This window comes from Danio rerio, chromosome 3 (genome assembly GCF_052040795.2).
Source record: "Danio rerio strain M-AB ecotype USA chromosome 3, GRCz13ab, whole genome shotgun sequence".
NCBI classification, from domain to species: domain Eukaryota; kingdom Metazoa; phylum Chordata; class Actinopteri; order Cypriniformes; family Danionidae; genus Danio; species Danio rerio.
Window position 1 is genome coordinate 38,397,305 of NC_141023.1, and position 125,127 is coordinate 38,522,431.

Here is a 125,127-nt window from a genome sequence, read left to right on the forward strand (position 1 = left end):
ATGTGTTATTGTGGTTAAGGATTTGGTATCCTGAAGTTTGCTGGTTCAATTCCCAAAATAAATCAATATTGTTGCGCACTTAAAAGAATAATTAAATTCGTTAACCCTTTAAGTGGCTTCAAACCTTGTTTGAACACAAAAAAAAAGATCTTTTGAAGAATGTTGGTTGACTCCTATATTGTAAAAATGTTTTTTGACATTCCTCAAAATATGAACTTTTGTGTTCAACAAAAGAAACAACAAACTTGTTACATTTAAAATTTTTGCAAGAAATTCTTATTAATATACATATTATTATTATTATTATTATTATTATTATTATTATTATTATTATTATTATTATTATTAATTCATTCATTCATTTTCTTTTCTGCTTAGTCCCTATCTGGGGTCGCCACAGCGAAATGAACCGTCAATTTATCCAGCACGTTTTTATGCAGCAGATGCCCTTCCAGCCGCAACTCATCTCTGGGGAACATTCACAAACACACATACACTACGGGCAATTTAGTCTACCCAATTCACCTGTACTGCATGTCTTTGGACTGTGGGGGAAACCGGAGCACCCGGAGGAAACCCACGCGAACGCAGGTAGAACATGCAAACTCCACACAGAAACGCCAACTGACCCAGCTGAGGCTTAAACCGGCCACCCAGCGACCTTCTTGCTGTGAAGCGACAGCACTACCTACTGCGCCACTGCGTCACCCTATTATTGTTATAACTATTATTGTTGTTATTATTATTAATATTAAACTTTTTATTAGATTTGAAAACGAAAACTAAAAAACTAAACAACAAACAAAATAAAAACAGATTAGGAACAAATACCGTTAGTCCTGCTCACAAATATTTAAAATATTTACATTACATTGTCATAAATAGTTACATACAGTGTCATGTACATATTAATAATTAAAAAGCACTTGAAAAAAAGCACAGGTGATATCTAGAAAGAACCTGCACTGTTCAGGGCCTAGCTTTAATAAATCTACATTTTAAAAGAATCATATTAATGGTATGTTGCATATTTCAGAGTTTTTAATCTTTTATATAGCACAGACCTGCAAAATGGTCTTCCTTGTATGAGTGACCTCCATCAAGCTGTCAAATGCATCTAGTTCTTGCATAATTACTTAATTCAACCTATGAAAAAAATATAGTATTAATGCGCTGGAAATGCTGCTCAGAAAAATATGCAGTTTCTATTGTGGCATATCACATTCATCTATTCTTTATATACCATATCTGGTGATTTATTTACACATTTACTTTTTGCATGTTCTCTCCATGTTGGCATGAGATCCCTCCGTGTGCTCCGACAGTCCAAAGACATGCACTATAAGTGAATTAGGTAAACTAAATTGGTCATAGTGTATGTGTGTGTATGTGAATGTGAATTTATGGGTGTTTCCAAGTACTGGGTTGGAGCTGGAAGGCCATCCACTGTGTAAAACATGTGCTGGAATAGTTGGTCGTTCATTCCGCTGTGGCTACCTCTGAAATGGAGACTAAGCCAAAGGAAAATGAATGAATGAAAATATTTACTTATTTTTATTAAAATATTTTGTCACTATATTAGTAATATAGTTTAATTTATGTTAATATTTCATTATTATTCATTGCAGTATTTTTATTGAATTGATTTAAATATTTATTCATAAAAAAATTTAGCTTGTTGTCTAAACATTTCCACAGACAGTTGGAGAAACCCAAACTTCAGTTTAAAAGCCCTTGCCATATTTATTAGGAGATGTTTCTTTCAAATTATTTAACTTAAGCTTCTTTTTGTGAATAATTTCTAGTGAATTTGCATACATTTTAGTTACTAAATAATAATAAGTATTAGGTGGGAGGATATATAACGTTTGTGGCAGACAAAATCAGCGAACTTATGAATTTATGACAATTTATTATATAATATTCTAGTTTATCTCTGGACACAGCTGAAAAATAAAACAAAATTATAAATTATGAAGTCAGACATGTCTTTATCGACACTTTTGGTTTCCTGATGCAATCATGCTAATTAAATTCACAACTAAATCAAAATGTACTTTTATGTATATAGTAGTTTTTATTAGAAACAATGTACAATATATGTGCACTTAATTATTTTGTAAAAGAAAATCCTAAAGTAAATAAATAGATTAAAAGAAAACCTCAGACATTAAATATGTAGTGAATATCATGGTAACAGTTATAATGTTGTCATTGTCCATAAACCTTAATAAACAGATAAGCCTTACTCAGGTGGGCCAGAATCTCCGTAGGAAACTATTTTAGGAAGTGTTTAGGGCCTCCTGAAAGAAGAGGTGTTGTGGTTATCTGTTCAATTCACACTTCAGAAAGGTGAGAAGAGGAGAAAAAAACGTAAAGGATAGACAAGCCATCACATGCATAGCACCCCCTGATGACCCTCATTGGAGAGTATAAGGGAAAACAGGAACACTGATGAGTTCTTCAGATCCTAACAGGCACACAGCACACCTTATCTTCAAAACAACTGTGAGCTGACACACGTGTAAAGTGGGTGACGAGGCAGTGGTGTGTGGACCTACAGGCCTCCAGCAAGGCCATCTGTCCACAGACATCACAGCAGCCCTAATGAGGCAGCTAAAGGTCAGTTTAACAGCGCTAAAGTCAGCAATGCCCTCAGCTTGCTCAAGGGATGGACAGATGTCCTGTTTTCAAAGGGCCACTGGATTAGTGAAGGTGCCAACAGGTAAAACACCCAATTCAGACTCTTTGTTGAAAGAAACTTGAAAAGAATATATTGGATTTTTAAATGGTTTTGTTCTGTTTGAGCCTTTGAATTTCTCATAAATACTAGATCGAAAAATAATTGAATGTACTGACCTCATTATAACTGATTGTGCACCAGATTTTCAACCCAGACACATAAAAAAAAATGTGTGGCAACATTTTTGCCAAAAAAATAATTATTTTGTAATAGAAATATTTTGTATAAATATTTTGTTGAACTGTTCATGACATTTTACCAGGAGGAGTAAGGAATTTGTGCTTCAATGATTGATAATCTGACCTGTAATAGTAATTTACATGAAAAACAAATACATTTGTACCCTTCGTCTAATTGATTTATGTAGCTTGGCTGGCTTTATTTAAGTGCAATAGTCACAATTTTGATTCTAGTAAACACAAGCTAATAAAATGTGCGCTTAAATAGACTGTTCTGTGTTCTTAGACATCTGCAAAATGCATGAATGCAAATTATATATACTGGAAATAGGAAAATAGTGGCCAAAGGACCATATAAAACTCTACACATTGCAATTTAACAATCTATGCATTTTGAATGATAATGGCAGTTGGTGTGGCAATAAACTGCACTTGTGCAGCACAAGCCATTGAAATGAATGGGTTTCATAGTGTAGCGCTTTGTCTGTCTGGTGTGAAAGCTGCTTCATACTTAGCAATGACTATAGCTGGAGGGAGAGTGAAATTGCGAGAGCTCTCCCCCCATAACCCCGCCCCCCTCCCGTCCCCTCCCTTCAGAGATTGCTAATGTCATCATTCACTACACCCCCACTGTCTTCACTTTTCGTTTGAGATCCTGTTTGACTATTTTTTGCATAGGGCCCGAAATTGTTGGTTACGCCCCTGGGAACAGGATAGCTTTTTTGTCTTAGATTTACACAAAAAAAAAAAAAAAAAAAAAAAAACTGAAAAAAAAAACCTGAAAAATTTAGGTACTTTTTTTTTTTTTCAAAACAAAATGGCAGCAAACAAATCACTGTCCAGGGTAATCTACAAGAGTAATCCTAAAAACAGGTGAGGCTAAGGGCATTTAGTAAACAATCATGAAACATCCAAGATGAACAAGAAAACAAGCGAAACAGTGAAACAAGGAACAAGTACAAGACTTCACAGTTGATGAGTGAGAGTATGTGTTAAATCGTCCCGGTAACATGAAACAGGTAAAACCCAAATAGCACAATGGGTTGTGGAAAATGATGTCTGGGTGAAAACAACTGGAACAGCATGTAGTGCCCTCTTGTGGAGCTTGTGGGCACTCTAGCTAGTAAATAATGACAACATTAGTCACGCTCATGATCTATTAAAATTTCTGTCAGAACAGGGCAAAACTTCAAATATAAAGTCTACAGCTTTATTTCTAACCACACTATTTAATATGCTGTTCGTGAATGTTTACTTTAACTGTGGATTTAGGAAACAATAAATCTGATGTTTACATCTCAAAATGAATATAAGATTTATGCACAAAACTGGAATATTCCACAAAACATTATGCATTATACTTATCCCAACATTATGCTTGCAAACAAAGCACCGTTTCCATTCAGTGAAATTGAGAGAACAAAATTGTCAATTCCAAAAAAAAATGTAATTGCATTTCTTAACTCCTAATGTCGCTAGTTAACACACTCAATGCATTTTGTTTCAATACATCCGATAATTTTTTAAAATATTAATCTCTGCCAAATGGTTAATATGTCAGTTCACGGTAAAATTAATTAATGCATATACTATACTTAAAAAAAAATAAAATAAATATATATATGTGTATATATATATATATATGAAGTGTAAAAACATAATGAAAATATAACATTCTTGAATACTAAATCATCTTTATTTTTTTATTTATGCCAAAAATATGATTCTCATTTAACATGTTTTATAAAACAAAAATCAAGTGTAGTAGTGCAACAGGATTACATTTGCTTGATTTTTTGTTTGTAAATCAACAATGTTGTGTGTTTAAACCATTATTTAAACCGTCATTATTTAAATTACTTTAACAGTCATTATTTAAAACAGTCCAAATATGGTCAACCATTTGGTAGAGCAGGCAGTTAAAGGCTTTATCAAAATGTATGCACATCTTGGTGAATCTATTATGCATTTTTGATCCAATAGTTCAAAATCTGCATTAAAATATCTGGATTAAAATACAGCTACTAAACTAGGGTAGCAAAAGAAGTTGCGATCATAGCTGACTAGTGATATTTTTGGGAAACGCACCCCTGAGCGATGTCTCTCACCAACAGCTCTGAAACAAATTCAACAGGCTAAATCGGGCAAACTGCTTTCATTAATATTCATTAACACATTAATATTCCTTTCTGGCTAAATCACAAAAATATGCATTTTATTAAGGTCATTTTGGGTGAACCAGTAGCAGAAGAATGACGCCATTCTTTGTATTTGAGACACTGGAGAGCAGAGTGACCACAGGTGTGCATGAGCACTGAACCAGCAAACTACATCTACATTAATCCACCTCCACGCTGACTTTCCACACACTGCACTGCACAATAATCTTCATCCGTCTGTCTCTATCATGCTGCCTTTCCCTCAGTCATCGAAGGCATATCTGAAATCCAGATCAGTAACAGAAATGAAACTCATGCATGCTTGTATCGGGACCCAAATGAACCCTACTGTGAAACCCGAGCACCAGACATTGTGATGACGACTTTGGGGATGTAAAAAAAAAAAAGAAAAGAAAGAAGAAAATCTATTTTCCTCCAGCCCCCAGAGCTCTGGGACCTAGACAAATTGAAATCTGTCGGTCATGAATCTTCAATTAAAGGAGAGAAAATCCAGAAATGTATTACTGTGCAACTTTCCAGCAGCTGTCACAAAAGGAGATCAGCCATGCTAATGACTTGGAGCCGTCTGAAATAGAAATATTCAGAAAATGATTGAATGTCAAATGAACTGGTTTCATTGCTTTCGCCCCTTTCACATCTTTAACTTTACGTGCCTCTGAATGCATTATCATGCTTTCCATGTAATTTAATGGACAAGAATAAAAAAGATTACGCTTTGGGTGAGCTTAAATTCATTCAAAACAGCAGTTCCACAAATTGGAACCTATACACATCAAATTAAGCTGGGGACTCGAATTTTATGTAATGTGATTGCATGTCAAAGAAAAGCTTCAGTAACTAACTACTAGAGAACCAAAGTGCACATTAGCATGCTTAATGAATCCATTTCTAGCCTACATAATGTACGGTGTTGACAGAAAACATAAGGAGATACAATTAGTCACTCTGCCAACATTTGCACAGTAATTGCAAGTAATTTCAATGAAGCAATGGACTATCCGGCTACTCATCATTCTTTAAACACTAGCTCCAGCTCCACTGTTTAACACAGGAGTGCAGTAATATCTGGATGCAGACTTGCACATGCAAGATGAGAGATGCAGTCTCAGACACATACATAACAGACGTCAATAAGGACGGAGTTTGAAGATACAAGTTGTGCAGCACCTGAAACCACAGATACTGGAAGCCTGTGCTGGCATTCTCCTGCCGTGCTGCTATCAGTGTGTGAGGAGTGGGAAAAAAGGGTTGCATTGACAATCCAACACAATGGGCAGCACATTGAACACCTTTTTGAGTGGTCAGAAACTTGTAAATAACTCATGAAAGAATAAAGTTAAATGTTAAAACCAAGCACACAATTGTTTTTCTTGTGTAATACCCAAAATGTGTCAAATGACCCTCTTTCTGTTGAAAAAACAAAACAAAAGTTGGAATCTTGAAAAGTTGCCCACCCCCACATTTACTAATTTACTAATGCCCCCCCCCCCCCCCCCCAAATTATTAGCCCCTGTTTATTTTTTCCCCAATTTCTGTTGAACAAAGAGAGAAGATTTTTTCAGCACATTTCTAAACATAATAGTTTTAATAACTCATTTCTAATAACTGTGTACTTAAAACCCAGTTTTTAAAATTCTAATGAGTCTAAAACAGCTATTCTTGTAATAAAACAATAAAAATGTATTTCAGCTTTGTGTGTAAGTGTCTCCATTACCCATCTTTATAATGGCAAAACTAGCATGAGGAACTGGGGATCACAGTGCAGCATCAAAACACTATCTAGAAAAGTAAAGTTCGTAGACAAAATGTATGGTGTCTTGAGAAAGCCTGGTCTGAAAGTTTGAAGTCGTTTCGAAGTTTAAGTGAAGTAATTTAAAGAAGTTTAAAATAGTTGGCATAGAGAGATAACTACATGTATGTTAGCATGTTTCTAGTATGGATTTGCATGTTTATTGCTAGGCGGTTCCTAAGGTGTTCTGAGTGGTTGCTAAGGTGCTGCTAGGCGGTTGCTAAGATGTTCTGAGTGGTTACTAGATGGTTTCTAAGGTGTTGCTAGGCTGTTGCTAGGGTGTTCTGCGTGGTTGCTAGGTTGTTGCTAAGGTGTTGCTAGCCGTTTGCTAGGGTATTCTGAGTGGTTGCTAGGTCATTGCAAAGTAGTTGCTAGGTGGTTGTTAAGATGTTCTAAGTGGGTACTATGTGGTTGCTAAGGTGTTGATAGGTGGTTGCTAAAGTGTTGCTAGGGTGTTTTTGGTGGTTGCTTTGGTGTTGCTAAGCAGCTGCTATAGTGTTCTGAGTGGTTGCTATGTGATTGCTAGGCTGTTCTACGTGATTGCTAAGGTGTTGATAGGCGGTTGTAAGGTTTTACTAGGTGATTGCTAAAGTGTACTGAGTGGTTACTAGGCAGTTGCTAACATAAATTAGCATGTTGCTAGCATGTTTATAGTACACTAACATATTAGAATGCTCCCAGTATAAATTAGCATGTTGCTAGAATTTTTTTTTGAACTAGCATGTTGTTAGCATGATTTTTAGCATAAACTAGCATGTTGCTAGCATGTTTCTAAAATAAATAAAACTACTTACAATTTATATTTTGAAAGAATATAATTATATATTCTGTGTATGCCTCGGCTGGGTCAGTTGGCATTTTGGAGTTTGCATGTTCTCCCTGTGTTCGTGGATTTCCTCTGGGTGCTCCGGTTTCTCCCACAGTCCAGAGACATGCGGTACAGGTGAACTGGGTAACCTAAATTGACCGTAGTGTATGAGTGTGAATGAGAGTGTATTGGTGTTTCCCAGTGATGGGTTGCAGCTGGAAGGGGAGCCGCTGCGTAAATGGCATATCCTGGATAAGTTGGCAGTTCATTCCATTGTGGTGACCCCTGACAAAGAGAATAGAATCACCAAGGGGTGACACTCTAGTGCGATTTGGGAAACAGCCACTAGATGGCACGGTGGCCATTTTGGAATGAAAATTCCAATAGAACAACAGTATAATATAAGTCTGTAAAATAAACTATTACAAGTGCTAATGATTGTGATAGTAAGTGTTGTATGGTCTTCTTTCAGGTTGTATCTCAGCTTTAATGCGCTTTTTAAATAAATAAATAAAAACCAAAGCAGCTGCTTGCCATCGCAACAGCAATAAAATCCAATGGACAGCCGATTGCTTTCACTCCAAAAAGTTAATGGGCGCTGCTGTTGCAATGGAACGTTCTATAGAGTGTCGCCTCTTTGTGATTCTAAACTCTTTGCCCCTGATTAATAAAAGGGACTTCGCCAAAAAGAAAATGAACGAATGAATGAATGAATGTATGAATGAATGAATGAATGAATGAATGAATGAATGTTAAAAAGAGGTCACACTAAGCATGCTCTTTTTCTCTACTTCTTTTTTTTCCAGAAGATTATTTAAAACATTACAGCAGACTAACTTCAGTTTACTATGTTGACTCTGTACACACATACATATGTATATACACACACACACACATATACATATATATATATATATATATATATATATATATATATATATATATATATATATATATATATATATATATATATATATATATATATATATATATTTATATATATATTTATATATATATATATATTTATATATATATTTATATATATATATATATATATATATATATATATATATATATATATATTTTTTTTTTTTTTTTTTTTTTTTTTCCTTCTCTGTTTTGGTTATTTAAAGGTGCTAAGCAGGTGTCTCGCAGTAAGAGCTGGCAACAGTTCCCTAGTGACATGTTACTGGGAGACTAATGACAGTGAAGAGGAAGACATCATGAAAGAGTCTTGGGTCTGTGTGGCTGGCAGGTGAGATCCAGCGAAACTGATTATTGACCTCTGATCCTCAGGACTCCACTGGGGTGTGAGACTGAGCTGAGACCCTTACCACCGCTATATTAGTCTGCTTTTAGACGTGAGAGGTGGACACTACAGATGAAGTGAGCGAAGAGAAACAGCACTTGTAGGCGGATGAGGAAAAACCTATTAGAGTCTGACACGTTCCATAACCAGGTGAAAAATGCAGTGTGTGTCTGTACCAAAGACTGTATAAACAGACTGTACAGCCAATCATCTTGTGAAATATATTTGAGATTGGCACATAAGAAAAAGGTACATGCAAACAAACTTCACAAACTCCAGAAATCATATGATAAATAACATAACATAACATATACACAAAAAGTCATTGATCTGTGCTGTAATAATTTACTCTGAGCTGTATTAACCTCCTAACTAACTATAAAAATGCAGAAAAGAAAAAAAAAAATGGACTGAGACCCTTACCACCGCTATATTAGTCTGCTTTTAGACGTGAGAGGTGGACACTACAGATGAAGTGAGCGAAGAGAAACAGCACTTGTAGGCGGATGAGGAAAAACCTATTAGAGTCTGACACGTTCCATAACCAGGTGAAAAATGCAGTGTGTGTCTGTACCAAAGACTGTATAAACAGACTGTACAGCCAATCATCTTGTGAAATATATTTGAGATTGGCACATAAGAAAAAGGTACATGCAAACAAACTTCACAAACTCCAGAAATCATATGATAAATAACATAACATAACATATACACAAAAAGTCATTGATCTGTGCTGTAATAATTTACTCTGAGCTGTATTAACCTCCTAACTAACTATAAAAATGCAGAAAAGAAAAAAAAAAAAATGGACTGAATTCAACCTACACCATACTTGTTTTTCCCAGGATTCTCCCATATTTTACAATTCTATTCCACTATCATCCTGTAAACCTATTTTCCTGTGTTTCTTCCGTATTTTCAATCTTTCTTAGTGTGGCAGTAAACCTTAAAGAGCCAATCCCCCCTATATGCTACCCATACTGCTCAACCACCATGGGACACCCCTTGTTCTTAAATGTAAATCTGTTTTGTGCTTTCAATGTGTTGAGGCATGAAAACACTTTGAAATAAATATAACAATGGCAGAATTCCCTCCCTTACCTGTACAGGCGCCGTTGCCCCTCCTATGCAATCCACAAAACAGTCAGTACATGTAGTGGTGTGACTGTCAAATGTGCTTCATATTGATAAATAGATGCTATTTCCAAAACAGATACAGTACATGTGATTTGAAGCGAAGCGAAAGTGGACACTCTGGGTTTTGGGTGCGTGTTTAAACAGACATACACACATAATAATAATAATAATAATAATAATAATAATAACATGTCACCCAAAATCCAAAGATATGCGGTACAAGTCAATTGAATAAGCTAAACTGGCCATAATGTATGACTCTGTATGCAAAAGAGTGTAAGGGTATTTCCCAGTGTTGCAGCTGAAAGGGCATCCGCTGCTTAAAACCTATGCTGGATAAGTTGGCAGGTCATTCCGCTGTGGTGACCCCTGATTATTGAAGGGACTAAGCCAAAAAAGAAAATGAATGAATGAATATGAATGAGTCGATCTTGGTGGGTTTTCTTTGAAACACAATACATTTTGTCTTAAATTAGCATAACAATTTAGAAAAGCAAATTGAATGCTTTCATTACAGATCTGTGCATTTTTTAAAGTGATTTCTTTGTTATATAATGTAATTAAATGAAAAATCTAAATGAGAGATTCGTTCGCTGCTCTTTAATCAGAAATTTTAATTATGCAGTGAGGAAAAGGATAATGAGATTCGATAACTTTCTTTATAGCTTTTTAATTTGAATATAGGCTGAACTGTTTGCTAGTTTATTTGCATTTTTCTAATGTATAGTATTTATTCTATTCTTTGTAAATAATAATAATAATAATAATAATAATAATAATAATAATAATAATAATAATAATAATGATAATAATAATAATAATAATAATAATAATAATAATAATAATAATAATAATAATAAAAATAATAAAACGTATAACTGACTTGAACTGTTTATTTAAAATGAAACAGCCCCAGATTAACATTTTTAGTAATTTGGGGATTTTTTATTTTTTTATTTTTTATTTTTTATTTTTTTGGTGGGGGTTGGGGAGGAGATATGCCGTATTTTCACATCCCAATGTTGACAGTTATGGCCTACAAAAACCTACATGCTATTCAGTGACAAGATGGCACCAGAAAGTCAAGAACAGCAGCGTCACACATATCAATACGTATATAATTATATTCATGGTCAAGATGATTAAAAGCATTAGTTTCAGGGGTTGTTAACTGGAAATAACATGCATTGGATCACCATGATTGACCAATTTCACCAATCAGGTTCAAGTTCTCCAGAGAGATCATTGTAATAAAATTAATCAAAACTAATCAAAAATAAAAACCAAGTCTATTTTTATATTTATAATAAATAAATTAAATTTATTAAATTCATTCATTCATTCATTCATTCATTTTCTTGTCGGTCTAGTCCCTTTATTAATCCGGGGTCGCCACAGCGGAATAAACCGCCAACTTATCCAGCAAGTTTTTACACAGCGGATGCCCTTCTAGCCGCAACCCATCTCTGGGAAATAAATTAATTAAATTAAACATCAATATATGTCAAATTAAAGAACATAGTCTGACCTGTACTTATTAAAATATATTAGGGAATAAGTGATCATGTGATATTAAGTGATATTTTAACACTTTGTGCTATCAAACAGTAAAACCCAGAGGTTGGGAAGACAGTGGTAAATTATGAAAACTTAAAATGTCAATTAATTAGCATTTTGGAGCTGATCCTTAAATAGAATCTGTTAATATGACATCTTATTCTTGCTTATGAATTAATATTAGGCTAATAATTAAGTGTTGTCTGTAAAAGTGTGTAAAAGTGTACAATAGTCATTACTTTTTGCTCAGAATAATTAGTTATAATTATTAATGAAAACAGATTACAATTTTATTGTTTTATGTTTGTATGCATTGTAGTTTATGCATGCACACAGACACTGAGAGCATGTGAGACGCACTGGGAATGTTTAATCTTCCTCTTGACCTCAGATCTCCCTCACGTGTTTGAACAGCTCAGTCCCACAGTGCCGCAGTAAATGTTAGCATTAGCATTTTGGCATTTCAAGTGTGCTTGCAACACTATGTGTGTGTGGCTGTATCAAGTGAGAAAAAAAGCTATAGGTTCAATTTCTTTATGCACACTCGTTGACCTTTATGACCCTGCAGCTCAACTGAGGCACTAAGCGAGATCGAGAAAACGAAAGAAAAGGGAAACAGATGATTCATGGCAGAGTTTCTAAGAGTAATGCTGCAGGTGTGGATTGAGTAAACCACAAAACGGTGTTCATAGTATACGATTTTTACTCACAATTATGACATAAATATCTTCAAATGGAGACATCTAATGTTAATGACTCAAACAAGTGATTTAAATGTTTTTGTTTCTCACAATTTGAGTTCAGTAACCTTTATTTTAAAATAATATCTACTTCAGATCTCATAATTTGACTTTCATATCTATATACTATTGAAGTCAGAATTATTAGCCCCCCAGAATTTTTGGCCCTTTGTTTATTTTTTTCTCTAATTTTTGGTTTAACGGAGAGCAGATTTTTTTTTTCAACACATTTCCAAACATAACAGTTTAAATAACTCCTTTCTAATAACTGATTTATTTAATCTTTGCCATGATAACAGTAAATAATATTTTTCAAAACACTTTCTTACAACTTAAAGTGACATTTAGAGGCTTAACTAGGTTAATTAGGTTAACTAGGTCAGGGTAATTAGGCAAGTTATTGTATAATGATTTTTTTTTTTTTTTTTTTTGTAGATTATCGAAAAAAGAAATAGCTTAAAGGGGCTAATAATTTTGACCCTAAAATGGTTTGTAAAAAATTAAAAACTGCTTTTATTCTTGTCAAAATAAAACAAATAAGACTTTCTCAAGAAGAAAAAAAATATTATAGAATAAACTGTGAAAATTTCCTTGCTCTGTTAATCATCATTTGGGAAATATTTAAAAAAGAAAAAAAATCCAAGGGGGGCTAAAAATTCCGACTTCAACTGTACATGCATACATTTATGATATCATTAGATTATTTAATTCAATTCAAGTTTATTTGTATAGCCCTTTTTACAATAAATATTGTTACCATGCAGCTTTACAGCTTTATTCATCACAATCAAGTTAAGTTGAAGTTCTAAACAAATATAGGTTATTATACAAACACAAAGTTAACCTGCCATATTATAGGTAATGCCTTTGTGTACATGTTTAATAAAGTGTATTTGTGTATTACAAGTATGTGTTGTCTTCAAAGTCTTCAATGGGGGGCATGGTTGGTTTATTAGTATCATTAGTATCATAACATTAGTTTGTAGACAAGACTATCATTAGATTCACTAGTATCAATAGCATTAGATTCAATAGTATTAAATCTCTAAATTCACAAGATTCATATTATTATTATTCAAATAATATCTAAAAACCCATCTATTCCACAATCACCTGAATCCCTGTAACAACTACAGTAGGACGTCCTCTTCTTTACTCCCTACCCCACCACACAACAACGTCTAAACATTATGCAATTCAGAGTGTGCCTCACACATGTGAGTGGGCTTGACAAACCACCTGTAGTAAACACCCTTTTTCATCTGTCTGACACTAAACAGCACTTGCACAAGTTTTGCACATTTGCACCAAACACGTTCTTACAATCACTTCATATCTATAACAAAAAAAACTGCATTTATGAAGTGTGCTTCACACAGATGAATAACCTTGACAAACAACCTGTAGAAACACTATTTTAAACAGAATTAAACTAGATGAACTAAATCCAAAAGAACTTTAGCAAAATCCCCAAGATGCTTCAAAAACTAAAAAAAACTATGGGCAAGTTCATTCATTCATTTTCTTTTTGGCTTAGTCTCTTTATTAATCCGTGGTCGCCACAACGGAATGAACTCCCAACTTATCCAGCACATTTTTATGCAGCGGATGCCCTTCCAGCCGCAACCCATCTCTGGGAAATATGGGCAAGTTGACCAAGTGTTTTATATGTAAAGTATGGTCATACCAAAAGTTGATTTGATTTAGTTAATGTAAGCTAATTAATAAATAAATTGTATTTAAAGCTTACGCAAAAGTGCCTAAAACTTTGAACATTGTAGCTGTGCAGGTAGACATCTGACATGGTACAGAAAATAAAGAAATTTTAGACTTTTGCACATACTATATATCTCAGCCTGATCACATGAGGAAATGTTACTATTCAGTCATACGAAAATGTACAACTTTAAAAAGGAGGCATAGTACCCAAACCCACCCTTAAACCCAACCATCATTGGGGATGAGCAAATCATACTTAAGGTTGGGCAAGTATTTATGATACATGCATTTCAAATACATATTTTAAATACAAAATAGTATTTTGTCATTTTTATTTAAGGTGACGCAGTGGTGCAGTAGGTAGTGCTGTTGCCTCTCAGCAAGAATGTCGCTGGTTTGAACCTCGGCTCAGTTGGCGTTTCTGTGTGGAGTTTGCATGTTCCCCCTCACAGTCCAAAGACATGCGGTACAGGTGAATTGGGTAGGCTAAATTGTGTGTGTGTGTGTGTGTGTGTGTGTGTGTGTGTGTGTGTGTGTGTGTGTGTGTGTGTGTGTGTGTGGATGTTTCCCAGAGATGGGTTGTGGCTGAAAGGGCATCTGCTGCATAAAAATGTTCTGGATAAGTTGGCGGATCATTCCGCTGTGGCGACCCCGCATTAATAAAGGGACTAAGCTGACAAGAAAATGAATGAATGATTTTGTAATTAAAAGGGTTTATGATAATGGGTTAATATTTTGTTTCAAAATTATTTAGTGTCTTTTATTTTTGTATAATTAAATTAAAATACTTTGTAAGAAGTCTACACGATGGCATTATAAAAATGTAGCCTTTAATCGTGATGTTTTCTTAGTTATTTGCCAACGCTAGACTTAAAAATTAATAAATATTGAAGTAGTTGATCAATGCTTGGAGTATGGATGGATATTATGCATCACATATAAAGAAAACAACAGACAAATAGCAGGGGTAGATTGGAGAGCAAGTCAAATTAAGACAGGAAAATGAGAAAATAAAAAGGTCCTACAGTACCTACAAAACTTTATTGCCTGTTTCAAATGCCAGCAACTGATCTGCAAATGATTAGGTGGATCATCTTCAAGACAGTACTTTATGTAGGATATTTGTACAAAACATATGCTAAAATCTAAGAGAAACACAACTAAAATCTTTATGAATACCTCCTCATGTACAGTAGAGGTGAATGAGGTGCAGACAAGGGATTGATCAAATAGATCTGTTGATGGAGGGTTTGTGAAGAAATAGCATACTCGCTTGTAAAAGTATTTTGTACTGTATTTTATTTTAATACTTGCTGTGGCTGCTGTATTTTGTAGTTTATTTTGATACATTTAAAATGGAGGTACTTGGTATTTTATTTTAAAATACATTTCAATGTATTATTCCATCCCCGATCGTTCTAAATTATATGAATATATTGTAGTGTACTTTTATCAATGTCACTTATTGATTGATATTGTATTGTATGTTTATATGTACTATTATGTATGTTTCAGCATTCAGAAATAAATTGTTTTTAAAAAATGTACAGATGAAATTTTATGAATTCCTACGAATTAACCGATAAATCAAAAAGTTACGAATTGCTGTGAGATTGTGTATATATACACCTTTGACTTTATATGCTGTGTGAATTAACTGAAAATGTATCATGCATTTTTTTTTTTTACTTATCTCTATTCACCTTTTTTTTTTACTCGGAAATGGGCTTCTATTATCCCCATAACTATTTGATACATTTTAATGTCCTGAACATTTTAAAATCAGACCTAAATTGTGAAAATAATACAAAGTGCAAAGAGGGCAGCTGCAGTTGGGACAGCAGTTCAGGTGTATTACAGTAGCATTGAATGAAAATATAAATTAATTATGACGGCACTTAGTGATGGTTTCATTGTCAATCATCACTTCAAATTTCTAGATGAATCAACAAGATGATCTTTATATCTTGCCTTAAATGCTAGCTGAAGGCAAAAGTGATAGGATGAATGGAAGGCAAGATAAATATGGCCTTTATTTTCCATCCTAACATAAAGGTCTCCTCATAACATCGCCCACACACAATGATGCATGCTGGGAATAACCTTTAACCCTGCCTGCTGCTGTTGCTGTGTGTAAGTTTGTGCGCATATGCATGTGTGTATGTGTGCAGTTGTGTAAAGTAGCGTAACAATGATTTCTATTAGACATTTCCAGCAATGTCAGTCTGTCATGGTGGGCTTTTCTCAATCTAACAATTCCACACAATGGAGGCTAAAGGTTTGATCACAGCACAAGTCAGAGATATAATTAAACTGTCCTGTGTACACCACTTAGCTTGGGCTAGCACATCAACTGAAGTGCCACTTCAAGCGAGACACAAGTACATAATGGCTGGTTTTAACATTTCACGGTAAATGAGGTATGGTTTCATGCTTTTACACTACAACAGGCTGATGTTGATGATTACATCTCCAATTCGTTGCCAAAGGATAATTAGCATCACGTGATTAACACATCAAAATATGTGAATATATACAGTTATTATCAGTTTAATGATTTGACCGATGCAAAGTTTTCTTTTCCTCTGTACAATTATTAGTTTTTACCTAAATTTTGGGTAAATTATAAACAAACCAAATCACTAGGTAACATTTTTAACCTAATGGTTTGGCTTAGTTGTATTTTAAATAATTGTCATAAATACACACACACACACACACACACATATATATATATATATATATATATATATATATATATATATATATATATATATATATATATATATATATACACACACACACACACACACACACACACACACACACACACACACACACACACACACACACACACACACACACAGTTGAAGTCAGAATTATTAGCCCCCTTCAAATCTTTTTATTCTTTTTTAAAAAAATGTTCCAAATGATGTTTAACAGAGCAAGGAAATTTTCACTGTATGTCTAATAATATTTTTTTTTTCTTCTGGAATTATGTTTAGAAATGTGTTGGAAAAATCTTCTCCCCATTAAACAGAAATTGGGGAAAAATAAACAAGTGATCTAATAATTCAGTGAGGCTAATAATTCTGTGTGTGTGTGTGTGTGTGTGTGTGTGTGTGTATATATATATATATATATATATATATATATATATATATATATATATATATATATATATATATATATATATATATATATATATACACACACACACACACACACACACACACACACACACACAATTATTTTGTATTTTACCAAAAGAATTGTCACACACACAAACTGATGTGTGTGTGTGTGTGTGTGTGTGTGTGTGTGTGTGTGTGTGTGTGTGTGTGTGTGTGTGTGTGTGTGTGTGTGCTAAGCTAAACTAGTAAGTATTAACCTCAACAGTTGGATTCGTTGTTATTTCAACCTTATTTAGAAATCCCAGCATTTAGAGGGATAGTTCACCCAAAAAAAAAAAAAAATTAATTCTGCCCTCATTTAGTCCACACTGACTTGAAGTGCTTTTTAACAAAGATAATATTTTTCACCATATTTTTAAACATAATAGTTTTGATAACAAATGTTCAATAAACAATTTCTTTTGTATTTGCTATGATAACAGTGCAATATATTTTACTAGTAATTGTGAAAGACACATATGAGTATGTGCACTCCTATCTGTGCCGTTTTTGTACATTTACTCATAGCAAATGTGACAGGATGCAAACCAAACAATAAATATGTTGTGTGCTGGATGGATTCTATTACAATGTCTACAATTAGCACATTTAATCTACACAAGTCAGGACTCCTGTTGTGTGTTTAAAGAATTTTCATTTATGGTTGTATACTAGCACTATGTAGCTGTGCTAATCTGAGCTTTTTTATTGTCTTAAAAACATTCAAAGTTTTAAAAACACTTTGTATCTTAATTTCTACTAATTTTAGCAGAGTGTACAGTAAACACTGATGGTATGATAACCTTGGATAAAAATATCATGGTTTCACGGTATTATGGTTACTGCTCTAAAATAATTTATTTTTTAACTTCTTTGTAAAAAACAACTACTTTTTTTCCTCCATTAAACACAACATATTTAATTTGAGGAAATATTTATAATATTTTGGGACAGTAAACATGTCAGGCTAAATAATTTAAATAAATCATTGACTTTTGCTGTCTTCATTAGTTTCAAAAACACAGATTTCTGTACAATACATAAAAAAAAAATTATATATACCATTACATATATCTTGGGAATGGTATATCATAATTTGTTTGCAGTTTTACCACCTTGACTTTTCCGAACCACAGTAAACCTTGAAACTGCTTATTGCCCCAGGCCTAAACATGACCAACTCCTAGTTTGTAAGATAATTTTAGCTTTAGTTATTTTTTTGCTGTGGAACTAGTACATTGATTTACATAACAATTATGTAACGATAATCGTTTGATATGCAGTGACAAATTCAAACATATCCAAACATATCCGCACATTTTTGACACTCATAAACAATCATAAAGTCTTGCCCATTAAAGTGCTGCAGGAATTAGGAGGTTTGCTGAAATATATATATTTGCGTTCATTGAACGGTAAGAATGATTAATAAATCCACATGAAACAGTCCCTTAAAAGTCACGTCTTGCTTTCAGTTTCGAGCTCAGGCACGTTTTGCACTCACACACAAGTGTACCGCACCATAGCCCAACTGAACAATGCTCACCTCTTCCAACCGGGCCAGGGCCGGCCAAGTGAACCGTGCCTGAGCCCGATTCAGAGCACTCACACTTCTCAAACAATCCGGGAAACGGGCCTGGACATGGTTCGGATAGCATAGTGTGAGTAGGCTCTTTAAAACTGAAGCTGACTGAAAACATTATACTTACCTGTCAATCAATACTGTTGGTGGGAATAACTACACTGCTACATCACAGATTGGCCTCAATATCACTCAACTTTTGATCCTGATTTAACCTTGGAAAGATTTTAAAACAGGACTTGTGTATATACCAGTGTAATATGGCTGTGCACAGACTATTCCACCACCTTATCTGTCAAAAAAGCTTCCAAAAGATGATTTTGCATGATAGATGCCATGTACATAGCCAGCAACCTAGCTCTCTGCAACTCTCACATGGTTGCCCACTGACGCTAAGCTTGTGCCCGGTCACTACCTGGATGGGAAAGGTAGGTTGCAGCCGGAAGTGGTGTTAGTGAGACAGCAGGGGATTCTCATTCGAAGGTCTGTGTAGGTCCTAAATCCCCAGTATATTGATGAGCACTCTATGCCAAGTCTTTTGGATTAGACATTAAACCTGACTCTGTGGTCATTAAAAATCCCAGGATGTCCTTCAGAAAAAAATGGGGTTTAATCCCGGCATCCTGGCCAAATTTGCCCACTACTCTGTCTAGAGCTGCACAATTAATCGAAAAAAGATCGCTATCTCAATTCGACCCCCTAGGTGATCTTAATCCAGCATTTCTACGATTCTGTCAATCATATTTTCAAGTTCAGGAGAGATCAGCAAAGGCGGCTGCACAAGTCTTTTCGTTGTTTCACACTCGTTGCTCAGCCATATGGACACCTCCAAATGATGTTAAAAGAGTTACATACTGTATTTATAAGGTATAATTCACCTAAAAATGTAATTTTTGTTTTCATATGGTGATGTATTCACGGCCAGGAAATCACATGTGACGTGAGCTGCTGACCGCGCGGGCGTGCGCGCTACTTAATGATAGATGCGCGCACGTCTGCTTTAGTAAACAGAATCTGCTTATACTGTGAGAGGTAATAAAGTTGTAAATAATTATCAGTTTGTGGCACAGAGTGAACGTTTGAGAGCCACGCGCGAAGTATGAACAGCACTTAGCAGTGAAAATGAAACCGAAAGCGTGCATCATATAAATAATCATATAGCATTTTAGAGTTATGACTGCGACAAGCATTTGATGTTTTTTCTTTCACAACGAACACACAGCTGTGCATGAAAATAAATGTTTACAGTGTCAGTATAACTACTCCAGCCTATAAAATGTTGATTTTACCAGTGAATTAAAGGGTCTAATAACAGATTGCAATATTGGCCAATATCTTAAACACAATTCAACATGAGAATTATAAGTAGAATATAATTATTTATAGAAACCAGTAGACCTACACCTAATATCAATATTGTTGTTTTACTATATGTTTGAGAAAAAAACATTAATCTCATATTAAGCTTTATTTTACATCTAGAGAATTGTGAGAAAATCGTGATCTTTATTTTAAGCAAAAAAAAATTGTGATTCTCATTTTAGCCAGAATCGTGCAGGTCTAACGCTGTCCATCATGGCCTTCTAAGTATCCCCATATCATAATTGACTTCATCCCTCTGTCTCCTCTCCACCAATCAGCTGGTGTGTGGTGTGCGGTCTGGCGCAATATGGCTGCCGTCGTGTCATCCAGGTGGATGCCGCACACTGGTGGTGGATGAGGAGATTCCCCACACAAATGTGCTTTGAGTGTCCAGAAAAAGTGCTTTGAGTGTCCAGAAAAGCGATACAAAAATGTCAATAATTATTATTATTATTATTAATTTGTTCTACTTTATAATTGATATGCAGCCATTCCTCTCTGCCACTGAAATGCAGTGCACATCAAACAGTTTAACATTCCCATAAGCAGTAAAAAATCTCCATCAACATTTCTTGAGAAGATTTCATTTCCTGAATTAAGCTGGGCATCACATTTAGCCACTACAGTTGCACAGGTATCTACAGTATACCATACCTGATTGGAATTCCAAGCCACAATATGGCAAACGAGACAAATTTACTTATAAAGATAACAAATGTTACTTATGAATTGAGATTTCTGTAATAATCCAAAACCATTTCAGATTTGAGTGTCTTGTGTGAAAATGAACATAAAATTTGGAGAATCAAGTTGAAATTGGAACAGTGACGCAGTGGCGCAGTAGGTAGTGCTGTCGCCTCACAGCAAGAAGGTCGCTGGTTCAAACCTGTGTTTCTGTGTGGAGTTTGCATGTTCTCCCTGTGTTCTCGTGGGTTTCCTCCGGGTGCTCCGGTTTCCCCCACAGTCCAAAGACATGCAGTACAGGTAAATTGAGTAAGCTAAATTGTTCGACGTGTATGAGTGTGTGTGTGTTTCCCAGAGATGAGTTGGGGCTGGAAGGGCATCTGCTGTGTAAAAACATGAGGATAAGTTGGTGCTTCATTCCGCTGTGGCGACCCCAGATTAATAAAGGGACTAAGCAGACAAGAAAATGAATGAATTTGAAATTGGATTTGATCAAGATCTATGCATCAACCCTTTTTAACATATAAGATGTATTTCACAGCATGTACAACATGTTGTTATACCAAGAGGGTTATTTTTTTCTATGGAGTATTTGATTAGACAAACCAATTGATTGGCCAATTGAAATTCCAAGAAAGCTGATATTCAGTCTAGCACTGAAATATCAAAGTGAAATATTATAAAATGCAGCTGCTTGTGTAAAGAGTGTCTAGATGAAGCAAAAGGACTAAGGCTCCTATTTCACAGTTGAGTGAGGATTCAGAATGAGGGTCATGTGTATCACGTACTGTATGTATGTGGTGAGGCGTTCTGCCGACTGAACCAGTATGTACCTCTACCATTGTTTCCACTCAACAGCCTTTGTCTGACTATTTAGAGATTTTCTCAGAAGCACCAAATATGTCCTTGTGCATGTTTGTCATTGTGTGTGTGAGTGCTCCAAAATACGTTTCATCTGCCAGCTGTCGAGGCTGTGACAGCCAAACTGGAAGCTCTTTGAAGTGTGAAACGCCAGAGCTGAGCTGCATTCAATTATGTGTAAAATGCCCTACACAAATACACACTCACAAACAAAAACATACACTTTCACTTTGTACTATAGGTTCATTGAAGGATAGGTTTCAGAATCAGACATGTATGCATAAAATTGGTTACGGTGTGAGCTTTGAATAAAGCTCACACCATAAAGCTTGCGTGATAGCACCCTAAAGAATGAAAGCCTGTTTAAGCCACTGAAAAACAAAAGGGTAATTAGATTTTTTTTTTTATTATTTCACAATTCTGGCTTGTTTTGTCAGAATTTGTAGATTGGATTGGTTTTTAATCACATGTAATTGTGAGTAGATACCCTGTTCGGTTAGCACTTTGTTGTCATTAGTTTTTGGTCACTCCTATGACGTCTGCGTTTCTCTCGTTGCTTTGCTTTGTTTTAGTTTTATTTAAATAAATGTTTGTTTGGCTGCATCTGGAGAAAATCGACACAAAATCGATCCAGTAGGTGCTCTTTGTGCCATATGTCAAGACAGTCACCCCGTAAAAAAAAATACGTGGAGGAATTCATTTAATTTAGCCACCTCCTTCCCCAAGGTGAGACTGCTGTTAAGAACTTGTTTTGGATTGGTTTAGATGCCAACATTATGGTAAGTTTTCCCGGAGAAGACACAAACTGGATTCTGGCTCAGTATTTAGATTTGTTTTGAGCTTTGTGGATTACCAATCACCAGGAGAAACATATAAAAGTAAACATAAATGTATTACCTTACCTAAAATGTGTTTGTGTCCCTAGTTGCATGTCTGGAATGAATACAAAACACCTCCTTTACTTTGACCCTCATCAGTTAATTGTCACAGATATAGCAAAACATCAACAGTCCAATCAGATGCGGAGGAGGTTCTGGGGCAAAGAGGTGAGAAAACCAAGACTGTGTTTTCCAACAGGGCTATGTAAATGTGATTCCAGGATTGAAGAATCAAATAACTGCTACATCCTGGAGTAACTCAAGTGAAACAGTATAAAATGCATATTCCGCTGCAGTGTTTGCAGAAACCAAAATCATTTTTGAAGGGCAGCATTGATTGGGATGTAGAATGACATTTAACTGAATCACATTGCATGATTAGAATGCACTTTTATCCGATTAAAGAAATCATCAACAACTGTGTGATTAACAGGTTGCATCTAACACTGTGATCAATATATCTATAGCACTAAAGCACTACACCCCCTCCAAAAAGCAATACGCTATTTATTATGTTTACTGTACACTCGCCTACAGTTTTATTGTCTACAACTCACTAGTGACCAGGTTGAACCCCATTTTTCCTTCAGGGCATAAATCAACAAGGTGTTAGAAACCCATATTTGGTCCATATGGGCATGACACAGTTGCTGTGTATTTGTTGGCCCTTCATATCTCAAAGGTGCTCTGTTGGGTTGATGTCTGAGGGCTGAGGAGGCCATTTGAGGTTAGTAAACTCACTGTTGTGTTCACGATACCACTTTGAGATGATCTGAGATTTGTGACATGACATGTCTGCTGAAAGTTACTCGGGTAGGCGTAGGGTTTTAGACAGAACAGTTTGGCATGACTCAGATGGCTTCAATTTTGCTCAACTCAGTCTGCAGTTTATTACTGCATAAAGTGGGTGGGATAATTGCTATAGTTGTGCCACCCTACTGCCAAAACTTTATTTATGGTCATTCATCCAGGTCTGGTTCTGATCTGATACTTTTCTACCAATGAGAGGGAAGTCTGGACCTCTTCTACTGACCAAAATGTAATAATTTAAGGACTTTTTCAGGTGGTGGCATGAAAAATTGATTTAGGATTTCAAGCCAACAATACAGCAGTGGCTGCTGTTGACATTTAAATACAGTGTGTTTGGTGCTTTGTGTTGCATATTCAGTGGCACTGGTAGTGAGTATTACAAGTGATATACATCACATTTTGATCACAGTATGCTTGCATAAAACCTCACCTGAGGTGGTAATAAAAATGTACCAGGTACTAGGTCCAAAACACAGTAAAAAGTTTACACAGTGTAAAAGCCCCCAAAAGTGGCATGGAATTATTCACCACATTATTACAGTACACCACCAGCAGCCTGAAGAATTGATACATGGCAGGATGTCTCCATGTTTTATGTCAAATTCTTTCCCGACTATCAAAAATGCTGCTGCACGAATCAAGAGCAGGTTTTGAGGCTGTGTGAATTGTAAACTCAGTTTACGGTTCCTGTAAGCTGTCAGGTGTGTCACCGCTGTGCTCCTCTTCTTCTGCTTCAAAGTTTGACATACTGTGTCGAACTTTGTACATGTACATGTAACAAAGTAACTGTTGTCTTTCTTTCAGCTCTATCAGGTCTATTCAGCTCAAATGATTCTCCTCTGGAAAACCAATTATTTCCTCTTTTTTTGGACTTTTCTCTGCAAACCCTACAGACTGTTGTGTATAAAATTTCCAGAACATCCGTTGTTTCTGGAATACTAATATCAGCTTGTCTGGCACCAACAACCCTAACATGTTTTGCATTGCTTCAATCTTGCTTCCCTGCTAAGATGATTATTCTAAATTTCAGCCGTTTATGCAGTTGTGTTATTCTTTGTTATTTATCATCAGGAGATCACTGAAGGCTTATATCATGTTATCATAACGATATAATGTGGCAATATGATTGTAACTGTACTGTGCATTTACACCATGGCCATATTCACCTAAACACACGGAAACAACATCAACATTATGCCAGACACTGTAAAAATGCTGTAAAAATTTCAGGCAAGATCATGAGAGTTATCAGGCACTAAATCAATAAACTTTCTAATCTGAGAAGACCAGCTAGGACACCAGTTGTTAAATTTTCTTGATTATGCATCCCGAGCCCACCGGCTTTACCTTCTCCAGAGCAGCTCACTCACATTCTACACAGAATGCCCACATTTTTAATATGGTGTATCTTGTGGCTCTGTATTCATGTTTGGTAAAGTGGTCTTAATTTAACTGTAATATTTTACAATTTCCCTTATATCTGTTAATTTTGGTTTGGACTTTGAGAAGATCTTTGCCAGATGCTTCACTTCAGGGAAAATGGTCTTTACATCAACTCATGGCCAGGACAAGGTCTTTGTGAAGTTTTTATGGTCTTGAATTTATAGTTTCTTGTGATTTGAGTATTTAAGGGAAAGGTGCAAAAGTGTCTGTGCGATCCTGTAGCCAGGATAACCCGTTGCTGTGTGTGAGTCTCTGAGCCTAGGTATTAATCTCAAACTCTTACATGTATCTTTTGGTGATTGATGTTCATTTCTGAATTGGTTTATTTTGTTTAATTATGTAAATTGTCATGGAAAATCTGTAAATGTTAAATTCAGGTTTAACTCTAATGTCTCCTGAAATCTTTGTTTCTAGTAGATTGTTTAGGCTGATGTTTCCACAACCTACGACCAGGATTTGTTCATACATTCAGGCTTAATGGATAGAGCATAGCATTAGAGAACTATTGATAACAGACAATCACTAACTTAGTATGACATAATCTAGCGGCTAAATCAAACTTTATGTATGAGCAAGCATGGGGTGGCCTAATATTACTTAGAGGATATAACTAAATTAATTCCCTTTATCCAAGAACCAGAACTAGAGAGGATGTGAAAAGATGTAACTGGCCAGCATACTGCCTCTAAGCAACTTCAGGTAAACGATGAACCATTAACTAAAAATAATAATTTTATAGGTGAATCGATCTAAATAAGACCAAATCACAACAATTAAGGTGATTGACTTTTATTGGATGAATCTAAATTTAATCTATTATAAATTGTAGCCAGATTAAATTTGAAGTTGGAAACAACTTAAAATGAATGTAAAAAAAAAAAAAAAAATATATATATATATATATATATATATATATATATATATATATATATATATATATTATTTATTTATTTATTTATTTATTTTTTGCCGCAATAACAAAAAGAATTGTGATCTGTAAAATGAATGAAAACACTGAGACGAAAGCAAGACAGGACCATGTACTTCTTTCTCCAGATTACGTCTGTTAAATCATTTAAACTCAAAAACTTCTCTTACAATAAATGCATTTTCTGTCTAGCATATTCACTGTATATTAAACACAAATAAAGTGCATTTACATGACTTCAGATATTTAAAATCTTCCTGCTGCACATTCACTCAAATCAGAGTAGATATCCTACTAGTCACAAATAACAGTGCAATATTGCATTAATTTCCCTGAGACAAAGTACTATCACACATGTAAATTATTCAAAAATATTATTTAACACTCAAAAATACACTGTATGTGCTAGAAATTTGCTTACTTAAACTGGGACATTGCATTTGAAAGTGTATAGTAACTTTAACAGACCTTATGAAATAACACTGAAGAAATAAAGCTAAAGATAGTGTTTAAATTTAGTTTACACTACAGACGCACTGAATGACTGCGTGCCAACGAACTCTAATAATAGCGCGAGTCATCGCGAGATTACTCGCAGCCCGACCTTACACCATTACTTACAGTGTTTCATCTTCAACTTATCCAAAAGTTACCCGAATCTCCACTGTACAGTTTCCAACAAATATATTCATTACACAACGTCTAAAACTTTATCTTTTGACAGTTTAAACACAGTACTGACCTGTAAAATGAATGAAAACACTGAGACAAAAGCAAGACAGGACCAAGCACTTCTTTCTCCAGATTACGCCTAACCAAAAACCCGGGGTTCCGTCAGTATACGCACCTGGGAACAAATAACCGCATTAAAGGTTCCAATCACAATTTGCTGAATTTAAAAAAAGATGCTAGTCTTAATTTAAATGAATAAACAGTATTACCTATTTATAGAATAAATATATATTTATATCATCAAATGTGGAGGCACAAATTTGGGTGCACCACACTTACAAAGCCTAAAATCTTGCTAAAACTCATATAACCCATTAGCCTCACTGCTAAACCTCATCCCAGATAGCAAAATATACTCGGGCCAGTTCCGGCTAGATTGTCGCCTGCCGGAGACTAACCCCTCGGCCCAACTTCGGCTGCCGGACTCGGGCCGGATGCCTGTGGACTCACTGCCCGATTCCGGCCCGAATCAAGCGGGCCAGATGCGGCACGCTGCGCATCCGCGCCGGAATCGGCGCGAGGGTAATGTGCGCTGCGGCCCGGAGCTGGCGCGACTCCGTATTTATACACCTTATAAAACCTTTTGGTGTTACATTGGTACTTGATATATGGTATTACAACCATTTGAATTTATATAACAGCAAACACAGGCTATAATGTAAACACAAAGTGTAAGCACTGCGTTTAACCTTTGAATAAAGTGCAAACTGCATACATATTCTGTAACGAAAATAATCAGACAAATGACAAAATAAATAAATGTTAAACGTTTATTGATTGCATGAAAAAAATAGTACTAAAATTTTATAAATAATTTTGTAGTGCACAAGAATATCAATATAAAAACAACAATAAAACACAATAAAGACACACAGAAAGATTTAAACAAAAAATCTAAAAATTACACACAAACACAGATGTTTTTTAAAACAACCCTGTTTTCCCAATAGACTTGAATTAAAATTGGTAAAAAAAACAGCTAAATTTTATATAAACCTAAATATAGAAACCAATTTAAGATATAGCAAGAAACATCTTAAAAATACCAATGACAATCCGTAAAATATCCAAGTCAAACTTGTAAAAAGTACTGCAGAATTCTGAAGAAACATCTTGAAACATTTTTTAATAAAACATTAAAATAATAATATACAAACAAATATATATATATATAAATATAATTGCATAAGTATAAAGTCAAACTTTTTTTTTAAATAAACTTGAACAAAATCAATTGCACAAACAGCAAGACATGAGTGAGATGATAATACATTTCATATATATACACGTCTTGTGCAATTTTATATTTATAATTTTATTTGTATTACGTTTATTAAAAATGTATCAAGATGTTTCTTCAGAATTTGGCGCACACACATACATACATACCATACATATATACACACACACACACACATATATATATATATATACATATACCTATATATATATATATATACATACATATATATATATATATATATATATATATATATATATATATATATATATATATATATATATATATATATATATATATATATATATATATATATATATATATAAATGCAAATGAAAGAAACAAATTGTTCAAGTATCAGGGAACATCCTAATAAACTTAAAATGTTGTTTAAAAAATAAAACAAAATAGTGATGTAGACATTTGACACATTAGCTTTCTCTTCTTTCTTCCTCCATCCCTGTCAGGGGCAAGTTGTAGCTACCTTGTAATGCATTTTTCCACTTCTTTATCAGTGGCGTGTTATGGACATTTGTCTTCACTCCATCTGTGATTAAAAGATAAACAGATAATTAGTAGTGAACAAGTACTAATGTAAAAAAAAAAAGAAAAAATTAGGAAAAAAGTAGGTTACCTACGAAGCAAAAAAAAAACAATAAAAAAACAAATAAACTTAAAACACTTTGAAATTAGCAAGAGCTTGAACTTACCAGTTTCTTCATTTGTTCAGGCTGCTCCTTTAGTTGATTTTCAAGCTTTTCCAAATCAAATTGGCCAAAGGAAGGTCAAATGTGTTTACATCTGGAATTTCATCACGTCTGTTTTGGTTTTGTGAGAATCAGGCCCAGCTGCTGCTTTATGACGTTGCATGATTTTAAAACTTCAGTCAGTCGTGCTAAAAAAGAAAAATAACAGATTAGTATAAATCAACCTGTAGCTTATTCTCATACAACCTCTGTAAATACAACAGTGGGTTAGACACTGCTGATATTCTCTAGTTGATCTTTACTTTCTAGCTGCATTAAACCTTAACAAATTTAGTGATGTCTTCAATTCTTACAAAGACATCACGAGATGCAATAAGTTCTGTCTTGATCTCAAACTGCACTAGAACAAAGACTGTAAATGTTCATAGGTGTACCGAGGGCCAGATGCAAAAAAACAAACGTTGTCGCGGGCCAAATTTTACATACATCACACAGACACGTGTGTGTGAGTGTGTATATATATATATACAGTTGAAGTCAGAATTGTTAGCCCCCCTAAATTATTAGCCACCGTTTATTTTTTCCCCAATTTCTGTTTAACGGAGAGTTAAACATTTTTTCCCACACATGTCTAAACATAATAGTTTTAGTAACTCATTTCTAATAACTGATTTATTTTATCTTTGCCATGATGACAGTAAATAATATTTGACTAGATATTTTTAAGACACTTCTATACAGCTTAAAGTGACATTTAAAGGCTTAACTAGGTTAATCAAGTTAACTAGTCAAGTTAAGGTAATTAGGCAAGTTATTTTATAACAATGGTTTGTTCTGAAGACTTAAGGGGCTAATAATTTTGACCTTAAAATGGTTCATAAAAAAATTTAAACCGCTTTTTTTCTAGCCGAAATAAAACATAAGTCTTTCTCCAAAAGAAAAAATATTATCAGACATACTGTAAAAATGTTCTTGCTCTGTTAAACATCATTTGGGAAATATTTAAAAAAGAAGAAATAAATCAATGAGGGGCTAACAATTTAGACTTCAACTGTGTGTAGATAGATAGACAGACAGACAGACAGACAGACAGACAGACAGACAGACAGACAGATAGACAGATAGATATATAGATATATAGATCATAACAAGAACTGCTGCTTAATTGAATGCATGTAATAGCGACACCCGGTGGTTATTTATTGAATTACGTTCATTTTTGTATAGCGGGCCAGATTCTATTGATATTTATAGAAAAGCCTCGCGGGCCGTAGTTTGGACACGCCTGGTGTACTGGAATGTACAGTATCTGTGCATCTTGATGGTGGTCTTAAGATTTCTGCCATAGTCATTGATGGTGATGGTACTTGTGGTGCTGCCTTGATTTCTGAAATCTTCATACCTGCCTTTTATCCAGCCTCTTTGTTCCAAGTAATTTTTCTTCATCACGGTATAGATGTGTCTATACTGTCCCTTAATCAGATACATTTACAAAACAAAACATCACTTTAGTATAGTGCCAGGGCAAAACTCACAGGTTGTAATAGATCAATGACATAATGTTGACAGTATGCGTTTAAAATAATTGCAAACAAACCTGTTCTGTCTTTAGATGTATGACAGGCGATCATCATCCTCATCTGTCTACCAGTCAGAAATCACAGTTGCGTGTGGATGTTTGAGCTTCCTCATATGCATCTATAATGAAATATCACATTGTTGTTAACCTCCCGTAAAGAAAAGTTCAAATCCTGAAATACTATCAAAGTTAATTAATGCATATAATACCTATAGTGTAAATAATCAGTACACAGAAGGTTGCACAAGATTTATTCGGAGATTCATGCAGAGCGACAGCCTTATGAATCAGAGACATAGATTTGTAAGATGGTCAAGCACATGCATTTTTCTGTACCCATGAAGATTAACCTACCTTTGTGAAAAATGTTTGATGATGATAGCCAATAACAATAAACCATTTCAGCTGTTTGTGAAGCAATTAGTAATGTAATGTCTGAAAAGCTCAATCAATGTTGAAAATGTATCAGCAGTTTACAGCTTATGGACTTTTAGCACACAACTATAACATGCCTATTCACGTTCAAAAGAGTGTGCCATTGACTTCTTTGGTCGTGATGTGCTGCAAAATGATCTCACTAACCTTTGTTAAACAAGACCAATAAGACTTAACCAACAAATATTGTTACCCATTCATTTAAATCAGAATTTATCACTGTCAATAACATAAAAAACAAAAAAAACAACAACATCAAAATCTGCTTTAAGACGTTCAGTTTTACATTAACTGATCATTACAGCTTGAACAAAAGATATAATTGATTCACATAGGCTAACACATATGAATTAAAGTGCATAGTAATATATTTCTCTTGGATAATTTAAAGAGAATAGTAAACAGTCGAATTTCGATCATTTTTTGTGACTAACTGCATAAACAAGATAAACAATAATATTTTATTAATCCAAAACGATTAGTTTTTATTTACACATAATCACAGAATTAATACTGTTGGATAAGTATACGCCTGTACAATGATTTTTTCAACATCCACGGTACTTTATAATGTTAAATCAGGAAAAAAACACGTTTTGCCATGTTAGTTAATGGATTCGTCTACAGAAACTTTCTTTAACGCAAAGTTAGAATACACACAAATTCGTTTCATGTTTCTTTAAAATAATTAAAATAGTTTTCAGTTACTACACACGTTACAATCTAACATTGTGTTAGGGACAGGAACTTTCAGACGTGTTTGTAACTGTTAGCGTTAGCATACATTAGCTCCAGTCGTGTTTCTTAAAGCAAGTTACATTTCGTATCAAACTGTTTTAAATTACTAAACGCTGTTACAACCAAACACCGTGGAAATGTTTTAAGCTCTAAATTCGCTAATTATACAGTACACAAGCAGTAAAAAGCTTACCTTTCTGACCGGAATCCACGTGAATCTTTGAAAAACTTTTTCTTCTTGTGATCTTCGTGCCATGGTGGTTGACAACCAGCTTTTTGGAGCATTACCGCCACCGTCTGGATGGAGGTTGGATCAGGAGTTTAGTAACGCATGTGTTTATTATGAAACCAACTTCTGCTTTAAAAAAAAAAAAACTGTCAGCACAGGAGCGTGCTATCTCAAAAATAAGCGAATTTTACATAGTTTTTCTCTAGATGCCATGTATAATCTATTTATAAATAATAATGTTTTGTTTGCGTCTAAACATAGCGACCATCCACACTAAATATTCTTTTTTTTTTTGCTATCGTACCATTAATATTTTCTCAAATTAGCATTAAACGTGGAGCTAACAGATTACTAGATAAAATAAGAACTTAATCGGTTGCCATCAGCCGAGTCCTTGCCAGAGGCGGCCAGGACTCTACAGACAGACTCGGGCCGGATATGGTTGATCGGAATCGGGCCAGTGCTTTACAGCCGCATCACAACCGCATGTGCGCGAGCGAGCTGCGGGCCGCACTCGGCCCGGATAACACTCGCCGATGCCGAGTCGGAGCCGGAGGCGCCGGAGGGCAGCCGAGCTCGGGCCGATTACTGCCTGCTATCTGGGATGGCATCCCAATCCCATTAGCAGTAAATTTATATATAACAATAAAATACTGTATATAATCTTGTAGGTATCTAATTTTATTCTAGTTCAGGGCCCCTGATATAAAATGGGACCCTTTTTTGTTACTTTTAGGATTTTGCAACTTTATAAAAAAATAATAGATGTCAACAAAGTGCAATAAACCCGTTCTACAGATTTTCCACCCCTTAGCTTAGCTTACTGTCTTCACACACAAAGTCAATGTTGGTTATTATTCACTGAACATTTTATTTGATGTCTGTATTTTGCACCATCTGGCTTTCCATATGATCCCTGAGCACTTTGGGAATCACAATCCCTCAGGACATGATGGTGTGTTCATTTTGGTAGACCCACTGAGGGGTCATTCTGATAGCATTATGTCACCTCATCTGGCTTAATTCAGTCTTAATAGAATCCTGTCAAGCAAAGATTCCAATACCACATGACACTTCTTGCACCTTCAAATAGCTGCACAGGTATTTGAAGTCTAGCATCAAGAAACACAACAAATGCTCACAAATACAAAGCAAGGTAGAGCAAAAACAGCCTGAAAGTGTGTTTGTGTGTGTCCCCTGGGTTTTGTTTCAGGCCTGTTTAAGCTAGCCAGCATCAAGAGAGCATGCATGAAGTGGTAGATCTCCTCAGAGAGAGCGAGAGCAGAAAGAGTGAGTGTGCATCTGGGGATCTGGCTTACTTATCACACACTGGCAGGATAGACCACTCACCACAGGGACCTGCAATCATTACGCGTAGTCTCTCAGCATGTCTCCAGCTATAAAAACAAATACTGAGGACATACAAATACAGAAACATCCTCTCAGTTACAGAAACAACCAGGATACGTCAATACTACCTACTTGTACAGCACTATTGCATGAACATCACATGGCCTTCTGTGAATGAAGAATCATAATCAAACACACTTCTTGACAATAAGTTTAACAGAAATATTGAATTTTATATATGGTGGGGATGAAAAATTAAGAACACTCTACGTTTACATTATTATACACTAAATTATTTAATACCTTTTAAAGTCACTACATGTTTAGTCCAGTTTGAAGTTATCCTAACAGGTGTAAAAGAGCAGCTTTTAACCATACTGTATTTCTAGTTACATGTACTCTGAAGCACAGTATAAAATAGATTCAGCCTGATCGCTCCAGAAAACGTAACTATTTTACGATTTGTCAGTTTAGTGGCTAACTCATACAATGAGTACAATTAGTTAGGAGGATTCTAAGGGGCCACACATTTAGGGGCCCCCCAGAGACATTACCAAGTGCCCGCGACCCCACCCCTCAATGGTTTTATTCTCTGTTAATGCACATAACTTTAATAACAAACAGTAAATTCTTTTCACAGTGTTGGGTTGCAGCTGGAAGGGCATCTGCTGCGTAAAACATATGCTGAATAAGTTGGTGGTTGATTCCACTGTGGTGACCCCAGATTAATAAAGGGACTAAGCCGAAAAGAAAATGAATACCTGAATCAAATTTTAATGTGAAGTGAACGCTGACAAGGGAAGTGCGGATCCAAATGCAGGGTTTATTATGCAGAGAATGGTCAGGCAAGCAACGGTCACAATCAGGAGCAAACAGATGTATACGGGAAATACATCACGTTGTGGTCGGCCTCAAAATGGTGAGAAATTTGGATCCTGTTTTACCATCTGGAAATTTTAAAAAATAGAGTTTTTGTGTTTCTATCACCCCATTATGACTGTGGACACACTATACCTACACACAATTCTGTCCAAACAGCTTACAAAATATGATTTTCATCATAGGTGCCCTTTAAAACAAATTCTGATTGGAGTAATTATGGTCAAATTATATGGTTCTGCCGAAATTTTAATTAGGGCAAAAATAGTTCATGCTTTTATTCCGTTACTTCACATTTTTTGTTTTTGTACTCTTTTTTTTCCTTTTTAGACCAGAAAATCGTTTTTTTTTTTTATATATATCCTGCTCAACCAAATAACGGCAGCAAACAATGACCAAAAAAAATAAAAATGTAGAGTTTAGAATAAAGGGTGAGGCAGTGGCACAGTAGGTAGTGCTGTCACCTCACAGCTCGCTGGTTCGATCCTCGGCTCAGTTGGCGTTTCTGTGTGGAGTTTGCAATTTCTCCCTGCCTTCGCGTGGGTTTCCTCCGGGTGCTCCAGTTTCCCCCACAGTCCAAAGACATGCGGTACAGGTGAATTGGGGAGGCTAAATTGTCCGTAGTGTATAGTGTGTTTGTGTGTGGATGTTTCCCAGAGATGGGTTGCGGCCGGAAGGGCATCTGCTGCATAAAATCTTGCTGAATAAGTTGGCGGTTCATTCTGCTGTGGCGACCCCGGATTAATAAAGGGACTAAGCTGACAAGAAAATGAATGAATGAGTTTAGAATAAATTTTTGTTAAAAGCTGTTTGTCTTTGTGCACAATAGGAGATAAGAGCATACAAGGTAAAACATTTAATAGAAACATCTGAACTCAAACAACTATACAACTAAATGATTATTTACATTCATTTCACAAACACTTTTATTCAAATGAGGACTATAGAAGCAAGTCAAAACAACCCCTGTTACTTTTTTGTTGTCGGTTTCAGAGCTTGACAGATGTGGTGACTTTAAACTGTTGCAAAAAAGAACCAATTTCTCTAGTTTGTGTTCTCGGAAAATAACAAAATGCGTGTCGGAAATAATACAAGTAAATGTAAAATCTTTAAAATCGACTTCCTTGTCTACTAAAGCAAATGCTAAACACACAAAGACAACACACAATTACCATCTCTCCAGAGGCAACAGCTGCTCGTGAACGCGACAGATTTAATGAAGCCGACTGGCGATATACAACTGTCTACACGCCTATTAAATGAGTCCGATACAGTGCAGCAGAGAGGAACTTTACTGTAATGCGGCCCTGTAGACGCACATTCCCACCTCTGAATGTGATTAGCATCGAACCAATGCAGCACAATTAGTTGCTTTGATGAGAAGGTTGATGGTTAGCGTTTAATCATTCTGTGAGGGTAGGGACAGTTCATGGCTTTTCATGTTGCTCAGTGCTGCAGGGAATCAGTGTCTAACTAATTGAGAAGCCATGTTGTGTATCTCTGTTGTGTAATAGATCTTCATCAGCGCTGACCTGGACAGCCTCTCGTGACAGGAGAGGCCGAGAGGTATGAATGCTCATGAAGAAACTGCTGACATGTGAAATTGGATTACATAATCTCTATCTGCTGCTTGAGTTGATGTGTGTAAGTGAATAAAGCTCAGTTTGTTATCGTGTACCTGCACATGTGGTATGTGTTCTCCACGGCATGATTTGTGTGCATGCGTGTTTGTGAATGGGAATGACAATAAAGGAGGTAATATACAGTATCGGAAACTGAATAAAAATGCTTGCCATGTGGTCTGTGTACAAGCCTGAGTGTGTAAATCGTTGAGATAGGCCTCTCCAAACCACAAAATAGCGCAGGATAAAGGCTATATTGTTAACCTCCTCTTCCCAGAGATGTGTAGAGAGGTGGATTTAATGATTTTGGGGCCCAAAGCAATTCCAGCCAGGGGCCTCAAAAGATCTAAAATGCACCTTTTCTACTTAAAATTGTTACTTTATTTGCTGTTTTTTCTTATATCATTCAATCTCATTTTCTACATTTTATCTTATGCAAAATAATAATAACAACATGTTAAGCCCCTTGATAAACATTTGAATCGACTTGTTTTCTTTTAGATGAATTCTGAACTAAACATACTAAATAAACTATTTCGTTTTTAAAACTAAATCTTTACTGATTTGACTGCTGGACTGGTCCATATTTGATGGTAGGGGACACATTTGCGCAGATGCAATAATTTTGTAAAATACATTTTTTAGACCCTCACCTTAGACCCACCAAATATGGATAGAAAATAATGTTATTTATAATTTATAGCGGGAACATCAAACTGAATTCCTAAAGGGCCGCAGCCCTGTACAGTTTAGTTCCAACCCTAATTAAACACACCTGATCAAACTAATTGAGTCCTTCAGGCTTGTTTGAAGTGTGTTGGAGCAGGGTTGGACCTAATGACGCCTATTGGCAAACTGCATGGGATCAAGTGCGTACTCTGTTCTTCTCAGTATTTCAGACCTCACAAACTTTTCAAAAATTTTCATCACAATTGATGTTAAGGCTATGGGTCTGAATTCATTAAAAGTTTGGGGTGAGTTAGATTTGGATACAGGGACTACCACAGCATCCTTCCAAACCTTAAGTACCTGTTGTTCTAGTAACGATCTATTAAAAATGTATTCAAAAATTGGACTTAATTCCCTTGCACAAATTTTAAGTGTGCGACCACAAATATTATCTGGTCCACTGCTCTTGTTCACTCTTACTGAGAGGAAGGCCTTATGCACATCTGTTTGTATGATAAAATGCTGTCCACCTGTAAGTTTACTATTTAATTCCTCAATTTCACTAGTAAAATCTAAATGATTGAAACGATTATAAAATTGGTTAAGAGCATTGGCTACCTCGAAATCAGTGCTATAGCCCGCTAAATTAATCTAAGTTACTTTAGATTATGGAGGCCTGTTATGGTTTTCAAACTATCCCAGGCTGAACCAAGCTTATTTGTTGCCATCTTGTTTTCTAATTCAGTTTTCTAATTTTGTTTAGCTAGGAGAATCTCTCTTTTAAGTTCTATATTTGGCAAATACAAATCAGAATCGGCTCCTTGTTTAAAAAACAATTTATTTTTCTGCATGCAGGATTTGACTGATTTTGTTACCCACAGTTTGTTGTTAGAGTAATTTTTTACTCGCCTACATGGAATAATCATGTCCCTGTACAGACATACAATTTTATTAAATATATTTCACCAACATAAAACTGTGACTGTGATCTTACAGTATAAGTTTTTTGTTAGAATTAGTTCCAGTTTTGGTATATTTACTTGTCTAATGCACAATTACTAATATATTATTGTAAAGCATCCTATTGAAAATATTAATTTAAAAGAGAGATCTATGAAGGATGTACTCCTTCATGCTGATAAATATATAAATGATCAGCTCAGAAATGTAGCACAATGATTATTGGACATTTTAAACTTCATTTTAAAAGCATTATTATTAAACTGTAAAACATGCTAAAGTATCAAGCTCTATACATTAAAGCTTAAGACATATTAAATAAAATGAATAGAAATAAAATAGAAATAAAGCTTTTAGATTTATTTTCAGAAATATATTTTGTCATACTGGTGGAAGTTTCTCTTCACATCCAGGTAGAGATCAAAAATTGCTGTAGTTGCTACAGCTTCTGAGTTGTATTTGTCAGTTTTACCAGAATATTAGAGCACGAAAACAAACGCAACTACTGATATACAGCTGAAGTCAAATATATTCTCCCTCCTGTGATTTTTATATATATATATATTTCCCAAATATTGTTTAACAGAGCAAGATTTTTTTTTTACAGTATTTCCTATAATACTTTTTCTTCTGGTGAAAATCTTATTTGTTTTATTTTGGCTAGAATAAAAGCAGTTTTACCTTAAAAAACATTTTAAGGTCAAAATTATTAGCCCCCTTAAGCAATATTTTATTTCAATATAGAACAAACAATCATTATTCAATGACTTACCCAATTACCCTAACTTGCCTAATTATTCTAGTTAAGCCTTTAAATGACACTTTAAGCTGAATATATCCTGAAAAAAAAAAGATTAAAACACTGTACTGGTATTATGACAATAAGAAAAGAAATCAGTTATTACAAATAAGTTATTAAAACTTACGCTTGGAAATGTGTTGGGGACAAAAAATCTTCTTTCCATTAAACAGAAATTGGAGAAAAATATACAGGAGGGCTAATAATTCCGACTTTAGCTGTATATACTTCATTAATGTTTTACATTTTGAAAGATACACCATTTACGTGAAGCAAAAACAAAAGAAACAGCTACCAAAAGAAAATCCTATGCTTTTGCATAATATCTAAAACAGAAATACTATGAAATTAGCTTGATTCAGATAACACTGCATGCATGACAGCATTCCTTTTCTTTAAGAGCAGTTGAAATAAAGCTGAACTAAAACACATGATCAGTCTCAGTATACGCTCCAGTGAACAAGGATGATTCCACAGACTATTTCAGGAAAATATATACATGAATCACCACACCTTCAACCTGGGCAGCAGAGCTGAGTCAATGTGAAATGTCTTTTCTTTTAAATCCAACAATGAAGTATTACAGTCTCCTCAAACTAAAAGACCTCTGCAAACACATGGGACACCCCCATATCCATTAAATAGAGGTGGTCCCGTGATTCAGCCTATAAAGCTTGTGTCATGACCCTGTCTATCAAACATCAGACTAACATTATGAGCCAAGCCTATAGAGACGAGCTCGATTAATCGACATTCTGCATCTTATCAATGTACAGTACTGAATATATTGCATACACACTCATTTTAAAAGCTAAAGAATTTTCTCTAAAAATTTCAACTTCAGCCTAAAATAAAGCATCGACAGAATTAGAATAGCGTGTCTACTTAAATACTACAACAATTTCCCTGTCCCTCTGCTCTCTTGCTTTTTTTTTTCTTGATTTTTCCATCTGTCTCTTTGGCTTCACGCTTCTTTCTTACACTCTGGCCCTCATCCTCTCCTTTTTCTTTTCGTCTTCACACCATCTCTGGCTCCAGGGGACCGACTGCCAGAGGGAGGGACATGACTACAGGAAATTGGGAGGGCGACTCGATAAGGTAGGAAATTAATCTGATAGGGTTCCTAAGCAACCTGCAGGGCCAGTGAAATAAAAGTAAGAGAAAGTGTACTAGATCAGGGAGAAGAAAAAATATTAAAATCATGGTGGTTTCATGCACTTTTTTTATTTTTTGTGGAAGCGCCAATGACAAAGGCAAGAAAGAATCTGCAGACATTTTTGCTATTTCTGCAAAGAATTTTGCAAAAATTCTGCGAATTTAAGCGTGATAATTTTAGGAGTATCATAACTAAAAACTTCTTCAAATTATGCATTTTTTATATTTATTTTGGTGGTTTGGTGGTTTCATGTTTACAATGCAAATCCAATGTGATCCACTTATTTGATAAACAAACAGGTCTGTCATATAATATCTCTACTAAAAGACAGAAAATATTAAATACTACTTAAACTGTTGTAAATAAATCATATGAACATTTTAATATTATTATATCACAATAATAGTAATGGAAAATGAATTAACAAACTAGATAAATATTAATCTACACACATTTACACAAGTAAATACATAGACTCAATGATGGGCTAAAAATCTGTGGATTTCTGCAAGCGCAGATTCTGTGTGGGCCTACCGATGACTCTCTGAAAAAATTTTAATTGTATTTACTCTTTTTTTTTAAGTCATTATTGATGAAAATATTAGATTACATTGGAAAAATGTTCTTTTAGGAATTTTTGAGAACTCTAGAGACAAAAAGACCCATGCATTGTGTATTAATTTCCAAATTATTTTTCCATTTCAATTTCCATTAAATGGCTAAATTTCATTTTTATAAATGTAAAATTTCAGGTAAAAATCAAGATGTTATTGCCTTTAAAAATTAGGGGAAGCAATATATTGATTCCATGTTACCCTCAAAAAAATCTAAAAGCTCTGTGAATTGTACAAGCCTGTATCGTTTAATGTAATCCTGTGATATTGTTTATATCTCCCCTAGCCTTTGAAATGTTCTTTGCATTTGTTGTACTTGAATCGCATTGCATTCTTGGCATTATTCAATTAATAAAAATTAGAGGATAAGGTAAGTGGTTGCAAACAGTTTACATAAGCTAAATTTAAACAAACAAATTTTAAAAATCTTAAAAGATTAAGTGCACTTTAAGTACCCGGATGATGCACTTATTCAACCATTAAAAGGGTTGAAAGTTGGACACTTCACGCACTCAACAACCGTTTGTTAGGTCTATTTAACTGACTAGATTTTGATTAAACTACATAATCGATGCTGTAAAGGATACGTTAAAGCAATATTGAAATAAGTACGCAGATATACAAATCTACATTTGTTGACAGCTAGTTTGAGTTAACTACAGTATCTACCTAATTTTGGCCCAATTTTTTAGATTGGTCCTATGATCAGAGCACCTATGATGAAAATCAACTTTTGTATACTGTTTGGACAGAACTGTTTGTATGTATAGTATGTCCACAGTCATATTAAGTGATATAAACATAATAAGTCTCTTTTTTGAAATTTCCTGACATTGAAATAAGATCCAAATGCCAGTGATTTTGAGGCCCACCACAACTTGACATAGAAGTGTGGTTTTCCCTGCTCAACGATTTGATTGGCAGGTGCCATGTCTCCATAATAACAACATGTATACACATGTCCACAGAACTTTTTTTTGCAAATAAACTAGGATTAAATTATCTATTACAACTCTCTGTGATTTTTAAAATTTGTATAAGTTTAAAATGTTTTTAAAACAGAGCATGTTTGTAATAAAGACAGTAAAATTGCAATCTAAATCACATCGTGTCAGTAAACACTAATATGTGTGTGTTTGTGTGTGTGTGTGTGTGTGTGTGTGTGTGTGTGTGTGTGTGTGTGTGTGTGTGTGTGTGTGTGTGTGTGTGTGTGTGTGTACAGCATTTGTGTGAGACTTATCATTTCAGAAAGGCTTGAATAAACTCCACCACAAATACATCAAATAAACGTACTTATTTTTGACTACGAGCTGTATTTTAACTTCATGCGAGTTTGTCTCTATAACTGTGCTGTTCATATGAGGCATAATGGGAAGCAGGAGGGCGGTGGGCGGGAAGAAAGCAGCTAATTTGCATTTAAATTTACAGCCTACAAAAACAGCTACACTGTAATCAGACACCAAAATGGGCATATTCAGGAGGCTATAATAAATAATCTGATGGGTATTTTGAACTGAAACTTTACAGACACATTCTGGAGACACCAAAGGCTTATCTTACATCTTGTAAAAAAGGTAAAATAGGTGCCCTTTAAAATACAATCAGTGAAAATATAAATGTTGAGTATGTGAATGACATTTGTTTAATATTTGTCCACTATACAAGAGTCACATACACAGACACAGACACACACACACACACACACACACACACACACACACACACTAGAGCATGTTTCAATTTGGTCCAAGTGAAGTATGTTCAATATTGTCATGGCTTTGTAATAATATGAGCAAATGTATTATGAATGCACAAGAATGAGCGATGAACAATAAAAGGCATTTACAAATGAGCATTACTAATGCTGAAACAAATACTGTTAGTTTGAGATTTCTAATCAATTAATTTAATTTCAAAATGTAATTTAATACCCCTTTAATAAATGTTCGACTTATTTAACAAAGATGTATTTTTTATGGCAGTTTCATTTAATGTTCTTTTTCTTCAAAATACATTTGGTCAGAAGGTCTATGTCAGACTGGACCAAAACTCACAAACACACACAAACAATGTGATACAAGTAATGGAACTGTGTGATTTAACTAATGGAAAAGTAATGGCACTGTACTTTTCTGAGTAGTATGTTTGAAAAGGAGAAATTATGTGAGAACAGACTGTTTGTTTTGATGCTCATTGACACTGAGCGTCTACTGGTACTGGCTTTTGAATACAGCGCACAAACACACAAAGATGCAGGCACTTCTTGAGAAGACTGAAAGAAAGTGGTGTTATAAATAGAATTTCAGGAGAAAGATGTTCAACGTATCAACCGATCAACATATGTGAGCAGATGTTGCTCACATATGTTGATCCAACAACTGTGATGTTTCTTTAGCATGTAAACCACACCAGTCCAAATCTGTGTCTATATTTATTGAACTCCATTAACTGATCCTATATGCTCAAGCTCATCTTTTTCCAAATGTGTTTATCTTATTTATAGCATTCAATAATTATCAAAGTTATCTGCATCACCTTATTTTGATGGTCCCAATTGCACATATTGTTGACTATAAATTGCATTGCAACTACTGTACATGCAAAATAATTACCATTAAAACATATTAAACTGTATGCATCGCCCTACAACAGACATTCCCCTGAAGAAATTTTGCAAGTCCCTTTCAACTTACACTAACCCTAAATTTAACAATAACATTTAGTTGGCATGTAGTTGCAATAATCAACACATTGTTAAAGGGATGCTCAAAATAAAGCAATACCAATTTCAAACAAAGAAAAGCCCATCTATAAGCAAAATGCTAGCAGGCATCTGTAGCTCCACTCATGCTTTGCCTCTTTGCCCTTTTTTGGTAACCCTCAGATGGTGCGATGACGGGCGAACAAAATTGCAGTGTTGGCCAAGCCTACTTGTAGCTTCATTTGTGCTCTTCAGAAACCTATGGGTGACATCACGGATACTACCATATCTTTTACTGTCTGTGTCATTGTTTTCTTATCCTCATGCAGTTTCCAACACAGGGCAATTTTTCCATACTCAAACGGTCACCCTCTGCAATTTTGTCTCCATTCCCCTAGAGGTCCCTGTGTTTCCCCTCTGCCTTTGTTATTTCTCTTGTGTTCTTGTTTACTTAATTTTGATCACCTGGGACTTGTTCCAGCCTGTGTATTAAAGTTGTCACTTGAGTCATCCCTGGTGAACTTGCCTTGCGTTCTCTTAAGCTACGTCTAGTAAGGTCTGGTTTTATTTTTCCTGTTGCTGGCTGCATTATTTGTTTTCTCCTCTCGTGAAATTTTCATTTACATGTTTATTATACTGTTAAAAAAGTTTGTATACCTCATTCTGAGAAGAACCTACGTTGTCTGTTTTGCTACCTCATTTTTGAGAAGAATCTAAGTTGACCTTTTTTTTAATGAATCCTGTTTTCTGGATTTGTTTTCGGGATTTCCTCTTGGAGTGTTTTCATTTGGGACCAACACAACTACCCCTGTGTCTCAGTGGTACACACACCATTCTCCACACCAAAGACCCGACTGTGACACGAATGACTTTTCCTGCTTGTTCAAACTATGCATTCAAAATGAGCTGAAACAACACAATTCTGAATGTTTAAATTTTACATTTTTGTATTGTTTTTACATTTAATCTACTTAAATTAATTCCATTAATGATTTAGAAACCATTTATTCATTTTTTGGGGGGGGGCTTGGTCCTTTTATTATTCCGGGGGTGCCACTGCGGAATGAACTTCCTACTTATCCAGCATGTTTTACACAGCAGATGCCCTTCTAGCTGCAACCCATCACTGGGAACCACCCATACACATTCATTTACACACATACACTATGGACATTTTTTTTAGCTTACCCAATTTACCTATAACACAGGGGAAACCGGAACACCCGGAGAAAACCCACACAAACACAGGGAGAACATGCAAACTCCACACAGAAATGCCCACTGACCCAGTCGAGGCTCGAACCAGAGACCTTCTTGCTGTAAGTGACAGCGCTACCCACTGCACCACTGCAATGCCCATTTGAGAAACCAGAGCAGTTAGAATCATTTACCCTGTTATTAGTAAATGTGGACTGCAATTTTTGCTTACAGAATATTTAAAATCTTTCACCTTAGGTAAAAAAGTGAGTAATTTTAGCATCATTTATGTCAGGGCAAAAGACAAACCACGTGAATCTCCACTGACTTTCAGTGATGTTCAGATCATTTCTACATTTTAAACTGTTGACTTTTTTTAGGTGCTTGCTCTCAAAGATGGAAAAGACAACGGGAGCTTTGTGTGTCATTATAGCAACATATTATGTACTGTTTGACAGCGTAGTCAAGCCAAAGGCTAATAATACACTGGTCATAAACACACTCATTTGAGGCTGTAATAATATGATACTGCCTAAATGGATTTGCCAAATGTTCCAGTGCATTTTATCTGCACTCTCAAAAACATTTTTTTTAATTCTGTTAACAACATGGCAATGTAGTCATTCAGATATATCTGCCGATATACTGAACACAATAGCCAATCAGAAATGTTTAAGTGTTTAAATTACCCATAATTTCCTCACCAATCAAAGCACAGTTTTAGTTTTGCATGTTTGTAAACCTGCTCATTATAACAAACAAACTGTAGACTCAAGGTAAATAACAGATTCATTGTTCAGTGTAAATTGTCATTGATTACATTTGAACTCTTTGAGAATGTAATGAACTAAGATGACTGACCTTTTTAGTGGAGAGCGCTCTTTGTTCACTAAGGCTATGATCCATTCAGAGTTTAAATAAATTCACTCTTGAAATTGGAATGACTGGCATAGAGATTACCATCAGTCCAAGACTGCCACTTGCCATTGAGGAGCATTCACTCCTTCAGTGAACTGAGTGAAAAATGTATTAGGTTCACCTGGTGTGACTGAATGGAGGCGGGGACTAATTAGCATATTTATGAATCCATATATGGTATAGGGGAGATATATTCAAGCTATATTCATTCATTCATTTTCTTTTGAGCTTAGTCCCTTTATTAATCCGGTGTCGCCACAGCGGAATAACTTCCAACTTATCCAGCATGGTTTTACGCAGCGGATGCCCTTCCAGCCACAACCCATCTCTGGGAAACATCCACACAAACTCATCCTATATTCACACTTAAGATATATTTATATGTAAAAAAAAAACATTTACATTTAAACATGTTATTTTGATAATAAAATTAGTTTTGAGGGATACAATTAGTGACTATAATGTGACTTCAAGAAGACATTTTCTGTTTCTCATTAAAATTCATTAATTTCAAATGCATGTTAGCTTCTCATGTGAAACTTTCTAAACAAATGTCTTATGCACTGGGAATAGGATTTGCAAAAGTACAACTATTTACTATGAAATGGCAAGTACACGGTTAATAATTTTCCTGTAAAATCTACAGTAACTTACTGTAAATCAATTACAGTAAGAATAATGTATTTAAATTTACAGTACAGCACTCTAGTTTATCTTGCTACATATGTATTTACAGCATTGTATATCTTTACTGTAAAATATATAGTAACTTTCAAAATGCAAATTATACATTAACACACAACATAACTGTCCTAAAGTAAAATTCAGTTCATATAACAGTTAAATCCGATGTAATTTACAAAAATTGTTAACAGTGTAGCTATTTTATTTAGTGTGAACTTCATATATTACATTTTAATAGTCTATGTGCATATATATCACAAGATATTTTTGAAATGAACAAGTTTCCTGTTGTGCGAATGCCATATCAAACATTATTTAAGAAGTCCAAGTCAGCTTTTCTTTTTATATGCATACACATGATTATACCATTACTGTAAACTTTATTGTTCCCTTTTGGGGCAATTTGTTCTGCAGCATAATAATTTTACACCATATATATATATATATATATATATATATATATATATATATATATATATATATATATATATATATATATATATTAGGGCTGTCAAATGATTAAAAAAATTAACGTGATTAATCACACCTTTTTTTGTAATTAATCATGATTAATCACGAAATGCCATATTTATCACAGAAGTAAAAACACAAGCATGTAAGGGCCCTAAATTTCAAAACAATCCATGCCAATAACAAACAAAACTGCTTTCCATGTTGGATTCTGAGTGGACTACAATTAAACACACACATGCACACACACACACACACACACACACACACAGACAAAGCGTGCAGTGCCGGTGAGCGAGAGGGATCCCTTCAGATTCAACAACAAGCACGATTGCGTTCATCTAATTTGCTTAAACTAAGCATTCTAAAGTAAGGAGCAAGTATTGAAGTATGAAGTAAGCAAGCAAGGATTCTGATAAAGGAACATGAAGCAGACGCTTTACAAAAGGGGGGAAACACATCAAACTTAATGAAACATTTAAGGAATGCAGCTTAAGGGCAGAGAAATGTTTTGCGAATTCATCTGGCACTTTCATTCACATGGACACCAATACTCAGCTTTGATGATTAAGATAATACTGATCAAGAGTCGACCATGTAAGCAGCGATTTTTGATTATCTTAAATGGCCACGCAAGTCCCGAAATGCCGAAGTTGTTCTTTCTGTTCGCCATACGGTATCAAATTCCATTAAAACATCCTGAATGAAACTGAATGAGAGTGAACTGGTGAACTGCAGTTAAAGTCTAAATATTAAAAATGAAACACCCGAAATTGCATGAAACTCTGGAGGAAACGCAGGATAGCCTGAAGATGCGACATTAATTGTTTCAGGGCCAGACCAAGCTGAACTGGTGCTCTAGGCTGGTGATCGAGGAGTGGAAGAGATTTTCAGTGGCAACCCGTGATGCTCTGGTCAACTCCATGCCCAAAAGAATTAAAACCATGCTGGAAAATGGTGATGGCCACACAAAATATTGACCAAAAAGTTAAAATTGGTTGTTTGTGCGTTATTTCTAGCAAATTCCTACTTCCGGTTTGAAATTAATTTTTGAAGCTGCGTCACGGCCATGAGATCTTAGCGTGTATTGCAGCGTGTAGACTGGTGATCTGTACCTCGGAATACCTTATTACGTCTCTGAGTGTGCTTCATTCATGCATGAGAAAGACTTGGTTCAAACCAATCAGCACACTCTATTGTGTATGCGGTGCAACTTCATTAATATGCATGATAGCTTCGAAGATTGTCTTTCCTTTTACAGTGTTCAGACGGCAGAGAGACGCCACATTGTGTTGCAAAGCGGGAGAACATGAATTGTTTGGAGATACGGGTCAACAGTGTTGTGTTTATAATTTGCTGAAGTTAAGGTTTTGTTTTCATTTTCCCTCTATGAGAGCGCAGCTGGACTCACGTGTGGATTACAGTGCATGCGATGCTCGACAGAAATACAAGTCTGAGGAACGTTTTTACCCAAGAGCTTTTCTCATCTGGAAATGGTGAATTCCGGATTTGCCACTCATCTCCTTTTAATAAAGAGGTGGCTCCAATTGGTGTTGATTGTCCTGTCTCTACAGATTTGGTAAGTGAGCGACTAGTGGTCTTTGTTTGTTTGATCAGATGGCAAAGTTAGTTAGTATGGTCAGCAGTACTCTTTCAGCGTTTAAAGACGGACCTTAGTCCTTAGTGATTTCTAAGTTAATAAAGTTTACCGTACATTTAACATCACTACAATATTATGGACTGAAAATCTGCTGTAATGCTGCTCTCCGAGTGTAAACATGTAAGCACCACAACTTACCGTCATGTAGGATTTTCGCCGCATTTTGTGACAGGAATAACACACACAGCTTTCTGACGCTACCTTCCAAGTGCATCTAAGTTTTCGAGAAATGCGGAGGGTTTTTTTTTCTCTCATTTGCCTTGCGGTAACAAACATTGCATGAAAAGAACACGCTTCCAGCAATTCCTCAAATCAAATATCTAATTTGTTACGAGGGGCATGAATGAAATTCTTGAATGAAAGTTCCAAACTGCAGTTAAAGTCCACCATTTAATAATTTGACAAATAATTTTATTACTGATGTCCATGTAAACACAGTCACTGTCTTTTTCCCCTGTGTGTGTGTTTGTTTTGCCTCTGTGAAAATCAGCGTGTGCCCAAACCGACACTACCATTTTTATGCAAATTTTTACAGACCTTTCCTCTTTCCCCTCCTCCGACACTCTCCGCTAAACAGAGCTGGACACGCCCACTTTCCTTACTTTTTCCAAAGTAGAGGGGTAAAAAAACGCTGCTGAAACAAGCGGGTTTCATGGTCCTTTAAGACAAACATTAAACAAAATTATTAGTACTAAAAATGGGAACTACCTCTTCCTATTAAAATTCAAAGAAATCACACAAGGAACAAATGAAAATGTTTATCTGTTGGTCCTAGCCAAAGGAAACCTATACCAATACTGAGGAAAGTGCAAATATTTAAAAAGAGGATGGGGCAAATCAGATGTAATCTGATGGGCTTTCTTTTACAACTGGCTTTCATACAAATAATGAAAACTTACAAAAGAAAACTTTACTACAGGTATTTAAAACTTGAGACAGCGAGTTTTTCTGTTTTACTTTTAAAGAAGCAAACTAACAAATCAATGAAAAGGCTAAAATGGATTCCATATAGGCCTTTATCAGAGTCCTATCAATATTAAACTTTGCTAATTTCCGCAGACAATAAAGTCTTTGTTGTCCTGTCCCATATAGTCTTTTCATATTTTCATTAAAATTTACTTTATTATCAATAATAGTATATATTATAACTTTCTACTAATTCAAATCACTGGTTATCAATCATATAATCACACTAATAATCATATAATCTTACTGTTTATGTAAGTGGGAACATACAAAAAACACAAGTTAGAACAAATTTTATAAACAGAACATATTTGTTTGGGGCACGGTTGCTGAGTGCACCTCACAGCAAAAAGGTCGTTTGTTCGAGTCCAGCTGGACCAATTTTGGAGTCTCCTCCGGGTGCTCTGGTTTCCCCCACAGTCCAAACACATGCACTATAGGTCAATAGGGTAAACAAAATTTTCCATAGTATATGAGTGTGTGTGTGTATGCGAGAGTGTATGGGTGTTTTCCAGTATTGGGTTGTGGCTGGAAGCGCACTCATGTATAAAACATATGACGAGATAGTTGACGATGTTTGTCCCCCTCTCATTTGTAAACAAACTGCATTCCTCAAACAGATCCTTTTACTGGATAAGAATGCAATGTAAGGTGAGGAGCCAAAGGCATTATTTTGAGTTGCCTTTATCCATTTTTATTTTCTCGACTCTTAAAGTGCCGATAGCCATTGACTAGCATTTTATGAATAACAAAGGACCCCGGTTTCATCTAAAAACCTTTAACAGTCTTCTAGAGGATAACAGTCTCCTACATCTTGGATGGCCTGAGGGTGAGTAAACAAACAACAATTTTTTTTATTTCCAGGCTATCCCTTTAAATAATTAATGGTTCTTTCCTAATTGTATGTTGCGTGCATTTTTCAGCTGCATTATTATTCTGAAGGGGTGTCATAAAAGTAGATATTGTAAATCACAGAGTCATTACTATTCATTAGCATGAGGGAAAGCAGGGAACTTCATGCTGTTTCTTTATTACGCTCATTTTTTTGTTGTTGTTTGTTTAGATTAAGCTTTTGACGCAAGCGGTCTCTCATTCTCACAATCCCCCTATTCTTCTCCTCCACTCGTCTCTTCATATTTTAGCATGCAAGCGCTGTTACCACATCAAAGAGATCACCAGCTTGTCCAAGAGTGTAATCCAACATACCGGCTCTGTCAGTGTGAGTCTGTGTGTGTAAATATTGAAGGTACCCAAAGAAAAACTGCATAATATAAAATACATTTTTGCTGGGGCTTTTTATTTAGCAAAGCACACCTACTGTTTTCACATTACTATCAGTGAGTGTACAAGTCATATACATTGTTAATATTTACTTACATCATAAGAAATGCAAAAGACGAGCTAGTACGGTCAGAAAGACCCAGAGGAGTCTGATCCAAAAGGTCATTTAACACCTTACGGAAATCTAATGTGACTCTGCATTAAAGCAAACAGCCTGTGGATAGACTTGGACATTCAGTATGAAGTTATGTGTGTGTGTGTGTGTGTGTGTGTGTGTGTGTGTGTGTGTGTGTGTGTGTGTGTGTGTGTGTGTGTGTGTGTGTGTGTGTGTGTGTATGTGTGTGGTTGCATGCCTGGTGTTCATCATCTTGGGAATTGCACCAAATGCATGTTTTACCTTGAGGAGACTTTTTTTTGTCCCCTAAGAAAAATGGCTCATAATCCTTAGTGAAATACAATAAAATTAAATGTTATTCTGCACAATGTGCCCTATAATAACACTGAGGAGACTGAGGAGAAACTGTAATATAAATAAAAAATGAAGTTGTTCTTTTTTTTTTAAGTGTGCCTCTTGTAGCTTCACAATATTCACATTAAACCACTGAAGACATGTGGTCTTTTTTGACAATAACTTTTGAAATTATGTATATAGGTAAATAAGATATATTTGTCTTGTGACATTGCTGTCTATAGAGAATGAAGGAGCTTACAGATTTAATATAGCATATATTAATTTCTGCTCCAATGGAGGATGAAGGTATTAGGAGTTTTGGGGTTTTTGGGTGAACTAACCCTTTAAAGCATGTAAAAAAATGTAAATTTCCTGAAAGATACCAGCAGACTTGTTTGAATCTTAACTTGTGCTTAGAATCACAAAAAATATATAGCTTATTTGGAATGTAAAAAAAAAATGCATATCTAAAAAAAGTTAAATTAAATCTTGGGCCTTTCTTTAACATAGATAAATAAATAAATATCAAAATAATTATTATATTTTTGTGTAAATCCTAAATAAAAATAAATAAATTAAATTATTACTTTATTATCTGTGTGCAATCATAAATTGTATTACTTTGTGAATGTCTTTCTTGGGAGTTGGCTTTGGCTTTAAAAATTATACAACTAACAGGGGGCATATGAGAAGTTTAATGCACCTGAAAATTGTAAAATCTAAAAAGCATGCATGTTATTTAGATTGATGAAGCAATAAATTAAATAATTACTACTATAGAATGTCTCCATAAAACCAACATGTGTGTTAAATACTATAAGTAGCCTGTGATTAATACATTACACGTGAAAACTCACTTCTCCATAATACAGTAACACATTCTGGAACAACAAGTGTGATCAATTTTGAGTTTAAAAATAGTTTGTTATTTGTTTAACCATTTATTTGATTTAAAATGAATTATTGCTCTCCGAGATTCCAAAACTGCAAACTTTTTTATTTCATATTTGCAAGTTTTGCTTCATTCATTCATTCCTTCATTCATTTTCCTTTGGCTTGGTCTCTTTATTTATCAGGAGTCACCTCAGCCAAACGAACTACCACTTTTACACAGTGGATGCCCTTTCAGCTGAAATCCACTACTGGGAAACATCCATACACTCTTACATGCATTCACACACTACAGCAAATTTAGTTTATTCAATTCAATTATACTGCATGTCTTTGGACTGTGGGAAAACTGGAGCACCTGGAGGAAATCCACAACACGAGAAGAACATGCAAACTTTACACAGAAATGACAACAGGCCCAACTGGGACTTAAACTAGCGATCTTCTTGTAGTACTGTGAAGCAACAGTGCTAACCACTGAGCCACCGTGACACCCAGTTTTGCTTCAATAAAACAAAATAATTTCTATTAAACATGAAGTTCTATAACAGAAAAGTTGTCACTTGCAAAAAGCACACAAACGACCTAAATGCAAACAAAAATATGGTTAATCTGCAAATTTACGGTGTAAACTGAACATGAACATGTTAACCAGATGTGAAAGGCAGGTGGAAGTGAGTTCTGATAGAATAGCAAGAACAGTAACAGCAGTTTTTTTTGTTGTTGTTGTTATTATCTGTGCTTTTTTTAGTCGCTCGTCATTTGATGATGTTCAGCCACCATGTATGCCACATGTTACCTAGCAGGCACTGCTGCTTATACTGACAGCACATGTGTCTGACAAAACATGAGGCTGTCACTTACAGTGCTGAAGCTCGAAAAATATGTTGCAATGTATATACAAACAAGTTCATTGTCCAAAAAGAGAGTGAAGTATTTGATGAAACAATGCAAATAGTTCTCACATCAGAGCCAATGAGAAGCTCTTCTGACATCCAGCTGACATCCAAGTTATGCATTTCTTATAACTGTGACTCAAATAATCAGAAGTAAACATGGCCCTTGCCTTGAGTCACAGCACACAGTGATATTTGTCTGTAATTAATGTAATTGCAGTCTACTCTACATACATCTATTTATTTAAAAAAATACATAACCAAATTAAGTTCATCATCAGAATTGCCACAAAAGTCATATGTAAAGTGTGGCATATACAAAAATCTGATATAGAACATATTTAAAGCTAATCTATTTAGAGATATTTATACATATTTGTAATTTAATGATTAAAAAATTACATAATGTAATGAAATATATTTTTTGTATTATATTTTAAAAAAAAATTATATAATGTGTATTTGTATATATAGGATTTTTATGATGCAAATAATCAAATCATACACATATCTATGCACACACAAACACCTTGTGAAATATGCCCCAAAAGCACTGTTGGTTTATTTCTGTTGTTTAATTATTTTAAACAGGACTAGGCAGTGACCTCGATATTTTAGCTTGTCCAGTAAGCAGAGAGGGCAACGCAGTGGCGCAGTAAGTAGTCAGCAAGAATACATCAAGAAGGTTGCTGGGTTACTGGTTTGATCCTCGGGTCAGTTGGTGTTTCTGTGTGGAGTTTGCATGTTCTCCCTGCATTCGTGTGAGTTTCCTCTGGGTGCTTCAGTTTCCCCCACAGTCCAAAGAGATGTGGTTCAGATGAATTGGGTAAGCTAAAATTGTCTGTAGTGTATGAGTGTGTCTGTGTGGATGTTTTGCAGAGATGGCACCTGCTGTGTAAAAATGTCCTTGATAAATTGGTGGTTCATTCTGCTGTGGCGACCCTGGATTAATAAAGGGACTAAGCTGACAAGAAAATGAATGAATGAGTAAGCAGAGATTCTTGATGGCCATTTGGCTCAACACAGCATGTTGTGTTGACAGAGAAATCACCCAGTTCAACTTAGGCCCCGTTTACACTAGTGCGTTTTAGTTTGAAAACGCATAAGTTTTGCTACGGTTACGCCATCCGTCCACACTACGCCGGAGTTCTCGAGCGCCGAAAACGGAGCTTTTTGAAAACGCTGGAGAGGCCGTTTTCTTTCTGAAACGCTGCTGCTCCGTCTCAGTGTGGATGGGGAAAGACGGAGACATCTGAAAACGGAGGCGGGGCTGCAAACGTTCGCCTATCTGATTGGGGCTTTTCCTCAATATTAAGTAGCCCACACACAGTTCAGTCTCGCATCCTCTTCTTGTAAGTTAAGACTTCGCAAGTTTGATCAAGGCTGCAGTCTTCCCCTTCTCAGTTTGATATGGAAAACATACCGAGGACATGCGTAAATCTTCAAAGGGAACAGTGTACTTTATAACTTCATTCACATCACCTTGGCTACGTTGTTTAAATTTCTCAACATTAAAATGTAAACATGATTTAAGGAACTGCCCCTTTTTTTTAATATTAGAAAACTTAACAGACAGCAGAAATGTTGAGGCGTCGTGCTGCATATATGAGCGTCATCTTCACTGTGTGGATATTTATAACAAAACGGAGCCTATAACAACTGCCTCCTTTCAATTTCAGTGAAAATACGAAACAGCCTCTCTTTTGCTGAATATCAGTTTTAATAATCGATAATTATAAAAGTATAACATACAATAAGTTTATACATTGTAGGAAATAAAGGCAAGCGATCAGTCAATGTACCTGGATTAATCATTAACTTATCTTTGCGCTTAACCAAAACATGTTACCCGTGAACAAGTAACTTAATAGATTCCAATGACCAAAGTCAGGGAATTGGCCTATGTCGTTAGATAAAGACAACAACATGAATGAAATATCACGTTTAGCAAATATAGTGAGATTAGATCCAGCGGGAGATGTGTGATAAGCAGTCCGACAAGCAGAGCTCTCATCTGGGTAGAAATGCTGGAGTGCTTGCCGAGAGTGTGTGTGTGGTCACGTGATGTGCGTTTTCAGCGTTTTGGTGTGGACGGAGAGCTGTTCAGAAACGCTGGGTAAAACGCGAGTGTGGACGCGGATCGTTTTCATTCTACAACGTCGTTTTAAAACTAAAACGCACTAGTGTAAACGGGGCCTTATCGTAAGTGAGGAACCCTTATCGTAATCATTAAACTGGGAAAAAAAAAAAGGTAAAGTGATTGCTTGAAACTAAATACTGAAATTATGAAATGGTAGGCTGGAATCCTGAACTAAACCTGATTGAAAATCTAGCACCTAAAGTGCTGAAAATCTAGTTCTGAGGAAAGCTCTGGTGTCATTTAATGTTTTTGTCTTTACAAATGCACATATTCCTAAATTATCAGTTTATAGAACCATGAACAGCATGTAAAAAGGGCAGAAAATTACTGATAACATAACTCTGCTAAGATGCATCTTTTATTTTGCATGTCTAAAGTAAAGGAAAAAGAGGACTGTCTGAAAACATCCATCAGTAAAGAAAGCTCTAATGACTCAGCACAGAAAACAGACAGAGAGATAGAGGGAGAACAGATGCATGAAAATAGGCACACTTTACACAACATCCCACTCGCTTTCATTATGTCACAATAAAATGACTTATATGTCCACATTCCTCTTTGTTATGAGATGTTATACTCAAAGATACTCATTTATTTCTCAGAGGTTCCTTGCAGCAAAATGAGAGTTATCAGAAATCACAACACACTTTTGCTCTGAACTCACAGACGACAAACTCACCCTGCTCTGAAATTTTCAGCCAAGTCCACAACTAACAATCTGTTATGTTCACATATCCTGAATTATTTTCAGGATTATTTTTAAACATTTATTATCAAAAACAAGACTATGACTGTATGACTAAGGCACCTTTTAATCCTGTCCAGCTTTAGGAAAATGGGTATACTGATGGTGAGAGAACAATACAGTTCATTTCAGTGATTTTAGTGCTTTGTTTCACTCTGTTCAGACATACATTACCATTTTTATTATTATTTATTAATATATATATATATATATATATATATATATATATATATATATATATTTTTTTTTTTTTTTTTTTTTTTCAAAATTATTTTCAGTAAAAAATAAACTTTTTACTGTGGTGCTTTTGACAATTTGTCTCATATCTGTCTTATTTTATGCAAAGGCATGAAATGAAATTCTGTTAGAACAACAGCTGTTTTCAGCCACAGTTAACCGTCAGATCTAGATCAGATGGCTATGATGTTCACTGGAATTAAATTCAGAGAGGAAGTTGCTCAAGCATTCCTATTGTTCACGTGACAAGCGACACACTATGACGGCTTTTCAACAAACCACCAAAAACCAAAAACCACCACCACAAAACTCAAGAAGCCCTTTGTGAATAACAATAGGCTGAGCTGAAACTAATGAAATTCCTTCACTGATGCTGAAACTCTTATAACAGTTACTCGCAGCATTTTACTTGCTGAATCTTACATGCAATTCTTATTATTTTTCTGTTTCCACCATCAGTTACTCGCTTTAATATTACTACCGTTACAACAAAATTTATTAATTTAACATATTTTTATGGATTAAAAGGGTCATCCTTTATTCAGTGGTATTTTGTACATATTTCATCTGTTACTGTGTACATTTTCTAATACTGCTGGCGTATTGCAACTATATTAACAACAATATTTAGTTTGTTATTTTATTATTTTTGACCACAGTCACATTGGCAATATTTAAAGAGCTACCGCTCCCTTGTGGTGAACTGTGCTCAGCACAGCTCTCTAATTTGAAAATTATGCTTCGATCACATGAAGGAGTAAAATTTTGGGACATTTAATAACACATAGACCATGACAATAAATATTATTTAATCTAAAATAAATTACATTTTATAATCATATTCTAAAGGAGAGACATTTGGTACCTGCATTGACTTAAAATTGCAAAATTGATATTATGTAAAGAGAAATCTTATTAAATGGAAGTGTCTTAAACAACATTCATTCATTTACTTGTTGGCTTAGTCCCTTTATTAATCCGGGGTCGCCACTGCGGAATGAACCGCCAACTTATCCAGCAAGTTTTTACGCAGCAGATTTCCTTTCAGCCACAACCCATCTCTGGGAAACATCAACACACACACTCATACACTACGGACAATTTAGCCTACCCAATTCACCTGTACCACATGTCTTTGGACTGTGGGGGAAACTAGAGCACCCGGAGGAAACCCACGCGAACCCATGTGAACATGCAAACTCCACACAGAAATGCCAACTGAGCCGAGGTTCAAACCAGCAACCCACCGACCTTCTTGCTGTGAGGCAACAGCACTACCTACTGCGCCCCTTGCCTCGCCCTCTTAAACAACATATGTACAAAAAAATGAAATGATAATGGGTGAAATAATGTCCCACTGTCATTCAGAATAATATTATTATTATTTAACAGTTCACATTGTTGAGATGGTTGAAAAACCTTAGACCAGTGGTTCTCAAACTCTTTTCACCAAGTACCACCTCAGAAATAAATTGTCTCTCCTAGTACCACCATAATGACTGGTATTGAAATACATAGTAGGCCTTAATTAAGCGGCTACAGCTCTGCACAGTTGACATATATTATTATTATTGTTAGCCACTTTTAGCATAATAAATTGTTTGAATAATGACTTACTGGTAAATTAAATGACTTAACGTTCAAATTAAAATGAGATTTTAAAAGTTAATTAAAAATGGCACTGTACTCAAAAAGCTTAAGAAAACTGCTGTACTTAAATGTAAAGTATTATCATTAAGTAGTCTATTCATCAAAACCTGTAAATGTTTCTTGGACCTCATAAATATAGGTTATACCGTATGTCACAATATTCATATATAACTCTGTTTGATAATTTTTTAAATATATGTTGCATGTACAGTATATATGACTTATTTGTATATCTTTGAAATGTTAACGTTAACTTGTATTTTGAATATATGAATTGGATTTACATATTTAAATTAGAAATTAAATCTGCTTACTGCTTGTTAGAGTAGGCTATGTGTGTCAGAGAAGCAAGTGATTAAACTATACCTGTCAACATTGAGATATAAAAATAAGATACGACCCCAACAACTGTTACAAGTATGGGGAGGAAAATAACCTCAAATGATAGAATACTGTACATAACAAACATTAGAAAAATGAAATAAAATACAAATTTTAGCCTATTAAAATCAATTTCCCACGCAGGCCAGCCCAGGTGGGCTCCACGTGGGCCTGCTAGATGATTAAACTATATCTGTCAACATTGAGACATATAAATAAGATAATTTCCCAACAACCGTTACAAGGATGGGGAGGAAAATAACCTCAAATGACAGAATACATAACAAACATTAGAAAAAAATAAATTAAAACAAAAAGTTTAGCCTATTAAAATCAATTTCCTGATCACATCGTTGTTATTGTCCGCGTCAGAGTGTTTAAAGTGTGTTTATGTTTTTACTTGAATTATTCAGCGATTCCTCCGCGTACCACTAGAAGGAACCCTGCGTACCACTTGTGGTACATGTACCACAGTTTGAGAACCACTGCCTTAGACCATTACTTAACATAAACAAATAACACTTGGGTTACACTGTTTCTTCACATAACTTCAGAGAATTTTTGTTTTTGTTTTATTTGTGTGTTGGGATTGTTTTTTTTTTTTTTTTTTTTTTTTTAGCCAAATCCTAACATTTTTAATAATTATTTTACACCCTGTATATATACACATACTTACAGTCAACATTTAAAGACATTGTAAATGCAATTTGTACAGTTTTAAAATAATACAATACAATAGAAACATATGTAATATCCCCACAAATCATAAAAGCCTGTATGTGTGTGTGATAGCAGATTACACTTTAGATTACCGTAAAGATTACTGATAGTAGATTACAGTAACACAGTTATAGGCACAGTAATAGATTTCTGAAGGAAAACCCTCCGGATATTTGATATCACTGCTAAAACCATCATCTCATTTCTTTCTTTGTTCTGCCTTCAAATTCAAAAACAGGCTCTACATGCATCATTGACAACAGCTTAAATAAAAATTGGTAACACTTTACAATAAGGTTCATAAGTTAATACATTTACTAACATGAACTAATCATGAACAACACATGTACAGCATTTATTAATCATAATTGAACATTTACTAATGCATTATTAACATCTAATTCCATGCTTGTTAACATTAGTTAATGCACCGTGAGTTAACATGAACTAACAATGAACAACTGTATTTTCATTAACTAACGTTCACTAACATGAATAAATACAATAGTAAATGTATTGTTCATTGTTTGTTCATGTTAGTAAATGCATTAATTAACATTAACTAATAAACCTTATTGTAAAGTTTGACCGAATAATTACTATATGAATAGTAAGCAAAAAGTGCAATGATGAGTTTATATTTAATTTTGATCATATATCGTGAAGAGGAAGCAATTCTAAGTGAAAAAGCATCCCAAAATAGCTGCTGATCTCACAGGCGTCAGTGTGGTCATTCTGTGGTCTGAGTTGTTATCCACAATGAAAAAAAAAGTTCAATGCAAAATGTTGCAAACGATTTATAGAAGCTGAATTTAAACAGACAAGTTAAGTTGTATATTAATTTAATTTGTTGATATTCAGCTCAAATAGTTTACAACGACTTATCTTTAAAAAAATTCAACCCAGTAAATCCAACAAATCATTTTTCAGTGCAGGGTTTATTATTATGTATTGTTAATAAATTTAACTTATTGAATGTTTCAATCATAGTGTCTGTAGATTTTCTTCTTGCACATAGGCTTTGGGTATTATGCTCTGTAGTCCTAAACACAGCATAATAACATGCAAACAGGTATTATGAGTTGGAAGAGGATGTGACACAAAGTGTAAGTTCCGGCAGACTTATAATAGGAACAAGCAGCACAGAATTAAGACTGACAGCTTTGTTGAAGTGTGTGTAAATCTAGATCATCAGTGTGTTCAGAGAATCATGAAGGAGTGTTTCTGTCTTCTCCTCTTTATCCTTCACTTTACTGAAGGTAAGAGCACACTCACAAACACTTTAATTGGGAAAGAATTCAGTTCTTTCATAAAAACCTAAGCTGTTACGTCTTCTAGATGTTATTTTCTGATTTCCTGATTGATCTTTTCTCAAAGAAGCTCACTCTACCTGCAGGTTGTCATATTTCAGATTTTAGACAGAGTAAAGAAGTAACCAGTTACATAGGTGGATCAGTCCTGCTGCCCTGCTCCTGTCATGACCCTCAGTCTAAAGCGCAGACAATCAGATGGAGCTACAGCATTGAAAACAAGTGGACTGAAGTGTTTAAAGATGAGAAATACAAAGACAGAGTGAAGCTGTTTAACCAAAGATCTCCAGCAAATCTGTCTCTGCTCATTTCTGACCTCAGTAAAGAGGATGAAGGGGCCTATATGTGTCAAACTTCACAAACTTACACATATATTAGGATAACAATAAAAGGTAAATGGAAGGTTTTTACTGAAACATGTCTCTGTCAACATGCAGTATATTTTCTTCTATGTCAGTGCAGTGTAAATGTGAATGTGAGTGTAAGTGTTGTGAATTTGTTGTCAGGCTGTGATCTGGATCAGAATAAACAGACGCTTGAGGTGACGGGACACTCAGAGCAGTCTGTAGTTTTGTCCTGTTCCTGTACTGAACTACTGGCTAAACCTCAACAATTTACATGGACATTTACTGCACTAAAGCCCAGAGGAAAACCTGAAGAACTTTACCCAGATGAGCAGAGCGAGAGACACAGAGGTCGAGTCAAACTACTGAGCGAAGGATCTCCAGGAAATCTCTCTCTACACATATCAGACCTGAAAAAAGAGGATCATGGAGAATATCAGTGCTCTGTCCCGACTGGACAACACACCATCACACTCACTGTGAAAGGTATATTTATTCTCTGTGCTGTCCTATTATTGATAATGCTCATGAAAAATATCAGCTGCTTTAATAGGTGACATTTTAATAAATTAAATGCTTTTTTAGTTTATATAATGATTTGAAGGTTTAATTCCCCACACACAGTCCATTCAACTAGAAAACCTGTACAACAAATAGATGGATCTACAACTAAACAGCCAGAGGACAATTCTATTTTATTTTTATTTTTTCTATTTAATATATTTTGATCTGTTTTCTTTAAAGAGCCCCTATTTTAAGTTTTCGAAAATTATCTTCTGTGCAGTGCAAAACACAGCTCTAAGTGAATGAAAACATTCAGTAGAGGTTTATATCTGAAAGTGCACCATGTATAAAAACTATTGTTATTTAAAAAAAAAAAAAATTATAAAAAAAATCACAATCGTTTTAATGATTCATCATGAACTTTCCACTTGTTAAAAAATTTGAACCTGCTGGGGCTGTGCATGTAAAGAGCCCCTATTACACATGAATTAGGGTCATATTTTGGTTGTTATGGTCTCTAACAACAGTCTACTATGCATGCAAGGTCTAAAAACATTTTCATGATCTTATAATCTGCATTTATTTTTACCTAATTATTCCAGCAAATCCCATATAAATCGTTCAGTGATTCATTTGTTCATAAACCCCTCCTTCGCGCGAAGCTAATCTGCGCTGATTGGACCGATGACAGCCTACTACGATTGGTCGACACCGACAGCCTTCAGCGTGAGACAATCAACAATATAAAAGTAGTCACAGTGCATACACGCTTCATAGTTTTAGGTGTGGATTTTGGCACCTAGTGGGTGAATGTAAATACATATGATGGACTTGAAAATACAGACGACTAATTATTTTATTGAGCAAAAACTCCAAGAACTGTCAAAGAGATCTCCTGGCCCATCACACTGTGCCTGCTCTTCTCACACACACACACACACACACACACACACACACACACACACACACACACACACACATACACATACACACACACACACATACACACACACACACACACATATTACCCTCCTCAGTGGACACAACACCAAAACATTCAAAAACAGAGAATGCACTTTCGGGTTGAGGGCAGTGTGATCGTCGTTCGCCTAGAGTGCCAGTTCAGCTTGCTGGGTGCATTTTAGACACCTCACCTCGAAGCTGAGCTGAACTATTTTGAAACTTGACCGTTGCATGTGTGTAGGAACGTAAACAAACCTGACGGTCCGTAAACAAAGCGGCATGTGTCGCGTTTTAAACGTGGCTTTACAAGCGATATTAGAATATAAAAAGTTAACCTGATAAAGTACCCGAGGTTACAAGTAACAAAACACAACTAAATACATAATTTGCAAGCTAGAGTAAATGAGGCAACATTTTTAATCGCACATACTTACACTTGTGAAATGGAGGAAGAAACTGATCCATTATGCACTGATCCATGTTCTGACATAGTCCATCAGTAGTCTTTACTGATCCTTCCTTAACCACTTACTCTTCACAGTTTCATCTTTGGGTATAATCTGTCAATAATATCCATCTGCACAGCGTGACTTCAAACACACACTACATGGAAGGGCATTTTCAAAATAAAAACTTAATATGGGTTCTTTAAAGTCAATTTTCACAACTATACCACAGAATATCCAACCTTTTGCTGTGTTCCTATAATTTTGTCTGATGATTGCTACATTAACCTACCCTACAACTTTTTTACGGAATTAATAATACTTAAGTTATTATTAAGGTGTCTAACTGCACTGCTTTAATGCCTTCCTGCATTGGACTCACATATATACTCTGCACCATGGTTCTCGAAAAGCAATGGTGTATCCTTTTCATCACCAGCTGCAAAAGCTAACACAGAGCTTTAACAAAGACTAAATCAGCATGATAAATGAAGAATCAAAAAGACCAAGTAAAGCAACCACTGTTCACCATGGTGACTTCTAAAAACATATTGTTAATGAATTATAAATTTTAATTCTTAATAAATGTAATTAAAAATATGGGTAGACATCTGAAATAAAGTCAAACACAGTACTGTAGTTATAAGTGAAGTTGCTGATGATGTTAATAGAGTTGTATGATGATCCCTTGCTGAGATTTTAGACATTAACTGTATTTTGTTTCAGTTATTGAAGCTACAGCTGTGATTGAATTCCAAATAAGATTATAATAGATATTTTTCATCATCATTTGGACACTTTGCTTAATGGAATGTTATTTCAACTATGGCTGTTTACTTTCACCTTTTTTGAACAATTTTTGATCATTTAATTCAATTATCTAAAAAAGTCAGTGAAGTTGCAAGATAAACTAGAACCTAACGTTCATTCAAAAACTTTGATGTTGAGTTGAGAAAGCCAAATTGACTGTGTTGGGTCTGGGAATGGCAGTTGGCAGGAAGCACAGCTGTTGCTAAAATGTTTATGGCATTGCTAGGTGGTTGCAAAGCAGTTTCTAAATGGCAATGCTTGTGTACATATGCATATGTTATTACACTTAGATAACCATTTACAGGATGTAGTTAATCGTTGTTACCATGCATAGAACACAGGAAGTTCCATTTTGCTAGCATGAGTCAAACGAGCCAATACCCTGGTCCCTACGATGTTCTGATGTAGAGCTGTTTTTAAATGGTTGCTAGGTTAGCCTGTTTTATTGCTATGAAGAAAATTGACTGCTTAGTGATGATACATCAAAGCTTCTTGCCAATATGAGTGATATAAATCAACCCTGATGTCTCTATGACAGTCAAAAATTTAACGTGGACTTTATGTAATAGTGGCTTGCCATATTTTATTGAAAACGCAATGCTTAATATGTGTAAAAGGGATACATGCAAAAATGGCTTGCTATACCAGTCAAAATATGTACTTTAAAAAAAAGGCAAAATAGAGAAAAACAATTCTTAAATATTATTCATTGGAAAACTATGTCTGATGATCCCGAAAAGATATTGCAACAAAATCTTTGGCCAAATTTAAGGGCTTGTATCATATATATATTATTATAAAAATAAAATATTTGACATTTTTTATTCAGAAACGATTAGTCTGATTGGCATGAGGAGATTTAGCAACAATATTGATTGCTGAAGGCACATTTTGACCAAATTTGGGACTTGTAGCAATAATGGTCTATAAGGAGATACATTTGTTTTCGAGGACAAAGTAGTAAAACGGAATGTTGGCTTTCTCAAGCAAACATAATGAGAAGCAAATCATAAAATTATGTCTTTTTGTATTAATTTAATACAAGCTGAAGTCAGTTGTAGATTTGTGCTCCTTCAGTGATTCTGCTTGTTAACAGCAGGTGTTCAACATCAATTATCAATAACACTCAATTTGTTACTTAATAATATCATTAACTTAAATCACTGCATGTTGAATCTTTCTATAGCTGAAAAATTAAGATTTGAGGGTGCAAACCTGATGAAAACTCACTGTTGAATTTTCAACTCTCAAACTGTTGATTCAGTCATAACCCAATTCTGCTATCTGGGAACTGTTAAATAAAGTTACATTATTGTTTGTTCTACTTATAACTCATTGTGACGATCAAATCAGCTTGACACTGGATTAAAAGCATTTTATCCACAATACAGATATGCAATGTCAGACAGACAGAAATTACACAATTCTTGATGCAGTAACTGATTTTGACAAGAGTTTGTTTCCCCTCAGTTTTTTCTTTGTACATCTTCATTGTTTTTAATTGTAATGTTTTAATTCTCAACAGAGAAACATTACTTTCATTCAGCCTGTCTATCAACCAACAAACCTGCAAAACTCTCCGAAGAACAAACAACCAGAGAAAAGAAAACTTGAGAAAACAAGCACACAACTCACCACTTTATAGTCAATGTAAAGATGGATTTATTGATATTGGATATATCTTGACAAAAATTAATCATAAAACCCAATCAACACTCTCACATACCTAAATAAACATGTTTCCCTCATTCTGTGTCTCTTTAGGATGTTCAGCAACAGACAGCAGCTCACAGACACACGCAAGAGCATGTGGAAAACTCAGCCATCAGAAAAATATAATTTCCGTATTTAGTTTTATACTGTTTAACTTGTCTTAATGTGGTTTTATAGCTTTATTAACTTGACTTTTGCAGTTATAAATGTGTGTTTTAAGATAACTCAGGTATTTTTTACATTCTTAATCATGTTTAAGGTCTATACTACTTCTCACTAAAAAAAGTTTCAAAAATACATTATTTGGCAGAAAGATGCTGAAGGAGTGAAATATGTGTAAAGATACTGCAACATGCTCATTAAAATATGGTACACCTCTCAGCCAATAAGACTTGAGAACTAGAAAAGCGGCAGAAAAAAACTGTTTCTATATCAATGCTCTGCAAAGATACATATTTTGTTCAGCAGTAATGAAAAGTTAAAAAAAAACAGTAAAAAAGCTCTAATGACTGTGCGCAGAAAACGGAGACAGACAGAGAAATATAGAGAGAACTGAATCATGAAACTAGATTACACAACATCCCACTATGTTTCATTGTGCATCTTAAACGGCTTAAATTGACAATGTTATTTTTGGGGTTGTAATTCTCGTTATGAGCACCGGAGGGCGTGTGGATATTTGTGAGTGAATTTAATGAGCCAGATGAGTTCACTTGAAGGTGTAGATAGGAAGTCAAATACATCTTCTGATCATGCTAAGAATAAATATTTGAAAGAATACAATTTATTATTTATTTTAGAGATTTAATTATCTATCTATCTATCTATCTATCTATCTATCTATCTATCTATCTATCTATCTATCTATCTATCTATCTATCTATCTATCTATCTATCTATCTATCTATCTATCTATCTGCCTGTCAGTCTGTTTAGACAGATACACTTATAAATTGCAGTATGATCTGAGATAAACAGGAATCTGATAAAGGCTGATTGAGGGCAGGTGTTTATCAGAAAGGATGCAGGGAGATGTGCTTTTCTGTAGACTGGACTGGTGACCATAATCACATTTAGGCATCAGCAGGGGCGGACTGAGCGTCTATCTTGCCTGCCACCGTGATTCTGGCCTGCCGCCTCCTATAACTTTTCCCGGTTGAAAATGCTGTCACAGTCCGCCCCTGGGCATTATTATAATAAAACCCCATGCTTTTGATCATCATTGTAAGATTTGTTATTTTTCAAATTGTGCAACAAGTACAAATGTTTACTGTTTTTTTTATCTAATAAAATTCATTACAGAGCAAAATCTGCTTCCCTTCATTGCTCTGCCCCTCAAATTCACAAACACACTGACGCAACACATGCTTCTAACTCATTAATAAAATACTTGTAATAAACATAAATAAAGTGCATCGAACAAGTTTTTAGATAATGTTGAAGTGGCACAGTGTTCAGCTGTCTTCTGCTCTAAATCCATATAACTCTTGCAACTTGTTCTTGTGAAGTGGAAGCAAATATGTAAATGAAGGTGCAGCACAGCACCACCGTTACCTCAGTTGATTTTGAAGTGGAAGTGTTTAACTTACATCTATCATTAATTATTGTGAAGTTGCAGGTGAAGATGAAGCACACGATGAAGCGTACAAACACCATAAAATATCTGTTGAACTCACTCATGTATGTGTTATTGTGGTTTGCCTGATGCCAAGTGCCATGCTAGACATAAAGCTCTACTGGGGCACAGACCCCCTAAAAATTTATATTAATATTGTTACGACCCTGTCTTCTCTTTCTTACCTTTCGGTGGCCTCCCCATGTGACGTCACCGTTAATTAGTTAATTTATGGGTGGAGAAAGTATATATTTGAATTTTTTGTGAAGAACGGCACTTCCTCTGGTGGACCGTTATTCCACAGAGAGGTCATTTTGCTCCAACTCTTTTGTGTTGCCGTCTTATGTTTTGTTTTGTATTTTGTTGAGAGAATTTCATCTGATTTCTTATTTATTTCAAATCCCTAGACAGTTTGTTATACTTTATTATTCCCTTTAATAAATGTTTTTTTCATTATATATCTTTTTGTGTGTCTGATCCTTTTTATGGTACGGTTGGGAGCGAGCTGGCCGTAACAATACATAATATTTACATAATAAATATACATTTTATTTACATTATTTAATATACATTTAAATATACATTTTATTATACATTATTTATTATAAATAAATTTAAGTTAATTTTATTGTTATTGTTCAATTGTTATTTTACATAAATAACAGAAATTTATCCAAAGTGTAACTGGAAAAATATTGTAAAGACACAACTGGAGTGATGCTAAGATCCTTCAAGAAATCTTTTGCATGAATAATTATTAAATTTTATTGAAATTCTATAGACAATTCTATAGAATACAAAAAGGAAGTTTTATAGAATTATCTGTTGTCTTAGACTTGACACATGGTAGAGAATTAGGTTTATTAAGTCTTACCTTTCTGACTCATCATTCCTCCTTTTTACTTCATGCAAAAAAATCTGTCAGGAGGCGGATAGATTATTTACACTTTAGTTTTGTCAACTTGCAATACATACTGCGTTTCACAACACATGAGCGGCGCATGAACAGCAAGTACTTTTTTTGGCATGCATGTTCACAACCAGAACTTCCCAGGTAAAAAAAAAAAAAAAGTGCACTAAAATACACTTTATTTAAGTATACTTAGTACACTTTTCAGTAATGTACTAAAAGTGCTCTATTTTCGCACACTAATTTTGTACTTAATGTACTAAAATATAGTATTAAGTATGTGTTAAGATAAACTTAATACCATCTAAGTGTACTCAACTGTGCTATTTTGAGACACCATGAAATTGAACTAAAATGTGCTTTTAACATACTAGATCTGTATTTTAAAAAATATTTATTTAGTTACACCTAGAAATACATTTGAACCCTACTTTTAAACATTTTATATATATATATATATATATATATATATATATATATATATATATATATATATATATATATATATATATATATATATATATGACTAATTTAAAGTATAATAGTAATATATTAAAAGAATATACAAATTGTTAAAAAAAAATGTGCTAAATACTGTATTAAAAGTATTTTGGGAAAATGTACCTCAACTACAATACATTACTAATAGATTTTTAATAAATTCAATGTAATGTAAACTTAAAATTACCACACTCAAAATCAATTTAAGTGTTAGTGATAATATTGCATTCACATTAAGTGTACTTAAGTACAACTTTTGGGAAAATGTTTTACTACTACAATACATTACTAATAGATTTTGTATAACTTATTTTAAACTTAGGATTAATATGTAAACAGTGTACTAAAAATCAACTAATGTTTAAAGCATTTAAAGCACACTTTTGAAAAACACACTAATAAAACTCTTTTGGATGTTTTTTCAGTAGTGTACTTTATTGTAGTACACTAAAAATTTATTAATTTTTTAATACAAATTAAAAGTTGCAAATTAAACTTAGTTGCAAAGTTTTACTGGTATTTAGTATACTTTTGTCAAGTGTACTAAAGTCCTACTGAAGTATAAACATACTTTTAATTAGTATATTTATAGTGTAAAACCATCAAACTTTTATTTAACTCGAAAAATAACAATGTACTAACTTTTAATAAATAAAATGTTACCACTTTTTAGTGATGGGAAGTTTGTATCATTTTACTGACTTGGATCTTTGAGTCTCGTTCATCAAGATAAACAAATGTTTTTTCAAGTCATTTTGTTCATTTGGTTCAATTTGCCAAAATATTAATAAAATGTTACGAATTTCTTCCGAACACATCTACAACTAGCCCGAAAGGTTGATTGCACGACAAATAAGTCATAAGTAGAATATTACAAGAAGAAAATAATATATCAATGATGACCTGCTCTTTTATCTATAAATGCATTTTTGTCTCTTTGCTCATCTCACCTCTTCATGTCTTCAAATGTCAGGGGTTCATTCACGTTACACTGACAGTCACATGTAATCTTAATCGATGCACAGTCTAAGCCGATAGGAGCCATGATCGTTTGTTCATCACGTGACAGAATGACTCAAACCCGAGGACTCGAGAGACGAACGGTTCAATTCTTTTTCCGGCTCTAAACGCGTATGATTGGCCCGTGAGAAATGAATGATTCAGACCCGATAGAGGACTCGAGAGATGAACGGTTCAAGTCTTTTTCTGGCTCAAAATGCATATGATTGTCCCGTGAGGAACGAGTGAAAAGCCAAAAAGAATAGCTGCTTCACCCTTCACACAGAAACAATGCAAATTGGCACCGCCTTGGATTGACATTCTGCTACTTTCCTCCAAGGCTGTTTTTTTTTTTTAATTCATTCTCTTCCGCCCGGGCAGCAGCATTCAGCAATCTCGAGGTTCCATGGTGTAATGGTTAGCACTCTGGACTCTGAATCCAGCGATCCGAGTTTAAACCTAGCTGCTTCACCCTTAAGACCACCAGCTTCCACTTGACCAAAACGCTATCCTTCTCCCAGATGGTCACGTCGCTTCTGGTGATGATTCCAATGGCCCTGCAGGGTTTAGCTCCATCTTGCCTCAACACACGTGCCTGGATGTTTCAAGTATACCCAGTAAGACCTTGATTAGCTTGGTCAGGTGTGTTTGATTAGGGTTGGAACTAAAATCTGCAGGACACCGGCCCTCCAGGAACAAGTTTGGTGATCACTGTCCCAGATGGTCGCTTCTGGTGATGATTCCAATGGCCTGATCGACAGCACTCTGCTATATATTTAGCGCTTTGATGTCCCACTGCGGATGCGCCACTGAATAAAAGAAAACTGTGACTTGATAGGGCTTCTGAGGTGTTGCAATGCTAAGTACTACACAGGAACCGGCAAAGCTGAACTAAGAAGTTTCGCTTTCAACCCTCAAGGTGCTGCCAGCTTTGCAATGAAGGAAATGTGAAAGGCAAGAAAACAGAAGTGGAGAATGCGGGCATCGATCCTGCTACCTCTCGCATGCTAAGCGAGCACTCTACCACTTGAGCTAATTCCCCACAGTGCCATAAGTTGGCCAATTTTTCGACGTGGTCAAAAAATAAAATAAAAGATCACATCTGCTCTGTGGTGGCCTCTTTGCCCTGCCCGCCATTTAGTCGTCAAATTACTTGGAATATCGCGCTTTTCTTTTGAAGGCCCTACCTGGTCCTGCTCCAGTAAACGTGTGAGGAGCCCTGCATGCCGAATGACGAGTTACTCAGAAACAATGCAAATTGGCACCACCTTGGATTGACATTCTGCTACTTTCCTCCAAGGCTGTTTTTTTTTTTTTATTCATTCTCTTCCGCCCGGGCAGCAGCAATCAGCAATCTCGAGGTTCCATGGTGTAATGGTTAGCACTCTGGACTCTGAATCCAGCGATCCGAGTTTAAACCTTGCTGCTTCAACCTTAAGTCCACCAGCTTCCACTTGACCAAAACGCTATCCTTCTCCCAGATGGTCACGTCGCTTCTGGTGATGATTCCAATGGCCTGATCGAGCGCTCTACTGTTTGAGCTAATTTCCCTCGGTGCTGTTCATTGGCCGCTTTTTCGACGTGGTCAAAAAATAAAATAAAAGATCACATCTGCTCTGTGGTGGCCTCTTTGCCCTGCCCGCCATTTAGTCATCAAATTACCTGGAATATCGCGCTTTTCTTTTGAAGGCCCTACCTGGTCCTGCTCCAGTAAACGTGTGAGGAGCCCTGCATGCCGAACCACGAGTTACTCAGAAACAATGCAAATTGGCACCGCCTTGGATTGACATTCTGCTATTTTCATCCAAGGCTGTTTTTTTTTTTTCATTCTCTTCCGCCCGGGCAGCAGCATTCAGTAGCCTAAAGGTTCCATGGTGTAATGGTTAGCACTCTAGACTCTGAATCCAGCAATCCGAGTTCAAATCTCGTTGGGACCTGGCTTTTTGCCAGCACTGCTCAAAAAAGCTGGAATATCATGCTAAGCCCTTGGAGGCTGGAGAATGACAGTTAGTCTGGGCTTTGTAGGAATGTGAGCTGAAAGTGGCCGGTAAGCTCAGCTGGTTAGAGCGTGGTGCTAGTAACGCCAAGGTCGCGGGTTCGAGCCCCGTATTGGACAAACTTTTACTGTCTTAGGACTCAGAGGCATTTTAAGGCTCTGATCGGTCTCACAGACATGCATGTTGCAGGAAAGCTGAGTCAACGCAGCCGAAATAGCTCAGTTGGGAGAGCGTTAGACTAAAGATCTAAAGATCTCTGGTTCGATCCCGGGTTTCGGCAAAGCAGTGTGGTAGTTCTGTTTTTGGCATGAGGGTCAGGTGACCGAAACTCATCCAAAAAACCTAGCTGCTTCACCCTTAAGTCCACCTGCTTCCACTTGACCAAAACGATATCCTTCTCCCAGATCAGGGGTCACCAATCCTGGTCGTGGAGGGCCGGTGTCCCTGCAGGGTTTAGCTCCATCTTGCCTCAACACACCTGCCTGGATGTTTCAAGTATACCCAGTAAGACCTTGATTAGCTTGGTCAGGTGTGTTTGATTAGGGTTGGAACTAAAATCTGCAGGACACCGGCCCTCCAGGAACAAGTTTGGTGATCACTGTCCCAGATGGTCGCTTCTGGTGATGATTCCAATGGCCTGATCGACAGCACTCTGCTATATATTTAGCGCTTTGATGTCCCACTGCGGATGCGCCACTGAATAAAAGAAAACTGTGACTTGATAGGGCTTCTGAGGTGTTGCAATGCTAAGTACTACACAGGAACCGGCAAAGCTGAACTAAGAAGTTTCGCTTTCAACCCTCAAGGTGCCGCCAGCTTTGCAATGAAGGAAATGTGAAAGGCAAGGAAACAGAAGTGGAGAATGCGGGCATCGATCCTGCTACCTCTCGCATGCTAAGCGAGCGCTCTACCACTTGAGCTAATTCCCCACAGTGCTATAAATTGGCCAATTTTTCGACGTGGTCAAAAAATATAATAAAAGATCACATCTGCTCTGTGGTGGCCTCTTTGCCTTGCCCGCCATTTAGTCGTCAAATTACCTGGAATATCGCGCTTTTCTTTTGAAGGCCCTACCTGGTCCTGCTCCAGTAAACGTGTGAGGAGCCCTGCATGCCGAATGACGAGTTACTCAGAAACAATGCAAATTGGCACCACCTTGGATTGACATTCTGCTACTTTCCTCCAAGGCTGTTTTTTTTTTTTTATTCATTCTCTTCCGCCCGGGCAGCAGCAATCAGCAATCTCGAGGTTCCATGGTGTAATGGTTGGCACTCTGGACTCTGAATCCAGCGATCCGAGTTTAAACCTAGCTGCTTTAACCTTAAGTCCACCAGCTTCCACTTGACCAAAACGCTATCCTTCTCCCAGATGGTCACGTCGCTTCTGGTGATGATTCCAATGGCCTGATCGAGCGCTCTACTATTTGAGCTAATTTCCCTCGGTGCTGTTCATTGGCCGCTTTTTCGACGTGGTCAAAAAATAAAATAAAAGATCACATCTGCTCTGTGGTGGCCTCTTTGCCCTGCCCGCCATTTAGTCGTCAAATTACCTGGAATATCGTGCTTTTCTTTTGAAGGCCCTACCTGGTCCTGCTCCAGTAAACGTGTGAGGAGCCCTGCATGCCGAACCACGAGTTACTCAGAAACAATGCAAATTGGCACCGCCTTGGATTGACATTCTGCTATTTTCCTCCAAGGCTGTTTTTTTTTTTTTCATTCTCTTCCGCCCGGGCAGCAGCATTCAGTAGCCTAAAGGTTCCATGGTGTAATGGTTAGCACTCTGGACTCTGAATCCAGTGATCCGAGTTCAAATCTGGTTGGGACATGGCATTTTGCCAGCACTGCTCAAAAAAGCTGGAATATCATGCTAATCCCTTGGAGGCTGGAGAATGACAGTTAGTCTGGGCTTTGTAGTAATGTGAGCTGAAAGTGGCCGGTTAGCTCAGCTGGTTAGATCGTGGTGCTAATAACGCCAAGGTCGCGGGTTCGAGTCCCGTATTGGCCAAACTTTTACTGTCTTAGGACTCAGAGGCATTTTAAGGCTTTGATCGGTCTCACAGACATGCATGTTGCAGGAAAGCTGAGTCAACGCAGCTGAAATAGCTCAGTTGGCAGAGCGTTAGACTGAAGATCTAAAGGTCCCTGGTTCGATCCTGGGTTTTGGCAAAGCAGTTTGGTAGTTCTGTTTTGGGCATGAGGGTCAGGTGACCGAAACTCATCCAAAAAACCTAGCTGCTTCACCCTTAAGTCCACCTGCTTCCACTTAACCAAAACGATATCCTTCTCCCAGATCAGGGGTCACCAATCCTGGTCGTGGAGGGCCGGTGTCCCTGCAGGGTTTAGCTCCATCTTGCCTCAACACACCTGCCTGGATGTTTCAAGTATACCCAGTAAGACCTTGATTAGCTTGGTCAGGTGTGTTTGATTAGGGTTGGAACTAAAATCTGCAGGACACCGGCCCTCCAGGAACAAGTTTGGTGATCACTGTCCCAGATGGTCGCTTCTGGTGATGATTCCAATGGCCTGATCGACAGCACTCTGCTATATATTTAGCGCTTTGATGTCCCACTGCGGATGCGCCACTGAATAAAAGAAAACTGTGACTTGATAGGGCTTCTGAGGTGTTGCAATGCTAAGTACTACACAGGAACCGGCAAAGCTGAACTAAGAAGTTTCGCTTTCAACCCTCAAGGTGCTGCCAGCTTTGCAATGAAGGAAATGTGAAAGGCAAGGAAACAGAAGTGGAGAATGCGGGCATCGATCCTGCTACCTCTCGCATGCTAAGCGAGCACCCTACCACTTGAGCTAATTCCCCACAGTGCCATAAGTTGGCCAATTTTTCGACGTGGTCAAAAAATAAAATAAAAGATCACATCTGCTCTGTGGTGGCCTCTTTGCCCTGCCCGCCATTTAGTCGTCAAATTACTTGGAATATCGCGCTTTTCTTTTGAAGGCCCTACCTGGTCCTGCTCCAGTAAACGTGTGAGGAGCCCTGCATGCCGAATGACGAGTTACTCAGAAACAATGCAAATTGGCACCACCTTGGATTGACATTCTGCTACTTTCCTCCAAGGCTGTTTTTTTTTTTTTATTCATTCTCTTCCGCCCGGGCAGCAGCAATCAGCAATCTCGAGGTTCCATGGTGTAATGGTTAGCACTCTGGACTCTGAATCCAGCGATCCGAGTTTAAACCTTGCTGCTTCAACCTTAAGTCCACCAGCTTCCACTTGACCAAAACGCTATCCTTCTCCCAGATGGTCACGTCGCTTCTGGTGATGATTCCAATGGCCTGATCGAGCGCTCTACTGTTTGAGCTAATTTCCCTCGGTGCTGTTCATTGGCCGCTTTTTCGACGTGGTCAAAAAATAAAATAAAAGATCACATCTGCTCTGTGGTGGCCTCTTTGCCCTGCCCGCCATTTAGTCATCAAATTACCTGGAATATCGCGCTTTTCTTTTGAAGGCCCTACCTGGTCCTGCTCCAGTAAACGTGTGAGGAGCCCTGCATGCCGAACCACGAGTTACTCAGAAACAATGCAAATTGGCACCGCCTTGGATTGACATTCTGCTATTTTCCTCCAAGGCTGTTTTTTTTTTTTCATTCTCTTCCACCCGGGCAGCAGCATTCAGTAGCCTAAAGGTTCCATGGTGTAATGGTTAGCACTCTAGACTCTGAATCCAGCAATCCGAGTTCAAATCTCGTTGGGACCTGGCTTTTTGCCAGCACTGCTCAAAAAAGCTGGAATATCATGCTAAGCCCTTGGAGGCTGGAGAATGACAGTTAGTCTGGGCTTTGTAGGAATGTGAGCTGAAAGTGGCCGGTAAGCTAAGCTGGTTAGAGCGTTGTGCTAATAACGCCAAGGTCGCGGGTTCGAGCCCCGTATTGGACAAACTTTTACTGTCTTAGGACTCAGAGGCATTTTAAGGCTCTGATCGGTCTCACAGACATGCATGTTGCAGGAAAGCTGAGTCAGCGCAGCCGAAATAGCTCAGTTGGGAGAGCCTTAGACTAAAGATCTAAAGATCTCTGGTTCGATCCCGGGTTTCGGCAAAGCAGTGTGGTAGTTCTGTTTTTGGCATGAGGGTCAGGTGACCGAAACTCATCCAAAAAACCTAGCTGCTTCACCCTTAAGTCCACCTGCTTCCACTTGACCAAAACGATATCCTTCTCCCAGATCAGGGGTCACCAATCCTGGTCGTGGAGGGCCGGTGTCCCTGCAGGGTTTAGCTCCATCTTGCCTCAACACACCTGCCTGGATGTTTCAAGTATACCCAGTAAGACCTTGATTAGCTTGGTCAGGTGTGTTTGATTAGGGTTGGAACTAAAATCTGCAGGACACCGGCCCTCCAGGAACAAGTTTGGTGATCACTGTCCCAGATGGTCGCTTCTGGTGATGATTCCAATGGCCTGATCGACAGCACTCTGCTATATATTTAGCGCTTTGATGTCCCACTGCGGATGCGCCACTGAATAAAAGAAAACTGTGACTTGATAGGGCTTCTGAGGTGTTGCAATGCTAAGTACTACACAGGAACCGGCAAAGCTGAACTAAGAAGTTTCGCTTTCAACCCTCAAGGTGCCGCCAGCTTTGCAATGAAGGAAATGTGAAAGGCAAGGAAACAGAAGTGGAGAACGCGGGCATCGATCCTGCTACCTCTCGCATGCTAAGCGAGCGCTCTACTACTTGAGCTAATTCCCCACAGTGCTATAAATTGGCCAATTTTTCGACGTGGTCAAAAAATATAATAAAAGATCACATCTGCTCTGTGGTGGCCTCTTTGCCTTGCCCGCCATTTAGTCGTCAAATTACCTGGAATATCGCGCTTTTCTTTTGAAGGCCCTACCTGGTCCTGCTCCAGTAAACGTGTGAGGAGCCCTGCATGCCGAATGACGAGTTACTCAGAAACAATGCAAATTGGCACCACCTTGGATTGACATTCTGCTACTTTCCTCCAAGGCTGTTTTTTTTTTTTATTCATTCTCTTCCGCTCGGGCAGCAGCAATCAGCAATCTCGAGGTTCCATGGTGTAATGGTTAGCACTCTGGACTCTGAATCCAGCGATCCGAGTTTAAACCTAGCTGCTTTAACCTTAAGTCCACCAGCTTCCACTTGACCAAAACGCTATCCTTCTCCCAGATGGTCACGTCGCTTCTGGTGATGATTCCAATGGCCTGATCGAGCGCTCTACTATTTGAGCTAATTTCCCTCGGTGCTGTTCATTGGCCGCTTTTTCGACGTGGTCAAAAAATAAAATAAAAGATCACATCTGCTCTGTGGTGGCCTCTTTGCCCTGCCCGCCATTTAGTCGTCAAATTACCTGGAATATCGTGCTTTTCTTTTGAAGGCCCTACCTGGTCCTGCTCCAGTAAACGTGTGAGGAGCCCTGCATGCCGAACCACGAGTTACTCAGAAACAATGCAAATTGGCACCGCCTTGGATTGACATTCTTCTATTTTCCTCCAAGGCTGTTTTTTTTTTTTCATTCTCTTCCGCCCGGGCAGCAGCATTCAGTAGCCTAAAGGTTCCATGGTGTAATGGTTAGCACTCTGGACTCTGAATCCAGTGATCCGAGTTCAAATCTGGTTGGGACATGGCATTTTGCCAGCACTGCTCAAAAAAGCTGGAATATCATGCTAATCCCTTGGAGGCTGGAGAATGACAGTTAGTCTGGGCTTTGTAGTAATGTGAGCTGAAAGTGGCCGGTTAGCTCAGCTGGTTAGATCGTGGTGCTAATAACGCCAAGGTCGCGGGTTCGAGTCCCGTATTGGCCAAACTTTTACTGTCTTAGGACTCAGAGGCATTTTAAGGCTTTGATCGGTCTCACAGACATGCATGTTGCAGGAAAGCTGAGTCAACGCAGCTGAAATAGCTCAGTTGAGAGAGCGTTAGACTGAAGATCTAAAGGTCCCTGGTTCGATCCTGGGTTTTGGCAAAGCAGTTTGGTAGTTCTGTTTTGGGCATGAGGGTCAGGTGACCGAAACTCATCCAAAAAACCTAGCTGCTTCACCCTTAAGTCCACCTGCTTCCACTTAACCAAAACGATATCCTTCTCCCAGATCAGGGGTCACCAATCCTGGTCGTGGAGGGCCGGTGTCCCTGCAGGGTTTAGCTCCATCTTGCCTCAACACACCTGCCTGGATGTTTCAAGTATACCCAGTAAGACCTTGATTAGCTTGGTCAGGTGTGTTTGATTAGGGTTGGAACTAAAATCTGCAGGACACCAGCCCTCCAGGAACAAGTTTGGTGATCACTGTCCCAGATGGTCGCTTCTGGTGATGATTCCAATGGCCTGATCGACAGCACTCTGCTATATATTTAGCGCTTTGATGTCCCACTGCGGATGCGCCACTGAATAAAACAAAACTGTGACTTGATAGGGCTTCTGAGGTGTTGCAATGCTAAGTACTACACAGGAACCGGCAAAGCTGAACTAAGAAGTTTCGCTTTCAACCCTCAAGGTGCCGCCAGCTTTGCAATGAAGGAAATGTGAAAGGCAAGGAAACAGAAGTGGAGAATGCGGTTATCGATCCCGCTACCTCTCGCATGCTAAGCGAGCGCTCTACCACTTGAGCTAATTCCCCTCGGTGCCATAAATTGGCCGATTTTTCGACGTGGTCAAAAAAATATAATAAAAGATCACATCTGCTCTGTGGTGGCCTCTTTGCCCTGCCCGCCATTTAGTCGTCAAATTACCTGGAATATCGCGCTTTTCTTTTGAAGGCCCTACCTGGTCCTGCTCCAGTAAACGTGTGAGGAGCCCTGCATGCCGAATGACGAGTTACTCAGAAACAATGCAAATTGGCACCACCTTGGATTGACATTCTGCTACTTTCCTCCAAGGCTGTTTTTTTTTTTTTTACTCATTCTCTTCCGCCCGGGCAGCAGCAATCAGCAATCTCGAGGTTCCATGGTGTAATGGTTAGCACTCTGGACTCTGAATCCAGCGATCCGAGTTTAAACCTAGCTGCTTCAACCTTAAGTCCACCAGCTTCCACTTGTCCAAAACCCTATCCTTCTCCCAGATGGTCATGTCGCTTCTGGTGATGATTCCAATGGCCTGATTGAGCGCTCTACTATTTGAGCTAATTTCCCTCGGTGCTGTTCACTGGCCGCTTTTTCGACGTGGTCAAAAAATAAAATAAAAGATCACATCTGCTCTGTGGTGGCCTCTTTGCCCTGCCTGCCATTTAGTCGTCAAATTACCTGGAATATCGCGCTTTTCTTTTGAAGGCCCTACCTGGTCCTGCTCCAGTAAACGTGTGAGGAGCCCTGCATGCCGAATCAGGAGTTACTCAGAAACAATGCAAATTGGCACCGCCTTGGATTGACATTCTGCTACTTTCCTCCAAGGCTGGTTTTTTTTTTATTCATTCTCTTCTGCCCGGGCAGCAGCATTCAGAAGCCTAAAGGTTCCATGGTGTAATGGTTAGCACTCTGGACTCTGAATCCAGCGATCCGAGTTCAAATCTCGGTGGGACCTGGCTTTTTGCCAGCACTGCTCAAAAAAGCTGGAATATCATGCTAATCCCTTGGAGGCTGGAGACTGACAGTTAGTCTGGGCTTTGTAGTAATGTGAGCTGAAAGTGGCCGGTTAGCTCAGCTGGTTAGAGCGTGGTGCTAATAACGCCAAGGTCGCAGGTTCGAGCCCTGTATTGGCCAAACTTTTACTGTCTTAGGACTCAGAGGCATTTTAAGGCTCTGATCGGTCTCACAGACATGCATGTTGCAGGAAAACTTAGTCAACGCAGCCGAAATAGCTCAGTTGGGAGAGCGTTAGACTGAAGATCTAAAGGTCCCTGGTTCGATCCAGGGTTTCGGCAAAGCAGTGTGGTAGTTTTGTTTTTGGCATGAGGGTCAGGTGACCGAAACTCATCCAAAAAAAACCTAGCTGCTTCACCCTTAAGTCCACCTGCTTCCACTTGACCAATCCTGGTCATGGAGGGCCGGTGTCCCTGCAGGGTTTAGCTCCATCTTGCCTCAACACACCTGCCTGGATGTTTCAAGTATACCCAGTAAGACCTTGATTAGCTTGGTCAGGTGTGTTTGATTAGGGTTGGAACTAAAATCTGCAGGACACCGGCCCTCCAGGAACAAGTTTGGTGATCACTGTCCCAGACGGTCGCTTCTGGTGATGATTCCAATGGCCTGATCGACAGCACTCTGCTATATATTTAGCGCTTTGATGTCCCACTGCGGATGCGCCACTGAATAAAACAAAACTGTGACTTGATAGGGCTTCTGAGGTGTTGCAATGCTAAGTACTACACAGGAACCGGCAAAGCTGAACTAAGAGGTTTCGCTTTCAACCCTCAAGGTGCCGCCAGCTTTGCAATGAAGGAAATGTGAAAGGCAAGGAAACAGAAGTGGAGAATGCGGTTATCGATCCCGCTACCTCTCGCATGCTAAGCGAGCGCTCTACCACTTGAGCTAATTCCCCTCGGTGCCATAAATTGGCCGATTTTTTGACGTGGTCAAAAAATATAATAAAAGATCACATCTGCTCTGTGGTGGCCTCTTTGCCCTGCCCGCCATTTAGTCATCAAATTACCTGGAATATCGCGCTTTTCTTTTGAAGGACCTACCTGGTCCTGCTCCATTAAACGTGTGAGGAGCCCTGCATGCCGAATGACGAGTTACTCAGAAACAATGCAAATTGGCACCACTTTGGATTGACATTCTGCTACTTTCCTCCAAGGCTGTTTTTTTTTTTTTTTTAAACATTCTCTTCTGCCCGGGCAGCAGCAATCAGCAATCTCGAGGTTCCATGGTGTAATGGTTAGCACTCTGGACTCTGAATCCAGCGATCCGAGATTAAACCTAGCTGCTTCAACCTTAAGTCCACCAGCTTCCACTTGACCAAAACGCTATCCTTCTCCCAGATGGTCACGTCGCTTCTGGTGATGATTCCAATGGCCTGATCGAGCGCTCTACTATTTGAGCTAATTTCCCTCGGTGCTGTTCATTGGCCGCTTTTTCGACGTGGTCAAAAAATAAAATAAAAGATCACATCTGCTCTGTGGTGGCCTCTTTGCCCTGCCCGCCATTTAGTCGTCAAATTACCTGGAATATCGCGCTTTTCTTTTGAAGGCCCTACCTGGTCCTGCTCCAGTAAACGTGTGAGGTGCCCTGCATGCCGAATCACGAGTTACTCAGAAACAATGCAAATTGGCACCGCCTTGGATTGACATTCTGCTATTTTCCTCCAAGGCTGTTTTTTTTTTTTATTCATTCTCTTCCGCCCGGGCAGCAGCATTCAGTAGCCTAAAGGTTCCATGGTGTAATGGTTAGCACTCTGGACTCTGAATCCAGCGATCCGAGTTCAAATCTCGGTGGAACCTGGCTTTTTGCCAGCACTGCTCAAAAAAGCTGGAATAGCATGCTAATCCCTTGGAGTCTGGAGAATGACAGTTAGTCTGGGCTTTGTAGTAACATGAGCTAAAAGTGGCCGGTTAGCTCAGCTGGTTAGAGTGCGGTGCTAATAACGCCAAGGTCGCGGGTTCGAGCCCCGTATAAGCCAAACTTTTACTGTCTTAGGACTCAGAGGCATTTTAAGGCTCTGATCGGTCTCACAGACATGCATGTTGCAGGAAAGCTGAATCAACGCAGCCGAAATAGCTCAGTTGGAAGAGCGTTAGACTGAAGATCTAAAGGTCCCTGGTTCGATCCCGGGTTTCGGCAAAGCAGAGTGGTAGTTCTGTTTTTGGCATGAGGGTCAGGTGACCGAAACTCATCCAAAAAACCTAGCTGCTTCACCCTTAAGTCCACCTGCTTCCACTTGACCAAAACGATATCCTTCTCCCAGATCAGGGGTCACCAATCCTGGTCGTGGAGGGCTGGTGTCCCTGCAGGGTTTAGCTCCATCTTGCCTCAACACACCTGCCTGGATGTTTCAAGTATACCCAGTAAGACCTTGATTAGCTTGGTCAGGTGTGTTTGATTAGGGTTGGAACTAAAATCTGCAGGACACCGGCCCTCCAGGAACAAGTTTGGTGATCACTGTCCCAGATGGTCGCTTCTGGTGATGATTCCAATGGCCTGATCGACAGCACTCTGCTATATATTTAGCGCTTTGATGTCCCACTGCGGATGCGCCACTGAATAAAAGAAAACTGTGACTTGATAGGGCTTCTGAGGTGTTGCAATGCTAAGTACTACACAGGAACCGGCAAAACTGAACTAAGAAGTTTTGCTTTCAACCCTCAAGGTGCCGCCAGCTTTGCAATGAAGGAAATGTGAAAGGCAAGGAAGCAGAAGTGGAGAATGCGGGCATCGATCCCGCTACCTCTCGCTTGCGCCTGCAGCATCCCGTCTACAGAGCCAAAGTAAGCCCAAAGTAAGCCCACATGAGCCAATCACGTCTCACCTCGGTGGCTTACTTTTGACCAATAGAGTTTAACCCCTGTGGCTTACTTTTGACCAATCGCGTTTGTCTTTGCGCTGACGTCATGTCGACCAATCGCGTTTTACTTCAGTGGCTTACTTTTGACCAATCGCATTTCTTTTTGCTGTGACGTATGTTTGACCAATCGCGTTTCTCCTCGATGGCTTACTTTTGACCAATCACACGACGCTTTTATTATAATCGTCATCTTTGAATCAGGTAAGCCAGATGTAACGCTACTTTATTATTAGTTTATTATTAGTTTATTATACTGTGTGTATTTCTGTTAAATGATAAGTTACAATCGACAGCAAGTTAACGTTACGGCAGATGTTTTCTTCATAACTTGTAAAACGGTAATGTTTCCCATGATAAATACAGAGCAACATGTCGCTAGTGATCAGAAAAGGTGGAATCATCGCCATTTGGTTAAACGATTAAACAAAATGTTCTGATATTTGTTTAGAATAATAATGCCCCCATTCGACCTAGCAATATTGGGCCCTATAATCGCGGTGTACACTCTAAAAAGCTAACGTTACTGTATTTAAATGTACAGTTACAGTTACTTATAATGTAATTGCATGAAATACAGAGTTAAACAGTTTTTTCTTAAACATTTAATTTAGCAAATAATTCTATACTTTTAAAATAATTCTATTTTAGGTAAAACAAAGTTATATTTATAAAGACAACTGCACAAACTTTAAAAACATTTGAGTTTAACACTTGTTCATGACAATATATGATATATATTTAGTAATTAGATTGTATTGTATTTTATAAATCTATTGTAAAAATATTATAAGCATATATTGTATTTTGTTTATTTTATTACTTGTTTTTTCAGATATATTACACAACAGAATAGTTATATTAAATAGCTGAAGTACAAACATTTTATTTATAAAAGTCATAATGTAAAGACTTAAGAGTTTAATGTGTATATTATAACTTAATGTTTTAATTTCTGTTGTTTCTCATTTATTTATATGGATTTTAAGTTGTACTACCATGCATATATTAGGCATATCTGTAGAAAATTCACCAGAAGTTTATTTTATGGTCATGGTCATATTTACTACTGCAATAATATGGATTATATCTACCTTGTTAAATTATTGTTTCACACTTAATGTACATGTATCTTTCTGATTGCTCTAGGTAATGTTCTCTCTAATGTTTTTTTTTTTTCAGAAAAAAATGTACGCATACCCGATTTTCCGCCGCCAATCAGCGACATCAAGCAGACTCCTCTTGGGGCCATCTGCAGAGGCAGAGCGCCTTGTAAGCAGGGAGTCTGGAAGGGCCAAACCCAAGGAAGAGGTGCTGGCAGAGGCCACTGCTTTCGTCAGCAGCAATGGTGGAGACTCCAGTGACCAGTTTTTAGTTCTGGCTCACTGCAAGATTCAGTTTGGCAAGTACCAGGGCCAAAGATTTAGATGGCTCCTAGAGCATGCTCTGGGGTATGCGGTGTACCTGGTGCTTAGCATTTCTGATGAGAAGCTGCAGACAACACCCTTGTCAGAAAACAAACACCTGTTTCTTCAGTACACTTCCTCCATCAGGGAGATTGCAGAAGAAGTAGAGAAGTACCAGAGGAAACAGGAAATGCAAGCAGAAGCCAGGGCAAAAGGAGATACAGGGTGCTTGATGGTGGAGTTTGGTGACTTTAAGGGCCGGTCCATGAAAGATGTGTTTGAGGACCAGAGCAAGGAGGCCCAAGCCCTCATCAGGTACCTGGTTAAGGCAGATGCCAGGCCAAAAACCAACATGGCACTTTTCAAGACGTATGTCCTGAAAAGACTGGCTTCTGCTGCTGCCTCTGCACCTCCACCTGCAGCATCCAGTGTCCCTGCTACTCCACCTGCAGCCATCCAAACAGGTGTACAGCAGACTGCCTCTGTGAAATCGCTGTTGGCAAGGGGCAAGCACTTGTCCCCTTCACAGCTGGCAAAAAAACTGATGTCACCTGTTAAACCCTGTCAGTAGGAGAGTGAATACTGAGCATGATACAGAATTATCCCAACAGCAGTTATATATGTGTTTATTTATTGTTATGTTAAACTTTCTGTTTCCAGATCCAAAACTGCAGTCCACTGTATCTCCTCCTACAGCAGAACCCCCAGCCAAACGTATGGCCCAAAGGCAGCTTTTTACTACTGGTAAGTAAGCACCATCGTATTGTACATTTGGCTTTGTGTATTTTTCACAGTAATATTGTAAATATAAGATTTATGCTCCAGGCACTTCCAGATCCACAGCTGAAGATGATGAAGAACTGGTGTTTGCTGCATCACAATGTGAAGCACAGCTCTTTGCAGGTGTGGCACACGACACAAATGAAAATGTTATAAGAATATTTTGTGAAAACACACTAAGTATTTTTTTTTTACAAAAAATAATGAATCAAATTTTTATCTACAGTACACAGTTGTCACATCATGCCTCAAGCGGGATGCATTCTTTGAGTGCACTTCTTCAAAACCTTAAGGATGTTCAAAGGTTTCAGTGTATTTATTTGCGTTTCCGAACTAATCATTATTGAACATTCATCAGATAACTTTTCCACGTCGCTTGCTCTTCTCACTCACTCTCTTAGATGGTGGTGATTCATTGCTGTCATTATCAGCTGAGCAGTTTTTCCTTACTGTATCTGTGTGCATGCTTCATGTCTTTGTGCTTCAATAATTTATACTAATCATGCCTCATTTTACTTACTCCATTTCATATGATTCTCACTCGCAGAGAATTGTGTTAATTCCATATCCCTTTCATCAATAAAGTGCACACTAATTTCTTTGCTTTCTAACAGTACCATTCTCTTAACTTGTATTTCTAAGTATACCCATATTAATAATAATACTTATCCAAAACTATTGCTTCACTGGCTGTTCATGGGCATAATTTGTGGCACCTTACTATCAAAAGCAACAGTCATCATAATATTGTTAACCATAAATTGTTTGTTACTATTCACTCAGAGGCCTGTGCCAATCCGTCTCCATCAGCGGAAACAGCAAAAACACCAGTTCTTCAACATCATCAGCCACCAGTTGAGCTTCCTGTTCACTGGAAAGATCAGCTTCCCCCTTTCCAGCATGAGTGGATCCGGAACACTGTATTTAAAACAAACTTAAAAACCGGCAAGCCAGAGCTAGTGTCCCAGCTGAAGCTTTGGTGGTATCCTCCCCAGCCCCCTCTAATTAACACGCAGCCACCTGCCTCTCCTGACCTCTTCTTCTGCCGACCACTTTTTTCTGTGGATGCCGCTGAAGATGTGGTTGTTTCCACTTGTCTGTGTTCGCCTAAGCTGTGGTAAGCACAGACTAACAGCTGCAGGAATTTACCGCACGGTGCGCAAGGTCCTCGACATCGACGGCTGGTACGACCTTGCCACTGAGTATCTGGAGTGCAAGCGGTGCAAAAAGAAGTATCCTGCCTGGTCCGAGGACATCTTAGGACAGCTGGATATTGGCCACCGTAGTCAGTTCCCAGCTTTGCTGACATACAGGTAATTCATAATGCCAATGTTTTAATTGTGTTAATTTTTAGCAAACAAAGCATTTCCCTGATTATAATGTTGTTTCCTTAGATACTCATGTGACAACCGGGTAGTTAGGATGATGAGGGAGAGGACACTGGGCAACAGTGTGACTCAGCTTTTCAAAAAGCTGATGGAGCAACACAGTGAGGCATGGACACAGCGAGTCTTGCAGTACCTGACTGCCTGTGAACCATTCACAAGGTCCTCCCTTGTGCAACCTCCTGTGTTTGCTGAGCCTCCCCTCTTACCTGCCATACCCAAACCTAAGTGGCTGTTAGCCGTCTATGCCAGGGATGTTCTGGGGCGACTGCACGAGGTCAAAGCCAAAATCACCTCCGTCTTTGGCTGTGTTCTAAAGATGGACTCCACAAAAAAGGTATGTTTATATCCAGACATTTGCCAGATATGGATATGTGTGCGTACATATTTAACACAGTTTTATTTTTCCTAATTGATCACAAAGAAACTTGCAGGTGCTGCTGCGGGAACAGCTGCCTGGTGCACTAATGTGGGGAACGAACACGGTCAAGTCCTTGTCTCTGTGCTGTCAGCTGCCGAGGGTCATGGACTGGACCCAATGGCGGCCGGGCTGATGAAGCGTTACCGGGAGGCAGGAGAGGCAGCCCCGAAAGTAATGTACGTGGACAGAGATTGCTGCAGTCAGCACGGCCAGTCTCCGGTGAAGATCATGTTTCGGGAGTGGGATGAGCTTGAAGTGCGCCTTGACATCTGGCATTTTATGCGCCGGTTTGCTGCAGGTGTCACGACAGAAGCTCATCCGCTCTACGGCATCTTCATGGCACGTCTGTCCACGTGCATCTTTCAGTGGGATCCAGAAGATGTGGCCGCTCTTCGCCAGGCAAAGGAAGGTGAGCTGGCGGCAAAAAAGACTGGCCACATTTCACAAACGGCTCTCAGTGCTCGCATAAACCGGAGGGAGCTAGCACTGCACTGCCGTAGGAGGACCAGAGGTGTGGAGGAGACCACCTGTCTGATTGGAAAGCTGTTGGACCATTTTGACAGCGAGCATGGGAAGGACACTCTGGGTGTTCCTCTGCTGGACCACGAACGGATCCAGCAGATATGGAAGGAACAGCAGAAGCATATACAGTGCATTCAAGACCCAGAGAACTTTCCACTGTACATGAAGACAGGGACACTGAAGAAAGGCAGTGTGGAGCTGTGTTGTTACAGGTGTGCCCGTGGCTCTACATCTTTGGAGTCCTTCCACCTCCACCTAAACCGTTTTATTCCAGGTATTACATACATTTGGATCGTTTTATTTTGTAAAACATATAAGCACTGTGATAACTTCCATTGCTTTAATGTAACATTATTAAACATTTAAATAACATTTGTGATGTTATCAGCATTGACAAAGCTGTCTTGCCTGACAAGTAACTCTGTTTATAATGACAATAATTTAAATGTTAGTACATAACCTAATAACATGTTAATTAATTCTTCACATATTTTTAACTATTTTAATTTCCAGGGACCAGTGCCAGTGATGCGCATTTTCAGGCCTATCTCCTTGAGGGCTTGATGCGCTGGAATGATGACCGGATGGAAAGCACCATAAAAGGAGCATCCTCCATACGGTCATATGGCAGTGCCATGAGAGAGGCTGTGGACAGGCTTAGCCGAGCAGTCTTGGGGAAGCCCTGGGATAACCGTTATCACCCTCCTGGAGCATATACAGGCAAGAAATTCATTAACTAGTTGTTATATAAGTGATTTATTAAGCTTTAATGTACTTCACAAAATGTTTATCTAAATATTTACTTTATTATTAGTTTTATTTAATATATGTTTTTTTTATTGTTTTATTCTTTAAGGTGAATTGCTGGGAATAGAGTACCTTTACAGCCAGACCGGCAAAACCCTGACTCCGGTGCTCCAGAACCCAGAGGAGGAAGACAGGCTGGTGGAGGAAGTAGATGACGAGGATCTACAAGATGAGGGGTTCGAGGAGGAGATCATGGAGGACATCACAGTTCCAGTGCTGTATGAGGATGACCCCTGCCGTGATCTCAGTAACAGCCCCTCATCTTCGCCTCTGCCTCAGTCCCCAGCATCACTGGCTGAGCCGTCCACATCAGCTGGTGGAGAAGGACAGCTTCCTAGCCGAGCCCCCTCAGTGCCGTCACAGCCATCCGACTCTGGAGACAGTCTCTCTGTTGAGGCTCAGGTAAGATACATTAAGAACTTAATTTGATTTAGTCTTTTTTTATTCCACATATACTAAATTTATTCTGTATTTACCAGGGAGTAGTCATTGGACCTGATGGCATTGCTGGGTGGGACAAGGTCCAGGATCTGGCTGCTTATTTGGTGGGTCTTCGTGAGGCTCCTTACCTCACTGACCTGCAGGTGACAGAGGCCATCCAGCTGTGGACAGCTCTCCTGGATGTTGATAAACAGCGCATCAACTACCAGCCTCGACATCAGCCTCAGCTGACGCATGGGCGCTTTAAGGCACCGAAGCGCTCCGGAGTCACTCCAGGTGTGGAGAGCGTCAAACGTTGTCTGATTGGACATCCTGGGGGTCCAGCACAGTGGCCTAGCACCAGCCGCTTGGTTGAGGCCATTTGTACAAAGCTGTGTGCCGTACACAAGTCCACTTCCAAGAAGGCTGGTGTTCGCACCCCCAGGTGGTCTAAAATACTGACCGATTACCACCACATCCGGGATCTGGTGCTTGGCAGTCGCAGGCTGATGGATGAAACAGTGATCCAGCTTTTTGAGCTAAACCAGAAGACGCTCATTCAGTGGTAAGCAAAGCACATTATTTTCTTTAAATTACCTGAATTTTTCTAAATTAATATATATGAATAATACATATCATTTATTATCAGGTTTCAACGGAGGCAAAAGGATAAGGAAATGAGTGTACTCACTCAGGGACTGACTCCACTTAATCCAATTGCTGTGGCAGATACGCAGCTTCCTTTGCCGAGGGAAAAATTGGACGAGGCACCGTCAACATCAGGCCCCAAACACCAGTTTGTTTTTCCTCCAAATAAAGAAGGACAGGCACCTCTTCTTCGACCTGGACGAAAGTCTGCTTCAGCAACCACCACAGTTTGCTCTTTCCTGCCAGATGCCACCACGGTGTGCTCCTTCCCACCGGCCCCCACGACGGTATGCCCCATCGCGCAAACCCCCACCACAGTCTGCCACATTGCACCGGCCCCTACCATGGTGTGCCCCGTCAGACCGACCTTCACCACAGTGCGTCCCATCTCGCCAGCCTCCACCACAGTGTGCCCCATCATACCAGCCTCCACCACAGTGCGCCCTATTGCGCCGGCCCCCACCACAGTGCGCCCCATTGTGTCTGCCCCCACCACGGTGTGCTCCTTTCCACCGGCCCCCAGCACGGTGTGCCCCATTGCACCACCCCCCACAGCACCAGGTGTTGTGAAGCCCATTTCAGGACCTGGATCATTGTTTGGCACACTTGTTTTTAACCCAGACATGAGTGTGTCAATGGTGATTCCATCATTTGCTGCACCAACATCCAGTACAGTCCCAGCTTCACCTGCACCTGCTGTTCCTCCACCTGCACCTGCTCCACCTGCACCTGCTGTTCCTCCACCTGCACCTGCTCCACCTGCGCCTGCTGTTCCTGTGTCCCGTTACACCCAGAGGAACAGGCGCAGACGGGAACAGGAGAAGGAAAGTGGAGTCCACAAAAGGAAGTATGTGCGTGCGGTTACTTTTAATGTTTGCAGCAAATGTGGGAAACCCAAGACTAAGGAGTTTGGCCATAGCCGATTTGGTAATGCCACATTTTGTCTGCAAACTTCAAATGGCAAATCCTTAGAGGACTGGTTGGCAGAACAGCGCCAGCAAAATAAAGGACAAACTCCAGCTCCAGAATAAAGTACAAATTGCTGTATATATTTTTGTAAATGTTACATGGGTACTCTCTCTTTCCCTCATTTTATTTAATTTTTGTGTGTTAATATGTAGCCTTTTAAAGTAGCACTTTATAGACTTTATAGACTTTTATATTACATAGGCCCACTCTTATTTTGTCTTGTGTGTACTTATTTAATTGTGTGTACTTATTTGCATTTTATGTAAAAATATATTTATATTTCTTAAAAAAATAACATTTTATACATTGCTTAAAAGCTATATTTTATCTATTACGTGCCCCCACTCTTGCATTTTATTATTTATTCATATTATTGTTTAATATATTGTGTGTATAAAAATAAATATATATATATAGAGTATTGTTTTTATATAATGAGTATAATAAATAAATATATTTATATATAGTATTGTTTTAATATATTATATGTGCATAATAAATAAATATATATTGTATTGTTTTTATTTATTGTATATTATATAGTTTATATATTAAGACATGTTTTTATTTAGTTTTTTTACATTGTTTTACAATTTATATATTTGTATTCATTTTAATAAACCATTTTGCATATTACTTGTTTTTGTGTGCATTCATTTAAAGTTATTATTACATAAAGAAATATAATATATATATATATATATATATATATATATATATATATAATATATATACATAAGCATGCATACATATGTTTAATTGAAACATTTTTATTCATTTTTAACTAACGTAATAAGCTTTTTAAGAACAATATCCACATAATAATAGTAATATCAATATAATTGCCTGTGTTACGTCAGTAAAATTTCAACAAGAGCGCAGCTGATTGGCTCCGCTGAAACCGACACTGATTGGATATTGTGTTACACAGATCGTGTGTTCGAATCCAGCACGCAAAAAATGACATTTAGAATGACATGCAATATGCAACCAAAATACCACATTATGCACAGTCACAAAGCCGCGAACACTACTGCAAGCGAAATTTGTCGCATTTTTCCGTTTTTTGCGACTTGTTCGCTTGCGAGTGAGCGAGAAGATTGGGCCCCTTCCTTTGCGCAGCGAGCGCTCTACCACTTGAGCTAATTCCCCTCGGTGCCATAAATTGGCCGATTTTTCGACGTGGTCAAAAAATATAATAAAAGATCACATCTGCTCTGTGGTGGCCTCTTTGCCCTGCCCGCCATTTAGTCATCAAATTACCTGGAATATCGCGCTTTTCTTTTGAAGGACCTACCTGGTCCTGCTCCATTAAACGTGTGAGGAGCCCTGCATGCCGAATGACGAGTTACTCAGAAACAATGCAAATTGGCACCACTTTGGATTGACATTCTGCTACTTTCCTCCAAGGCTGTTTTTTTTTTTTTTTAAACATTCTCTTCCGCCCGGGCAGCAGCAATCAGCAATCTCGAGGTTCCATGGTGTAATGGTTAGCACTCTGGACTCTGAATCCAGCGATCCGAGTTTAAACCTAGCTGCTTCAACCTTAAGTCCACCAGCTTCCACTTGACCAAAACACTATCCTTCTCCCAGATGGTCACGTCGCTTCTGGTGATGATTCCAATGGCCTGATCGAGCACTCTACTATTTGAGCTAATTTCCCTCGGTGCTGTTCATTGGCCGCTTTTTCGACGTGGTCAAAAAATAAAATAAAAGATCACATCTGCTCTGTGGTGGCCTCTTTGCCCTGCCCGCCATTTAGTCGTCAAATTACCTGGAATATCGCGCTTTTCTTTTGAAGGCCCTACCTGGTCCTGCTCCAGTAAACGTGTGAGGTGCCCTGCATGCCGAATCACGAGTTACTCAGAAACAATGCAAATTGGCACCGCCTTGGATTGACATTCTGCTATTTTCCTCCAAGGCTGTTTTTTTTTTTATTCATTCTCTTCCGCCCGGGCAGCAGCATTCAGTAGCCTAAAGGTTCCATGGTGTAATGGTTAGCACTCTGGACTCTGAATCCAGCGATCCGAGTTCAAATCTCGGTGGAACCTGGCTTTTTGCCAGCACTGCTCAAAAAAGCTGGAATAGCATGCTAATCCCTTGGAGTCTGGAGAATGACAGTTAGTCTGGGCTTTGTAGTAACGTGAGCTGAAAGTGGCCGGTTAGCTCAGCTGGTTAGAGTGTGGTGCTAATAACGCCAAGGTCGCGGGTTCGAGCCCCGTATTAGCCAAACTTTTACTGTCTTAGGACTCAGAGGCATTTTAAGGCTCTGATCGGTCTCACAGACATGCATGTTGCAGGAAAGCTGAGTCAACGCAGCCGAAATAGCTCAGTTGGGAGAGTGTTAGACTGAAGATCTAAAGGTCCCTGGTTCGATCCCGGGTTTCGGCAAAGCAGTGTGGTAGTTCTGTTTTTGGCATGAGGGTCAGGTGACCGAAACTCATCCAAAAAACCTAGCTGCTTCACCCTTAAGTCCACCTGCTTCCACTTGACCAAAACGATATCCTTCTCCCAGATCAGGGGTCACCAATCCTGGTCGTGGAGGGCTGGTGTCCCTGCAGGGTTTAGCTCCATCTTGCCTCAACACACCTGCCTGGATGTTTCAAGTATACCCAGTAAGACCTTGATTAGCTTGGTCAGGTGTGTTTGATTAGGGTTGGAACTAAAATCTGCAGGACACCGGCCCTCCAGGAACAAGTTTGGTGATCACTGTCCCAGATGGTCGCTTCTGGTGATGATTCCAATGGCCTGATCGACAGCACTCTGCTATATATTTAGCGCTTTGATGTCCCACTGCGGATGCGCCACTGAATAAAAGAAAACTGTGACTTGATAGGGCTTCTGAGGTGTTGCAATGCTAAGTACTACGCAGGAACCGGCAAAGCTGAACTAAGAAGTTTTGCTTTCAACCCTCAAGGTGCCGCCAGCTTTGCAATGAAGGAAATGTGAAAGGCAAGGAAGCAGAAGTGGAGAATGCGGGCATCGATCCCGCTACCTCTCGCATGCTAAGCGAGCGCTCTACCACTTGAGCTAATTCCCCTTGGTGACATAAATTGGCCGATTTTTCAACGTGGTCAAAAAATATAATAAAAGATCACATCTGCTCTGTGGTGGCCTCTTTGCCCTGCCCGCCATTTAGTCGTCAAATTACCTGGAATATCGCGCTTTTCTTTTGAAGGCCCTACCTGGTCCTGCTTCAGTAAACGTGTGAGGAGCCCTGCATGCCGAATGACGAGTTACTCAGAAACAATGCAAATTGGCACCACTTTGGATTGACATTCTGCTACTTTCCTCCAAGGCTGTTTTTTTTTTTTTATTCATTCTCTTCTGCCCGGGCAGCAGCAATCAGCAATCTCGAGGTTCCATGGTGTAATGGTTAGCACTCTGGACTCTGAATCCAGCGATCCGAGTTTAAACCTAGCTGCTTCAACCTTAAGTCCACCAGCTTCCACTTGACCAAAAAGCTATCCTTCTCCCAGATGGTCACGTCGCTTCTGGTGATGATTCCAATGGCCTGATCGAGCGCTCTACTATTTGAGCTAATTTCCCTCGGTGCTGTTCATTGGCCGCTTTTTCGACGTGGTCAAAAAATAAAATAATAGATCACATCTGCTCTGTGGTGGCCTCTTTGCCCTGCCCGCCATTTAGTCGTCAAATTACCTGGAATATCGCGCTTTTCTTTTGAAGGCCCTACCTGGTCCTGTTCCAGTAAACGTGTGAGGAGCCCTGCATGCCGAATCACGAGTTACTCAGAAACAATGCAAATTGGCACCGCCTTGGATTGACATTCTGCTACTTTCCTCCAAGGCTGTTTTTTTTTTTAATTCATTCTCTTCCGTTTTTTTTTTTTATTCATTCTCTTTCGCCCGGGCAGCAGCATTCAGTAGCCTAAAGGTTCCATGGTGTAATGGTTAGCACTCTGGACTCTGAATCCAGCGATCCGAGTTCAAATCTCGGTGGAACCTGGCTTTTTGCCAGCACTGCTCAAAAAAGCTGGAATATCATGCTAATCCCTTGGAGTCTGGAGAATGACAGTTAGTCTGGGCTTTGTAGTAAAGTGAGCTGAAAGTGGCCGGTTAGCTCAGCTGGTTAGAGCGTGGTGCTAATAACGCCAAGGTCGCGGGTTCAAGCCCCGTATTGGCCAAACTTTTACTGTCTTAGGACTCAGAGGCATTTTAAGGCTCTGATCGGTCTCACAGACATGCATGTTGCAGGAAAGCTGAGTCAACGCAGCCGAAATAGCTCAGTTGGGAGAGCGTTAGACTGAAGATCTAAAGGTCCCTGGTTCGATCCCGGGTTTCGGCAAAGCAGTGTGGTAGTTCTGTTTTTGGCATGAGGGTCAGGTGACCGAAACTCATCCAAAAAACCTAGCTGCTTCACCCTTAAGTCCACCTGCTTCCACTTGACCAAAACGATATCCTTCTCCCAGATCAGGGATCCTGGTCGTGTAGGGCTGGTGTCCCTGCAGGGTTTAGCTCCATCTTGCCTCAACACACCTGCCTGGATGTTTCAAGTATACCCAGTAAGACCTTGATTAGCTTGGTCAGGTGTGTTTGATTAGGGTTGGAACTAAAATCTGCAGGACACCGGCCCTCCAGGAACAAGTTTGGTGATCACTGTCCCAGATGGTCGCTTCTGGTGATGATTCCAATGGCCTGATCGACAGCACTCTGCTATATATTTAGCGCTTTGATGTCCCACTGCGGATGCGCCACTGAATAAAAGAAAACTGTGACTTGATAGGGCTTCTGAGGTGTTGCAATGCTAAGTACTACGCAGGAACCGGCAAAGCTGAACTAAGAAGTTTTGCTTTCAACCCTCAAGGTGCCGCCAGCTTTACAATGAAGGAAATGTGAAAGGCAAGGAAGCAGAAGTGGAGAATGCGGGCATCGATCCCGCTACCTCTCGCATGCTAAGCGAGCGCTCTACCACTTGAGCTAATTCCCCTCGGTGACATAAATTGGCCGATTTTTCAACGTGGTCAAAAAATATAATAAAAGATCACATCTGCTCTGTGGTGGCCTCTTTGCCCTGCCCGCCATTTAGTCGTCAAATTACCTGGAATATCGCGCTTTTCTTTTGAAGGCCCTACCTGGTCCTGCTCCAGTAAACGTGTGAGGAGCCCTGCATGCCGAATGACGAGTTATTCAGAAACAATGCAAATTGGCACCACTTTGGATTGACATTCTGCTACTTTCCTCCAAGGCTGTTTTTTTTTTTTATTCATTCTCTTCCGCCCGGGAAGCAGCAATCAGTATTCTCGAGGTTCCATGGTGTAATGGTTAGCACTCTGGACTCTGAATCCAGCGATCCGAGTTTAAACCTAGCTGCTTCAACCTTAAGTCCACCAGCTTCCACTTGACCAAAACGCTATCCTTCTCCCAGATGGTCACGTCGCTTCTGGTGATGATTCCAATGGCCTGATCGAGCGCTCTACTATTTGAGCTAATTTCCCTCGGTGCAGTTCATTGGCCGCTTTTTCGACGTGGTCAAAAAATAAAATAAAAGATCACATCTGCTCTGTGGTGGCCTCTTTGCCCTGCCCGCCATTTAGTCGTCAAATTACCTGGAATATCGCGCTTTTCTTTTGAAGGCCCTACCTGGTCCTGCTCCAGTAAACGTGTGAGGAGCCCTGCATGCCGAATCACGAGTTACTCAGAAACAATGCAAATTGGCACCGCCTTGGATTGACATTCTGCTATTTTCCTCCAAGGCTGTTTTTTTTTTATTCATTCTCTTCCGCCCGGGCAGCAGCATTCATTAGCCTAAAGGTTCCATGGTGTAATGGTTAGCACTCTGGACTCTGAATCCAGCGATCCGAGTTCAAATCTCGGTGGAACCTGGCTTTTTGCCAGCACTGCTCAAAAAAGCTGGAATAGCATGCTAATCCCTTGGAGTCTGGAGAATGACAGTTAGTCTGGCCTTTGTAGTAATGTGAGCTGAAAGTGGCCGGTTAGCTCAGCTGGTTAGAGCGTGGTGCTAATAACGCCAAGGTCACGGGTTCGAGCCCCGTATTGGCCAAACTTTTACTGTCTTAGGACTCAGAGTCATTTTAAGGCTCTGATCGGTCTCGCAGACATGCATGTTGCAGGAAAGCTGAGTCAAGGCAGCCGAAATAGCTCAGTTGGGAGAGCGTTAGACTGAAGATCTAAAGGTCCCTGGTTCGATCCCGGGTTTCGGCAAAGCAGTGTGGTAGTTCTGTTTTTGGCATGAGGGTCAGGTGACCGAAACTCATCCAAAAAACCTAGCTGCTTCACCCTTAAGTCCACCTGCTTCCACTTGACCAAAACGATATCCTTCTCCCAGATCAGGGGTCACCAATCCTGGTCGTGGAGGGCTGGTGTCCCTGCAGGGTTTAGCTCCATCTTGCCTCAACACACCTGCCTGGATGTTTCAAGTATACCCAGTAAGACCTTGATTAGCTTGGTCAGGTGTGTTTGATTAGGGTTGGAACTAAAATCTGCAGGACACCGGCCCTCCAGGAACAAGTTTGGTGATCACTGTCCCAGATGGTCGCTTCTGGTGATGATTCCAATGGCCTGATCGACAGCACTCTGCTATATATTTAGCGCTTTGATGTCCCACTGCGGATGCGCCACTGAATAAAAGAAAACTGTGACTTGATAGGGCTTCTGAGGTGTTGCAATGCTAAGTACTACACAGGAACCGGCAAAGCTGAACTAAGAAGTTTTGCTTTCAACCCTCAAGGTGCCGCCAGCTTTGCAATGAAGGAAATGTGAAAGGCAAGGAAACAGAAGTGGAGAATGCGGGCATCGATCCCGCTACCTCTCGCATGCTAAGCGAGCGCTCTTTTTTTTTTTTTTTTTTTTTTTTTTTTTTTTTTTTTTCTTTATTCAAAAACTTATCACATTAACATTCAAATACTTCAAGAAATTTCACAAAACAAATACATTAAAATAAACATTCTTCATAAAATAACATCCTCTTTGGGCATTTTCCACTTTAAACCATTTAAAACATTATACACTTCATCATTAAACACATCATAAAAGCTTGGTAACATATCTTCTCCTTTAAAATACCAGTACAGACTTTTTATGTAACTTTCCATTTTTCGTTTTAGTATATTCCACACATTTAAAACAACTTTTTCCTGTTTTGCTACATTTCTTCTTTCCCACACACATTTTTTAATCATCATTATAAGAAGATTTACAAACTTTTTGTTTTTGTTTTCCATATTCCATCCGAACATCACTAGAGTATTCCATTCCAATTGTTCTTCATCCCAATCTTTTAATAAATCTTTTAGCATTTTTTGGCATTTCATGTAAAAACATTCTAATTCTTTACAGTATAAAAACAGGTGTAAAATTCCTTCATCTTCTTGAAAACATACCTTACATGTTGCATTTGGTTCTCTCTGTATCTTTGTTAAAATGCACTCAGTAAAAATTGCCTTGTGTCTTATAAAATATTCAAAACATTCCAATCTTGTTTCTATTATTTTCCCTCTCATGTTTTTCCATATATTTTCCTTTTTCACACTATTCAATCTTTGTACCCAAAAGTTATTTGCTATTGGTTCTTGAAATACACTATCTCTAAAATACACATAAAAGTCTTTCAGTAAACAATCTTTAAAATCACAAAGCTTTCCTTTTAAATTGACATGTATGATTTTTTCATTCCCACCTTCTTCCATATTTTCTATTCTTGTAATCCATTCTTTTGGTATGGCACCTTTGACCGTTTCAAGTTTATTTTCTATTTCCTTTACACTGTATTCCTCTTTAGCTTCTTCCATTAAGTCGACTATATATTGCTTAGTTAAAAATCCCTTTTTGAATTCATAAAGAACATCCCTTATTCTTAAAATCCCTACATCCATCCATTTTTTAAAAAATAGTTCCTTCCCTTCTTTTAAAATACTTTTATTTAAAAACAAAGGTTGATTTAACAAGTTTTCTCTTCCCTTTACTTGATAAAATACTCCGTCTAAAAATTTCCCCCATGCACTTAAAATTTCTTGATAAAACCCTGGTAACTTTTCCGTCATCCAGTTTTTTGTTTTTAACCAAAGAATGTCTTCTCCTAAGTTAAAATTGCCAACTTTGTTTAAAAAATATTTCATAACTTTTTTCCATTCTGTTGAGTTCTCCTCTTGTAAAAGCTTTTTAACTATTTTGATTCTAAGACAATTCTTTCTTTGTTTAATATCCATCAATCCTATCCCTCCTTCTTCTGTTGCTCCAATTATTGTATTGTACGCAATTCTTGGGGGTTTCCCCTCCCATAAAAAATCTTGAACACACTTTTTCAATCTCCCTTCTATCCAACATGGCATTTCTGTTACATATAATTTATACCATAGCTTTGATGTCATTAAAACATTTAAAATTAAGGCTTTCCCCTTTAAGCAAAGTTCTCTCATCCTCCAGAAATTTAATCTTGATTCTATTCCTCTTATTAGATCATCCCACATCTTTTCTGTTGCTTTTCTTTCATTTTTACCAATTAAAATTCCTAAAATTTTCAGCTCTTCTACTTCTCTAAATTGAAAACAATCTGTTAAAATATCTGCTTTACCAAACCTCATATATTGTGTTTTATTTTCATTTATTTTGCTTCCTGTTCCCTTACAAAACTCCTGTACTTTTTTCATGGCTTCTTTTACACTCTTTTTCTCCTTCACTATTATTGTTGTATCATCAGCATACTGGTATATTTTTCCTTCATCCTCCTCTTCTTCTATTTTTATTCCTTTAATTTTAGTTTCTTGTTTTATTGCTAACCCTAAAGGTTCTGCGACTAGGGAATATAATAGCGCTGAAAGAGGACATCCTTGTCTAATTGATCTTGTAATTTTAAAACAATCTGTTAAAAAACCATTGCATTTTACTTTTGTTAAAGCCCCTTTATATAAAATTTTAATCCAATTAATAAAATTCTCTCCAAATCCAAATGTTTTGAGCACATCAAATAAGTAAGTATGTTCTACTCTGTCAAAAGCCTTTTCAAAATCTACACTAATTAAAAAACCATTCATCTTCTTTTCTTGTATATAATCTATTGTGCTTTTAATACTCATTGTTACATCTGCAATATCTCTCCCTTTTATTGCATATGCTTGGTTTGATTTAATTAATTTAGGCATTACTTCCTTTAATCTATTCGCTAAAACTTTTGCTAAAATCTTTAAATCTGTATTTAACATTGTTATTGGTCTATAATTTTGTAATTCAGTTTTTGCTCCTTTTCTTTTATATATTAACTTCATTAATCCCATCCCCATTCTTTCATTCATCTCTTTACATTTAAAAATTCCTTTAAAAACTTCTTTTAGTATTCCTTTTAAAATATCTTTAAAAACAATATAAAATTCATTTCCTATTCCATCTATACCTGGACTTTTCTTTTTATTTAGTTGATTTATTGCAATTTCAATCTCTTCTTCATCTATTTCTCTGTCACATTCTTTGTTGTCATCTTTTTCTAATTTTACTTTTATATAATTTAGAATCTTCCTTTCTTTTTCTTCATCAATACCTTTTGCTTCAAAAAGATCTTCATAAAAATGTTTGATTTCTTCTAGTATTTCTATGTTTCCTTTCACAATTTTTCCATTTCTCCCTTTAATTTCCTTTAGTATTCCTGCTTTACCTCTTTGCTTCTCTAAATCAAAAAAGAATTTCGTGCATTTTTCCCCTTCTACTGTGTATTTAGATCTGCTCCTCAACATTGCCCCCTTATATTTGTCTTCTTCTAAATCTCTTAATTTTTGCTCTATTTCTTTGATTTTTTCAATATCTTTATTTTCTTTGTTTAATTCTTTTTCTAAGGATTTTTAAACTTCTTTTTCTGTATACTTTTTACATCTTTGTAGTACTGCGCAATATTTGATTGTGTATTTTCTTATTTGGTATTTTGTGTTTTCCCACCATATCCTTTTATCTTCATCATACATTCTATTTTCTTTTTCTTTCTCTATTATTTCTTTGACTTTTTGAACATAATCTTCATTTTTTAAAATGGTTGTGTTTAAAATCCAAGTTCCTGGTCCTTTTTGTATGTTATCTACATTCACTTTAAAATGCAAGAGCTTATGATCACTAAAACTGTTCTCTTCATACTGTATGTTTTCTATAAAATTCTCAATATTCCTAGTACATAATATAAAATCTATTCTTGTTTGACATATAAAATCTCCAACTATTTGTCTCCTTGAAAACTCTCTTTTTTCTTTGTTATTTTCCCTCCATATGTCTATTAAATTATTTTCTTTTATTATCTCCTTTAGTTCTTTCCTTGCTGTGTCAGATTTAAAAACCATTCCATCTGCCATGTCTTGTTTATTAAAAACTGTATTAAAATCTCCTACCATTATTATTTTTTTATGTCTCTCAATTACCTTATTTAAAATCTTAAAAAACTCTTTTTTATCTTTCTCTTCCGTAGGTGCATGTATATTGGCTATAATCATTTCTTGTCCTTCATAGTTTACTTCTATCACTAAACACTTTCCATTATTGTCTTTATACACGATTTTTTTAATATTAAAAACATCTTTTTTTAATAAAAATGCCACCCCTCTTCCAGATTTACCATCACCATTGTTATATAAGATATCCCCCTCCCACTTCTTTTTAAAATCTTCCATTACATAATCTTTCCAGTTTGTTTCTTGTAATACTATCATGTCCTTATTTTTACATTTTTCTCTTATTTTCTCGAATTTCCCTTTTTCCATCATACCTCTTGCATTAAAAGATACACATTTTAAAACCATTAAAAGAAATAAAGATAAAATTAAAAACCTAAAAATCATTATTACTCATCATCTCCCTCCATTTCCTTTAACACTTCATATCTGTTCATGTTTTTCATTCTTGTAGTCAATTTTCTCTTTGTACTTTCTAGATTAGGTTTAATCTTTAATGTCCTTCTTCGAATTGTTCTTCTCTCCTCTCTGTCCATTTTAATTTCTTCTTCTCTTCCAATTTCATTACTTTTTTCTTCATTTCTTTGTCCAGTCTTCACCTCATTGTCTCCACACATCTGAGAATTGTCCATTGTTTCCATTTCTATGTTTTCATTATCCTCTTCTTCTCTTTTTTCCTTTTCTTTGAAAAGCGTTTGCCTCTCCCTTTCTTCCAATATCAGTCTTTCATTTGCTTCATTTTGCATTTTTCCTCTCTCTTCTTCATGTCTTTCTTCACAAAAAATGTCATCTTCATTATTCCTCTCATGCATTTTCTTATCCTCTTGAATTTCTTTTCCATTTTGTTTCTCTTTCGGTAAGTCTTTTGGTTGTAAAACTCCAGCTTGTTCTTCTCCTTCATTTTGTTCTACATTGTTTACTTTATGCACTTGCCTGCTTATCTGGTTTCTTTCTTCTCCTTCCTCTGCCTCCATCCAACATTCACATTTTGCTAAAATTTGGAGGCATTCCGGGCATTTAATTGCATCACAGTTTCTTGCAAAATGTCCTCTTTCTTCGCACTTAAAGCACCTAAAGTCTGGGTAGTCCTTCATCACATGCTCCGGGCTCATACACAGCCTACAAGTCTTAACTTGGTGGCTGTGCATCACCCGGAAATATTGTGGTCCTTCTGCCGTTTCAAACTTCGTGCTATATGGAAGCGAAGCCACCTCCTTGGGAAACCGTGTCTTAATGAACCTTGTCCCATCCTCAATCTCAGTGCCCGGATATGTCCTCCTTTTAATTTTTGATAAGGGGCTAACACCCCATCCATCCAATTTTTCTAATATTACACTATCCTCCAGATAAACAGGCAAGTGCATAAAGGAGACAACATAGTCTCTGTTTTGTAACATTTTAACTTCACAGTTCTCTTCATTTATTGTTAGTCCATCAATCAGTTTGTCACAAGTTTCTTCCTCTTCTAAAGTTATTTCATATTCTTTGTCCTTTCTCGGTCTTATTGCCAAAATTCTCCCATGTCCACATTTTTCTGTTAACGCCTTAATAATGTCTGAAACTCTCACCTCTTTTACTTTGTCCACGTTTAGTATTACAGTTGCTTCCTTCAAGTACTTCTTTCCTCTCCTTTCATGTTGTCTTTCCTGTTGCTGATTTTCTTGTCGTTCCATGTTAGCCATGTTTGTTTCTCCTCCTCGTGCTGTGTTGTTTCCCATCTGTTTTCCCTCTCGTACTCCCGTGTCGTCTCCTCTTTGCTTTTCACCATCCATCTCTGTGTTATTTTCTCCTCTTGTTTTGCCCGAAAGTCCAGTGATTTTGTCCTTTGTGCTTTCCATTGTCCCAAAAAAATCCAAGCAAAAAAAGTGAATAACCACCTTCCAGCTAGCACATGTGCTGCTGTCAGGTGGTTTAAACTCCAAAAATAAAAATAATAACTCCTTAAACTATATTAAACACCCAAAAAAAACTAAATAAAACAACAAAAGAAAAGGAGAGCCTTTCTCTCCCGTCTGCAGCCTTTCACTTCCTGTTTGCACACTAACTCCCTCTAGCGTACCCAGGGTGGTATGGCCGAGCGCTCTACCACTTGAGCTAATTCCCCTCAGTGACATAAATTGGCCGATTTTTCGACGTGGTCAAAAAATATAATAAAAGATCACATCTGCTCTGTGGTGGCCTCTTTGCCCTGCCCGCCATTTAGTCGTCAAATTACCTGGAATATCGCGCTTTTCTTTTGAAGGCCCTACCTGGTCCTGCTCCAGTAAACGTGTGAGGAGCCCTGCATGCCGAATGACGAGTTACTCAGAAACAATGCAAATTGGCACCACTTTGGATTAACATTCTGCTACTTTCCTCCAAGGCTGTTTTTTTTTTTTTTTATTCATTCTCTTCCGCCCGGGCAGCAGCAATCAGCAATCTCGAGGTTCCATGGTGTAATGGTTAGCACTCTGGACTCTGAATCCAGCGATCCGAGTTTAAACCTAGCTGCTTCAACCTTAAGTCCACCAGCTTCCACTTGACCAAAACGCTATCCTTCTCCCAGATGGTCACGTCGCTTCTGGTGATGATTCCAATGGCCTGATCGAGCGCTCTACTATTTGAGCTAATTTCCCTCGGTGCTGTTCATTGGCTGCTTTTTCGACGTGGTCAAAAAATAAAATAAGAGATCACATCTGCTCTGTGGTGGCCTCTTTGCCCTGCCCGCCATTTAGTCGTCAAATTACCTGGAATATCGCGCTTTTCTTTTGAAGGCCCTACCTGGTCCTGCTCCAGTAAACGTGTGAGGAGCCCTGCATGCCGAATCACGAGTTACTCAGAAACAATGCAAATTGGCACCGCCTTGGATTGACATTCTGCTATTTTCCTCCAAGGCTGTTTTTTTTTTATTCATTCTCTTTCGCCCGGGCAGCAGCATTCAGTAGCCTAAAGGTTCCATGGTGTAATGGTTAGCACTCTGGACTCTGAATCCAGCGATCCGAGTTCAAATCTCGGTGGAACCTGGCTTTTTGCCAGCACTGCTCAAAAAAGCTGCAATATCATGCTAATCCCATTGAGTGTCTGGAGAATGACAGTTAGTCTGGGCTTTGTAGTAATGTGAGCTGAAAGTGGCCGGTTAGCTCAGCTGGTTAGAGCGTGGTGCTAATAACGCCAAGGTCGCGGGTTCGAGCCCCGTATTGGCCAAACTTTTACTGTCTTAGGACACAGAGGCATTTTAAGGCTCTGATCGGTCTCACAGACATGCATGTTGCAGGAAAGCTGAGTCAACGAAGCCGAAATAGCTCAGTTGGGAGAGCGTTAGACTGAAGATCTAAAGGTCCCTGGTTCGATCCCGGGTTTCGGCAAAGCAGTGTGGTAGTTCTGTTTTTGGCATGAAGGTCAGGTGACCGAAACTCATCCAAAAAACCTAGCTGCTTCACCCTTAAGTCCACCTGCTTCCACTTGACCAAAACGATATCCTTCTCCCAGATCAGGGGTCACCAATCCTGGTCGTGGAGGGCTGGTGTCCCTGCAGGGTTTAGCTCCATCTTGCCTCAACACACCTGCCTGGATGTTTCAAGTATACCCAGTAAGACCTTGATTAGCTTGGTCAGGTGTGTTTGATTAGGGTTGGAACTAAAATCTGCAGGACACCGGCCCTCCAGGAACAAGTTTGGTGATCACTGTCCCAGATGGTCGCTTCTGGTGATGATTCCAATGGCCTGATCGACAGCACTCTGCTATATATTTAGCGCTTTGATGTCCCACTGCGGATGCGCCACTGAATAAAAGAAAACTGTGACTTGATAGGGCTTCTGAGGTGTTGCAATGCTAAGTACTACGCAGGAACCGGCAAAGCTGAACTAAGAAGTTTTGCTTTCAACCCTCAAGGTGCCGCCAGCTTTGCAATGAAGGAAATGTGAAAGGCAAGGAAGCAGAAGTGGAGAATGCGGGCATCGATCCCGCTACCTCTCGCATGCTAAGCGAGCGCTCTACCACTTGAGCTAATTCCCCTCGGTGACATAAATTGGCCGATTTTTCGACGTGGTCAAAAAATAAAATAAAAGATCACATCTGCTCTGTGGTGGCCTCTTTGCCCTGCCCGCCATTTAGTCGTCAAATTACCTGGAATATCGCGCTTTTCTTTTGAAGGCCCTACCTGGTCCTGCTCCAGTAAACGTGTGAGGAGCCCTGCATGCCGAATGACGAGTTACTCAGAAACAATGCAAATTGGCACCACTTTGGATTGACATTCTGCTACTTTCCTCCAAGGCTGTTTTTTTTTTTTTATTCATTCTCTTCCGCCCGAGCAGCAGCAATCAGCAATCTCGAGGTTCCATGGTGTAATGGTTAGCACTCTGGACTCTGAATCCAGCGATCCGAGTTTAAACCTAGCTGCTTCAACCTTAAGTCCACCAGCTTCCACTTGACCAAAACGCTATCCTTCTCCCAGATGGTCACGTCGCTTCTGGTGATGATTCCAATGGCCTGATCGACAGCACTCTGCTATATATTTAGCGCTTTGATGTCCCACTGCGGATGCGCCACTGAATAAAAGAAAACTGTGACTTGATAGGGCTTCTGAGGTGTTGCAATGCTAAGTACTACGCAGTAACCGGCAAAGCTGAACTAAGAAGTTTTGCTTTCAACCCTCAAGGTGCCGCCAGCTTTGCAATGAAGGAAATGTGAAAGGCAAGGAAACAGAAGTGGAGAATGCGGGCATCGATCCCGCTTCCTCTCGCATGCTAAGCGAGCGCTCTACCACTTGAGCTAATTCCCCTCGGTGACATAAATTGGCCGATTTTTCGACGTGGTCAAAAAATATAATAAAAGATCACATCTGCTCTGTGGTGGCCTCTTTGCCCTGCCCGCCATTTAGTCGTCAAATTACCTGGAATATCGCGCTTTTCTTTTGAAGGCCCTACCTGGTCCTGCTCCAGTAAACGTGTGAGGAGCCTTGCATGCCGAATGACGAGTTACTCAGAAACAATGCAAATTGGCACCACTTTGGATTGACATTCTGCTACTTTCCTCCAAGGCTGTTTTTTTTTTTTTATTCATTCTCTTCCGCCCGGGCAGCAGCAATCAGCAATCTCGAGGTTCCATGGTGTAATGGTTAGCACTCTGGACTCTGAATCCAGCGATCCGAGTTTAAACCTAGCTGCTTCAACCTTAAGTCCACCAGCTTCCACTTGACCAAAACGCTATCCTTCTCCCAGATGGTCACGTCGCTTCTGGTGATGATTCCAATGGCCTGATCGACAGCACTCTGCTATATATTTAGCGCTTTGATGTCCCACTGCGGATGCGCCACTGAATAAAAGAAAACTGTGACTTGATAGGGCTTCTGAGGTGTTGCAATGCTAAGTACTACGCAGTAACCGGCAAAGCTGAACTAAGAAGTTTTGCTTTCAACCCTCAAGGTGCCGCCAGCTTTGCAATGAAGGAAATGTGAAAGGCAAGGAAACAGAAGTGGAGAATGCGGGCATCGATCCCGCTACCTCTCGCATGCTAAGCGAGCGCTCTACCACTTGAGCTAATTCCCCTCGGTGACATAAATTGGCCGATTTTTCGACGTGGTCAAAAAATATAATAAAAGATCACATCTGCTCTGTGGTGGCCTCTTTGCCCTGCCCGCCATTTAGTCGTCAAATTACCTGGAATATCGCGCTTTTCTTTTGAAGGCCCTACCTGGTCCTGCTCCAGTAAACGTGTGAGGAGCCTTGCATGCCGAATGACGAGTTACTCAGACACAATGCAAATTGGCACCACTTTGGATTGACATTCTGCTACTTTCCTCCAAGGCTGTTTTTTTTTTTTATTCATTCTCTTCCGCCCGGGCAGCAGCAATCAGCAATCTCGAGGTTCCATGGTGTAATGGTTAGCACTCTGGACTCTGAATCCAGCGATCCGAGTTTAAACCTAGCTGCTTCAACCTTAAGTCCACCAGCTTCCACTTGACCAAAACGCTATCCTTCTCCCAGATGGTCACGTCGCTTCTGGTGATGATTCCAATGGCCTGATCGACAGCACTCTGCTATATATTTAGCGCTTTGATGTCCCACTGCGGATGCGCCACTGAATAAAAGAAAACTGTGACTTGATAGGGCTTCTGAGGTGTTGCAATGCTAAGTACTACGCAGTAACCGGCAAAGCTGAACTAAGAAGTTTTGCTTTCAACCCTCAAGGTGCCGCCAGCTTTGCAATGAAGGAAATGTGAAAGGCAAGGAAACAGAAGTGGAGAATGCGGGCATCGATCCCGCTTCCTCTCGCATGCTAAGCGAGCGCTCTACCACTTGAGCTAATTCCCCTCGGTGACATAAATTGGCCGATTTTTCGACGTGGTCAAAAAATATAATAAAAGATCACATCTGCTCTGTGGTGGCCTCTTTGCCCTGCCCGCCATTTAGTCGTCAAATTACCTGGAATATCGCGCTTTTCTTTTGAAGGCCCTACCTGGTCCTGCTCCAGTAAACGTGTGAGGAGCCTTGCATGCCGAATGACGAGTTACTCAGAAACAATGCAAATTGGCACCACTTTGGATTGACATTCTGCTACTTTCCTCCAAGGCTGTTTTTTTTTTTTATTCATTCTCTTCCGCCCGGGCAGCAGCAATCAGCAATCTCGAGGTTCCATGGTGTAATGGTTAGCACTCTGGACTCTGAATCCAGCGATCCGAGTTTAAACCTAGCTGCTTCAACCTTAAGTCCACCAGCTTCCACTTGACCAAAACGCTATCCTTCTCCCAGATGGTCACGTCGCTTCTGGTGATGATTCCAATGGCCTGATCGACAGCACTCTGCTATATATTTAGCGCTTTGATGTCCCACTGCGGATGCGCCACTGAATAAAAGAAAACTGTGACTTGATAGGGCTTCTGAGGTGTTGCAATGCTAAGTACTACGCAGTAACCGGCAAAGCTGAACTAAGAAGTTTTGCTTTCAACCCTCAAGGTGCCGCCAGCTTTGCAATGAAGGAAATGTGAAAGGCAAGGAAACAGAAGTGGAGAATGCGGGCATCGATCCCGCTACCTCTCGCTTGCGCCTGCAGCATCCCGTCTACAGAGCCAAAGTAAGCCCAAAGTAAGCCCACATGAGCCAATCACGTCTCACCTCGGTGGCTTACTTTTGACCAATAGAGTGTAACCCCTGTGGCTTACTTTTGACCAATCACGTTTGTCTTTGCGCTGACGTCATTTCGACCAATCGCGTTTCACTTCAGTGGCTTACTTTTGACCAATCGCATTTCTTTTTGCTGTGACGTATGTTTGACCAATCGCGTTTCTCCTCGATGGCTTACTTTTGACCAATCACACGACGCTTTTATTATAATCGTCATCTTTGAATCAGGTAAGCCAGATGTAACGCTACTTTATTATTAGTTTATTATTAGTTTATTATACTGTGTGTATTTCTGTTAAATGATAAGTTACAATCGACAGAAAGTTAACGTTACGGCAGATGTTTTCTTCATAACTTGTAAAACGGTAATGTTTCCCATGATAAATACAGAGCAACATGTCGCTAGTGATCAGAAAAGGTGGAATCATCGCCATTTGGTTAAATGATTAAACAAAATGTTCTGATATTTGTTTAGAATAATAATGCCCCCATTCGACCTAGCAATATTGGGCCCTATAATCGCGGTGTACACTCTAAAAAGCTAACGTTACTGTATTTAAATGTACAGTTACAGTTACTTATAATGTAATTGCATGAAATACAGAGTTAAACAGTTTTTTCTTAAACATTTAATTTAGCAAATAATTCTATACTTTTAAAATAATTCTATTTTAGGTAAAACAAAGTAATATTTATAAAGACAACTGCACAAACTTTAAAAACATTTGAGTTTAACACTTGTTCATGACAATATATGATATATATTTAGTAATTAGATTGTATTGTATTTTATAAATCTATTGTAAAAATATTATAAGCATATATTGTATTTTGTTTATTTTATTACTTGTGTTTTCAGATATATTACACAACAGAATAGTTATATTAAATAGCTGAAGTACAAACATTTTATTTATAAAAGTCATAATGTAAAGACTTAAGAGTTTAATGTGTATATTATAACTTAATGTTTTAATTTCTGTTGTTTCTCATTTATTTATATGGATTTTAAGTTGTACTACCATGCATATATTAGGCATATGTGTAGAAAATTCACCAGAAGTCCATTTTATGGTCATGGTCATATTTACTACTGCAATAATATGGATTATCTACCTTGTTAAATTATTGTTTCACACTTAATGTACATGTATCTTTCTGATTGCTCTAGGTAATGTTCTCTCTAATGTTTTTTTTTTTCAGAAAAAAATGTACGCATACCCGATTTTCCGCCGCCAATCAGCGACATCAAGCAGACTCCTCTTGGGGCCATCTGCAGAGGCAGAGCGCCTTGTAAGCAGGGAGTCTGGAAGGGCCAAACCCAAGGAAGAGGTGCTGGCAGAGGCCACTGCTTTCGTCAGCAGCAATGGTGGAGACTCCAGTGACCAGTTTTTAGTTCTGGCTCACTGCAAGATTCAGTTTGGCAAGTACCAGGGCCAAAGATTTAGATGGCTCCTAGAGCATGCTCTGGGGTATGCGGTGTACCTGGTGCTTAGCATTTCTGATGAGAAGCTGCAGACAACACCCTTGTCAGAAAACAAACACCTGTTTCTTCAGTACACTTCCTCCATCAGGGAGATTGCAGAAGAAGTAGAGAAGTACCAGAGGAAACAGGAAATGCAAGCAGAAGCCAGGGCAAAAGGAGATACAGGGTGCTTGATGGTGGAGTTTGGTGACTTTAAGGGCCGGTCCATGAAAGATGTGTTTGAGGACCAGAGCAAGGAGGCCCAAGCCCTCATCAGGTACCTGGTTAAGGCAGATGCCAGGCCAAAAACCAACATGGCACTTTTCAAGACGTATGTCCTGAAAAGACTGGCTTCTGCTGCTGCCTCTGCACCTCCACCTGCAGCATCCAGTGTCTCTGCACCTCCACCTGCAGCATCCAGTGTCCCTGCTCCTCCACCTGCAGCCATCCAAACAGGTGTACAGCAGACTGCCACTGTGAAATCGCTGTTGGCAAGGGGCAAGCACTTGTCTCCTTCACAGCTGGCAAAAAAACTGATGTCACCTGTTAAACCCTGTAAGTAGGAGAGTGAATACTGAGCATGATACAGAATTATCCCAACAGCAGTTATATATGTGTTTATTTATTGTTATGTCAAACTTTCTGTTTCCAGATCCAAAACTGCAGTCCACTGTATCTCCTCCTACAGCAGAACCCCCAGCCAAACGTATGGCCCAAAGGCAGCTTTTTACTACTGGTAAGTAAGCACCATCGTATTGTACATTTGGCTGTGTGTATTTTTCACAGTAATATTTTTAAGATTTATGCTCCAGGCACTTCCAGATCCACAGCTGAAGATGATGAAGAACTGGTGTTTGCTGCATCACAATGTGAAGCACAGCTCTTTGCAGGTGTGGCACACGACACAAATGAAAATGTTATAAGAATATTTTGTGAAAACACACTAAGTATTTTTTTTTACAAAAAATAATGAATCAAATTTTTATCTACAGTACAGAGTTGTCACATCATGCCTCAAGCGGGATGCATTCTTTGAGTGCACTTCTTCAAAACCTTAAGGATGTTCAAAGGTTTCAGTGTATTTATTTGCGTTTCCGAACGAATCATTATTGAACATTCATCAGATAACTTTTCCACGTCGCTTGCTCTTCATTACTCACTCTCTTAGATGGTGGTGATTCATTGCTGTCATTATCAGCTGAGCAGTTTTTCCTTACTGTATCTGTGTGCATGCTTCATGTCTTTGTGCTTCAATAATTTATACTAATCATGCCTCATTTTACTTACTCCATTTCATATGATTCTCATTCGCAGAGAATTGTGTTAATTCCATATCCCTTTCATCAATAAAGTGCACACTAATTTCTTTGCTTCCTAACAGTACCATTCTCTTAACTTGTATTTCTAAGTATACCCATATTAATAATAATACTTATCCAAAACTATTGCTTCACTGGCTGTTCATGGGCATAATTTGTGGCACCTTACTATCAAAAGCAACAGTCATCATAATATTGTTAACCATAAATTGTTTGTTACTATTCACTCAGAGGCCTGTGCCAATCCGTCTCCATCAGCGGAAACAGCAAAAACACCAGATCTTCAACATCATCAGCCACCAGTTGAGCTTCCTGTTCACTGGAAAGATCAGCTTCCCCCTTTCCAGCATGAGTGGATCCGGAACACTGTATTTAAAACAAACTTAAAAACCGGCAAGCCAGAGCTAGTGTCCCAGCTGAAGCTTTGGTGGTATCCTCCCCAGCCCCCTCTAATTAACACGCAGCCACCTGCCTCTCCTGACCTCTTCTTCTGCCGACCACTTTTTCTGTGGATGCCGCTGAAGATGTGGTTGTTTCCACTTGTCTGTGTTCGCCTAAGCTGCGGTAAGCACAGACTAACAGCTGCTGGAATTTACCGCACGGTGCGCAAGGTCCTCGACATCGACGGCTGGTACGACCTTGCCACTGAGTATCTGGAGTGCAAGCGGTGCAAAAAGAAGTATCCTGCCTGGTCCGAGGACATCTTAGGACAGCTGGATATTGGCCACCGTAGTCAGTTCCCAGCTTTGCTGACATACAGGTAATTCATAATGCCAATGTTTTAATTGTGTTAATTTTTAGCAAACAAAGCATTTCCCTGATTATAATGTTGTTTCCTTAGATACTCATGTGACAACCGGGTAGTTAGGATGATGAGGGAGAGGACACTGGGCAACAGTGTGACTCAGCTTTTCAAAAAGCTGATGGAGCAACACAGTGAGGCATGGACACAGCGAGTCTTGCAGTACCTGACTGCCTGTGAACCATTCACAAGGTCCTCCCTTGTGCAACCTCCTGTGTTTGCTGAGCCTCCCCTCTTACCTGCCATACCCAAACCTAAGTGGCTGTTAGCCGTCTATGCCAGGGATGTTCTGGGGCGACTGCACGAGGTCAAAGCCAAAATCACCTCCGTCTTTGGCTGTGTTCTAAAGATGGACTCCACAAAAAAGGTATGTTTATATCCAGACATTTGCCAGATATGGATATGTGTGCGTACATATTTAACACAGTTTTATTTTTCCTAATAGATCACAAAGAAACTTGCAGGTGCTGCTGCGGGAACAGCTGCCTGGTGCACTAATGTGGGGAACGAACACGGTCAAGTCCTTGTCTCTGTGCTGTCAGCTGCCGAGGGTCATGGACTGGACCCAATGGCGGCCGGGCTGATGAAGCGTTACCGGGAGGCAGGAGAGGCAGCCCCGAAAGTAATGTACGTGGACAGAGATTGCTGCAGTCAGCACGGCCAGTCTCCGGTGAAGATCATGTTTCGGGAGTGGGATGAGCTTGAAGTGCGCCTTGACATCTGGCATTTTATGCGCCGGTTTGCTGCAGGTGTCACGACAGAAGCTCATCCGCTCTACGGCATCTTCATGGCACGTCTGTCCACGTGCATCTTTCAGTGGGATCCAGAAGATGTGGCCGCTCTTCGCCAGGCAAAGGAAGGTGAGCTGGCGGCAAAAAAGACTGGCCACATTTCACAAACGGCTCTCAGTGCTCGCATAAACCGGAGGGAGCTAGCACTGCACTGCCGTAGGAGGACCAGAGGTGTGGAGGAGACCACCTGTCTGATTGGAAAGCTGTTGGACCATTTTGACAGCGAGCATGGGAAGGACACTCTGGGTGTTCCTCTGCTGGACCACGAACGGATCCAGCAGATATGGAAGGAACAGCAGAAGCATATACAGTGCATTCAAGACCCAGAGAACTTTCCACTGTACATGAAGACAGGGACACTGAAGAAAGGCAGTGTGGAGCTGTGTTGTTACAGGTGTGCCCGTGGCTCTACATCTTTGGAGTCCTTCCACCTCCACCTAAACCGTTTTATTCCAGGTATTACATACATTTGGATCGTTTTATTTTGTAAAACATATAAGCACTGTGATAACTTCCATTGCTTTAATGTAACATTATTAAACATTTAAATAACATTTGTGATGTTATCAGCATTGACAAAGCTGTCTTGCCTGACAAGTAACTCTGTTTATAATGACAATAATTTAAATGTTAGTACATAACCTAATAACATGTTAATTAATTCTTCACATATTTTTAACTATTTTAATTTCCAGGGACCAGTGCCAGTGATGCGCATTTTCAGGCCTATCTCCTTGAGGGCTTGATGCGCTGGAATGATGACCGGATGGAAAGCACCATAAAAGGAGCATCCTCCATACGGTCATATGGCAGTGCCATGAGAGAGGCTGTGGACAGGCTTAGCCGAGCAGTCTTGGGGAAGCCCTGGGATAACCGTTATCACCCTCCTGGAGCATATACAGGCAAGAAATTCATTAACTAGTTGTTATATAAGTGATTTATTAAGCTTTAATGTACTTCACAAAATGTTTATCTAAATATTTACTTTATTATTAGTTTTATTTAATATATGTTTTTTTTATTGTTTTATTCTTTAAGGTGAATTGCTGGGAATAGAGTACCTTTACAGCCAGACCGGCAAAACCCTGACTCCGGTGCTCCAGAACCCAGAGGAGGAAGACAGGCTGGTGGAGGAAGTAGATGACGAGGATCTACAAGATGAGGGGTTCGAGGAGGAGATCATGGAGGACATCACAGTTCCAGTGCTGTATGAGGATGACCCCTGCCGTGATCTCAGTAACAGCCCCTCATCTTCGCCTCTGCCTCAGTCCCCAGCATCACTGGCTGAGCCGTCCACATCAGCTGGTGGAGAAGGACAGCTTCCTAGCCGAGCCCCCTCAGTGCCGTCACAGCCATCCGACTCTGGAGACAGTCTCTCTGTTGAGGCTCAGGTAAGATACATTAAGAACTTAATTTGATTTAGTCTTTTTTTATTCCACATATACTAAATTTATTCTGTATTTACCAGGGAGTAGTCATTGGACCTGATGGCATTGCTGGGTGGGACAAGGTCCAGGATCTGGCTGCTTATTTGGTGGGTCTTCGTGAGGCTCCTTACCTCACTGACCTGCAGGTGACAGAGGCCATCCAGCTGTGGACAGCTCTCCTGGATGTTGATAAACAGCGCATCAACTACCAGCCTCGACATCAGCCTCAGCTGACGCATGGGCGCTTTAAGGCACCGAAGCGCTCCGGAGTCACTCCAGGTGTGGAGAGCGTCAAACGTTGTCTGATTGGACATCCTGGGGGTCCAGCACAGTGGCCTAGCACCAGCCGCTTGGTTGAGGCCATTTGTACAAAGCTGTGTGCCGTACACAAGTCCACTTCCAAGAAGGCTGGTGTTCGCACCCCCAGGTGGTCTAAAATACTGACCGATTACCACCACATCCGGGATCTGGTGCTTGGCAGTCGCAGGCTGATGGATGAAACAGTGATCCAGCTTTTTGAGCTAAACCAGAAGACGCTCATTCAGTGGTAAGCAAAGCACATTATTTTCTTTAAATTACCTGAATATTTCTAAATTAATATATATGAATAATACATATCATTTATTATCAGGTTTCAACGGAGGCAAAACGATCAGGAAATGAGTGTACTCACTCAGGGACTGACTCCACTTAATCCAATTGCTGTGGCAGATACGCAGCTTCCTTTGCCGAGGGAAAAATTGGACGAGGCACCGTCAACATCAGGCCCCAAACACCAGTTTGTTTTTCCTCCAAATAAAGAAGGACAGGCACCTCTTCTTCGACCTGGACGAAAGTCTGCTTCAGCAACCACCACAGTTTGCTCTTTCCTGCCAGATGCCACCACGGTGTGCTCCTTCCCACCGGCCCCCACGACGGTATGCCCCATCGCGCAAACCCCCACCACAGTCTGCCACATTGCACCGGCCCCTACCATGGTGTGCCCCGTCAGACCGACCTTCACCACAGTGCGCCCCATCTCGCCAGCCTCCACCACAGTGTGCCCCATCATACCAGCCTCCACCACAGTGCGCCCTATTGCGCCGGCCCCCACCACAGTGCGCCCCATTGTGTCTGCCCCCACCACGGTGTGCTCCTTTCCACCGGCCCCCAGCACGGTGTGCCCCATTGCACCACCCCCCACAGCACCAGGTGTTGTGAAGCCCATTTCAGGACCTGGATCATTGTTTGGCACACTTGTTTTTAACCCAGACATGAGTGTGTCAATGGTGATTCCATCATTTGCTGCACCAACATCCAGTACAGTCCCAGCTTCACCTGCACCTGCTGTTCCTCCACCTGCACCTGCTCCACCTGCACCTGCTGTTCCTCCACCTGCACCTGCTCCACCTGCGCCTGCTGTTCCTGTGTCCCGTTACACCCAGAGGAACAGGCGCAGACGGGAACAGGAGAAGGAAAGTGGTGTCCACAAAAGGAAGTATGTGCGTGCGGTTACTTTTAATGTTTGCAGCAAATGTGGGAAACCCAAGACTAAGGAGTTTGGCCATAGCCGATTTGGTAATGCCACATTTTGTCTGCAAACTTCAAATGGCAAATCCTTAGAGGACTGGTTGGCAGAACAGCGCCAGCAAAATAAAGGACAAACTCCAGCTCCAGAATAAAGTACAAATTGCTGTATATATTTTTGTAAATGTTACATGGGTACTCTCTCTTTCCCTCATTTTATTTAATTTTTGTGTGTTAATATGTAGCCTTTTAAAGTAGCACTTTATAGACTTTATAGACTTTTATATTACATAGGCCCACTCTTATTTTGTCTTGTGTGTACTTATTTAATTGTGTGTACTTATTTGCATTTTATGTAAAAATATATTTATATTTCTTAAAAAAATAACATTTTATACATTGCTTAAAAGCTATATTTTATCTATTACGTGCCCCCACTCTTGCATTTTATTATTTATTCATATTATTGTTTAATATATTGTGTGTATAAAAATAAATATATATATATAGAGTATTGTTTTTATATAATGAGTATAATAAATAAATATATTTATATATAGTATTGTTTTAATATATTATATGTGCATAATAAATAAATATATATTGTATTGTTTTTATTTATTGTATATTATATAGTTTATATATTAAGACATGTTTTTATTTAGTTTTTTTACATTGTTTTACAATTTATATATTTGTATTCATTTTAATAAACCATTTTGCATATTACTTGTTTTTGTGTGCATTCATTTAAAGTTATTATTACATAAAGAAATATAATATATATATATATATATATATATAATATATATACATAAGCATGCATACATATGTTTAATTGAAACATTTTTATTCATTTTTAACTAACGTAATAAGCTTTTTAAGAACAATATCCACATAATAATAGTAATATCAATATAATTGCCTGTGTTACGTCAGTAAAATTTCAACAAGAGCGCAGCTGATTGGCTCCGCTGAAACCGACACTGATTGGATATTGTGTTACACAGATCGTGTGTTCGAATCCAGCACGCAAAAAATGACATTTAGAATGACATGCAATATGCAACCAAAATACCACATTATGCACAGTCACAAAGCCGCGAACACTACTGCAAGCGAAATTTGTCGCATTTTTCCGTTTTTTGCGACTTGTTCGCTTGCGAGTGAGCGAGAAGATTGGGCCCCTTCCTTTGCGCCTGCAGCATCCCGTCTACAGAGCCAAAGTAAGCCCAAAGTAAGCCCACATGAGCCAATCACGTCTCACCTCGGTGGCTTACTTTTGACCAATAGAGTGTAACCCCTGTGGCTTACTTTTGACCAATCACGTTTGTCTTTGCGCTGACGTCATTTCGACCAATCGCGTTTCACTTCAGTGGCTTACTTTTGACCAATCGCATTTCTTTTTGCTGTGACGTATGTTTGACCAATCGCGTTTCTCCTCGATGGCTTACTTTTGACCAATCACACGACGCTTTTATTATAATCGTCATCTTTGAATCAGGTAAGCCAGATGTAACGCTACTTTATTATTAGTTTATTATTAGTTTATTATACTGTGTGTATTTCTGTTAAATGATAAGTTACAATCGACAGAAAGTTAACGTTACGGCAGATGTTTTCTTCATAACTTGTAAAACGGTAATGTTTCCCATGATAAATACAGAGCAACATGTCGCTAGTGATCAGAAAAGGTGGAATCATCGCCATTTGGTTAAATGATTAAACAAAATGTTCTGATATTTGTTTAGAATAATAATGCCCCCATTCGACCTAGCAATATTGGGCCCTATAATCGCGGTGTACACTCTAAAAAGCTAACGTTACTGTATTTAAATGTACAGTTACAGTTACTTATAATGTAATTGCATGAAATACAGAGTTAAACAGTTTTTTCTTAAACATTTAATTTAGCAAATAATTCTATACTTTTAAAATAATTCTATTTTAGGTAAAACAAAGTAATATTTATAAAGACAACTGCACAAACTTTAAAAACATTTGAGTTTAACACTTGTTCATGACAATATATGATATATATTTAGTAATTAGATTGTATTGTATTTTATAAATCTATTGTAAAAATATTATAAGCATATATTGTATTTTGTTTATTTTATTACTTGTGTTTTCAGATATATTACACAACAGAATAGTTATATTAAATAGCTGAAGTACAAACATTTTATTTATAAAAGTCATAATGTAAAGACTTAAGAGTTTAATGTGTATATTATAACTTAATGTTTTAATTTCTGTTGTTTCTCATTTATTTATATGGATTTTAAGTTGTACTACCATGCATATATTAGGCATATGTGTAGAAAATTCACCAGAAGTCCATTTTATGGTCATGGTCATATTTACTACTGCAATAATATGGATTATCTACCTTGTTAAATTATTGTTTCACACTTAATGTACATGTATCTTTCTGATTGCTCTAGGTAATGTTCTCTCTAATGTTTTTTTTTTTCAGAAAAAAATGTACGCATACCCGATTTTCCGCCGCCAATCAGCGACATCAAGCAGACTCCTCTTGGGGCCATCTGCAGAGGCAGAGCGCCTTGTAAGCAGGGAGTCTGGAAGGGCCAAACCCAAGGAAGAGGTGCTGGCAGAGGCCACTGCTTTCGTCAGCAGCAATGGTGGAGACTCCAGTGACCAGTTTTTAGTTCTGGCTCACTGCAAGATTCAGTTTGGCAAGTACCAGGGCCAAAGATTTAGATGGCTCCTAGAGCATGCTCTGGGGTATGCGGTGTACCTGGTGCTTAGCATTTCTGATGAGAAGCTGCAGACAACACCCTTGTCAGAAAACAAACACCTGTTTCTTCAGTACACTTCCTCCATCAGGGAGATTGCAGAAGAAGTAGAGAAGTACCAGAGGAAACAGGAAATGCAAGCAGAAGCCAGGGCAAAAGGAGATACAGGGTGCTTGATGGTGGAGTTTGGTGACTTTAAGGGCCGGTCCATGAAAGATGTGTTTGAGGACCAGAGCAAGGAGGCCCAAGCCCTCATCAGGTACCTGGTTAAGGCAGATGCCAGGCCAAAAACCAACATGGCACTTTTCAAGACGTATGTCCTGAAAAGACTGGCTTCTGCTGCTGCCTCTGCACCTCCACCTGCAGCATCCAGTGTCTCTGCACCTCCACCTGCAGCATCCAGTGTCCCTGCTCCTCCACCTGCAGCCATCCAAACAGGTGTACAGCAGACTGCCACTGTGAAATCGCTGTTGGCAAGGGGCAAGCACTTGTCTCCTTCACAGCTGGCAAAAAAACTGATGTCACCTGTTAAACCCTGTAAGTAGGAGAGTGAATACTGAGCATGATACAGAATTATCCCAACAGCAGTTATATATGTGTTTATTTATTGTTATGTCAAACTTTCTGTTTCCAGATCCAAAACTGCAGTCCACTGTATCTCCTCCTACAGCAGAACCCCCAGCCAAACGTATGGCCCAAAGGCAGCTTTTTACTACTGGTAAGTAAGCACCATCGTATTGTACATTTGGCTGTGTGTATTTTTCACAGTAATATTTTTAAGATTTATGCTCCAGGCACTTCCAGATCCACAGCTGAAGATGATGAAGAACTGGTGTTTGCTGCATCACAATGTGAAGCACAGCTCTTTGCAGGTGTGGCACACGACACAAATGAAAATGTTATAAGAATATTTTGTGAAAACACACTAAGTATTTTTTTTTACAAAAAATAATGAATCAAATTTTTATCTACAGTACAGAGTTGTCACATCATGCCTCAAGCGGGATGCATTCTTTGAGTGCACTTCTTCAAAACCTTAAGGATGTTCAAAGGTTTCAGTGTATTTATTTGCGTTTCCGAACGAATCATTATTGAACATTCATCAGATAACTTTTCCACGTCGCTTGCTCTTCATTACTCACTCTCTTAGATGGTGGTGATTCATTGCTGTCATTATCAGCTGAGCAGTTTTTCCTTACTGTATCTGTGTGCATGCTTCATGTCTTTGTGCTTCAATAATTTATACTAATCATGCCTCATTTTACTTACTCCATTTCATATGATTCTCATTCGCAGAGAATTGTGTTAATTCCATATCCCTTTCATCAATAAAGTGCACACTAATTTCTTTGCTTCCTAACAGTACCATTCTCTTAACTTGTATTTCTAAGTATACCCATATTAATAATAATACTTATCCAAAACTATTGCTTCACTGGCTGTTCATGGGCATAATTTGTGGCACCTTACTATCAAAAGCAACAGTCATCATAATATTGTTAACCATAAATTGTTTGTTACTATTCACTCAGAGGCCTGTGCCAATCCGTCTCCATCAGCGGAAACAGCAAAAACACCAGATCTTCAACATCATCAGCCACCAGTTGAGCTTCCTGTTCACTGGAAAGATCAGCTTCCCCCTTTCCAGCATGAGTGGATCCGGAACACTGTATTTAAAACAAACTTAAAAACCGGCAAGCCAGAGCTAGTGTCCCAGCTGAAGCTTTGGTGGTATCCTCCCCAGCCCCCTCTAATTAACACGCAGCCACCTGCCTCTCCTGACCTCTTCTTCTGCCGACCACTTTTTCTGTGGATGCCGCTGAAGATGTGGTTGTTTCCACTTGTCTGTGTTCGCCTAAGCTGCGGTAAGCACAGACTAACAGCTGCTGGAATTTACCGCACGGTGCGCAAGGTCCTCGACATCGACGGCTGGTACGACCTTGCCACTGAGTATCTGGAGTGCAAGCGGTGCAAAAAGAAGTATCCTGCCTGGTCCGAGGACATCTTAGGACAGCTGGATATTGGCCACCGTAGTCAGTTCCCAGCTTTGCTGACATACAGGTAATTCATAATGCCAATGTTTTAATTGTGTTAATTTTTAGCAAACAAAGCATTTCCCTGATTATAATGTTGTTTCCTTAGATACTCATGTGACAACCGGGTAGTTAGGATGATGAGGGAGAGGACACTGGGCAACAGTGTGACTCAGCTTTTCAAAAAGCTGATGGAGCAACACAGTGAGGCATGGACACAGCGAGTCTTGCAGTACCTGACTGCCTGTGAACCATTCACAAGGTCCTCCCTTGTGCAACCTCCTGTGTTTGCTGAGCCTCCCCTCTTACCTGCCATACCCAAACCTAAGTGGCTGTTAGCCGTCTATGCCAGGGATGTTCTGGGGCGACTGCACGAGGTCAAAGCCAAAATCACCTCCGTCTTTGGCTGTGTTCTAAAGATGGACTCCACAAAAAAGGTATGTTTATATCCAGACATTTGCCAGATATGGATATGTGTGCGTACATATTTAACACAGTTTTATTTTTCCTAATAGATCACAAAGAAACTTGCAGGTGCTGCTGCGGGAACAGCTGCCTGGTGCACTAATGTGGGGAACGAACACGGTCAAGTCCTTGTCTCTGTGCTGTCAGCTGCCGAGGGTCATGGACTGGACCCAATGGCGGCCGGGCTGATGAAGCGTTACCGGGAGGCAGGAGAGGCAGCCCCGAAAGTAATGTACGTGGACAGAGATTGCTGCAGTCAGCACGGCCAGTCTCCGGTGAAGATCATGTTTCGGGAGTGGGATGAGCTTGAAGTGCGCCTTGACATCTGGCATTTTATGCGCCGGTTTGCTGCAGGTGTCACGACAGAAGCTCATCCGCTCTACGGCATCTTCATGGCACGTCTGTCCACGTGCATCTTTCAGTGGGATCCAGAAGATGTGGCCGCTCTTCGCCAGGCAAAGGAAGGTGAGCTGGCGGCAAAAAAGACTGGCCACATTTCACAAACGGCTCTCAGTGCTCGCATAAACCGGAGGGAGCTAGCACTGCACTGCCGTAGGAGGACCAGAGGTGTGGAGGAGACCACCTGTCTGATTGGAAAGCTGTTGGACCATTTTGACAGCGAGCATGGGAAGGACACTCTGGGTGTTCCTCTGCTGGACCACGAACGGATCCAGCAGATATGGAAGGAACAGCAGAAGCATATACAGTGCATTCAAGACCCAGAGAACTTTCCACTGTACATGAAGACAGGGACACTGAAGAAAGGCAGTGTGGAGCTGTGTTGTTACAGGTGTGCCCGTGGCTCTACATCTTTGGAGTCCTTCCACCTCCACCTAAACCGTTTTATTCCAGGTATTACATACATTTGGATCGTTTTATTTTGTAAAACATATAAGCACTGTGATAACTTCCATTGCTTTAATGTAACATTATTAAACATTTAAATAACATTTGTGATGTTATCAGCATTGACAAAGCTGTCTTGCCTGACAAGTAACTCTGTTTATAATGACAATAATTTAAATGTTAGTACATAACCTAATAACATGTTAATTAATTCTTCACATATTTTTAACTATTTTAATTTCCAGGGACCAGTGCCAGTGATGCGCATTTTCAGGCCTATCTCCTTGAGGGCTTGATGCGCTGGAATGATGACCGGATGGAAAGCACCATAAAAGGAGCATCCTCCATACGGTCATATGGCAGTGCCATGAGAGAGGCTGTGGACAGGCTTAGCCGAGCAGTCTTGGGGAAGCCCTGGGATAACCGTTATCACCCTCCTGGAGCATATACAGGCAAGAAATTCATTAACTAGTTGTTATATAAGTGATTTATTAAGCTTTAATGTACTTCACAAAATGTTTATCTAAATATTTACTTTATTATTAGTTTTATTTAATATATGTTTTTTTTATTGTTTTATTCTTTAAGGTGAATTGCTGGGAATAGAGTACCTTTACAGCCAGACCGGCAAAACCCTGACTCCGGTGCTCCAGAACCCAGAGGAGGAAGACAGGCTGGTGGAGGAAGTAGATGACGAGGATCTACAAGATGAGGGGTTCGAGGAGGAGATCATGGAGGACATCACAGTTCCAGTGCTGTATGAGGATGACCCCTGCCGTGATCTCAGTAACAGCCCCTCATCTTCGCCTCTGCCTCAGTCCCCAGCATCACTGGCTGAGCCGTCCACATCAGCTGGTGGAGAAGGACAGCTTCCTAGCCGAGCCCCCTCAGTGCCGTCACAGCCATCCGACTCTGGAGACAGTCTCTCTGTTGAGGCTCAGGTAAGATACATTAAGAACTTAATTTGATTTAGTCTTTTTTTATTCCACATATACTAAATTTATTCTGTATTTACCAGGGAGTAGTCATTGGACCTGATGGCATTGCTGGGTGGGACAAGGTCCAGGATCTGGCTGCTTATTTGGTGGGTCTTCGTGAGGCTCCTTACCTCACTGACCTGCAGGTGACAGAGGCCATCCAGCTGTGGACAGCTCTCCTGGATGTTGATAAACAGCGCATCAACTACCAGCCTCGACATCAGCCTCAGCTGACGCATGGGCGCTTTAAGGCACCGAAGCGCTCCGGAGTCACTCCAGGTGTGGAGAGCGTCAAACGTTGTCTGATTGGACATCCTGGGGGTCCAGCACAGTGGCCTAGCACCAGCCGCTTGGTTGAGGCCATTTGTACAAAGCTGTGTGCCGTACACAAGTCCACTTCCAAGAAGGCTGGTGTTCGCACCCCCAGGTGGTCTAAAATACTGACCGATTACCACCACATCCGGGATCTGGTGCTTGGCAGTCGCAGGCTGATGGATGAAACAGTGATCCAGCTTTTTGAGCTAAACCAGAAGACGCTCATTCAGTGGTAAGCAAAGCACATTATTTTCTTTAAATTACCTGAATATTTCTAAATTAATATATATGAATAATACATATCATTTATTATCAGGTTTCAACGGAGGCAAAACGATCAGGAAATGAGTGTACTCACTCAGGGACTGACTCCACTTAATCCAATTGCTGTGGCAGATACGCAGCTTCCTTTGCCGAGGGAAAAATTGGACGAGGCACCGTCAACATCAGGCCCCAAACACCAGTTTGTTTTTCCTCCAAATAAAGAAGGACAGGCACCTCTTCTTCGACCTGGACGAAAGTCTGCTTCAGCAACCACCACAGTTTGCTCTTTCCTGCCAGATGCCACCACGGTGTGCTCCTTCCCACCGGCCCCCACGACGGTATGCCCCATCGCGCAAACCCCCACCACAGTCTGCCACATTGCACCGGCCCCTACCATGGTGTGCCCCGTCAGACCGACCTTCACCACAGTGCGCCCCATCTCGCCAGCCTCCACCACAGTGTGCCCCATCATACCAGCCTCCACCACAGTGCGCCCTATTGCGCCGGCCCCCACCACAGTGCGCCCCATTGTGTCTGCCCCCACCACGGTGTGCTCCTTTCCACCGGCCCCCAGCACGGTGTGCCCCATTGCACCACCCCCCACAGCACCAGGTGTTGTGAAGCCCATTTCAGGACCTGGATCATTGTTTGGCACACTTGTTTTTAACCCAGACATGAGTGTGTCAATGGTGATTCCATCATTTGCTGCACCAACATCCAGTACAGTCCCAGCTTCACCTGCACCTGCTGTTCCTCCACCTGCACCTGCTCCACCTGCACCTGCTGTTCCTCCACCTGCACCTGCTCCACCTGCGCCTGCTGTTCCTGTGTCCCGTTACACCCAGAGGAACAGGCGCAGACGGGAACAGGAGAAGGAAAGTGGTGTCCACAAAAGGAAGTATGTGCGTGCGGTTACTTTTAATGTTTGCAGCAAATGTGGGAAACCCAAGACTAAGGAGTTTGGCCATAGCCGATTTGGTAATGCCACATTTTGTCTGCAAACTTCAAATGGCAAATCCTTAGAGGACTGGTTGGCAGAACAGCGCCAGCAAAATAAAGGACAAACTCCAGCTCCAGAATAAAGTACAAATTGCTGTATATATTTTTGTAAATGTTACATGGGTACTCTCTCTTTCCCTCATTTTATTTAATTTTTGTGTGTTAATATGTAGCCTTTTAAAGTAGCACTTTATAGACTTTATAGACTTTTATATTACATAGGCCCACTCTTATTTTGTCTTGTGTGTACTTATTTAATTGTGTGTACTTATTTGCATTTTATGTAAAAATATATTTATATTTCTTAAAAAAATAACATTTTATACATTGCTTAAAAGCTATATTTTATCTATTACGTGCCCCCACTCTTGCATTTTATTATTTATTCATATTATTGTTTAATATATTGTGTGTATAAAAATAAATATATATATATAGAGTATTGTTTTTATATAATGAGTATAATAAATAAATATATTTATATATAGTATTGTTTTAATATATTATATGTGCATAATAAATAAATATATATTGTATTGTTTTTATTTATTGTATATTATATAGTTTATATATTAAGACATGTTTTTATTTAGTTTTTTTACATTGTTTTACAATTTATATATTTGTATTCATTTTAATAAACCATTTTGCATATTACTTGTTTTTGTGTGCATTCATTTAAAGTTATTATTACATAAAGAAATATAATATATATATATATATATATATATAATATATATACATAAGCATGCATACATATGTTTAATTGAAACATTTTTATTCATTTTTAACTAACGTAATAAGCTTTTTAAGAACAATATCCACATAATAATAGTAATATCAATATAATTGCCTGTGTTACGTCAGTAAAATTTCAACAAGAGCGCAGCTGATTGGCTCCGCTGAAACCGACACTGATTGGATATTGTGTTACACAGATCGTGTGTTCGAATCCAGCACGCAAAAAATGACATTTAGAATGACATGCAATATGCAACCAAAATACCACATTATGCACAGTCACAAAGCCGCGAACACTACTGCAAGCGAAATTTGTCGCATTTTTCCGTTTTTTGCGACTTGTTCGCTTGCGAGTGAGCGAGAAGATTGGGCCCCTTCCTTTGCGCCTGCAGCATCCCGTCTACAGAGCCAAAGTAAGCCCAAAGTAAGCCCACATGAGCCAATCACGTCTCACCTCGGTGGCTTACTTTTGACCAATAGAGTGTAACCCCTGTGGCTTACTTTTGACCAATCACGTTTGTCTTTGCGCTGACGTCATTTCGACCAATCGCGTTTCACTTCAGTGGCTTACTTTTGACCAATCGCATTTCTTTTTGCTGTGACGTATGTTTGACCAATCGCGTTTCTCCTCGATGGCTTACTTTTGACCAATCACACGACGCTTTTATTATAATCGTCATCTTTGAATCAGGTAAGCCAGATGTAACGCTACTTTATTATTAGTTTATTATTAGTTTATTATACTGTGTGTATTTCTGTTAAATGATAAGTTACAATCGACAGAAAGTTAACGTTACGGCAGATGTTTTCTTCATAACTTGTAAAACGGTAATGTTTCCCATGATAAATACAGAGCAACATGTCGCTAGTGATCAGAAAAGGTGGAATCATCGCCATTTGGTTAAATGATTAAACAAAATGTTCTGATATTTGTTTAGAATAATAATGCCCCCATTCGACCTAGCAATATTGGGCCCTATAATCGCGGTGTACACTCTAAAAAGCTAACGTTACTGTATTTAAATGTACAGTTACAGTTACTTATAATGTAATTGCATGAAATACAGAGTTAAACAGTTTTTTCTTAAACATTTAATTTAGCAAATAATTCTATACTTTTAAAATAATTCTATTTTAGGTAAAACAAAGTAATATTTATAAAGACAACTGCACAAACTTTAAAAACATTTGAGTTTAACACTTGTTCATGACAATATATGATATATATTTAGTAATTAGATTGTATTGTATTTTATAAATCTATTGTAAAAATATTATAAGCATATATTGTATTTTGTTTATTTTATTACTTGTGTTTTCAGATATATTACACAACAGAATAGTTATATTAAATAGCTGAAGTACAAACATTTTATTTATAAAAGTCATAATGTAAAGACTTAAGAGTTTAATGTGTATATTATAACTTAATGTTTTAATTTCTGTTGTTTCTCATTTATTTATATGGATTTTAAGTTGTACTACCATGCATATATTAGGCATATGTGTAGAAAATTCACCAGAAGTCCATTTTATGGTCATGGTCATATTTACTACTGCAATAATATGGATTATCTACCTTGTTAAATTATTGTTTCACACTTAATGTACATGTATCTTTCTGATTGCTCTAGGTAATGTTCTCTCTAATGTTTTTTTTTTTCAGAAAAAAATGTACGCATACCCGATTTTCCGCCGCCAATCAGCGACATCAAGCAGACTCCTCTTGGGGCCATCTGCAGAGGCAGAGCGCCTTGTAAGCAGGGAGTCTGGAAGGGCCAAACCCAAGGAAGAGGTGCTGGCAGAGGCCACTGCTTTCGTCAGCAGCAATGGTGGAGACTCCAGTGACCAGTTTTTAGTTCTGGCTCACTGCAAGATTCAGTTTGGCAAGTACCAGGGCCAAAGATTTAGATGGCTCCTAGAGCATGCTCTGGGGTATGCGGTGTACCTGGTGCTTAGCATTTCTGATGAGAAGCTGCAGACAACACCCTTGTCAGAAAACAAACACCTGTTTCTTCAGTACACTTCCTCCATCAGGGAGATTGCAGAAGAAGTAGAGAAGTACCAGAGGAAACAGGAAATGCAAGCAGAAGCCAGGGCAAAAGGAGATACAGGGTGCTTGATGGTGGAGTTTGGTGACTTTAAGGGCCGGTCCATGAAAGATGTGTTTGAGGACCAGAGCAAGGAGGCCCAAGCCCTCATCAGGTACCTGGTTAAGGCAGATGCCAGGCCAAAAACCAACATGGCACTTTTCAAGACGTATGTCCTGAAAAGACTGGCTTCTGCTGCTGCCTCTGCACCTCCACCTGCAGCATCCAGTGTCTCTGCACCTCCACCTGCAGCATCCAGTGTCCCTGCTCCTCCACCTGCAGCCATCCAAACAGGTGTACAGCAGACTGCCACTGTGAAATCGCTGTTGGCAAGGGGCAAGCACTTGTCTCCTTCACAGCTGGCAAAAAAACTGATGTCACCTGTTAAACCCTGTAAGTAGGAGAGTGAATACTGAGCATGATACAGAATTATCCCAACAGCAGTTATATATGTGTTTATTTATTGTTATGTCAAACTTTCTGTTTCCAGATCCAAAACTGCAGTCCACTGTATCTCCTCCTACAGCAGAACCCCCAGCCAAACGTATGGCCCAAAGGCAGCTTTTTACTACTGGTAAGTAAGCACCATCGTATTGTACATTTGGCTGTGTGTATTTTTCACAGTAATATTTTTAAGATTTATGCTCCAGGCACTTCCAGATCCACAGCTGAAGATGATGAAGAACTGGTGTTTGCTGCATCACAATGTGAAGCACAGCTCTTTGCAGGTGTGGCACACGACACAAATGAAAATGTTATAAGAATATTTTGTGAAAACACACTAAGTATTTTTTTTTACAAAAAATAATGAATCAAATTTTTATCTACAGTACAGAGTTGTCACATCATGCCTCAAGCGGGATGCATTCTTTGAGTGCACTTCTTCAAAACCTTAAGGATGTTCAAAGGTTTCAGTGTATTTATTTGCGTTTCCGAACGAATCATTATTGAACATTCATCAGATAACTTTTCCACGTCGCTTGCTCTTCATTACTCACTCTCTTAGATGGTGGTGATTCATTGCTGTCATTATCAGCTGAGCAGTTTTTCCTTACTGTATCTGTGTGCATGCTTCATGTCTTTGTGCTTCAATAATTTATACTAATCATGCCTCATTTTACTTACTCCATTTCATATGATTCTCATTCGCAGAGAATTGTGTTAATTCCATATCCCTTTCATCAATAAAGTGCACACTAATTTCTTTGCTTCCTAACAGTACCATTCTCTTAACTTGTATTTCTAAGTATACCCATATTAATAATAATACTTATCCAAAACTATTGCTTCACTGGCTGTTCATGGGCATAATTTGTGGCACCTTACTATCAAAAGCAACAGTCATCATAATATTGTTAACCATAAATTGTTTGTTACTAT

General features: G+C 38.6%; 1 protein-coding gene, 1 long non-coding RNA gene and 27 other non-coding genes across 30 annotated transcripts; 22 read left to right on the plus strand and 7 right to left on the minus strand.

Annotated features, from left to right (window-relative positions):
• Positions 1-28,361: 28,361 nt before the first annotated feature.
• On the minus strand, positions 28,362-31,535 carry LOC147845810 (uncharacterized). Its single transcript, XR_015481083.2, has 4 exons — positions 30,159-31,535; positions 29,964-30,034; positions 28,565-28,749; positions 28,362-28,401 (listed from the first exon to the last, which is right to left on the minus strand). It is a non-coding gene; the product is annotated as an uncharacterized LOC147845810 (long non-coding RNA).
• Positions 31,536-58,712: 27,177 nt separating this feature from the next.
• Positions 58,713-65,743, plus strand: LOC137490192 (polymeric immunoglobulin receptor-like). Of its 2 annotated transcripts, XM_087243462.1 has the most exons (5): positions 58,713-58,839; positions 58,977-59,282; positions 59,397-59,720; positions 63,483-63,607; positions 63,722-65,743. In XM_087243462.1, exons 1-4 carry the CDS (start codon positions 58,791-58,793, stop codon positions 63,569-63,571), a joined length of 768 nt encoding a protein of 255 aa, XP_087099588.1. In that variant the 5' UTR covers positions 58,713-58,790; the 3' UTR covers positions 63,572-63,607; positions 63,722-65,743. The 2 variants fall into 2 exon arrangements, with proteins under 2 accessions (XP_087099588.1, XP_087099587.1); XM_087243461.1 differs by lacking the exon at positions 63,483-63,607 and having other exon boundaries at positions 58,825-59,720; positions 63,722-64,979.
• Positions 65,744-69,899: 4,156 nt separating this feature from the next.
• trnaf-aaa (transfer RNA phenylalanine (anticodon AAA)) lies at positions 69,900-69,972 on the plus strand. The gene has a single exon. It is a non-coding gene; the product is annotated as a tRNA-Phe (tRNA).
• Positions 69,973-71,784: 1,812 nt separating this feature from the next.
• Positions 71,785-71,857, plus strand: trnaf-gaa (transfer RNA phenylalanine (anticodon GAA)). Its single transcript has one exon. It is a non-coding gene; the product is annotated as a tRNA-Phe (tRNA).
• A 1,811-nt stretch (positions 71,858-73,668) lies between these two features.
• Positions 73,669-73,741, plus strand: trnaf-aaa (transfer RNA phenylalanine (anticodon AAA)). The gene has a single exon. It is a non-coding gene; the product is annotated as a tRNA-Phe (tRNA).
• A 1,810-nt stretch (positions 73,742-75,551) lies between these two features.
• trnaf-gaa (transfer RNA phenylalanine (anticodon GAA)) lies at positions 75,552-75,624 on the plus strand. The gene has a single exon. It is a non-coding gene; the product is annotated as a tRNA-Phe (tRNA).
• Positions 75,625-77,100: 1,476 nt separating this feature from the next.
• Positions 77,101-77,172, plus strand: trnaq-cug (transfer RNA glutamine (anticodon CUG)). Its single transcript has one exon. It is a non-coding gene; the product is annotated as a tRNA-Gln (tRNA).
• A 105-nt stretch (positions 77,173-77,277) lies between these two features.
• Positions 77,278-77,351, plus strand: trnai-aau (transfer RNA isoleucine (anticodon AAU)). The gene has a single exon. It is a non-coding gene; the product is annotated as a tRNA-Ile (tRNA).
• Positions 77,352-77,439: 88 nt separating this feature from the next.
• trnaf-gaa (transfer RNA phenylalanine (anticodon GAA)) lies at positions 77,440-77,512 on the plus strand. The gene has a single exon. It is a non-coding gene; the product is annotated as a tRNA-Phe (tRNA).
• A 1,446-nt stretch (positions 77,513-78,958) lies between these two features.
• Positions 78,959-79,030, plus strand: trnaq-cug (transfer RNA glutamine (anticodon CUG)). Its single transcript has one exon. It is a non-coding gene; the product is annotated as a tRNA-Gln (tRNA).
• A 267-nt stretch (positions 79,031-79,297) lies between these two features.
• On the plus strand, positions 79,298-79,370 carry trnaf-gaa (transfer RNA phenylalanine (anticodon GAA)). The gene has a single exon. It is a non-coding gene; the product is annotated as a tRNA-Phe (tRNA).
• A 10,055-nt stretch (positions 79,371-89,425) lies between these two features.
• On the plus strand, positions 89,426-89,497 carry trnaq-cug (transfer RNA glutamine (anticodon CUG)). Its single transcript has one exon. It is a non-coding gene; the product is annotated as a tRNA-Gln (tRNA).
• A 105-nt stretch (positions 89,498-89,602) lies between these two features.
• Positions 89,603-89,676, plus strand: trnai-aau (transfer RNA isoleucine (anticodon AAU)). The gene has a single exon. It is a non-coding gene; the product is annotated as a tRNA-Ile (tRNA).
• An 88-nt stretch (positions 89,677-89,764) lies between these two features.
• trnaf-gaa (transfer RNA phenylalanine (anticodon GAA)) lies at positions 89,765-89,837 on the plus strand. The gene has a single exon. It is a non-coding gene; the product is annotated as a tRNA-Phe (tRNA).
• A 576-nt stretch (positions 89,838-90,413) lies between these two features.
• trnaa-agc (transfer RNA alanine (anticodon AGC)) lies at positions 90,414-90,486 on the minus strand. The gene has a single exon. It is a non-coding gene; the product is annotated as a tRNA-Ala (tRNA).
• An 853-nt stretch (positions 90,487-91,339) lies between these two features.
• trnaq-cug (transfer RNA glutamine (anticodon CUG)) lies at positions 91,340-91,411 on the plus strand. The gene has a single exon. It is a non-coding gene; the product is annotated as a tRNA-Gln (tRNA).
• A 105-nt stretch (positions 91,412-91,516) lies between these two features.
• Positions 91,517-91,590, plus strand: trnai-aau (transfer RNA isoleucine (anticodon AAU)). The gene has a single exon. It is a non-coding gene; the product is annotated as a tRNA-Ile (tRNA).
• An 88-nt stretch (positions 91,591-91,678) lies between these two features.
• Positions 91,679-91,751, plus strand: trnaf-gaa (transfer RNA phenylalanine (anticodon GAA)). Its single transcript has one exon. It is a non-coding gene; the product is annotated as a tRNA-Phe (tRNA).
• A 569-nt stretch (positions 91,752-92,320) lies between these two features.
• Positions 92,321-92,393, minus strand: trnaa-agc (transfer RNA alanine (anticodon AGC)). Its single transcript has one exon. It is a non-coding gene; the product is annotated as a tRNA-Ala (tRNA).
• An 823-nt stretch (positions 92,394-93,216) lies between these two features.
• trnaq-cug (transfer RNA glutamine (anticodon CUG)) lies at positions 93,217-93,288 on the plus strand. The gene has a single exon. It is a non-coding gene; the product is annotated as a tRNA-Gln (tRNA).
• Positions 93,289-93,393: 105 nt separating this feature from the next.
• On the plus strand, positions 93,394-93,467 carry trnai-aau (transfer RNA isoleucine (anticodon AAU)). The gene has a single exon. It is a non-coding gene; the product is annotated as a tRNA-Ile (tRNA).
• An 88-nt stretch (positions 93,468-93,555) lies between these two features.
• Positions 93,556-93,628, plus strand: trnaf-gaa (transfer RNA phenylalanine (anticodon GAA)). Its single transcript has one exon. It is a non-coding gene; the product is annotated as a tRNA-Phe (tRNA).
• Positions 93,629-100,778: 7,150 nt separating this feature from the next.
• On the plus strand, positions 100,779-100,850 carry trnaq-cug (transfer RNA glutamine (anticodon CUG)). The gene has a single exon. It is a non-coding gene; the product is annotated as a tRNA-Gln (tRNA).
• Positions 100,851-100,957: 107 nt separating this feature from the next.
• Positions 100,958-101,031, plus strand: trnai-aau (transfer RNA isoleucine (anticodon AAU)). The gene has a single exon. It is a non-coding gene; the product is annotated as a tRNA-Ile (tRNA).
• An 88-nt stretch (positions 101,032-101,119) lies between these two features.
• Positions 101,120-101,192, plus strand: trnaf-gaa (transfer RNA phenylalanine (anticodon GAA)). The gene has a single exon. It is a non-coding gene; the product is annotated as a tRNA-Phe (tRNA).
• A 576-nt stretch (positions 101,193-101,768) lies between these two features.
• trnaa-agc (transfer RNA alanine (anticodon AGC)) lies at positions 101,769-101,841 on the minus strand. Its single transcript has one exon. It is a non-coding gene; the product is annotated as a tRNA-Ala (tRNA).
• Positions 101,842-102,534: 693 nt separating this feature from the next.
• On the minus strand, positions 102,535-102,607 carry trnaa-agc (transfer RNA alanine (anticodon AGC)). The gene has a single exon. It is a non-coding gene; the product is annotated as a tRNA-Ala (tRNA).
• Positions 102,608-103,300: 693 nt separating this feature from the next.
• Positions 103,301-103,373, minus strand: trnaa-agc (transfer RNA alanine (anticodon AGC)). Its single transcript has one exon. It is a non-coding gene; the product is annotated as a tRNA-Ala (tRNA).
• A 692-nt stretch (positions 103,374-104,065) lies between these two features.
• trnaa-agc (transfer RNA alanine (anticodon AGC)) lies at positions 104,066-104,138 on the minus strand. Its single transcript has one exon. It is a non-coding gene; the product is annotated as a tRNA-Ala (tRNA).
• Positions 104,139-125,127: the final 20,989 nt, after the last annotated feature.

Bases quoted from the DNA above. Each gene is read 5' to 3' on its own strand.
- LOC137490192 (XM_087243461.1), top strand. From the start codon at position 58,919: ATGTTATTTTCTGATTTCCTGATTGATCTTTTCTCAAAGAAGCTCACT. The intron at 59,721-63,721 runs GTATATTTATTC...GTGTCTCTTTAG, and splicing joins CATCACACTCACTGTGAAAG to GATGTTCAGCAACAGACAGC.